The 144,179-nt window shown below is 39.8% G+C and overlaps 3 protein-coding genes and 1 long non-coding RNA gene across 13 annotated transcripts; 3 read left to right on the forward strand and 1 right to left on the reverse strand.

Annotated features, from left to right (window-relative positions):
• The first annotated feature begins 12,759 nt into the window (after positions 1-12,759).
• Positions 12,760-22,656, forward strand: cdc16 (cell division cycle 16 homolog (S. cerevisiae)). Its single transcript, XM_077580060.1, has 18 exons — positions 12,760-12,976; positions 13,131-13,185; positions 13,370-13,467; positions 13,655-13,693; positions 14,058-14,195; positions 15,325-15,484; positions 15,956-16,050; positions 16,288-16,421; positions 16,502-16,581; positions 17,835-17,884; positions 17,950-18,023; positions 18,098-18,223; positions 19,613-19,765; positions 19,876-19,939; positions 20,254-20,315; positions 20,394-20,529; positions 20,617-20,707; positions 22,346-22,656. Exons 1-18 carry the CDS (start codon positions 12,929-12,931, stop codon positions 22,597-22,599), a joined length of 1,857 nt encoding a protein of 618 aa, XP_077436186.1. The 5' UTR covers positions 12,760-12,928; the 3' UTR covers positions 22,600-22,656.
• A 1,260-nt stretch (positions 22,657-23,916) lies between these two features.
• upf3a (UPF3A regulator of nonsense mediated mRNA decay) lies at positions 23,917-34,618 on the forward strand. 2 transcript variants are annotated; one of them, XM_077580913.1, is made up of 10 exons: positions 23,917-24,089; positions 25,779-25,885; positions 25,965-26,071; positions 26,324-26,422; positions 26,654-26,764; positions 27,713-27,768; positions 27,840-27,998; positions 28,064-28,197; positions 30,928-31,222; positions 33,838-34,618. In XM_077580913.1, the coding sequence occupies exons 1-10, from the start codon at positions 23,958-23,960 to the stop codon at positions 34,033-34,035; spliced, it is 1,398 nt and encodes a 465-aa protein (XP_077437039.1). In that variant the 5' UTR covers positions 23,917-23,957; the 3' UTR covers positions 34,036-34,618. The 2 variants fall into 2 exon arrangements, with proteins under 2 accessions (XP_077437039.1, XP_077437040.1); XM_077580914.1 differs by having other exon boundaries at positions 30,928-31,210.
• A 288-nt stretch (positions 34,619-34,906) lies between these two features.
• On the forward strand, positions 34,907-115,122 carry asmtl (acetylserotonin O-methyltransferase-like). Of its 9 annotated transcripts, none has more exons than XR_013295981.1 (17): positions 34,907-35,011; positions 35,525-35,645; positions 35,721-35,852; positions 36,051-36,098; positions 36,222-36,286; positions 36,365-36,429; positions 37,671-37,776; positions 38,146-38,356; positions 38,422-38,559; positions 39,371-39,527; positions 40,710-40,909; positions 40,981-41,113; positions 41,324-41,464; positions 41,536-41,658; positions 62,886-62,929; positions 93,233-93,408; positions 111,931-115,122. XR_013295981.1 is itself a non-coding variant. In XM_077580453.1 (16 exons), exons 2-15 carry the CDS (start codon positions 35,553-35,555, stop codon positions 62,909-62,911), a joined length of 1,638 nt encoding a protein of 545 aa, XP_077436579.1. In that variant the 5' UTR covers positions 34,907-35,011; positions 35,525-35,552; the 3' UTR covers positions 62,912-62,929; positions 101,286-101,657. The 9 variants fall into 9 exon arrangements, 7 of the variants coding, with proteins under 7 accessions (XP_077436579.1, XP_077436577.1, XP_077436578.1 ...); XR_013295982.1 differs by having other exon boundaries at positions 93,345-93,408; XM_077580453.1 differs by lacking the exons at positions 93,233-93,408; positions 111,931-115,122 and adding an exon at positions 101,286-101,657.
• LOC144060694 (uncharacterized) lies at positions 38,376-40,428 on the reverse strand. The gene is made up of 2 exons (XR_013295983.1): positions 40,165-40,428; positions 38,376-39,511 (listed from the first exon to the last, which is right to left on the reverse strand). It is a non-coding gene; the product is annotated as an uncharacterized LOC144060694 (long non-coding RNA).
• Positions 115,123-144,179: the final 29,057 nt, after the last annotated feature.

Consider the following 144,179-nt stretch of genomic DNA (forward strand, 5'->3'; position numbering starts at 1 on the left):
TTACTTATGACTTGCACATATTGTGACCTACTCCCCCTCTTATTAATTTGAAGACTATTTCATAGACAACCACACAAAATGGTCGCATCTTCATTTTTGTCAGGGCAAGGCGAGTTTACCGTGTTCAGGAATTTAGCAGACCACACTATGCCATGCTGGACATTCCGGTGGATTGAGGGTGTTTTTGATTACACACTGTTGACATTTAACATTTTCAATTGATATTTTTACTGTTTTTGAATTTAGTTATAGGTATAGAGATGTAATATAGCTATGTGTAGTTAAATGAATAACACTGTGATAATGATTTTGTGAACTACATTTGAACTTCTTACTCCCCACCATCTCTTGAGATAAGAATGTGTATGTTTTAAAAGTTGTTAATGTAAATGTAAATGTTGTCAAAGTCTCATGTCATTAGTCATTTGGTCGTAAAAACTGAAGGTCCAAGGTCAAAGCCTGTCTACATCATTTCTCCGAAGCTGGTGGGGAGCTGAGATGGACATGTCAGTATCTTGTGCCTGCTTATTTTAAACACTATCTCTTTGTCAAATGTAAGAGGCGGAGAGAACCTTTTCTACTAGTATAAAGACACTGCGAGTTTTCATATTCGACACACTGGGAGCTTAACATCACCTTTCGAATGTAAGCTTTTTTCCTGTGTTTAAGAGTTCTTAATAAATCCTTGCAAAGGAAACTTTTTCATGAGATCTCAATTCTGATTTATTTGAACACGCAAAAGATTATACTTAATAAAGTAATCAAATAAAGCCTTCAACACCCGCGGCTCACCTGACATTTTGGTCACAGAAAGTAGACTAAAACCAACAAAAAGTAGGTCTCAATTGTGTTGCAGGTGGTGTAACGCAATGTTTGTGGATTTGATCGAAGCACAGGGTGTGGTGGGAAGGGGGGGGGGGGCCAAACAGACACACAATTGGGGGTGGAAGGCAGTCACCAAGTGCCCCCTTCACAGCAACCAACTTTACACCATCCGCAAGTGGAGATTTTCTTGCAGTTTCTTATAAACTGTCAAGGTTTATGACTGGTTGGACCCCAAAGCAATGGAGCGTTGGAAAACTTAAATAGTCTTTATTCCAAAAACTAATGTAACAAAAAAGCCGCAGAGTACAAAACAACAAGACTGTACGGAACAAAGTGTGCTAGTAATTGGGTAGGAGTGTATATATTGCAAAGATAATCAGAAAGAAGTAAATCACTAACTATTGCTCAAATAGCCAAAACGTAATACCAGCAACAGAAGGCCCAGACAGGAGAAACCAAAATGCACACGGCAAACGAGGACAAAGGAATGATCCAGCAACACGCTGAAATCAAGGACCTGATTACCAATTGGCCCCAGGTGTGCACACGGCTGCTCCACTAACAAATTGGGAAAACTAAAGAACATAACATAACCAAGAGAGAACATGACAGTACCCCTAAGCCCAGCCGCCAAAGCAGGAACAAAAGGCGGCCGCAGCAGAGCTAGCGCCTCCAAAGGAGGAATAAGAGGTGGCTGCAGCAGGGCTTGCACTGCCAAAGGAGAAGCAGAAGGCGGCCGCAACTTGTGCGCCACTGGAACAGGCTCAGAGGGTGGCCGCAGGACGTGTGCCGCCGGAGCAAGGTCGGGTAGTTTATTATTGTTAAAATTATTATTAATGTTTCTATATAGTTCCAAGTACCCGTCTTGTTGGGTAAAATATGTGTTTTTGATGTTTTTTTTTTCTTTTAGAAGCTGGTCTGTCATTATTTGTGTGCACACATGGTCCGAGGATGTTCTAAATTTGTTCGCAAAATACGCACAAATTCAAGTACGAAGATGTTGATGAATCACCTGTTTGCTGCTTACGCATGGCTGTGTTCACTGCCACAACGGTGCAAATAGGGCCCTATATGTTATCCCCTTGATGCAGAAGTTTTTGGGTGAATAAATATTACAAAAAAGCAAAATAATAAACATAACTCTTGCAAAGTTAATCTGGTGTACGACCTCAGCAAGACTAACTGAGGAGTAAAATTCAACGTCTAACAGATTAATTAATAGCTTGCAAGTGTATTCTCCCAAGTGTCAATGGCACAAAAGCTGTATTTTAATGATAGCACCCGACATGTTGTTTGGGTGCTGTCATGTCAGCAATAGTGTTGGGAATATTTGTGATCCGACGCGGGCAGTGAGAGTCTCATGGTAGTGAGGCGAGGCAAGGTGTGCGCCACATGTTAAGTAGAGCACATTTACATTAGTCATCTTTACATGGTAATGTGTCATTTCTGTAGGGTAATGTGATGTATGCATCATACACACAGATAGATGGATAGACGCTGTTGTCCGATTGTTGTGTTCATCCATCTGCGAGGACTAAAGGGCTATTGTATGTCGCTCGTGGCTGCTGTTTGCGCTGCATGACGACATTCCTCTAAGGAATTCAAGGTTTTCCATCACAGCTGAAGACGAATGTGAATTTCCTTTGTTGTGTTAACTTGTGTGGGATTGGGATCATTAATTTGTAAAGGCACTTGGTTGAAGATTGTGTTAAATGCTGACAATTAACAGCAAATCATACGATGCAACCTGTTTTTTGTTTTTTTTCATTTGGCATTCCTCACTATCAGGTAGAATCATCCTACACGTGTCAGTGCGGTGCTCCCTCCCCGCATGTATGGCAGAAGACAGTTTGACTGCCAGGGAGTGTAAGAGGACCCATTGATTGCTCAACGCAAAGCTCAGTTGTTTACGACTTGCCTATAAGTCATTCTCATTAGGGTACCAGGGAAAGATGTGCAACCAACCAGTATTGAAGCCTCTGGGACAGGTTTTGGGTTATATCCCTTGCTGTTATTTTATTTATTTATATTTAATCTGACTTTCTATGTTACATCTACATCACTCTCAAGAAAAATAATCTGCAATATAACAAAGCATTGATTGAAGAAAGTGATCCGCTGATCAATGCTTTGAGTTATGTTCCAAGACCCACCCACAATAGGTGAAAATCTTTTTTAAAAAAAACTGTTTAAGCCAGAGGTCACCAACATGATGCCCACTGGCATCAAGTAGCCCCTAAGGACCACATGAGATATGATGAAAATCAGGCTTATGTCTCTGAAAATGAAAATTGAGATATTCATATATTATATTTCTACACTTAATACCCTTCCAAATGAATTATAATATGTAGTGGTACCTCAAAAAATGACAAAGTTAGAGCAGTTTCAAAGTTGGCAGGTTGAAAACCCTCGTTTTGAGAGAAACGCATTTTAAAGTTTTTGGCATGTACATCTTTTAAAGGTCCATAGCAACCGGTACCTTAAGATAAAGATATTAAACCCCGATTTTCAAAAAGTGTTGAAAAAACCCTGGAAAGTTAATTCCAATAGCAGGTAAGGGCACCATCCAAGATTTTAACCCTTTAAAATTTGAGAAAGTTTGACATCTCAACTGATGAAAGTGGTCAAAAATGCTGACTTTGGCCTGCAGCCCAAAACCACTTTGAAGATCCCATTAAGCTTACAATTCATCTTTTGGGACATCATCTTCCGCAAAAGTTATTTTTTATGGGTTCAGATTGTTCAGGTTACAAACCGAAAAAAAAAAAAAATGCATGTGCTTTGTAGCAGCTCATTGATTTAATAATGTAAAACTGTTTTTTTTTATACATAATGTAACACTAGATCTTCGGGAAAACGAGAGTGCATCATGGATCACTCCAAACGAAGGTCGTTGGAGAGAAAAATGCATTCAGAGAGGGATGAGCTGCAGCACAACTTTGTTGTCGTCTCACTCTCAATTCACAACAAACGTCACAAACGCTTCCCCCTCCTTTTCATGTATCCTTCCGCCAATTTCACTCACCTACAATAGATCCCCGATTCCCCAACAATACATATATCAATGTGAAAATAAATCCTCTTACAGTAGTACAAGAAACAACAACAAAAGTGTATTATTGTCACTTTTAATACCAAAAAGGTTTTGTAGCTCCCAGTGACGTTTATTCTGTGTTAGATGGTCCAAATGGCTCTTTGAGTGTTTAAGGTTGCTGATCCCTGTTGACACGTTGTCAGTTGCTATGGTCCTGTGTTTGTCACTCTTAAGTCCTGTATTTAGGTCCTGTATTTGTCACACCTTATTCTGTCATATAGAATTGAGCCTGGTCCTAGCTGGAGTTACTGAGTGACACTTTTCACAGTACGTCGGGATTTCTCTGCATCCAGACTGCTCAAGGTTCTTAGTCAAGATTTCTCTATTTAGGGTTTTCTTTGGATGTGAATTCTGCCCTGCTCTCTGTTATTACTTTATATTTTTGCACTCTGTTCTTCAACTTCTGTGACTTGTCTGCCTTTGGGTCCAAATTCCTCATTCAGCGCCAAATTCCTCATTCAGCTCATTCCTGATCTTGCCCATCCCCGTCACTCCAAAAGAGAATCATGGTATCTTCAACTGCCAACTTCAGCTCTGTCTCCCGTCTTCTGGTCATTGCTACTTTCTCCTTACCGTACAACATTGTTGTTTTGAATATTGTTCTATAAATCTTTCCTTTCACATTTTCTTTTAATTTCTTAAAAAAGCCCCATGATAGTCCATGTAAAAACACCAGTGCATAAAATCATTCAACAAGCACAGCCTGTTTTTCTTGCATGTGTATTATTCTCATGAGGCCAAGTGCAGTCACTGTGGAATCAGCACAAACAAACGATCTTTCGACCTCGGCCTCTACGCATCCTTCTCATCGATCCGTCAACGGCAATTCAAAGTATCATTGCACCCTGGAGGATATTGTCTGACGATCTTGTCAGGGATGATTACAATACTTGCTTTTGATTGCCCCAGGCCGCAGCCAGCAGGAAGTGGCCCCTTGTGAGCCATAACGGCCTCTTTCCTTCAGACAGGAAAACCCAAGATAAATGGACGGGTTCGAGTTTTACTATAGCTTTACTGTAAAAAAAAATGTCATTATTATTATTATTATTTAACTAAAGCCTTGTTTGCTTATCACGCACTTGCTATCAATGCTATGACAAGCACTGTCGGGTAAGATCAGATCTGTATTCATCCGGATTGAAACTAGGAGCCTATCCCAGCTGACTTCAGATAAAAAGCAGACTACACCCAGGACTTGTTTCCAGGTAATTGCAGGACAGACACTGAATGAGGTGAATGGACCACTAACCAATCAGTGACTTGAGGGACTTAAACATTTGTACAACACAACAATCCAATTCATAGATTTAACAAGTCGTTTTTGTCTTCACAGCTTGGTTTTATAGCCTTTATTGGTTTATTCCGCCTAATTTTGACTGTGACATGCTCTCTACTCCTTACGTATGGTAGATCTCGTTTTGTTACTTGGCCATGTTCACAAGGTTTGCATCCCGGATGTACAACCATGGGCAGCCATGCGATTGATTGGTCCCTGCAGTGCCAAGAAGATGATCAATAGTTAAGCTATTTCGGACTCCCTTTTTCACCCATGATCTGGCAGAGTACAGCAAACCTCCATGTTGTGATCCTCACACTGTCTTTATTTTAAACCTGCGACACAGTGTTTTACATTAAAATTGAATTCCACCAGTCAGAGGACTCATGTGGGTTATTCCTGCTGAAACATCATCATCACACAAACATCGTCCAATCTGCTTTTAGGTCTGTCTGCACAAAAAAGGCCTCAGGACCGGATGGGATATCTGCCCTTCTGCTAAAATCCTGTGCAGAGGAGCTCACAGCGGCATGGCAGCCCATCTTCCAGAGATCTGTGGACTCACACTCCATTCCCAGTCTCTGGAAAAAATCAGTAATCACCCCGGTTCCTAAAAAACAATGTCCTGTGGTCAATAATGACTTCAGGCCTGTGGCTCTAACTTCCATTGTCATGAAGTGTTTTGAGAGGCTGATGGTGACTCGGCTCAGGAGGGAGGTGGATGCACACTTAGACTCCCTTCAGTTTGCCTACAAGCGGGGTCGCGGCACTGACGATGCTATCAACAGCATCCCACATCTGGTCAGCAAACACCTAGACGGCCCGAAAGCTCATGCACGTGTGTTGTTCGTTGACTTTAGCTCAGCGTTCAACACAATGCAGGCGCACCTGCTTTTGGGTAAACTGAAGGAGATGAATGTGAACCCGTACATCTCGAGGTGGTATCACTCCTTCCTGACACAGCGCACACAGCAAGTCAGGGTCAACAGCTCCCTCTCGGAACCCAGATTGATAAGCACAGGCGCCCCACAGGGCTGCGTCAGCTCCCCGGTCCTCTTCACGTTGTACACGATGATGATTGTGTAACATCACACCCAGAGAACTTTATCATTAAGTTATCTGATGACACAGCTATCGTCAGCTTGCTGCAGGCTGGCGGTAGCCCACTGGACGATTTCTCAGAAATAGAGAAATTTGTCCAGTGGTGTGACCAGAATCATCTTGTGCTCAATGTGGGGAAGACAGAGGAGGTGATATTTGATCCAAAAACTGTTGGTGACCACAGGCCAGTCGTCATTAAAAGCAACCACATCAGCCAGGTGGGTTCATACAGGTATCTGGGGGTCCACATCGACAACACACTCAGCTGGAGGGTACATGTTGGAAGTCTCTGCTCCAAACTCCAACAGCGTCTCTACTTCCTACGCAGACTTAGGGTCTATGGAGTGGAGCAGAGGATCATGCTGTTGTTCTACCGGGCTGCATTGGAAAGTATCATCAGATACGGCATTGCTGCCTGGTACGGCAACCTGACTGTGCAGTCAAGGTCACAGATTGCCGGTCTGGTGCGGACTGCCATGAAAATCATGGGGGTCGGGAATCATCCTTCCCTACAGATGCTTTATGAGCGGTCCGTCACCGGACTGGCACAGAAAATTGTTAATGACCCGACTCACATTCTGCATCATGAGTTCCAGCTACTGCTTTCCGGCAGGAGATTCAGGGCCCCCAGAACCAGGCTGAACCGCTACAAAAACTCATTCCTGCCGACATCCATCAAACTGCTTAACAACTGACATTAACTCAGTGCAATAAGATATATATATATATATATATGGTGCAATGTTGTGTACATACTCATGTGTGTGTGTATATATATATATAGGAGTGTGTGTGTGTGTGTGTGTGTGTATATGGGTGTGTGCAATGTACTTCTCTACACATGTATACTTCTGTGAAGACTTCTGGGAAGTCTTCTACTTATTGCTGCACTTCTTATTTATTTAATTTTATCTCTTTCTATTCTGTTGTTTTCTCTTTACTGTAAACTGCAGCTGGACGGAGTCCAGGAAAAAGCTCCCCACGGGGAAAATATAAGTATATCGTATCGTATCGTATCGCATCGTATCGTATCGGATCGTATCGTATCGTATCATTTCAAATTGTAGCATAGCCCCCAAAACCGCGGTAAAAGTAGTACCAGCCAACAATCAGTCTGAATCAGTTCATTAAAAAGAACCCTTTAAAAGATTCGTTCATCCAATCATTTGTCTACGCAACCACACCACCCACCCCCCAACCCCCCCATTTCATGCTTTCACACACACATTCATACCTGTTCATATGGACAATTTCATAATTAATAAGTATAATCTTAATTGGCCAAGTATGTTACAACACACAAGGAATTTATTTATTTTTAATTTAATTTAATTTATTTATTTAATTTCTGGTAGTTGGAATAACTCGAGTCATTTTACAAGAATAAATAAATAAACCAAATTACATTTAGGAATATAGTGAACCCCAGCGTACGCACAGTTTGGCCTTTGCAAATTCACAGATTTATTTATTGTTTTCAGTTTTAACCTATCCTTGATTATTACTTGAAAAACTTATTTTCTCAAGCCAAAGCAATAAAAGCATTAGGCCTACTTTAATTGGCACAATCTGGTGCCATCTTGGTGCCAAGACACGTCGTTGAAGTAAATTACGGAGCTGAATTTAGACACAAGTGGTGCTTTGCAATTAGACTATAAACCTTTTGGACTGGTGTCAGATTTATATCATTTATTTTCATTTTTTGTGGCATGGATTTGTACATATTGCCACAAAAACATGGGTTCACTTAAATGTACTCATGTCAGTCATCTACCACTTAAATTTTGACTATTTGCATTAGAATAGAAACGAGGTGAGTCTAGAATAGAAACAGCAGGACATTTTTGTTTATCAAATGTATGAGGACAAAATGGTAAAACCTTAATTAACGGTACAGGCCACAGGGGCTTTCTTTTTTTGGTAACATTTTAACATTATTGATTGCATAACAAGTATAATCAGACATGAACACTATTAAAATTTTAAATAATTCAACACTTTGAATGTTAATGATGAACAGGGAGGGTGTCATTACATCACAAATGACAAGAATATGGCAGCTAACCAGTTGGAGGCAAGCTCGCCAGCAGCTAACCTAGTAGTCTACAATATCACAAACAGATGGACTCAATTGCACAAGACAAGTTAGTATCATAAAAAGATAGTCAATACCGTCTCATTACAACTGTGCTAAACATGGCTTGACAGAAACAACATTGACATGTACTGGGCATCATCTGTAACTAGTTTCCCTTTGATGCTAGTTAAAATGAAGTCTAGTGCTGACGACTCCCATATGATACTGGTTTCAACTCCAAAGCGGACATATGCTTCACCCAAATTTATGGTCGGCCCCAAGGTTGGAACTTCAAGGCACCGCTGTAGCTTGGTACTCTGCTAATTTGTTGCCGTCGTAAGTCATTCCGCCATTACATAACTGCCGCGCCAGTCTGTTTTGTTTCATTATTTATAGCCTTTTATAGCAGCAACCTATCTGAGTATTAAGGAAAAAAATAGGCCAAACTTCCTGCATTTAGTGGGAAGTGCATCGTGTATGTGCCAAACTGTCATCGAAACAGCCACTTTTGGGGGTTGCGGGGGTGGGCACATAAAGCCTACTTCCGAGTCAAAGAATCCATCGCGGTGGAGCTCGGCGGTATTAATGGAGAGTGCAGTGCCTTAGAGTCGTTTTCTATTCCGCCATCCATTAGATGGCTTTAAAAAACACTTTTGATGAATCAGGTAGGAAGGCCTTTCAGATTGTGTTAGTCAGCCTTGCCTTTGCAGTAAATTAAATAGAGATGTGTTTCTTTGGGTACAAGTATACTTCTGACAAAATATGGAAAACATGAAATGGTTTGATTACAGATGATTTGTCCATTATGGAAGACAAGGGTGTCTGTGACAATGGCTCTAATGTCTGATTCCATTCCGGAAAGGTCAAGGTTACCTTTAAAGATTCCTTTGCACTCATTTGACAGATAAAAATAAGAAACGGAGGAGCAGGAAGTCCTTTGGTCTTTTTTTTATTTTATCTAAACCCGGTTAAGATCATGGACGGATGGATGGATGGATGGATGTGTTTCCTCATCTTTAAGGAGCCAAGCCATGTTTTTTTGCGGAGGGGGAGTCTGGAACAGAATTAATATATACAAGAGTTAAATTGAGTTACGAGCTTGGTAACAGAATACATTAAACTCGTAAGTCAAGATAGCACTGTATTTTACATTGGAACAAATTTGCAGCACACCACCAAACAACATTGTCAAAAAAAGTAGATGGAAAATAATCTAAATTTTGATTTGACACAAATTTAGTGTTGCACGAATGGCAACAGGAAAATCAAGTACCTTTTGTCGGAAAAGCATTTAATTGTTTTGCTTGTCATAATATGTCGATGGCTACTAAGATGCATTATTTGCTCTAGATAACTGATCATTTTTGCACCAGTTAAGTGAAACTTTAACGGTCTCTCACTGATGATGTCACTCGCATTTTTTTCAAGGGATGTTCGACACCACTTTTTTTCAGACCGACACCGGTATGAGTACTCAACACTTGAGGATTTACCGATACCGATGCCAAGTACCAATACCACTAGTACTTTTGATACATAAAACAATATGAAAGATCATTTAAAGTATTTTATTTGTCTCCTCAGGCAAAATTATTCGCTTCTTTGCTAGTTTTGCAGATTCTGCCATGACAGCAGTAATTGCACGCATTGACTTTGTAACGAATGTGCAAAGAGGGAAGTGACGTATACCGTAAAGCTGTCAGGGTTCCTGCCACCCTACTCAGTTGCTTTGTGCCAGTAAAAGACATACAGACCTCCTCATTCCATGACAAAGGTCCCATTTAAGTTGATGTTTCATCATATGAGTTATGAAAATGTTGAAGTATTGATTCAAATTATTGATGTGATGAAACAGTTTCATACCTCATTCTCAAGCCAAAACCCATTATTAGAGACTAGTCGACGTCATGATCTAAATGTCGTTGTGGAGTCAAAAAAGTTGACAAGTCGGCTAACCTTTATTCTTTACAAGCAAGGCACAGTGGTTGCAAATCACTGATCTAAAAGCTCTTCATACTTTATCACCCTCAAAAAGGTCACTGTTTTAATACTGCTTGTTTTAAAAGAAAGATAAATAAGAAATGTGAGAACCAGCAGGATGTAAAAAACAAAAATCACAAAAACAAATATGAGGTGTGGATTGCAAGAAGCAGCCTGGTAAGCAGTGTGTCATGCAACTCCCTCTAAACAGGATGCCCTCATGGGGTTTGTTACCTTAGTCACTTTCCATCACATGGACCAAAAAATAAATAATAATTTCCTTTATGGTGACCTTGGGGAAATGCACTGAGTCCTCCTGCTGTTGCTGATCTCACTTGCATTTTGCCCCCAGGGGACCATTGAGGAAAATATGAACACTAACACTGCTATTTGACTCAATCTGAGCGGATAGCTGACATTTGACAGCAGTGCAAACAGTAAAAATATGAATGGTGATGAGTTAACAACCTAAATAAAAAAAATGTAGGTCAACTGTAAATGTAGAGTCTTTACTGTGTTGGAGTGAATCAGGTCTTCAATCCCTAGGAGGCTTTCATGGAAGAGCTTAGTCCCAGGAGAGAGTAAAATAAGGATCCATTTTAGAGACCAGCTGCATCCTCCTTCCTTTCGGAATAGGACAGGAAAACAGGCTTCATTAACTTTAACCCTATTAGAATAGTAGTGGCCAATGAATTGCTTGATGAACATTCTTAAGGAGCACACAAAAACACAGTAGAAAGCTATACTAAACATGCTGTTTCATTTTTACAGGAGGTAAAAACTTTCAAAGCGTACATTTCAAAAGGATCTTCCCATTAGAGTCAATCTAAAGTGATGATATTGGTAACAAGAATGGATGGAAAGTTAATAAGTCCCACATATACGGTACATACCTGCTGTATGGTGTTAATTTGAGTGGTCATCTACAGCGTTGTATTTCTAGTTAATGCTTTAAAGTCACTCACAATATAAATGATGTCGAGTGTATGTATATAGAGACAGTGTGTAGTGTGTACACTGCATGTATTCTGTAATGATAGAGCTGGATATGACCACTAGAGGGCAGTGTTGTGATATACAGTGTTCACGTTCATTCATAAGTGATATCAATGGGATTCATTCAACAAATTGAATTTACATGGTAATAATACCAGATATAGTGGATATAATTATATGTAATACGTCTGTGGTGTGTATGATAGTGATTTGTGTAACTGTTCGTTTGCATCGTTTCCCGGTAACCGACTACAAAGCGTTCATTGTCTCATGCTGAATGGGAAAACATAGTATCATTCAACTTTTTATGATTGTGTGTCAACAACAGGGAGATGAGCAGGCAGGCAAAATAAGTCGTGACGAAGAAAATAAACAATCAGGAGTGAGTGATCAGCCCACAACTCTGTCAACAATGTGGCCACATGCACAGCAAAAATTTAGAAAACTGAAAGCAGGAGAAACAGCACGATGAAATCATACACAGGAGAAGAAGGATGACAGAACGGAGGAATCTCCCTCAACAATAACGCCTGATAGTCCTGCTTCTTCAACAGACCGCAATCAAATTAGAAAGATGAATTAAGTTTATTATTTGAAATATTCATGTGATAATAAAAAAAAGAATACAAAATGTGATTTAACCCTGCCTTCACGTGCTATGGGAAAGATGGACCTTACCACTCGGAAAACTCCTAATTACGACCGAGTTCTGTTCATGTGATTTTGTTGTTATAGCAAAATTGTGTATGCTACGTAATTGTGTAGATTCTAAAACAGCCTGCTGTGCTAGCGGACGTTAATGCCCTATAAGTGTTAATATTTCTTGCCATTCACAAAACCTTCGGCGATTCGGCGCTCTCCGCTATGTTGAAACTTGAATAGTTCTCTCAGAACTCGGATTCAAAATAAATTCCCAGTTGTCCACTAGAAAATACAACATGAGGGGGCATTCACGTGCAATTTTCTACTCGACAGTCCACATGTGGTATTTACCATAATATCGATACCACACGAATGCAGCAAAGTCCTTTGGCTCACCCACCCTTTTTATTTTAATTTTATTTTTTTATCCATACTATCCTGGAGTTTTTTTTTTATTTTTTTTATGTAATTATTTTAATCAGGTGCCATTTTCTCCCAAGAGCCATGTTAAATTAGTGAAAAATATATATATGAGAGAGAGAGAGCGAGAGAGAGAGAGAGAGAGAGAGAGAGAGAGAGAGAGAGAGAGAGAGAGAGATATTAAGGATCAAACTCAAACTAAAAAAATAAATGAATAAATAAAAATTAAGACAGACGGGCAGAGAGACATGACATAATATAATTGAAAATAGAAATCGTGAAACTGGATCAATTCAGGAGGAACCTTTGTACGGAACCAAATTTTATTTTATTTTGTTTCTTTTCGGTCGGGTTTAGCGACGCACCGGGAGCGGCAGTTCGTGGATTTGATTTCACACAGCAAGCAGACTAGCACCTACGTCACAATTTAGCTACATGAAACTGTTACAGCTTCTTTTTTTAACGATGACATGCGTTTGATGTTTAGGGCGCCTGCGTACAAAAAATATTCGAAATGAATCTTGACAGACTTCGAAAGCGAGTGCGGCAGTACATCGACCAGGTAAGGCTATGTGGCATAATAGTGTCCATCCGAGCTAGTGTTAGCCTGCTTTCAAAACCTAGTGAACATAGCAAAGACACTGTAGATAAGATGATTATTCAAGCAGCATGACATTATGTTTTTGACCGACTCTTGCGGGTGTGTGTAATTTCAGCAACAGTACCAAAGCGCGCTGTTTTGGGCCGATAAGATAGCGTCTCTTTCTCATGGTAAGTTGTCAACTTGACTAGCTGGTGTCTTTTCTATCACTACAATCCAGTGAGTAAAAAACAACATAAATATTGGATTTTTCATTGCAGTTAGTTTTCATTTTGGTTTGAGTTTAGGCGTTTAGAGTGGCATAATGGAAAGCAATGGCTGACTGACTTTACTCTTTTGTTTTGTGGCGTACAGAAGATCCACAGGACATTTACTGGCTTGCTCAGTGCCTTTACTTGACATCTCAATATCACAGAGCCTCGCATGCACTCCGCTCGAGGAAACTTGACAAGGTATTTCCAGAAGCCTCTTTGTGCCAAATGTTTTGCCTAATGTATATAAACTAAGTTACTTCTACAAAGTTTATGCATAGAATGAAGTTTGTATTTGATTCATGCATTGATAGCTTATGTTTTTTTTTTTTCAAATGATGTGCATAATATTTTACTTGCGTTGTGACATTTGCCCTTTCTTGCACAGATGTATGGAGCTTGTCAGTATCTTGCTGCACGGTGCCATGTAAGTTATTTTAATATGCGGTAAACCACAATACTTGGGGTTATTTTGATTTTTTTTTTATCCCACATGGAAAGTAATTTGTTGATAGATCAAAATGTCGTCAATGACTTGCCATAATAAAGCAATTAATTGTACAGACAGGCGATGATTTTAGTAAAATTCATAACTGTCATTCAAATCATCATCATGTGTGATGAATTCAAACCCCAAAGTTTTTGTAACTTTTGATGAGCATTTTTGCCACAAATATTCAGTCAATTCTGAATTGTACATGAATGTGTTGGGATTTCACTGTATTAAAACAATTATGAGACTGATGAAAAGGATACGTGCAATAACGGATTGTATTGTATGACTGTTCTAGTATGCTGCCAAGGAGTTCCAGCAGGCGTTGGATATTTTATCAGAAGAGGCAGGTTGTAAGAAGCTGCTGGACAGGAGTGTAAAGGAGGAGGTGGGGACGCCAGAGACGAACAAGGATTGGGACATGTCGCCTGCCTCTGTAAGTCATAAGCTACAGTATATGTCGCTCCATCACAAATAAAATCGTCACACTTTTCTCTTTACATTAAATTCCTTGCTTCATTAATGACAAAAAAGGGAGAAGAAAAGTCTGTGGCACAGAGCTAATCACACGGTTAAATAAGGCTGGACAATAAATCAAATTAATTTGATACATTGTTATTTTAAAAATCGAATCATTGAAAATTTGCTAAATCACAAAATCTAATTTTGTCTTCTGGATTATTAAACGCTGTTGTTCTTATGTTCTGTTACATTCAAATGTTTTTGTGAGTTGTAATTTTGAAAATGTGGCAGAATGCTGCATGGGTTTACAAGACATATTTACAATAGCTACCAACGACTTAATTGTGGCATTTAGGAACAAACTATGAATGTTAAATTTATGTTAAAACTAATTTAGAATTAGTATACATTATTGTTGTCTGAACATTTTTGGACCGGAATTATTTTTGAATAAATGAAACCTTTAAATAAAATGTTGTTGGGTTATTAGATTAAAATCAATTAATCGTAATCGTCCTAAATGATTGCAGAAATCGAGATTTTAATTTTTTGGGCCATATCGCCCAGCCCTATGGTTAAATAAACAAATGAACTGTAACAAAATATGTATACTGGGTTCCTGCTCCTAAATTTGTACATGAACATGAAGGCCACTCCAAACCTACTGCAGACATTGATGGTCTAACATTGCTACACCATGAACTACAGAGTGACACGGGAGTGGATTTTCACACCCGTCCATTCCATTCCATCACAACCTCATAGACGATCGATGCCAGAATCAGCAGCATAAAACCCCTACATTCTACTGTTTCAGTTTCAGCAAACTCGTTGGCCTAAATTTCTTGCTCCCTCTGCTGGTTCCTTTTTATGTCTCCATTGAGTCTATCTGTTACAACTCTTAAAAGAAAAAACAACACACTTGATACTCTAATATGAGTGTTTTCTGAAAATTCTTGCAGAAACCGTATTTTGGTAAATAGTCAAAAATGTGGTGAACAGTGGTGTCAAACATCCACATGTGCACATTCTACAGTCAAGAGGCAGTTGGAGGGAACGAGTGTCGTATTGACATTGGACTAAGGTTAGTGTTGATATTTCAGATCAGCAGCTCCATCTGCCTCCTGCGTGGCAAGATCTACGACGCCATGGACAACCGACCGTTGGCCACCTCCAGCTACAAAGAGGCCTTGAAACTAGACGTGTACTGCTTCGAAGCGTTTGAGCTTCTCACGTCGCACCACATGCTGACAGCCCAGGAAGGTAGGAGGGACCTCTGGCACTTTCCACTTTATTCCAAATGCCTCCCTCAAATAGACTCCTCCTTTTTCCCCACCTAGAAAAAAAGTTAAATGTAATTACCTCAGTTTGTAGATTTTTCATACACTCACATTAAAACACTGTCCATTTCAGCTCGGTTACTAACCAAAACAGCAGCACCTACCAAAACCTATCATCAGTTTCTCAGGAGTTCCTTGTGTGGTATTAAAGAAGGCGTATGTAAAGGCAATTTGCATTCCATTAAGTAGACTTGACCATTAAGTTGTTGCTCAATATTGTGTTTATCTATGTTTATATACTGGGGAGCTTTATGACACAATTCTTACCGTTTCTTTTCATTTCTCCTGAATAGTCATTTTTCTTTCGTTCTACTTGCCATCATTTGCGGCGTGAGTAGATAATCACTGCTAGGAAATGTGGTTGTAATCCTGTCTGCTGTTCCTTGTTCAACAGAGAAAGACTTCCTACACTCGCTACCGCTGAGTCAGCAGTGCACAGAAGAAGAGGAGGAGCTGCTTCATTTCCTATTTGAGAATAAATTAAAGAAGGTACAGTACCGGGCCTTTGGATGAATGGCGAAAAATCTGTGTATAATTCACAGCCGTTGAAATGCATGGGGGGGAAGAGGGGCACAAAATGTATTCAATATTATACATTTATTTACACACATTTATTAGGCCAACACTTACAACTCAATACAACTTAATATAACTTTATATAGCTATGAAAGCATTCTATAAGATTGTGCTGGTATGCCTAAAGCGTGTTTCTCCATTCATCCGTAGTACAACAAGCCCAGTGACCTCTTAGTTCCTGCCACAGTCAACAACCTGCAGGACAACTTGGACGTGGTGGTATCCCTGGCCGAGAGGCATTATTACAACTGTGACTTCAAGATGTGCTACAAGCTCACCTCCACGTAAGTCAAGCCTTGCACTTGGATCGTGTGCGGTGGTGAACGTGCCTTAGGTTCACTGTCTTTTCTTTTGCGGCTTTTAGGGTGATGGTCAAAGACCCCTTCCATGCCAACTGCTTACCAGTGCACATAGGAACTCTAGTCGAGCTGGGAAAAGCAAATGGTAACGCCTTTTTTTTTTTTGACGCCCTTGACCAACATTCATTCGTACTGCGTAACCTCCAAAGTCAAATCAAATGAGTTTAAACCTCGACATTGTGTGTTATGTATGAGGTCTTGAATAAATTTAAGATTTCATCTTAGAGAGCTAATTTAAAGCCGAAATCCACAAATGACCATAAAACAGGATGTAAGAGCCATTTCTGTTAACTTGTTTATTTGTTAAACCTCCCACCACTTGGGGGCGCAGTGGTGCCCATTTGCCCTGGCCTGAGACTACTTAACTCATTCACTGCCATTGACTGCTACAGACGTCAAAAATTCATTTGAACTATTTCTATCAGTTTAACATTTTTTTTTCACTTTTGTTAACAAGAGTATGAAAACTTAGATATATACAGATATAAAATGTGTCATTGATTTAAAAAAATAAATATTTTTATTTTTATTTTTTTTTTTAAATGTTTTGTCTATTTTTTTATTGTATATTTAGAACAGATATAAAATGTGTAATTAATTAAGAGTGAACTAGTGAAGTCATGCGATTAATTCCGATGAAAAATTTTAATTGCCTGACGCAACTTAAAGATTATGAAAAATTTGGGGCGTCAGGCGATTAAAATTTTTCATCGTAATTAATCGCATGACTTCACTAGTTCACTCTTAATTAATTACAAATGTTATATCTGTTCTAAATGTACAATAAAAAAATATATAGATTTTCATACTCTTGTTAAAAAAAAAGTAGAAAAAATGTTAAACTAATAAAAATAGTTCAAATGAATTTTTGACGTCTATAGCCGTTAATGGCAGTGAATGAGTTAATCAGTGGGACGATGAGTCTCAGGTGTAACCAGTGGTAGAAGAAAAACAGCTTTAGACCATGGTGGGGGTGATCGTGTTGAAAATTGAAACGAACTGTAAGTAAAATAAATCATTGTGAAATCGAAACTAGAGTGAGTCTTCGTCATTAAACCACGCGTCAAAACAACAACCCACAGGTAACCACGGTGACCCGTTTTGATTGGCAAGAGGGTCACTACACAGGGAATGACACTTAATGTGATGTAGGACAATTCTTTGTGCTTGTATAAAAGTTGTGATGTTTGCTTAAAATGTGCATGTACTAATGAAATTGCCATTATCTCTCAACCAGTGTCACGGAGGACATTGCGTTTCACTTTGGAGGTTCCGCTGCATTGACATGTTGATGAGTGTTTCCATGTTTATTTATGTCTGTATGCATTTGCCCTGCAGAGTTATTTTATCTATCACACAAACTCGTGGACCTGTACCCCAACAACCCAGTAAGTTTCGCATCTTCCGTACCATTTTGATTTGCCATAATGAACTCATAAAAACATATTTCCAGGTTTCCTGGTTTGCCGTCGGCTGCTACTATCTCATGGTCGGCCATAAAAATGAAAATGCCCGTCGCTACCTCAGGTATATATGTTAGCAGTGTGCAATGACGATTGGAGTAAGATGTTTGCCAAGCTAATGTTTTAATTGTCCCTTAGCAAAGCTACCACTCTGGAGAGAACGTACGGTCCGGCGTGGATCGCCTATGGTCATTCCTTCGCCATGGAGAGTGAGCATGACCAAGCCATGGCTGCATACTTCACCGCCGCACAGCTGATGAAAGGGTACGACCGTAACTCAAACAGATCGGATCGTCTATGCATTACTGCTCTTGACTAAACACAGCGGCCCAAATAATATGTGGGTGGCATCTGACTGACATCTCTGTGTGTCGCTGTAGACGTCTTTACGCTTCCTGCAGACCAGACATGTCATCTGTAAAGCTGACGTTTACTCTGGTGTCTAAAACGGCAAAAGATGCTCAGCATTTCAGCGCTGACCAAAAACGGTCACTTACAAAAATGTACTTCCCAAAAAGTCATGTTGTCATTATGGGGTGTTGTTTTTACTTCAGACTGATGCCCATACGAATACTCGACTTTTGAAGAGTCACAGATACCAATACAAAGTCTGATACCACTATAGTACATTTGATACATAAAATTTCCCCTAAAAAAATGACAGATAATTTTAAAGAAAGACCTATTGGTATATATCACAATATAGCATTTTTTCTTTAATATTGCATGAAATTCATTAATTTTCCATTCTTCTAATTTGTAATTACTTAAAACGGCCACACGATGGCGGCTGATACAAATACCTTCAAATAAGGCCATGTATCAGCCTGATAACGATATCTGATATCGGTACTCGCCCATCCCTAGTCTCTTGGTACTTTCTCAAGTTGAGTAAATAAACTATACTTCATCCAGATTCAATCAAATAAAAAGTGATGTCGTTTTTTTTATTATTGTTCTATCAATGGTTAATTGTTTTTTAATCTCACTATTAATTCATTCACTGCCATTGACGACTCTAGACGTCAAAAATTCATGTGAACTATTTCTATTAGTTTAAAAAAAATAATAATTTCATTTTTTATGAAAACCTAGAAAACAAATGTATTGTACATTTATAACAGATTTAAAATTTGTGATTAATCGTGAGTCAACTATTGAAGTCATGCAATTAATTACGATTACAAATTGTAATCGTCTGCCGCCCCTTATTTTTATTTTTATTTTTTTAATTAGGGGCATCAGGCGATTACATTTTTTAATTGTAATTAATCACATGACTTCACTAGTTAACTCACGATTAATCACAAATTTTATATCTGTTCTGAATGTACAATAAAAAAATTCTAGGTTTTCATACTTTTGTTAGCAAAAGTGGAAAAAAATGTTAAACTAATAGAAATAGTTCAAATTAATTTTTGACGTCTATAGCCGTCAATGGCAGTGAAAGAGTTAACGATTAGTCTCTATCTTCTATTTTGTCTCCAAAAATGTCTCACGGTGAGTGTAATAGTGTCACATGTTTCTTTTGCCGTGCACTCAACAGTCTATAAATGTGCACCAGTCAAAACTTGGCATTATTATATTTGGCAATAACTTTGATATACATCCTGTTACTTTGCATTTTTTTTCATAAACCTCTTCCTTTCCCAGGTGTCATTTGCCAATGCTGTACATCGGTCTGGAGTATGGTCTGACCAACAACTCAAAGCTGGCTGAGCGTTTCTTCAGCCAAGCGCTGAGCATCGCTCCGGAGGACCCCTTTGTCATTCACGAGGTGGCCGTGGTTGCTTTTCAGAATGGAGAGTGAGTCACACACACAAGCTTAAGAGTAGCCATCAATTTAATGTCGACACTGTGAGTGCTCCATCTAGTGGACAAGTTGTGTAAAAACCCTTTCCGCGCCTGCTTTTCAGCTGGAAGATGGCTGAGAGGTATTTCCTGGACGCCATGGAGAAGATTAAAGCCATTGGGAATGAGGTAGCTGCCTTAACAATGGAACATTAACATGATTTGTTATTCAGGTCTTATGGAATAGTTTTTTATTTTTGATGTCATGTATTTTTTTTTTCAAACTTTTAGTATTTATATTTAGTTGTAATTGCTTTTAAATCACATATACAGATTTTTATTGTGAAAAACATTTGTTAATTAAGTCTTATTTTTGGTAAAATATGTATTCGTTCATTCATTTAAAATTCATTTTATTATTATTTTTTTAAGTATTTAATTTAATTCCTAATTATTGTATTTATGTATTAATATTTTACACATTGTGACTCATTCCATTCAAGGTGACTGTAGACAAGTGGGAGCCTTTATTAAACAACCTGGGTCACGTGTGTCGCAAACTCAAGTAGGTCACGGTACATTGTTCATGTTAAATTTGCCCTTGAAAATGGCTCTAATAAAGATCTGATATACATTTGTGCAGAAAGTATGACCAGGCTCTGGAGTACCACCGTCAGGCGCTGGTGTTGATCCCCCAGCACGCCTCCACCTACGCCGCCATAGGATACGTGCACAGCCTCATGGGCGACTTTGAGAGTGCTATTGACTACTTCCATACAGTAATGCCTTTTCAACTCGCCAGCCACTATGTTGGATACAAATCACAGTAACGCTTATCTTCCCCCCCACCCCACTCCCTCTACTAGGCACTTGGACTGAAACGAGATGACACGTTTTCCGTGACGATGCTTGGCCACTGCATCGATATGTACATTGGCGAAACGGACGCTTACGAAGGTGCGTTATACTTGTTTTTATTCATATTATTTCGAAGGGCTTTTTTTTTCTTCTCTTAAGACAATTACAAAAATATGTAAACCGTCCCAGAGTCAAAATGATCTTTTAAAGTAACATTTTAAAAATAATTTAAATCCAGTATTATCAACAACAAAGTTCATTAAATCAATTTCATGACATGACATAGGTGAATATTTTGAGCAAATGGTGACCCATTGTGCTCTCATAGCATTCTCTACTGACATATTATAGTAAAAAAAGAATTGCTCAGTCAGAGTTTATAAAAACTTCATAACCCACACTCATCTTTAATTTTAGGTGGGTTTATTTATGAAAGTCTAACATGCCATTATTTTATTAATGTTCTCAGCCTTATTTGTGTTTTGGCTACACATGTTTTTGATAGATAAAAAAAAATGAACAAAATTATATGATTTCAAAACCTTTTCCACCATTAATATGACCCATAACGTGTACAATTTAAATGTGAAAAAAACAAGTCTTTTTGAGAGAAGGAAGTAGAAATAAACAACTGCAATAATGATCATGTCAAAATAACCCAGTTTCAAATTGATTGCTTATCGGCTGTCGGATTAATAAAAAAGGCCGATGCTGATATGTGCCAAAATGTCGAATATCGACCCCGACAATTGGCCTGGCTAACAATCACAGGGTTCTTCTACATTAAACCTATTTAGGTGGTGACCCGAACCTTGTTGCGATTGTCCTATCAGCACTGGCATTGGCCCTGGATATTCATGATATCATTCGATAGGGTGTGAATTGTCTAATACCTTACGATTCGATCTGTATCACGATTCATAGGTCACAATTCGATTTGATACAGATTAATCCCGACACGAATCTATAAGTCAATTATTGCCTTTTTTTAAAACTCAAATTTAGAAACTACTAATCAGTAAACGTGTACATGTACACTGAAATTTGTATGAAAATGTACTTGAGGCTTATAACTGTGAGCCACTGTATTTAACAAACAGGTTGCAATCTGTTTCATGTTTAAACAACATTGAAATCAAATTTTAATGTTAAAAATTAATGTTCCATTAATATAACATTCTTCCATGCTTAAAGAGTGAACCCTAATTAAGACACATTGTTGAGTATTTCTATCAAAAAGTTATCTTTAAAAATCGATTCGGCTGCATATTGAATTGATACGAGAATTGTGCGCTGTAATATCGCGATATATTGCCGAATCGATGTAACTCGATAAATTTCAATGATTATTTCAAAAAAGGAGGATTACTTCTGTGTCATTACTTTTTTGCTTTTTACCAGTATAAATTCTAATTGAATGTGTAATTTTTTGGGGGGCTTTTTTTTTTTTTTTTAAAAATCTTGTTCATACCATTCCTTGTAGGAGGATTTTACAAAAAAAAAAGAAAAAGATCAATGATGATTGATCAATTAAAGTGGATAAAACTCAAAATATGGAATATTAAACAAGCAGGTATGTATTGATTTCATCGTATTTATTTATAAAATGTATACTGACCATAAATATAAAAATAATTAAGATTGGGCCCTATTATTAACCTTTTGTTTCTACGAGTACCATCACACTGGTCCTCTTTCCGATCATTGACATCTTTTTCCAAATTTGCGCCCACGAAGGTACCGACATTGGCGACAAGGTGCGAGGAACTGCAAACACACAAACGCTGATGAAGACACTCAACTCGACGGAGCTCACTCAACCATTGGCCTCGCCGCGGCAGGAGGACGCCAGCGCCATGACGGTGGAGACGCCCTTGTCCCGCCCGGACAAGATGGTGCTTGATGTGCCCCTGCGGTTGTCCTTGACGTTGGAGTGCGACATGTACGAAAGCGATGTCATGTTGGACACCCTGTCGGACACCAGCACGTGATTTCCAAGTAACGGGGTTGTAATGGAGACACAACCCAGAGTGAAATGCTTGTTTTGGAGGGGGGGGGGGGGGGGGGGGGGGGTCTAGATTGAGACTTGGACTTGAACATCGAGACTCTGGGTCTGAAGATGTTTGTTTGGAGCGTCTAACAAAGTTAACCTCAGAATTTAAGACTCTAAGACTTTTTTTTTTTTTTTTAATGCTTCTCCTCTCTGCATTACCTGTGGATTTTTCACCTTGACGTCAGAGCCGCAAACATAGACAAAAGTGCAAGCAAGTCCATTCAATAAATCTTGCATTGTCCCTTCAAGTTTTTATCACGCGTGTTTGTCTGTGTGACAATAACTGGCTGATCGGTATAAAGGTTGAACAGGAATTAAAGCACTGTTTATGTCGTCATGTCATTTGCGTTACACTTCATTTTGACATGTAATATGTCCTTTAATTTTCGTATTACTGTTCGTGTTTATTTCTGTGTTGACTTTTAGTAATTACACTGAGGCAAGAAAGTATTTACCGGTAGTTCGCCACAGATTGTGCAAGTTCTCCCATTTAAAATGATGACAGGTCTGGAATTTTTTATCATGTACACTTCAACTGGGAGTGACAGAATGTGCAAACGAATCATAGAAATCACATTGTTGATTTTATTATAAAGAGTTTATTTGTAAATTATGGTGGAAATTCAGTATTTGGTCACCAACATACAAGCAAGGGCTGGTTTGTGGCTTCACGCAAGATGGATCAAAAATGATAAAAAATGATCATGAAATTGGCAAGCAAAAATCCCAGAACTAAACGCGGAAAGCTGGGGAGTGACGTAGGGTTATATAATAACAGGTGCGTATGGTTAATTATAATTCTGCAAATTACTTGTTCCTTGAAGTTCTTGTGGCTCGTTATTGTTTTTCTGCCTCAGGGAAATATTAGCCTTTACATCATTTCCATCCGCATACATGGTAGCTTTTTGTATCTCCTAGCACAATGCAACAATTTCAAATCAAAACAGCAGTGCCAACAAGAAGAGCTGTAGACTTTTTCAATGTGGCCTCTAAAATATAATGAAGCAAGCATCTGCCTCACATTTGTTGGTTGGATTCTCAGCTCTGGCATTTATAATTAGGACAAGTGCCATAAAAAAATGGGCGGATGCATATATAGTTATTAAAATAGGCCAAATTAAAAATAATTAGTTAACTTATTGTTTTGTACAAGAGTATACCAAAGAAATGATGTATTTCTTCTGACGAATTGCTTATTACGTAGAATTGGCTCCCGCCCCATCCTCTCGCGATATTTGCATGCCTTCTCGCGAGCGCCCTGCCAGGCCAGCGCAGAGAACATGGAGATGGAGCGAGATGAGGTCTGAAAAGGAGCCAATGACGGCGACCAAGGACAAGGGCGTCGTGCATATCAAGTTGAGGGACAATTCGGGAGACCAGGATAGCATTCCCAAGCAGAAAGAAGAGAAAAAGGAGGTTTTTACGAAGGTACGATGAGGTCTGGTGAGCAGCCTTCGCTGATATTGTTGTTTACGTTGTGTGGGAAAACATGGCGGACGGCCTTTCAGCACCGCGGACAGAGACTCACCAAAATGTTAGTTTCTTCCAAATTATCCCACGTTAACGCATTGTTTTACATTTTCAATTAATAGGCTCATATACCCCTTTATGGCACTAGATACGTAAAGTGTTTGTGTACATTTGGTTTTAGGCCCGAGTAATATGCTAATGGCATACATTTTTGGAGGCATTTATTTTTTGCATGCACATTTTTGCATATTACTGCAAATATAAATCAATAAATGTTCATGTAGTACCAGAAACAGTGGCACACCCTCCACTCAACTGCTGGTTGCAACATTTGTTTAAATAAATACATTTGATGTTTTAAAACAATAATTATTAATTAGAAAATCACATTTCAGTACTGGATTAAGCTAAAATGATTATTGCTGTGTGGAAAACGATTTGGAGTCCATCCATAAAACCTGTGCTAAAATATATGTAAAGGAATTTTAAACAAATGGCGGTAGAAAGAATTAGACACATTTTGTTACATCATTTGAAGACGGCTAATCTAAAATGGATGGAAAATTTACAAATTAAGTACTGTATACACGTATTTGAAGATGTGAGTGCATAAAATCAAACCAAATCATTCCTATTTAATAGAGCTTGGACCCTCACCCAAAATCTGCATCCTCTATTCATTTTGACATTAATCAATGAGTCCCGAATGAGAACTGGAATGGGTTACTAATTGTAATTTTTAGTTAGTCCAAAAAAAAAACATTTGTATTTGACTATAATGGTAAATTGTAAATGTAGCGCATTTATATAATTTAGTGTTATCGTCATTGTACGTTTAGAAAGCCATATTTACTTATCTTATTCAAATGTATTATACTGTAGCCTACAGCATATCAACCCACAGAAAGGGTTTCCTTTTTAGTTTAAAATAATTCACCTCCAAGATCCCGTGGCATACAATGGCCAACAGGCCACGGCAGAATGCAGGATTGGGATGTTTTATTTTTCTTTGGTTCCATTTAAATTTTAGCCCCATTGTGTTGTACTAGCCTAATCCTAATTAGCACAAAGATAGTTTGTCTCAGGTTGGGTGTCCAAGTTTGCAAAGTCCCTTTTGTTCATTTCTAACAGCAAAGTAACGCCAACGGGGTTGATACACTGCCTAGCTAGGCTTTATTGATTGACTATTTAAATGTAGAATTGAATGCTCATTAACTGGCCAAATATTCCCATACACGTGGAAACATTTCCTGTCACACATATGGAGATTTGAGTGCCATCCAAACATTCCACTCTGAAAAAATATGCTATGACTTGTTCTGACTCAAATCTGAAAATTCAGATTCAGACTTCGTTTTCAATGGCCAACAGTACTGACAAGTTTCATTCATGTGTATGTAAAATGACAACATTAAACCATTGCATCATAGCTTTTGGAACTGAGCCGTACCATATCGAATCGAATCGTAATCCCACTGAATTGAATCGCAATGACTTTTATTCGAACCAAATCAAATCGTTCCACTTGAATTGAGTAGTCCTTGAATCACATTTCACCCCATGTCTCGAGATATGTATCAAATTGGCTTGTCACATAATGTTTTGTGTGTTTATACAATTAAATTAATTCATTTCTCTTTTAAAAAGGTGGTCATACGAAGGCTCCCACCTCACCTGACCAAGGAGCAGTTAGAAGAACAACTCAGCCCGCTTCCTTCCTTTGACTACTTTGAGTTCTTCCCTACTGATCCAAGGTATCTATCTATACATGTAGTATACATATAAATAAATTGTTAATCTTTCCGTTCATTATCTCATCATTTGTGTCCATAGTCTGTACCCACATTTGTTCTCCAGAGCCTACATCAATTTTAAAAATCAAGAAGATATCCTTTTGTTCAGAGATAGATTTGATGGCTACGTCTTCATTGACAACAAAGGTGACCATCGTTTTCTTTACAATACTATATCACTTTGTGTTTTCCTATTAAAGCACAAGGCAAAATGGTGGAAAGTTTGAAGTATTTCAGTGCAGCCCTTGCATGCAAATGCTATATTTGCTCACACACTGGTGGGCGCATGTGTTGTGGTATTTATTTATTCAAGTAGATAGAAGATTGAGGCATGTCATCTGTTAGATGATATTCAATACACTGATGATAGCCCTGACTGGATCTTTGACATCCAAACAGGTCAGGAGTTCCCCGCCGTGGTAGAGTTTGCCCCCTTCCAGAAAGTCTCCAAAAAGAAGCTCAAAAAGAAAGATGCCAAAGCTGGAAGTATTGAAGAAGGTAACGTAAGGGTGAATTGCCACATCGCAGCTGTAATACAAGAACCGTTATTTTATACAGAGCCCAGCAAAGACAACTCGGTGTGCTCTTATGCAACAACACGGGATCATAGATTATAGACCTCAGCTACGGTTCTGATACTACTTCAAAAAGCAAAAAACATTGCTTGCTTCGACATCACATTCACATACTGTTTGGATTCCGTTCGTTTAATGTTACGTCCTCTCTCAGATCCAGAATATAAACGCTTCTTGGAGAACTACTCCTGTGATGAAGAGAAGTCGATGGCCAACCCTGAGACCCTGCTCGGGGAAATTGAGGCCAAAACTAAAGAGCTTATAGGTAAGCTTTTGAGTTACCATCACCATTTGGTGTCAGAAGTGGGCTCAAGCAAGTGATATGTCTTCAAAAAGTTACTACCACTTCTCATAGAAATAGGATACCAAAAGTGACTTGTCTCTAATGTTATCATCACAATTATGTGTCAGAAGTGGGATGATGATTTGTCTTGAATGCTAATTCACAATTTGTTTCGAAGAAGTGGGATCCTGTGTGTGAGTTTTCCTCAAAAAGTTACCCTCAAGATTCTGTGTCAGAAGTGTGGTGCTGTTAGTGACTTGTCATAATTCGATGTCACAAGTGCGATTGCTGAGTGATTTGTCTGAATTATTGAAAAAGTTGCCATCACAATTTGTTGTCAGAAGTGGGGTCATGAGAGGACTCTTTCTTTAAAAAGTCACCATCACAATTTGGTGTCAGAAGTGTGATTGTGTGAGTGATTTGTCTATGAGATTGCCATCACAATTTGATTTCAGAAGTCAGATCCTGCTGATGACTTTTCTTCACAAAGGTAAATTTTGGTGTCAGAATAAGGACCCTACAAGTGATTTGTCTTCAAATTTTGTTTTAATCACGGTTTGGAGTCAGAAGGAGGATCCTGCATGTGATGTTGTTTTTCCAAAAAAATACTATTATAATTTGGTGTTAGAAGTAGGAGTCATTGGAGTGATTTGTTGCAATTTAGTGTCAGAAATGGGATCTTGCATGTGGTTTGTTTTCAAAAACTTTAATTTGCAGTTTGGTGTTGTAAATGTAAGTCATGCAAGGGATTTGTCTTTAAAGGTTAACATTGCAATTTGGTATCAGAAGTGGGATCCCACAATTGATTTGCCTTCCACTGAGAATCACAACATATTGTTAAATTAATAGCGCTATACCAGTGTCAATGAAAACTGGGCATCGTTGTCTTTGAGGGGTAAGACTGTACATGATCTCTTTGTCCATTTTTAGCGAAAAGGACAACACCCCTGTTGGAGTACATCAGAAACAAGAAAATGGAGAAACAGGTATGACGAAAAATAAAAGCATTATTTCTCCACGGGGGGGAAAACATGACAAAGTAGTCACTTCCTTACAGAGAATAAGAGAGGAAAAGCGAGAGGAGAGGCGGCGACGAGAGTTTGAGAAGAAGCGACAGCGCGAGGAGGAGAAACGGAAGCGACGCGAGGAGGAGAGGCGCAAACGGAAAGAAGCGGAGAAGCAGAAGAAACTCTCAGACAAAGACATCAAAATTAAGGTAACAATTCACCCGATGTGAACATGCATCTCCTGACCTGAAGTGACCTTCCTCCTCTTCATCAGCTGCTGAAGAAGAGCGACAGGGATGATGACGTGGACTCAGATCGTGTGAAGGACAAAAGTGAAGTCGGGGAAATGGAGAGGGGGAAATGGGAAAAATCAGGCGGACAGATGAAGTTAAAGGATTCGAAGGAAAAGTAAGGACCATCAAATCAGATATATATACCATCCATCCTTTTTCTGTATCTTTTATCCTCATTTGGGTTGCCGTGAACTGGAGCCTCTCCCATCTGTCTTCGGGTGTGAGAAACCTAATAAACCTGGCATGCATGTTTTTGCAAAGTGGGAGGAAGTCGGGGTAGCATTCAAACATCCTAAAGTTGCCTCACGCGAGTCAGTCAATGGGTTTCCATTGCCCACAGAAATACGCATAATGCAAATTGCACAAGAACAAACTGGTAATAGAAACACAAAAATTGAAAAAATACAACAAAAACTCTCAAATATGGCAAAAAAAAAACTTTTTGCGCTGTGTCGATATGGAAGTACATGACAAAAGTGTCACGGAAACACATTTTTCACGTCTCCACTAGTGGCCATGTGAGTGGGAAGGAGAGGTGGGTGGAGTAGGCAAAAATTGTACTCAAGTAAGAGTAACGCTACTTCAAAATAATATTACTCAAGTTAAAGTAAAAAGTAGTCATCAAAGAAATCACTCAAGTACAAGTAAAAAAGTATTCGCTGAAAAGAATACTCAAGTACTGAGTAACTGCTTGAACATGAAGTGTGATTTTTTATTTTTATTTTTTAACAATGTCATCAGATAGACAAAAAGATTAAAATGTTAAATTTTTTTGCACTTTTGTTAACAAGAGTATGAAAACCTAGAATTTTTTTTATTGTTCATTTAGAACAGATATAAAATTTGTGATTAATTGTGAGTTAACTATTAGTCATGCGATTAATTAAGATTACAAATTCTAATCGCCTGACGCCCCTAATTTTTAATAAACTTTAAAAAAAAAAACAAAAAAAAAACAAGAAGAAGAAGAAGAAGAAAAGATTATTAAAAAATTAGGGAGGGGGGACAGGTGATTAAAATTAATTGTAATTAATCGCGTGTCTTCACTCGTTAACTCAAGATTAAAAAACAACAACAAAAGATTATTAAAAATGAGGCGTCAATGGCAGTGAATGAGTTAACAGAGGGTAGATTCCCCCTCACTTTTTGTATTGCTTTTTATGTGATGCTACCACTGAGCACCAGTAATTGCAATGAGGAAAAATACTATATGAGCGACTTTATTGGTCCCACTACGAGGGAATTCATTGGTCACAGCAGTAAAAGACAACAGTGGAAGAGATTTAAAAGGCCTACAATGTAATGAAAAAGAAGCATTATCAAATGAATCAGACGAGAGAAAATAAAAGTTACTTAGAAAAAGTCTCTAGAGCATAAATAAGTTAAAACAGCAACATTGCATTACACAACATATTGCACCTTGTGTTTTATTGCACAGAAGTGACATTGTAAGTGTGCTTGTTTTTGTCTTTGCTTGTGTGTTGTTTGGCTATTGAGTGAAAATACAGAGTCTGATTATTGTGGGCAGGATTGACCTGCAGTAGCACACATTTCTCCACTGGGAGAGTAAAGTTGTGGCACTAAAGGATCTGCTCAGGAACTTTGTAGAGAAATGCAGGAAGTTGAAGGCATCTGTCAGCTTGGCCAATGTCCTTCTCTGCGCCACCTCCTTGATGGAGGCCAGTTGCATCCTAGAACAGAACCAGTTTTCATAGCCACTCAGTTAAGAGGATTGTGCCAGCTACAGGATTTACTAGATGTCAGATGTTTATCAGTGGCTCCGCCTGTTTCGGCAGCATCCACGAGTAGTGATGGGATGATGATACCTCAAGGAGTGTATTGACACATTACGCAAACTGTCTTGACACTGTGTTGGTCACTCAATAGTGACCTCTGCTGTAGATCTAAAATCATTGCAGATAAACAAAATGAAAATAAGATGGTAAAACGTGCATGCTGGAAACCTTAATATTAGCTTATGAATTTATATTTATAAAATAAATGTAATAAATTTTATTTATTCACTTGCTAGTCTTTTACTTAAAATATGATCTCATCTTTGTATAATTTCAGTTGGTCCATTTGCTGAGTTAAGTTGTTTATTAGATGGCCATATGAGTTGGCTTGTAAAATATAGCAAATTTGTATGTAATAAAATAAATAATAAAAGTTAAAATGTTTAACTTCTGTATGGGATTTTGTTAAAAGTTTTAAACCATATGTAATAACACACTAAAAACAGATTCTGTCATTCATTTTTATTGAGAAACAAAAGTTTTTGAAGTGTGATTGCTCCAAGGCGATTTCTCCTCTTGGAAAAAAATAACAGTAAACAATGCCCAAAGTAGGGAAAGATTTACCTTATGTGGCGTCAAAAGATCAAAATGATTCCAGACTTGTGAAAATTTTCTAGAACGATCCATGAGTGGAAGCAAACAAAAATCCAACAGGCACAGGTACAGGTAAATTTACAGCAACAGCAAACAGTTTAATCTCCATCCAACAAACACGCAACATGTTGATACAGTTTGTCTACCTATAAATACAGTTTGGCGCGGCACATCCAAACGACACACTTCCTGTATCGGTCACGTGATTTTTTTATTAAAGCGATACACGCGCCGATACGGGGTTTCACACTTGCGCACTCTGCAGTGCTGGCGCACCAGTGTTGTTCGTCCCATCACTATCCACGAGTATGGCTAGCGACCAATCCTTGAGAGTACCCACACTATCTTCTAAAGTTAACTGAGATGGACCCCAGCTCACCCACGGCCCCAATGAGTAAAAATGGATTTGATCGTGCACGATACAATATGTACATTATCTGCAATCCTTTCACTAGAGGTCAGCCCGAGAGTGACAAGGAGCAGCAGCAGTGCCGCAGACAGCGAGACAAGGAGCACCGCGGGAAAGACGACGACAGGAAGCGTCAGAGGCACCACTACGACTTTGACAAGTTTGCGCGGCGCAAAGACGAGACCAAGTGGGGCAAGGGCTACTGCCAGGACCGCGCCAAGAAGGAGGGTCATCACCACACCTACGCCTTCTGCCCCGACAGCAGCGACAAGCAGATGAAGGAGGACAGGGACGAGATGGCAAACAGGAAAGAGCGCCTCCGAAACAAGGTGAGCGAGAAGGTGAGCATGCAAGGGCCTCGTTCGTCTGATTTTTTTCTTTTTCCTATAAACTTACCACAAAAACATATTTCTTTACTTTAACAATGAAGGCCTTAGACAGTGGTCTATCTACAAAACCTGCTGTGCTGTAAACACAGTGTAAGAATGCTTTGTCATGAGCTGGATCTGTGAGGGATTTGTCTTCAGAAAGTTACCGACCGTCTAAATTTGGTGTTCAAGTGGAATCCTGTGAGAATCACAACATAATTTGCTGCGTTTCTCCGCAATTAGTTATTTCATATTTAGTTTGTTAAAATTTAAATACCAAACCACTTAATGCATATGGTGCTTTTGTTATATAACTTAGTTAAATAAAGGAAATTAAAGTTATTTATTCATTTATTTGGATCAAGGATTGTTATTACTAAAAATGTCCACTAATCGGACCCAAGCCACAAATGTGACTATTGTTCGTTTGTTAGTTATAATGTGTAGAGAACAGAAGCGCTAGTTAGGAACTGTGTCACAGTTAGCTAGTTAGTTAGCTAGTTAGTTAGTACCCCACTTTAAAGATTGGAGAGTAAAGTAAGATGAACAGTGGAAACTTTATTTATTTATTTATTTATTTATTTAAGTCAGTTGGATGCCAAACCACCTGAAAGATTAGTTACTAAAGTAGGATGAACTCAAGCATGCAGTGGCAACTGAACATTAGTTAGTTAGTTTCCAAACCATATGAAATATTAGTAGAGTAGGATGAACTAAAACATTAAGTGGAAATTGAACTTTAGTCAGTTATCAAACCACTTGAAAGATTGGTTAATAAAGTAAGAGGAACCAAAGCATTCAGTGGAAACTTTATTTATTTATTTATTTAAGTCAGTTGGTAGCCAAACCACCTGAAAGATTAGTTACTAAAATAGGATGAACTCAAGCATTCAATGGCAACTAAACATTAGTTAGTTAGTTGGTTAATTAGTTAGTTAGTTAGTTAGTTGCCAAACCACCTGAAAGATGAGTAAAGAAGGATGAACTAAAACATTATGTGGAAATTGAACTTTAGTTAGTTAATTAGTTTGTTAGTTCGATTTTTATTTAAAATATGTAAAGAACCATGTAGTGGAAATGGGGATCTAGTTTGTTTGTTATTTGGCTAGATAATTTGTTAAAATGCATACATTATTGTACTGAACTAGTCTGCTGTTGCCATCAAGCACATTTCTAAATTCTGAGGTGGGGCAAACATGACCAAACAGACAGCGGAAAGAACCAATCAGCGAAGTCGGAAGTTGCGTCTTTTGGCCACTTCTTACAAATTTTGGCCTATTGTAGTTAAAGTACTTGGCGAACAACTATAGCTGATCTTCTATGCATGCACGCCTCTTATCATGGAATTGCATCTTACCGATGAAATGTGCATGTAGCACTTCTCCCAGTGTTATCAGTGGCATTTTCGCTATTGAAAAGGAAATACCGTGAAAACATTGCAAAAAAATCATTGTATTCAAGTTAGGCGGCCTTAGTGTGTGCCAGCATAAGATGGGCCGCCCATGGCTTTACTTGCCGTAACGGCGAGTAAGTGTAATTTTGAGTCCATTCATATACAGGTACTCGTCAAAAAATTGCATATCCTCAAAAAGTTTAATAATTTCTATAATTCCATTCAAAAAGTCAAACTTTAAGAGATTATAGATTCAGGGCCCACAATTTAAGTGATTTCAAGTATTTATTTGTTTATTTTTACATTATTTGGGCTTCCAAGCTCATAAAACCCACTAAAACAGGATGTCAGAAAACTAGAATAATGTGAAGAAATCACCATGCATACTTGCCAGTCTTTTGCATGGATGGTTAGTATTTTCAAAACAATATGTGAATCTTCAATAGTTGGTTGGGTTCCATTTGCCTTAACCACTGCCCTCGATGTGCCGTGGCATTGCCTGGGGGTCCTGGAAGCCCAGGCTTTATTGATGCTTTCGGTCAGCTCTTTGTGTTTGGGTCTGGTGGCCCTCATTTTCCTCTTGATAGTATTGTATTACAAGAGGAGAACAAGGGCCACAATATAGTGTGTGTACACTGTTTTCATGTTTGTTTGTTGTTTTTTTCTAACTGGAAGAACAAATAATGTAAAAATAAACAAATAAATACTTGAAATCACTTTAGTTCACTTAAGATGTGGGCCCTGAATCTATAATCTATGAAAGTTTGACTTTTTGAATGGAATTACGGAAATGATTCCACTTTTTGAAGATATTCTAATTTTTGACGAGCACCTGTATAGTCCGTGATCTTGACACGTCTTTTTTTTTTTTTAAGTACATGCTTCCAGTACTGTCAGCAATGTGGTAGGTAGTAGTAGTAGTGCAGATCTGGATAAAGGTATGGATCAGGGAATTTGAACTTTTCACCACAACAGTCTGCTTTAACTGGACCGAGTTGAACCACAATTTACAGGACTAGAGTGGATCTAGAATTGAATTTTCAAATGAAAGGGGTGAGATTGAGACGCATTGTTAGGAGTGTTTGACCTTCACGGATGTCTACAAAAGTCATTGCTAATGCTTATTAGGTAATAGCTCTCATGCACATTTTGATGTCATATGACCCTGCTGTTTGTCCCCCACCACTCTCTGCAGGACCGCCCAGCCATGCAGCTTTACCAACCCGGCGTGCGAAATCGCAAGGGCGTCAACTCAGCTGGCAAAGTCTACGACTGCATGCCAGCGGGCCACTCACCTGAGGGTGAGGCGGGGGGTTGCTTCGAGGTAGTCACCATGGCGGCGGTGCAGCACAAAGCCTACGACAACATCAATGATGAGCATGGGCACTTGTAAGACAGTGTCCATTATGATTCATTAAGGACGGTTTGAATTGAAAACAAATCACCATCACGTTTATTTTTTGAACCTGTACATTACATTAGATTATTTGTAATACATTCCACTATGATTGAATTGTGTAAATAAATGGCACAAGACAGTTTCATTACAGTAAAAATAATGGGATTTTATGGTATTCCATGATGTGTGGAATATAATGCACTTGTTAAATCATTTCCACAAGGTGGTGATTTAAATGGGACATGTGGGGTGGTTGCACTATAATCATGATACTGATGAAGGCTGAAAAACAGGTGTGCCACAGAAGGCTCTGGGTATTCTTGTTTTAATCTTTACTGTCTTTGTGGGGGCATTTTGGCTTTTCATCCTGTTAAGTCATTCTGAGTAAAGCATTACTACTAAGAAACCTAGACCTAGAGAGTGAAATATTTTTTACTGTGATGCAGATAACTGATGACTTTACTAAGAATAATGTGCTTTTAGGCAATCATGTCCATGTAAGAACATGCTGTTTTTCTCCATGCCTTACCTATATGTACTTTGCACATGAGAAAATAAATGTCTTGTGAGAGACTAAGTTTCTGTCTGTCTGTCATCTATCTATCTATCTATCTATCTATCTATCTATCTATCTATCTATCTATCTATCTATCTATCTATCTATCTATCTATCTATCTATCTATCTATCTATCTATCTATCTATCTATCTATCTATCTATCTATCTATCTATCTATCTATCTATCTATCTAAAGTTGGCAAGCTAACTAGATGTATTTTCAACTTGATTGTTTACAAATTCTGTTTTGTTCCCCCGGGTCACTATTTAGTCAGTATTTTACAGTCTACGGTTCTGAAAATGGCTCGCTGGAACCGCACTGTCGTATCAAGCGTCGCATTTGGCCAATACGTCTGACGTCATCACTTAGCGTACGACGTTGCTTGCTGTAGTTCCGGGTTTGCAGAGAGAGGTAAGAGGGATAATAAATAAAATAAAACATAAATCGTGTATATTTTTCAAACGTGTAAAAGTGAATTAAAATAGTGAAATGCGCTGTATTGGTGCCATTGGCCATTAAACTCTACATTTGGTCTTTACGTGTGCATGATATTTTGGGTGACCGTATGGATCAACAAAATAAACCAAAGTTACAGATTTTTTACGTCTAGCTTGCTGCACATTTCAAGTTTTTGGTTGAAGCGAAACAGGTTACTCGAATTCAGCGAATAAATATATGCATAAAGCGCTTAATTGCTACGTTTTATACTTGAGATTTTAGAATAATTTGGACATTTGTTTGTCCGTCGCAGCTTGTATAACACGTCAAATTCTGGCCAAATGACATTTTAAACCTGATGTTTTACATCTTTATGAAGTCAGAATATGAATGAGTAAAAATGTCTAAATTGGTTACCGTAGAACTGCATAATTTCATGATGTTTCATGCATTGACATGTCTTGTTCGTCGCCTCCTTGTACTAAGGCAGCTAGTTGAGTGACCATTGACCACCATGGTGCTGAACCCCGTTATCTCCAAACTAGTTGGTAAACTGGTTGTGTTGGCGAGCGCGTCCCCGAGGCGACTGGAGATTCTTCGCAATGCTGTAAGAGTCTAGATGAAGATTGTGACAAAAAACTGCGTTGTGTCTTCTCATGTCCTATCTGCTGCCTCACGTTAGGGGCTGCGCTTTGAGGTGGTCCCATCCTGGTTCAAAGAAACTCTTGACAAGCGACTTTTCAAAACACCTCAACAGTATGCTGTGGAGACTGCCAAGCAGAAGGCACTAGAGGTGGCGAGGAGGATGCCCTGTGTGAGTTCACGCATCAGAATACATTTCCTTATAACAACTACAAAGAGTACCTTAAATCGATTAGGGATACATTTATTCTGTGGCAACTGGCAAGCCTTTATTTCTACACGTGTACATTTGTAATACTGTGGAACCAGTTAGAAAGCAACACTAATGTTTTTTTTTTTTTTTTTTTTACTGCCATTTTTTGTCTTTAAGAATCACCTTAAAACTCCTGACATAGTGATTGGAGCTGACACTATCGTGGTAAGCACATTATTTCATAGTCAGTCCTACTTTACTGCATATTATTTGTAAAAAACAGGTGTGAACAGAACAATAATTGTCTGCTTCTCAAAGGATGTTGGTATTTAAAATATACTTCCGCAGTCTGTAGATGGCATGATTCTGGAGAAGCCACGTGACAAGCAAGATGCATACAGGATGCTCTCAAGGTCAAATTTATTTTCTATTTTCAATAGATTGCTAGATTAACATATTGTTTATAATTCTCTCCTGTTATATTGCTTTAGTTTGAGTGGTAAAGAGCACAGTGTCTTCACGGGCGTTGCTGTCGTGCTTTTGCATGAGAAACCAGGTAAGTGGTGTTCAATGAGGCAACAGGGCACATGATTTGTGCATGTAACCCAGTTAAACTGTAATGATAATAATAATGACACAAATTCACCTGGGCCTGCTGCTATTGTTAACCTGGCTGTAACCTGTAGGGAAGGGGGTTTTCCCTGTAAAACTAATTTAACAAAAGTTATTATTTCCTTTTTTTAATTGCCTATTTTGACCACACCAAAATGGAAACTCAAACAATGTTTACAGCCAGCAAGCTAAAAAGATGAATGGATCCATAATGCTCCAGAGAATGTCGCTCCAGCCAACAAATGCATCATGAAGAAGAAAAAGCATAAGTTGCTCCAGATTTTAAATCACATTTATTTTTCGTTCTCCAGTCATGGGTGCATGCATCATTCTGAGCACGCACTGCTTGGCTCAGAGCGTTTGGAAACTCAGAGCGTTGCTCAAATGTGCCGTTGGGCTATTCAGGGTGCCCTAAAAAAGGAGTGCCAGTGTCCAGTGCATCAGGCAGTACAGATGGGAACAGGCCAAGCATGGGATGCCGATTGCTTTATAATATAGACTTCCAAGGAGAGTGCGCTATGCCTCTCTGAACACACTCTTAAAGTGGTGTTAGGACGTCCGTGTGCATTTCCGAATACACCCATTGTTGACGGCAGCAAATGAGGACGAAACTTCCGCTTCTAACTATGGAACATTTTCTTTTATGACCTACTTTAACTAGAATTCCGCATTACATTGTGGCCAAAGGAAGTCCCGCCTGAATGAATATAAATAATTAAACCAGCCAAACTATTAAAAGTGTGACTTACAATTAAAAAAAATAAAATAATGTATCCCTCACCTCATATCCCAAGTTGTTTAAAACAAGACTGAATAGAATGCTGATATCGCTGCCATTGGGCCAAAACCTTATAAGTCACAATTTGCCAAATTTCATATTTTCCCCCCAAAAATAAATAAATACTTTTGGTCAGTCCACACGTGTGGGTGTCATTTTTTACAAATTATTGACCAATCTAAAGTGCGGAAAATAGCTTACTCTCTTTGATGATACAAACATGCCCTTTATGGAGTCTCCTGAAAAGTGATGATTTTGGAAGACCAAGGTTTTGGCCCGACGCCAGCCATCTACTATATGGGCTTTTCATAATATTAGTATTTTATATGTAGTTTAAAAGCATATTCTTTAATACCCATTTCCTTTGCAATGCATACTAATCCTCTTATCATCTTTTCTGTTGTGAGATGATGAGGATTACCAGATAGTTGACTTCTATGAAGAAACCAAGGTGAAGTTCGCCGACCTCTCCGAGGACCTTCTGTGGGAGTACATTGACAGCGGTGAACCCATGTGAGTGTGATCATGTAAACATGTAAAATCGACTTTGGACTTTGATGTTGCTCTTTTTAGCTACTTTAACTTTCATCCTACTGACTCATTTTACATACAAATCATGCCTGCCAAGAAGAGCCCGTTGCGACCTCATCGAGAACTGGCTTATATTTTTGACAAGTGAAGAAGACAAGATTTTATTGTTTAGAAACGTTTATTATCTTAAAAAAAAACATACATTTTCAAAGAAACAATTATTTATTAATTGTGTGGCCTTCATACTACGGACATATTTTACAAGCAAATCATGCTAAGCATAGTATCATAAATTGATTTATTTTAGTATATTGACAGCAAAATGTTTGCGCGTGTGTGTCACCGTGCTAGGGACAAGGCAGGCGGCTATGGCATCCAGGCACTCGGTGGGATGCTGGTGGAGTACGTTCACGGAGACTTTCTCAACGTGGTGGGTTTCCCCCTCAACCACTTCTGTAAACAGTTGGACCAGATTTACAACCGACAAGCCAGTTGCCACGGCGACGCTGCCCCAAATCTACCTACCCCTTCATCCACGCACACGGTACTTCCTGTACAGCAGGTTAGCTTTTACAATGCAATTCACCACAATATATTTATTAAAAAAAAGAAGTGATCCTCTTTAAGGTGGTCAACAGCTCACCGGGACACTCCGAGGAAACACAACCAGTGACTGCCAGCAGGGACAAATGTGAGGACAGTGAAGAAACCAGAGAGGACCTACAGAAAATCATTCAGCTGATGGATGGATTCAAAGCCTCCAAGGTTAGAGGGGATCAATAATTTTAAAGTGTTTTGTGCACAGTTAACTTTTGCCAAAAGCAGTAACTAAGTCAAACTACTGTAATATAATTGTACAGCGGTGATAAGGTCTGTCAATCCACCAATGACAAACACCCCTTTTGTTGCCAATTAACGAATGACTTTGAAAAATTGACTGACTAAGCATTGCCGGAAAGGTTTTTTCGTCCGTCAGTGTAATCATCAGTAACCGGGTCAGGACCAACGGACCTTCTCAGTCCATCATTAATGGATGCCCGGTTATGCTAAATTCCTCGCACACCATTCTCCAAGCCTTCTCTCTTCTGGATTTGTCCCAATACTGATAGCTGGCCATGTTGTACAGCTTGGGGGACTACAGACCATGATGATAATGTTGTAAATTCCTTATTATTGCTACATTTATACAAGCGTTACTTAAGTTCAAGCTCAGTTCATTTATTTTACATCAGGCATGTTGTTAGACAGCTAAGGGGTCCGGTGTGGCATTTTACATCAGGCAGATTATTGAACCGCTAAGAGTTCTAAAAGAGGGAAGTTAGATTACGACTTGTACACTTTCTATACTACAGCTTCCTGATTCATTTGTGAAACTATTTTTCTATGCCTGTATTAAACTGTCCCCAGGTGGCCAGGGCGCACACACTAGGAGTAGCCCAATGCCCATTGAATTGAAGCAAAATATAAAACATTATCTTATATGCTTTACAGTGCTGAATAAGAAATAGAATAATAAAATAAATATATGAAGTCTTAAATTGTGGTATTTTTTTTTGTCCAAAAACAACTTTTCCAGGCATTGTTTACGGCTTCCAAGTTTGGTGTTTTTGACTTGATCCAGCGCAGAGCGGCGTTGGATGCAGCACAGGTGGCCCTCGAGCTGAAAACCTCCCTCAGGGGAACGGAACGTCTGCTGGAAGCATGCCTCTCACTAAAACTTTTAAAGCGCACAAGTTAGTCAACATTTTTCTGTTCTTAGCACAGAAATGAATTTTTGGGAAGAAATCGAAAATGAAAAATGCTTGGCCGAAAACTGAAACGCAGAAAAAAATGAGGTAAATTTTTACTAACATTGCATTTATTATAATTAATTTAAATTATGATATTATTATAAAATATGTATTTAGCACTGGCATTTTAACAAAGCACAATATAAATTGAAATGTGCCCACACCGCAGACATGTTGGCTAATGGTCCATTCAACACCAAACGAGGGTTGAGCATTTTCTCACAATGTAGTTCGTACAGGCGAGCACGGATGCATGCGGCGAGATAAGGTGCGGCGCACTTAAAATCGGCACATTCACATTTTCACCAAAGTTTAAAAATAAATAAATACATTTGTTCGCGCCAGCTATTCGGCTTCGGGAACGGACTGCAAAGTCACACGCAGCGTCCTGTACAGGTCTGTCGCCACCCGGAGATAGCATTAAGTGTTTCCGTGTTTAAAACTGTTGATAGCAATAGTGCTAGCATTAGCTAATGTATTTAGCACAGCCGCCGGGATGCCGGTGTAAAAGTAGAAGCGTTCCGGGGGCTCTCATTTAAAAAAAAAAAAAAGGGGGGGCGGAGGAGAAAGAGGGGCTCACCTGTACTGCAGTATACGGCAGTGCTGTCTTTTCGATCCACTTAAATGTTATACACCAAGCGACGCCCCTCTCCTCCCGTGTGCGCAATGACCGCGGGAGCTGCTGCGACCGACCGGTGCAAACTCACACCTGCGTTCGCTGTTTAATTCAAACAGACGCTTGCTTCAGCGTTTTTTTTTTTTTGCTTGCGTCACCACAACATCTTATTTCGGCCATATTCTTTCGGTTTTAATTTTATTTCGGCCGAATTCAAAAAATGGTAAAAATAGCCATTTACGGTGGCCGAATATTCGGTGCACCACTACTTATCACCTCTTTCATGGAAATATAATAACTGTAAAAAAAATTTGGGGGGGTATCTCATATTTTCTGAAAGTGTTGATAACCTAGGCTGCAATCTACGTCAGCTTTTCGCAACTTTGCATCTTTTTTCCAAGGAATAATTAGAAGGGCAACAATTGGTTATTAAAGTACTCCATACAATATTGCCACAAAACCCCAATCCCTCTCTTTTTTTTTCTCCCTTTTTTTTTTTAAACTTCCAGACTGTAAGACACCGGCATACGAGAACACAGAGCTGTCCAAACGCTTTCTGCTGTCTGATGCACCATGTTCGCTGCTGGGCTACTTGACGTACTGCAACGACGCCGTGTGGCCGCTTTTCAGCCAGCTGGAGCGCGCCGTGCAGGAGGGCGTCCACCAGCACCACAGGGTCTTTTGCAACAAGTCTGGTGACTTGTTTCAGGTGAGTATTCCAATGAAGTCAAATTCCATTCGTTGTACACTTGAAATTCTAATACCAAATTGCTCACAAAGGACACACTGTACAGCAGTCAGGAGGTGAAGGTGAAGTTCATGAAGGCAATGCACAATATCGAAAAAGTGACCGGTAAAACGGTGGCAACAGCCTTTGACTTGTCTGCCTTCAAGAGTGCATGTGACCTCGGAGGTGAGAATGTGTACGGCTTCTTGTACTCAAATAGAGAAGGAGGCTGATGTGTTAAATATATAATTGTATAGAATCAAAGTATAAATACTTAATTTTGCAGGGAAAAGCCCACCATTGTACAAGTTTACAGATGAATTCTTTACACAGTGTTTTATCAACAAGAACCCTAAGAGTTCCTTAATGTGCTGAATATTTTGTCTTTTTGTGAAGGTTGTACAGGTACAATGGCACTGGAATTTGCCCGAGCTTACCCGGAGATGTCTGTGACAGTGTTCGACTTAGCGACCATTGTGGAAATGAGTCCGCTTTTCCTGCCTCCCGGCACTCAAGACAGAGTCATGTTTGTCGCAGGTATTGTTATTATAAAGTGGATGAAACAAACCACTATCTTAAATAAGAATCTGCGCTTGTGAAATGAATAGGAGACTTCTTCAAAGATGCCTTACCCAAAGCAGACTTGTACATCCTCTCAAGAATTCTCCATGACTGGTCCGAAGAGAAGGTGCACTTGTTGCTCGGCAGAATCGCAGAAGCATGCACGCCAGGTACATTGCACTCATTTTATTGTACATTTATTATTCATTTAAGCATTCAAATTAATTTCAAATTCATTGTTTTTCGATTACTCTCTATTCCGATTGTTGTTGCTTATTTGATATTGTTTAATTATTAAAGGATGACAGAAATCAGAATATTGACTTTTGAGAGGCGGAAATCTGAGAGTGAACGATTAATCAATTATCAAAATAGTTGTCGATTAATATGATGATCAATTCATTGATTAATTTTGACACCTCTAAAGGCATCTTTATTCCCACTGAAACACATAGTTATCATTAGTGATGCACCGAAAGTTTGGTGTCAAAAATGTTTTGGCTGAAATTGGCCCAAAAGACTTTTGTGACCGAAACAGCACGGCAAAAACAGGATGTTGTGATAGGCAAGCATAACTCGACCACCTGGTGAAGTTACTGCTGTATTTGTAGGACTTTTTGCTTAGACTGGCTGGTTGCACATATTTATCACTTTGAAAGCATTTTTCTTTTTGTTTTCTACTATTCTACCGCCATTGACGTTGAACAATTTTGAATTTTGATGACATATACTGTATGTCGGATGTGCATGCCCTGAGCATCCAGACTGTAGTGGTATCGGATAAATATACGTACGTATGTACATACAGTAAATGAAAGTGGGCTGTTTTAGATTTGAAAAAAGAACATTGCAGAACATGAATTTCGGTGCATCCCTAGTTAACAGATTACTTAGAATCCTAAAAATCAGCTATGGGGATGTAAGGACTGTGTAAAAATGCACATCCGCTCGTGCTGTCACCACGCTGTCAGGTTGCGGCCTGCTGCTGTGTGATATCTTCCTGGACGAAGGTAGAACCGGGCCAAGTCGCGGGCTGCTCCAGGCCCTCAGCATGAGCGAAGGCAAACAGAGGAGCGCTGACGAATACGCTCTGCTTTTGAAGAGCCACAACTTTGTCGCCACCGGTATCAAACTGACGGAAAACCTGCTGGATGCAATGCTCTGCGTCAAAGTCTGACCCCGCTTCAACAACCCTGCAGGTCCGCCAAACTTAACTATCGCCACATCTGATTCGTTAATTAAGGTTTTGTAATGTACCATATTTGTATCTTTTGTGATTCATTTATTTATTTTACTAACACTTAGAAGAGGCCTAATTCTGGTCTGAGAATATTACATTGGATGTGTTGTGCAATCAAATTTTTTAATCATAAAACTTACTGTATTGTGCCTCTTTGGGACTATGCATCACGTAAATATTTTGAATAGATGTTTCAATTCTAACACTTATGCAGGCTGTGCTGTTGTCATTGCCGAGATCATGCTGGGCGGGGCGGAGAGGACGCAGCGGCAGTATGCTGAGTAAACATGGCTTCGGAAACACACATGCGGTTCACACTGGAAACTTTCTTGATGCTTTAATCACCATTAAAATGAGACAAAAATGTGTGTTTCATACTTGGTGAGAGATAACAATGCAACCCCTCAATATGGATGGGATTTTCTCATGCATTCAAATATGATGAAATCACAGTTACATCAGTTAAAAAAAAAACAACGTTTTAAGCCATCTTGAAAATCTCCACGGAGTTGACACACCCTCAACCAAGATTTGGTCAAGATGGAACATTCACTGATGTAGTATTTCCTCGGTTGAGGCAATATTTTCCTTCGTTGAAATGAAAGTATTCAACATTTTGTAGACTGTCCAATGCCCTAGATATTTTTCATTTCTTTCTAAACTAGCATTTACATGATCATCTGCTATTTGTGGTAACCATTATACAACATTTTGCTTATTTGGTAGAGGCCATTTTAAAAACTAAAAGGCCTGTTGGGGAAAAAAAAGAAGTAAAAGATGGTGCCTTATTACTCACCCAAGGCAATAAGATTATATATTTTTTTGGTGGGGTAGGTAAAGAGTGAAAAATTATGGCGCAACTACAAACCCTAGCAAGGCATGGCCGATACTGTACATGCTTTGTGATGGCCAAGCTTTGACCCTGTATTTCTAATTTATGCTCATCTTACTTTTGGCTCTTTTCTTGACAGTCATTGACTACACCCTGGACTGTTAACAGTTAGTCGCAAACAATCACTAAACAGCGCATTGTGAAGGAATCGATCCCATGCCAGCTGCACAAAGTTTAGTTGTGTGTGAATCATTACATTATACAATGGAAATGCTGATATTGGGCTTCCATGACAGGAAAACAGGCCTGTTGTCGTTCTAGCTCAACCTCGAAGGTCCATATTTGTGTACAACTACCAACATGTCATGTACAGTACATCCAAGCGCTCTAACAAAAAACATTGAAGTCAATTCGAGTTAGCACTGACCAAAGGCTTGGTGGTATTTAGATAAATAGCTAAAACTTCCCACAGTAATCTTGTGTAAAGCGATCTGGCGACGTTCAACGCAGGCTGTACTGTACTTGTCGGTCTGTCGGATAAGGCCTCAGTTGTTTTGTCCAAATGGAGTCCTGACAAGCAGCACCTGCAAGTCATCACCATTCCTCGGTTTAGTGCTTTGATATCACAGCCACTCATTTGAGGCCTTTTGCCGTTGCTTCGTTGCAATTGTGCCCAAAAACGCTCCCAGATGTTCCCAGACTTGACATTTAGGAGTGTTTGTGTTTGCCGCTCGTGTGACAGCCAGTAAAAACATCCACAGTGTAGTTAAGTAACACTTAACAAAAGCTGTTGCACAAGTTTGGGCGAAGTGAGAATTGTTTGGAATGCTTCAGCAAATGTGACTCCAAGTGTGAACCCTAGGGGGCAACATTGGCCAACAGTGGCATTTTAGTTACTCCATGTGGAATGATTCACGCGAGTGACCAACAGGGGGCATCATTGCCTAACAGTACTATCCAAGACTCGCCACCTTTGCTGGTAAATTGATGTTTTTCGCTGAAAATACTGTTATCACTAGTGTGTGTTTTACGCTAGGATCCCTATATGGAGGAATGAGAGCCTTGCAAAGAGCAAACTTATATCACAATATTGTGGTACATTTACATTTGTAATTCACAGCATTTGTATCTCCTGATGGACGTTACTTTCACTTAATTGTTGATGGATCTGACGACATGATGCAGACAAATGTTTGAGTAGCACCTGGAGATATACCTCATTTAAAAAAAAAAAGAAGTATTTTTCTTAGCAATGGAATGTATGTACAGTACATGTAGCGCTTATTCCAGACATATTAGAACAACTGTATGTCATAAATGGTGGCATTTTCGCCGTAAAGGCAGAAATAACGTGAAAAAGCGTTAGAGAAATATGTACAAGTCTTCCATGTTAGGTGGCCTTCATGGTGAGTGGCAACGTAAGATGGCCTTATTTGGCTTCACTTCTAACAACAACGAGTAAGTGGCACCTCACAGTTCTAATGTTGGAGGATTCAAATCTTGGCTCTGGCCTGTGTGGTAGCTGACTTGTGTTCTTGTATGGGCTGTCTCCTGGTTTTCAGTCTTCCTCCTACATCCTGTTAATCATGTTAAGTGAATGAGTTGTCTTGGGTGCGAATTTGAGTGTGAATCATTAGCCTATAGTATCTGTTATTTGTTTCTTCTGATTGATCTGGGATAGGCTCGAGCTCCCAAGTGACCCAGAACGTATAATTGGTAGCCAAACAGCAAATGGTTGAATGATTAAAATGTTTTGGTTATACTACAAATATTGAATGCAGGCTTGTGAGATGCAATTTCAAAGAAGCACTGGCCCAAAAGTTGTCCTTCTGAGTTCAAAATCCGTTTGAATGGTATTTTCACTACGCACGTCATGGCATCTGCACAACTGCCGATTTATGTGCTGTTAAATTGTGCTAGTTTTTGTATAGTAATGATGGCTTCCATAGTATTTGCGATGTGATAATGGTGGTATTTGAAGGTGGATTAAGTTCCTGCTTGAAGGCCAACAAATTCAACACCAAGTTTTGCAGGATTGGAGCATTATTGACTACTGTATTTTGAAATGCAACTAAAATGTGTGCCCACCAGGAGGCAACATTGGCTAACAAAAATCACGCTTTGCGGTTGTCCAAGTGGTTAGAGGTCAATGACAAACAAAATCAGGGCAAATTCTGCACATATTTTAGTAATGTTAACAAATAAGACCAAATGTGACTGCATCACACACAAAAAAATGATGTGCACAATATAACCTTCAACTCTTTTTTTTTAAAATGACATTTTATTTTATTTTCAGTTGTGGGTACTTTTGGACACCTGTTTCAAAATGGTTGTTCATCAAAGTGTTTGGCCCATGTCTCATATCAGCAAATGTGTAAATTGTTCAAAGTGAGTTGTGCAACATTGATTTGTTTCAAGACAAAGAGGAAAAAATAACCTCAAGGCATGTAGCGCTTAGAAATAATAATGCAGCCCTTCTCTGCTCTGTGCTGTTTGTTTGGCTTGACATCAGCTAGAAAACATAGTGGGGCTCTAATGAGAATGATTTATTTCTTTTTTCTCTCTATTGTTTTAGGATGAGTGAGGATAGGATGGTCCTTTGTTTCAAGTGTGTATGCAAACTAAGAGCAATACATTAGTAGTAGGCCCTGCAGTATAGATTGCGATGGTCATACATGGGACAAAGATGCTCCTCCATTTGTGTGACGTAGAAGGCGTCAAGTGGTTGCAGACGGGACTTTGATCCGACCCACCAACGACTCTTTGTTGTTATTTTTGGGATTTCTCCTGGGTACCGCGTAAAAGAGCAGCCGACAAGGCATTTCAGCACACGTTCCACATGCACATGCTAACGTGCACCTTTACATGTACAAAAACATGCTTGCTCTTATGTCAATCAACTGGATTTATGGCTTGATGAAGCCTTTTATTGTCATGGATTAGGACACAAATCAGAATGATGCAATGTGTCTGGGTTTCCTTTGTCCATATATTGGAATTTTAGTCACAAACTAGACGTGTGCAATTTGTGGAGAAATTACGTGGGAATGCTGAAAGCTGATATTTGAATGCATGTGGAATGTTATGGAATGCTCTCAATGAAAATATGGCATGATATTGTAAAAAATATAACAATAATGAGAAATGACATTGAATGTAATGGATGCTAAATAAATGGACAATGATTATTATATGAAATTGAAGTTGGACTAAAATCTGCTCCAACGGGGATATGAACTCTGGTCTCCCACGTACTAGTCATTTGCTTTAACCACTGGGCTTGGTTCATTGGCTTGTCAAAACCTGTGGCATGGTATGTAATTGTATTAAATAACGCAGTATAATACTAAAAGCTGTCATTGAATTTGCTCAATGTCATGTTGAACGACATAATTTTGTCATTGAAAATATGGCATAATATATAAAAAAAAAAAGAAGTGAAATAACATTAAATATAATTGAGAAAATTGTAAGTATGTAGAACGAGGAAAACATTAGCCCAGTTGGCGTGAATTTTTGGAGCATGTTAAAGTTGGAACAGTGTAAATCGGATGTATATTATGTTGGAGTTGAATGAGGGGGAAAAATTGAGGAGATGAAAAAACGGAATAACGTGTGAATGCTGTGTTTCGTGGTGTGCCCTGAGAATTTTTCGAATATAAAATATGTGACTTGGATCAATAAAGGTTGGGAAACATTAGTACAGTACCAGATTTATGAATGATGTGTGCATGTTAAAACAACCGTAAATGTGAACAATACAAATAAAGCTCTTTAAAAATGCATGAATATGCATAAAGAAAAGTCTAAAACAAAAGGCATATATTGTTTTATAAATGTACATCTTTAAAAGTGAGATGAACACGTATCAGATTCCTGAATGTGCAAATTGCTATTTTTTGTGTATGCGTTAAAATCCTCCATGTTGATGGCGTCCCTGTATGAAATGGAAAGAAACGTTAGCTGTTTGATATCGCACTCCAAAAGTAATAATGACCTTTTACCTTTTGCAAGATGCAAAACAAATGTTTAGCCCGGCGACAGTTTGCGTCGCTAAGATATTTAAGGGGTTGACACGCGTGTAGCGTCTCGTCGTGTGTTCGTCTCGACTCCGAAACGTCACATCAGACGCGGCGGCTGTTGCAAACATGGCGGCGACGCTCCTCTCACAGCGCGACGCTGACCTTTCCTCTTAACCCGCGCCTGGCTGCGGCTCACGACAACAATCAAACTAGCGCTGCTAGCTAGCATCTGACGTATAAATGATATGCATCTCCCGCTGCTCCCATGGCAACCGCCTTGACTTTATTGTTGGCTGGCTTTGATCCCGCTACGCTTTGATTCATTTCTCCTTTCAGCCTTTTAGCTAAACATATCATGTGAATTTGGAGCTTTGTTCCTGACAGGCCCCCGTCTTCCTTTCTGCTCGCTCCCGACGCCTCCCCAGAGGAGTCGCGGAGGAGGAGAGGAATTCCGCCGGATTCAAAGACTTGTCTTGACTTCTCCTCTCTCCCCGGGCCTTGCCTTCCCTTGCTGACCTAATCCCCGACCCCCTTGGTACGTTTACATGTGGTTTAGTTTGACTAAGTTACACTGTAGGTCTTAATTGGCATTATGATGCATTATGATGCATTCACTTATTTATCTAGCCTCAATTGTTTGCTTAATCACTCACCAATTTGCTTTTTTAGTGCCAAGTTCAAAGCAATAAAAGTGTCTGAACTATGTTGAAGTAATTTGAGGAGCTTTATTTATATAAAAATACTGCTTTGTCATCACCTTGTGGCATATTAAAGGCAATTATAGTCCTTTTTAGCTGTGAATGGCGTATACTTTTTGTTGTTAATACCAGTGACTGGCTGGCCTCTGGGGCAGCATGTTGAGCTAGTGGTTAGCATATCTGCCTCACAGCTAAGAGGTTCTGCGCTCAAATCTGGACTCAGGCCTTCCTGCGAGGGGATGACCTGTTCTCACTGTACTTGTGTGTTTGTTCTGAGGACTACGGTTTCCTCCAAATTCCAAAAATACGCATGTTACATTGTTACAACTAATCCACGAAGGACCCCCATCTGTCGCTCAACGTCAACTGGAATAGGGTCTAGGTCACCCGCAACTCTTGAGGACAAGCACTGTAGTAAATGGATGAAGGGACTCTGAGGCTCAAATTACTGTAGCCCGCTTTTAACTAGCAAAATTACAAAGTTGCCCCCAAAATATTTAAATGAGCTTATTTAAAGTCTGATGTAATATGGGTTAAAGACTTTATAGCTTCTTTACTGCATTTGCCAAATTGGGTGACTCACCCAACCTATGATGAGGCAGTGAAATTGCAAAGTATATTTACTATATTCTGGCATATTTATTGAGGCAATCGTATATTTGTCCATTACATTTTTCTGTATGTTACAAAGTGTTGAGACCTTCCATTTGTGTGTGGTAGCGCTCCGACATCTTAGCATTGTGGTTTCTTGTCCAGTGGGTCAGTGGGCGTGTGCCCATTGTGGCAACATCAATATTTTTATGTTGTCACATTGCGGTGACTAGCCTTTAGTGAAGTCTAGGCCTCGGTTAGGTGAAAATATTGTATATAAAGTGGTAGTTCTGGTCGTAGTGAGGGCAAGCAAGTGTGCAGGAAATGAACGTTAAAGTCAATCATGACAGGAACAAGACCACATTTCCCCATAAATGTCAAAATTAAAGACATGGCTACGTGTTTGGAAGCTGGTGATTAGAACAGGCCTTGACTTTTATTGTTTGACACTTATTTTAACTGCGTGCTCGCCTACCAGCAATACTTTAATAGTTGGCTGCAGAAGCAATTGCCACTTTTCATTATCTTAGGCCTACCTTCTTGGCTTTCCACATCAAAATTGGAATTTAATTCTTGGCACAGGGAGACAAAAAAAAATGGAGTGATTCAGCAAAGCGGAGACTGTGGAGCAAATCAACGTAGTGTCACAGCAACATGATAAGCTAACGTTAGAGAAGAAGGGCCCTGCAATTCCAGACTTAAGCACAAACAGGAGAATAGGTTCCTTAATGCACATGTTACCTAACATTAACGTAACCAAACTCAAAATTGAAGATGCATGCGTTTTATTGGACATTGCTGATGTAACACTCACGGTGAGTGATGCTACCATGTAGCCACCTAGCATGTACACGACTTGTATGATAGGCAGAGATTGACATCTCATTCTGATGAAAGATACGTGCTGTTTTTGGTTGTTAAAAAACATGATCATGTCGAACAATGAATTGTTGATGTATAATCAAAAACGGATTCTAAGACCAATCCAGTTTGTGTTGTTTGCTCACTTGATGCAACAAATCAAATGACTTCACCTGTCATTCAGCTTTGATGATGGCATATTTTAATTTATCTCCACAATTTGCATCTATCTGATTGTTTTTGCCCCCGTCCTTGATCAAAGACAGTCTTGCACATCCAAAGAAAAATCACTTTCACAATCTTAATGACTTCCAATACAAATACCATACCCCAAACATTCCCTTCTGATTGACACTGTAAGATTATGAATCCAACCGTGTTTTTACGATTGCATTGACCTAGTAGGCTGATACCCAGAGCTCCTCCTTCAGTGGCACAACTCATTTGTTGTAGTGTGATATTTGACCAATGGAGGGCAGTATGACTGCTGGCAAAAAGCCCCTTTCAATACATTTCTACACAGGATCAGCCCCCCCACGTATATAGAAAATGCTCTGATACCCTTTCAATTAATAGAAATAATGTATAGAAATATTAATCAAAATACTTTTTGTGAATTTTTACTGTGCATATTTTTCAATTTGTAGTATAACTGTCTGTTACACTCAAATGCTTCTGATATGCTGAATGCTGTTCATATTTTATAGTCAGTGTCAGATTAGATGCAATTTAAAAAAAAAAATGCAGTGCATTTAATCTAAAACACAAAAAAATGAATTTCAAAAGCTTCAATAAAAATAAATGAATAATCCAAAACAGAGACAAGAACAAAAAAGGTCAATGAAATGCATTTAATTCCAAATATTCTGATTTATTCTTCAAACACAAAGACAGTGTTTTTTCCTATGTATTTTATATTAAAAAACAAAAAAAGACCAAGATGCTGGCAGTGTCAATTGAAAAGTGCATATAGCATATCCTAACTTTACGTTGTTGTTTTTTCGAAGCTTTTAATCAAAAAGAAAATATTAATAAAAAATCACAATATTTGAAGTTATATGCTTTTCATTGGACATATTTGTTTCATCACATATTTTTTAAGTTGAATGTTTTTCACAAAAAACGGCAAATGCCAATTAAGGACAGTTTGTATGACATTTAGTGAGCATTATGACACAAAAATATATTTCTTGTGTATATTTTTTTCTTACATATTATATATTTTCTTATAAAATATATTTCTTATATATTTTAGTGCAGATCCAGATAAAAGTCGTGCTTTTTTTTTATTCATTTTTTTTTCTATTTAAAAAAAAAAGTATTTCGTTTTGGTCATTTTCATGTAATTTCCTAGTGAATCCTGTTGAAGGCAATTCAGACACACACAGTGTTTCCTTACTTTGTTTCCAGTAAAATAACATATTTGGCTCCTCCCTCTCACGGAACAACACAACCACTACTATGCATTTGTGAGCTGAGCAAACAGCTGCCTGATGAATAAGTTAGGTCGTCTAAATATGGCTGCAAGTCATGTATCTTTAAAAAGTATTTAATAATGGTAATCAAGATAATCAACAGCGTAGCAATTACATCTTTACACTTTCCCTTTTTAATTATGGATCATGAGGAAAGGCTGCGGTGGCGGTCTCAGGTGGATTGTTCGTCTTAAGTGTTTACGAACTCAAAAGCGGAGCGACTACTCACAAAATAGCAACGTTGGCGGAGTTGCTATGATTTATTTATTGATGCATGTATCGTTCATTATCATAAAGGCCTCCGGTCATGCGTGCAAAACCGCCATCTCGCGCACACAAGTCGAGAAATAGCATTCCGCGCTAGGAATCCGACGTCACTTTCCCCCAAGCTACTGCCGATAAACGTAAGATGTAAGTTGTTTTCCTTCCTTCGCTCTGGGTTTATTTTAAATATGTCAAATCTTTGCCAGCGTGCTGCAGGAGGAAGAGGCGGAACCCATGCTCAGTGCACCTGCTCTCACATCCTCTCCAAAGCTTGCGAGTGAGTTCCCGACACGGGCGATGTGCTGTCGCGAGCTCACGAGCGGGTGGAAACTCAAAATGAACCCTGCAGAGGCCTTTCTTTGCTCTGTTCAATTATTTAGACTCAAAAGAAGATGAGGAGGAGAGAGCGGCGGTTTTGAGTGAATCACATATTTATCCAGCTTCATCTTTGCCAAATAGCCGCCAAATGGAAACAAATACCTTCAATGGAACACTCATGTTTGCTTTGAGCCGCACAGTTCATTTTGGGAAAGTAGGCGAAGAGCGCGATATCTCTACTGATTACTTCAGCTCCTCCCTCATTCCTTAAACATGCATGTTAGGTTCATTTAAGACTTAATTGTCCGTAGGTGCGAAAGTGAGTGTGAAGGGCTGGCGACTTAGCCATGGTGTAACCTGCCTTACGCCCAAAGTCAGCTGACATATGTTCCAGCTAATAGAAAATGCGATAGATGGATGTAAACTGACGTATAGTATGAGGTGTGATCGATGCAACGGACCAACATCTGGTATGAAATGTAATGACTGACATATGGACTGACCATTGACCAATGAACAGTAAGTCCATACATTTGCTATACACGCCGTCCTCCTTAGGGTGACGGGTGGGCTTGAGTCTATGCCAGCTGACTTTGGGCCAGAGTGCGAAGTTGGTGCTTTGAGTGATGCCGTGTAACTTGCAGGTTGTCTTACATATTATGATTGACATGTAGAGTTACCCATGTAGCATGAGTGACAATGGCGATTCACTGATGTTGTGTAATGGGTTCAATGGTGGGAAGTAACAAGTATAAATACTTTGTTACTGTATTGATGTCGATTTTGCAGTTATCTCTACTTGAGTATTTATTTCTAGCGACTTTATTCACTTTTACTCCCTAAATTTGAAGAGCGTACCTCTACTTTCTTCTCCTTTTTTTTGACAAAATGGGCTTGTGAGAGGGATCTCAGAGGTCCACTTTTTAGTTTTATTCCACGATTATTATTTGTTGTGTTGGCATGAACAAACCTTCAATATTTTTAGAGCGGAGCGACGCGTTTTGAGAAACTCTGTGCTTGCCACACCGTCATCCTCTCCGTTGACTGAGTATTATTGAGTGTCCAATTGGGGAAAGTCTGTCTGCACCCCCCAGCCCCCGTTTCCATGTAGTTTCTGGTTGGAATTCTACTCACTCCATACTTTTTTCTTAGTTTTTTCCAATACTGGAATCTCTGTTAGTTTTTTCACTCTTGGTAGAACTACATGATATAAATATGAGTCAACCACAGTTAACTCATTCACTGCCATTGATGGCTATAAACGCCAACAATTCATTGTAACTATTTCTATTAGTTTGACATTGTTTTTCCACTTTTGTTAACAAGAGTATGAAAACCTAGAATTGTTTTTATTGCACATTTAAGACAGATATGAAATTTGTGATTAATCGCGAGTTAACTAGTGAAGTCATGCAATTAATTACGCTCAAAAAATTTAATTGCCTGACGCTCCGAATTTTCTTTTCTTTAAAAATATTCACTGACATTGACGGCTATAAACATCAAAAATTCATTTGAACTATTTCTTTTAGTTTAATATTTTTTCTCCCCACTTTTGTTAAGAGTATGAAAACCTAGAATTTTTGTATTGTACATTACTTGTTGTATTGTACACCTGTGTGTTAACTAGTCATGTGATTAATTACAATTCAAAAAAGAAGAAAAACTGGCGGGGCACAGAGAAACATTGTGAGGAAAGGGACCCAGGACACAGTTAAGATCTTGTTTGATTGAGATCTTGGTGCATAAAAAAACAGATAGCAGTAGAGAATTTCTTGACGCGAATGCATTGTCTTGTGACAGCCTAAAAAAAGAAAAGTCACACTTTTATTACTATTAGCAAATTTAGCCATTTTTAATGTTGTGCTCATTCAGTACATGTTGTCAGTTCAATCCTGACTGTCATGTTAAAATTCAGCTTAGCAAAGCTGTGTCGGGTGGTTTATTTTTTTCCTCTTCGTAAGAACACTGCAAGCGTGTATAATAATTGACATGCAGATGGAACAATGTAGAGTTACTGATGTAACAGGCCAGACTTGTATTGCGTGTATCAAGTGGCATGTGGAAATATCGATGAAGTGTTACGTTACTGCGCTTTGTGGAATGATTGATGTAGATTGAAAAATAAAGAGTGATTAATGTACCTGACCAATCACTGCAGCATTGATCAAATTCCATGTACCGGTACACACTTTGTGCCTTAATTAACTAGTCTACATTTCACTCATTACATGACCTAGTGATTGGTCTTGTTCATCTTAATTGGTCGGTCTACATGGCAAACGTTACGCACAGACAGATTAATTAATTCCTTGCATCCATCACACTTCATTGTTCTGTTCATTCTTCATGTCAGTCTTTACATGACACTCACTAACAGATCGGTTTTGGTCAGTCTATCAGTCATTACATGCGGCACCTGGAATTAGTTGGTTGCATCGGCCAAAATTTGTAGGTCATTCGACATGACAGTAATTACATACAGCACCAGTGATTGGTGGCTCGATCCCTCAATCTTCATTGGTCAATTTAGTTGCACCGGCAACTATGTGAGAAAACTCTCAACTTTGTATTTCCACCGAGCCTGATGTTTGCCTTTACATGATCACCGTCAAGAAGAGAAGGCAAAAACAAACTCCACTGTAGCTGTCAACATTTCCTCCCCGTCTGATCGTCTCTTTTACAAGTGCCTCGCAGCATGTAAACACAAACGCATGCACAATAGACACACCGCAACAAAAACCTGTACGCCCACGTGCACGCACGCCACAATTTCCTATGCTGGGAAACCTGTCAGACACTCACAAAGAAAACAGCAAATTTATTTATTTCTCTGAGTTCAGAGTAATTACAGGCATTACGGTGGCGCGTGGCGGTGACGTCTCTTTATACCATCAGGTGTCAAGGGTGCGCCGTGCAGAGAGGTGGAAGCGAGGAGACGTGACTCCTTCCCTCTGTCTCATCTCTAATTCAATTAAATAGGTGAGTACTTCCTCCCTCGCTCCCCCTTCCTTCACCTAAAGAGGGAGGTGACAAATGTGAATCTCAGAATGCTATAAAATAACAGCATCTAGCGTAATAACCTTTGAATTCATTACCTCAAACATGTCAACATCATTCAAAATTTAAAAAGTACTTGTACAGTATTCCAATGATGATAGTCAAAAATCTTTGACACAGTCATCCTTGCATTACAATGATCCACAATTGGCCAGGTATGTCACTTATGCTTCAATGGTCAGTCAACATGACAATCATTACACACAGCCCTACTGACTAGGGGTGTGAATTGCGATTCGATCCGTATCACGATTCATAAGTCACAATTCGATTCGATACCGCTTAATCCTGATACAAAGCTATAAATCAATTATTGCCATTTTTAAAAACTCAAATTTAGAAACTACTAATTAGTAAACTTGTACATGCACACTGTAAGATTTGTATGAAAATATAATTCAAGCTTATAACTGTGAGCCACTGTATTTATTAACAAACGGGTTGCAATCTGTTTCATGTTTGAACAGCATTGAAATCAAATTTTAAGGTTTAACGTTCCATTAATATAACATTCTTCAAATCAAGTGTGAACCCTAACCATAAGCAAGACATTTGTTGAATATTTCCATCAAAAACTGATGTTTAAAAATTGATTCAGCTGCATATTGAATCGATACGAGAATTGTGCGGTGTAATATCGCGATATATTGCAGAATCTATTTTTTTTAACACCCCTACTACTGACAGTTGCATCAATCAAGTTTCATTGGTTCATCTACATGTCAGTATTTAGCGCCAGTGATTCCACATTGTTGTTTTTCTGGCACTTTTTTTCTTCCTTCATTCAGATGGATCCAACTTCTTCCTCGTGTATGTGACGTAATCATCTAAAAAAAAACATTAATTAAAAGCTCATTCATTGTGTATGTGGTGAGGGGCAAGGGCCACGCAATGGAGCGTTGCTGGGCGGCACGGCAAGGCGCCCAGAATTGGGAAATATTCTATAGAGCCTCCAATTGGGGAGGAGCCGGGCAGAGTGTCTTTGTGTTATTTACAAGTAATGACATGTTTAAACTATCCAAATACTACCGAAAATCTACTGAAATTCAAACAGAATTTGCTTCTCCCACTGGTCGCTAATTCAGTGGAGGCTGGTGTTTGGGGATCTCACCCTGCTTCATCTGTCTTTCCTTCCTTTTTTTAATCTTTCCTCTGGTCTCTTTAGGTCTCCCTAATTTGTTGGAATTTAGATATTTCTGGGGTTGGTGAAAGAGTCTGATTTTGTAACTCTCTGGGTAGTAGGTGATGTCTGGTTGGTGCTGGATTTCACTTTGTTTCATATTTTTTTTCTTTGATCCTTCCTCTGGTCTCCTGACACGGTATGGTATTTTTAACAGGTGAATTATGAGCACAAGCTCACACGCACGCACGCACTTACACACACCAAAAAGAGAGCTATGATGATCACGTTGATTGAAAATACATACATAAATAAATAATAATAATTTTAAAAAAGTCAAAATGCACAAAGCCATTAATTTTTTTTTCTGCTGATCGTGTCGTCATCCTCTTCCTTAAACTGAGTCAGGGCTTTCTTTTGCAGCAATGAACTATACATCTTGATGTAGAGTCTAACAAGCGGCAACATTTCTGTTTCTACTTCCAAATATGGGCTCACTGTAAACTGGTAGTTTCGCGTTGCCATGTGACTCCTTCACAATGAGTGAGTGCAGTGTGAAAAGGGCTTAATAGTGGCTTGATCGTCCCTTGAATTTTAAATACACAGTTTCCTGAGGCAAAGAAAATTCCTTTTATGATCGAAGTACTTGAGTACAAATTCCATTTTTCAATACATAAAACACACATTACAAGGTACTGGTTGTAGGTCAGTCATGCTTCATGGCTAACTCCGCAGGCCAATCAGTAAGTGGTCATCGTAACTCATGCTTCATTGGTTGTTTTATTTGTCAGTCATTACTGGCAGGACCTGTGATTGGTCTATTGCATCTTCAAGTGCAGTGTCAAAAGCGTTAAGGCACCTGGTGATGATTATTATTATTTTTTTAATGAGTACCTCCTTGACATTGTCACTCAAAACTCTGTTATTATTTTTTGGAGATGCATTATTTGTTGGTACAGCGGCCAGTGAGTGTCCATTAAGTGTCACCAATGGGAGCCTCAACCCTCAGCATCAGTTCACCGCAAACAACAGATTAGCCTCCCCTTTAAATTATAGATTCCGGAACAATCTGGAATCATGTTCATTAAAGACAATGAAAAGTGGAGGGAAGAAAAGAAGAAAAATCAGCACATAAATATTTCTTCCAAGCAAATCACGAGACAAGTCAACCACTCCCTCCGAGTGAAGGGTGGGGTTGCGGGTGCGCCCGTGCCCCCTTGACTGCAGACATGCAGGAGACACATGCGTCGACGTCGACCGTGACGGCTGTTAGCTCCTCCTGAAAGCTGCCGCTACTCGCCGTGGAAAAGCGATGGCGGGCGCGCTTGGATGACACATTATTATCCTTTAATCTCGGCGCTCAGCTCGTGGAGCATCAAATTGAAATATCCTGAACAGATGTAAAAACACATGTGGGCCCGGGCGCGCAAGCTGTGCTGCGCTTTGTTTCATCTCGCTGTGATGTGAGCCTTAAGGAGAAAGCTTTTTAAAATTTCATCATTATTCAAAAGGATAATTAATACGTACCCCCAGGCTTTGATTATGCGATACCCAGTGTGTACTGCCGCTGCTGTTGCCATAATGAGCCACTCATCATCAGCGCGCTCTGCCTCCCTGAGCCTCCCCAGCAAACATACAGTTTGCATAAGGTACTTAAGATTCTGCACAGGAACCTTGGTGTGTGCGCGCGAGAGCGTATATGCACCTGCTATGTTTATATGAAACCGCTTGTATGCATGCGAGGTGCGACTCCCTCATCTCATTTGCAGTTCAGCGTACAATCACGCTAGTTGTTGCAGTTTGTTTACAAGAGGACCCCTGTAAGGCTGCCTGCACAAAACTGGGCCCTCTATGCACAGGCACACCTTCACACCCCTCCCTCCCAAGCGCACCCCCACGTGGTGCTCAAGCGGCGGTTGGAGACTGACGGGCCGTGGAAGGGCAATTTTGTAACGAGGGCCTCGAGGATAAACAGTAAGCAGGTTTAAGGGTGACTCTCACGTCATTGGTCAGTCTATAAGTTACTTGTCATTAATTACTCCATTGCGTCATTCACTATTCATTGGACAGTCACAGATAACACCAGATTGGTCACTGATTAGTCTACATGTCAGTCAATGCACATAGAAACAGATATTGGTCGAGTACATCCCTCGCTTTTCTTTGGTTAATCTGTATATATTGTATATCATTACAAACAGCACCGGGGTCATCAAACTCTTCATTGGTTAGTCCATTTGTCTATCATTACAAACAGCACCAGTGATTGTTCGATTACACCCATCACTTTTTATGTAGGTGTCAGGTGGTTAAAATTTTTAATCGTAATTAATCGCACGACTTCAATAGGTAACTCACGATTCATCACAAATTTCATATCTGTTATAAATTAAATAATTAAAGATTTCATGCTCTTAACCTAAAAGTGGAAAAAAAAGGTTAAACTAATCGAAATATGGCTGCATATTTTAGTCATTGATGCAGTAATTTTATAATGATTTATAAAATTTAGTTCAAATTAAAAAGAGTGTTAAAAAACGAGTGTGATATTGATTTGTGTTGAGGTCATTTTTCTGCCACAAGATGGCATAATTGCATTTGTAAGATGTTGGCGACAGCGCTTTTTTTTTTCATATTAAGAGCTATCTAATCTTTAACATGAAGTAACTTGTGAAATTCTGCAATTTTTTTAAATTGTATAATACAACTTAACCCCAGTCTCCACAAACATATGCATTATTATTAAATTTCTTACTGCTAATTTTTGACATGGACAAGTCTGCTGTGTTGCGACTGGAATTCCCCAGTACAGGCTTTCCAAGGAAGGGGCGGTCATTAATCGCGCGTTAAAAAAAATTGTGCTGTTAAAGGAACTGTAAATTAACTCAAAATTACCACACACATTTGGACACCCCTACTTTTTATTGTTCAGTCTACATATCAATAATTACAGACTAACCAGTGATTATTCAGTATATAGCTTTTATTCATTAGTCAATCATCAGTTAAAAAAGAAAAAACACAGGACGATATAGATTTGTAGACTAGATGATTTTTTTTCTTTTCTTAGCCAAGTGGTTGGTCAGTTAAATTACTCACTCTTTATTGGTCTGTTTACAAGTCAGTCATTACAGACATCACCAGTGATTAGTCGTTTTACATCCCTCAGTAATAATTGGTCAATTGCATATGCCTTTTGTCATTGGTCGGTCTATATGTCAGTCATTCCGGACAACATCTGTATTTGGTCTGTTACATCCCTCAGCAGTCATTGGTTAGTCTACTGTACAAGAGAATCATTACAGACAGGATTGGTTGGTAACATCACTCATGCTTCTCTTCCTGTCAATCAGTTCGCACAACGGCTGTCATTGGTCAGTTGCATCTCCCTGGATAGTGTCAAAAGCGTGGATGGGATACCAAGAGACAGGCTAGTATGCGAATAGACACGCAACGATGCTTAATTATTAGCCTAGAACCCTGCTGGTCCACCAGCTCCCGCCTCCCTTGGCAGTTTGGGAGTGACAGGCCGTGGAAGGATATGGAGAGGTCACTCCTAATGACAGCTGTCAATTAGAATACCTCACCGCTAAGCATCAAGCAGGCTTATGGACCACAAGTCAGTAAGTCCATATGTTGGTGGGGGGAAATATTTAGGGGGTTAATCTTTCATCCTTGACCCTTCAAAAGGTTGTCCACTTCCAAGCTACTTCTGTTGACACATAATAGGACACCAGTGTCACACAGGCACAACCTCCTCTGACATTCTATTCCCTGAATGACACTCTTCGTCTTTCTTTGCAGCAGGGGGGTAAAAAAGAGGATGTCATTTGGGATTTTCCCCGTTGCCCAAGATAGCCAGCGATGGCACTTTAGCCCGCAAGGAATTTTAGCATGTTCACTCGGCATTGAAGTGACATGCCAGAGGGGCGCCGTGACATGCAGACATCAAGGGCGGACTTGGGCAACTCCTCCAACCTAGAATCCAATTCCATGCCTGACACTGTGTGGAATTAGCTTAGGACAGGTGAGTGATAGCTTCCCTGGGTGGCAAACGGACACGAGTCAGATCAGAGTTAAAGATCCTGATCAATTAGATTTAAGGATGGTTTAAAGAGGGAATTCCCAAACTTGCGGTTGGTACCCAAAATGAGTCTTGGGTCATCAACTGTCCAAAAATTCTAAACTACCTGTATTGATATGTACTGTGTGACTATTGATTTTGATTGAGCAACCCTTCTAGGTAAAGTCTTCAGATGTGTCTGGTTAAAGAGCTTATAGAGGCAATTACTGATCAATACATGTCCTGAAGCTTAAAATACATTATACATGCATTGCTCCCAGTAGATTTTAGTGTCGATGAAATTATTATGTCTGGTTTGATCATGTTTATTAACTCATTTAATCAGGCTTCATGGTTAATTCTATGTGCCAATCGTTACACACAGCACCAATGAATGGTCACTTAAATTATAAATCATATTTTAGAGAATTTGTGTGTTAAATGTTTTGGACTTTTTATTAGAATCAGGGTCTGATATTTAAATTTTTGACGGGTGGTCTTTTTCAGCCACCCCGAGCCAAGTTGTGGTAGCGTTGTCAGAACCAGTACTGGCTTGATATATTGATAATATTATATGTTAAGTTTTAGTGATTATTTCATATCATCAATCTTTTCTTGCTTTCCTTTCAATTTTGCGTCTTGTCTTTTGAGTAACTGCTAAATTGAGACGAACCCCCTCCCTCCATGCCCTACGATCCCTATGGTCAGCAGGTGTCAATCAAAATCCGGCCCAAACAAAAGTAGCCTTACATTCATACAACAATTACGACCGGCCTGAAATATAGATTCTTGCCTCGAAGCTGCGCCACTCGTCATTCACGGGGGCCAGCGGGGTCCTGCCATGGGAAGCAATTATCGCTAGATGCCAGCTGACAGCCTGATTCAGTTTCCAGCGCCATGATGCCTCTCATCCCCGGGCTTTCTCTAGGCAAATAGCATCCTCATCCCTCAAATCAAACCTCTTTGCCACTATTGGCTCCAATCAGAGAAAGGGAGATGGTTCTCTTTGTTTCGCGGGACAATGCAATGGGAAGAAGGTGGATGGAACAATGAAGAGGTGCTTTGATTTTTGATTTTTTTTCAAGCAACTGCTCCCTTACTCATAGGGAGACGTCTTTGTAAAAGGCGGGTGAAAACATAATTTATAAGACCGTTGCACAGAAAATCATTAATATTTAATTATTATTTTTTTTTTTTTTACAAAAGCTAAAAACAGCCCTTTAAAATCTGAATAGGTTTAGAGCACATGTGTTAAGATCCGGTCGCCTCGAGGGTCTGCATATTTTCGAGGTTTCTCTACTCCAACACACCTGATTCAATGATCAGGATAATTATCAGGCTCCTGCAGAGCTTGCTGATGAGCTTGAATATGAATCAGCTGTGTTGAACGTGGGAAACCTCTAAAACATGCAGGACTCAGGCCCTTGAAGACCGGACTTTGACACCACTAATTTAGAGTGAATCCCCTCTCTATGCCTTAAACATTCATTACATGTTGAATCATGAAAAGTTGAAATAATCGGCAATTGCCAAGGTATATCTGAAGCATGCTCATAATTCAGGTTTTGTCTAGTAACATTGAGCAAAAATAAAATAAAAAATCAACCAAACAACGGCTTATAATGCAAAAAAAACTCATAAGTTAAGCTTTTTGTAAGCAAGTTTATTAAAGTTAATGAAATAACAAAAATTTAAAGAGAAAAACACATTTTTGTTCATGAAAAAAACAAACAAACAGTGTTTAAAAAAAAAAGATAACTGAAACGTAACTGAAATACATGAGCTTTTGGGGTTGATCTTAAGTTACAATTTATTTCAGTATTACTGTTCGTCTGTATGGAAGAAGGAAGGTCGAACAGTTTTTTTTTAAATTATTTATATATATATATATATATATATATATATATATATATATATATATATAATTATCTTGCACTCAACAAATACTATAGATTAAAAAATAAATTAAAACTAATACTAAAACTAAAACAAAGCACTTTGGAATAAATAAAAATGAAAAAACCCGCTATAAGAACTAATTTAACCTGACTGAATTTAAAAAACTTAAGTCAAAATGAAATAAAAACCAAATATAATGAAACATCCAAAACTATTACAACCCTGCTTGTAAGCGAATGTTCCACTTACCGGTACTAGTTTATCAATAGAAAAAGATCCCAGATTAATGGGATGGCTTAAGAGTGCAAATACAAGATGAATAGGGATAAATGAATGGAAACGGTACAATTAATTGCTATAAAAGTCAACCAGTCATTTGCCACTTTGCTCATTAGTTGAAAAAACACACGAAGGCAAAGTTCAGTTGGATGCTTTAATCACTTTAATTAATGCACATTGTTGTGTGTTCTCTTCTTGCTCATGGGCTTGCTCACTCGCTCCCTGTGTACCTATATTAGTGAAGTAATAAATAAATGAGCACACACGCACACACGCGCTGCCATCGACTAATTATCATGCAAATACAGCAGCAACAAAGCGTGCTGGGACTGTTAATCTGTGCCGCGTCGCTGGCCAAATTCCCCAAAGTGCCTCACAATTGTCCACCGTGCAATTAAGAGGATGGAGCACGGAAGGAAGGGCTGTCACTTGAATTCTCTCTTTTTGGCTGGGCCATCCTAAAATAAACTTTAAATGTCAAAAGCTACTTCTTTTACTATACAGATAAATGGTAATGCAACATTTTGGGTTGTTGAGACTGTATGCAGGGTTTAAGATTAGACCTGTTCTAATAATCATTTGTGTGGCCCTTTTCCTACAGTCTGGTGCTTTTTATTGTCTTGTTCTGTCAGATTTTAAGAATAAAACGGTGATGTATTCTTTATTTTCTAGGTCTACTTGGACCCATAAGGCTGTAGAGCCCATTTCGTCTCCAGGTAAATTTTGGTTTTGATTTCTTGGTTGACGAGTGTGTGTTGTTGTTATTTGCACAGGTGAAGTACTCACACTCTGTTTACTGTGTAAAAAAAAGTACTCATTCAACTCCTGTAAGTCTCAGAAATGTACCTAAATTCACAAGTAATTTAATTATATACTACCTGTATATGAATTTTGATAATTTGGCAAAATGAAAAAAAGGGTCTCTACTATCTGCACACGAAATAGTTTCCCCTTGTATATTGACTTGTATTGTTCTTGTACTGAAAAAAAAAAGAATCATGTCACATGTTTCATGTTTACGAGTTGACTTGTCTTTTATGCTATCAAAACATGTTCCCATAACTTTGCAAACGTCAGCTTAATATCAACTAGGGTTGTAACGGTTCACAGAAGTCACAGTTCGGTACACACTTCGGTTTTGGAGTCACGGTTCGGTACGAATTCGGTATAACAGGAAAACGCAACAAAAATTTAAAAACAATTATTGGTTACTTTTCATTTATTTTTAGCAGACAGTGGTGCAAATAACAGATTGCACAACATACACTACTCTCAAAAAGTTAGGGATATTTAGCTTTCCGGTGAAATTTCAGGACAAATCTAAAATGCATTCAAACCTTTACAGGTGAACTTAATGTGACATTCTCTAAGCTTTTGAATCACCCGTGCATCCTTCTACTTAAATGTCTTACTTTCATGATATGATATCACTGTAACATGAACTTTACAATTTCCATAAATTTTCACCTTAAAGCCAAATATCTAAAAAATGTTGTGAGTAGTGTAGTGTCATTTATAACTTTTAGAACTATACCTAAAGCCTGGTTCACACGGCAGGAGAATTTGTCAGATTGCAGCCCCAAATCTCCCCTCCCGACAATCGTAAGGACGCTCCAACATCCCAAAAATAATCTTAACGGATATTCCTGCCATGTACTTACAGTACACAGCAAAAAGCTCAGTGATGAATTGACTCTCACAGAGTTGATTTCAACACTTGTTCAGAGTTTATATGGCTCCACAATTTCCATAGTCAAATTAACACTTGTAAAATAGCTAACACTGGGAGAGAGTACATTTTTAACTCACTAAGCAGAGTTACTTAACACTACAGGAGTAGACATTTAACTCTCCTCAGACACTCATAAAAGATGACTCCTAAAAGATTTACCACAACGGGGATCGAACCAGCGATCTCCGGCAACGTAGGTAGTAACCTTAACCATTAAACTAAACAGGCACACAAAGGTGCTTAGTGGTTTGGGTGTAATAACTAAATTTAACCTGTAAGTTGTATTTGTTTTGTTTTTTAAAAAACTTTTTTTTTTCGAGGCATTAACTACTCGCCGAAAATGTGGTTACGTCAACATCGGCCCGTCACGGACGAAAGCTTCCGCGTTTAGCGAAACTCTGACTTTTTTTTTTAAAGCGAAGCCTTGGAAAAAGTACACGGGCAGATTTTTTTTCTTCGAGGCTTCGTTCTCCTCGTCGAAAATAAGAAAGCGCATTCGCCGAAATTTCAACTTTAACTTTAACACCTCTTTTGAGGAGAGTAAAGTAGGCTATGTTAACGTTGACCACAGTCAGACTGAAAATTAATTCATTAACTAGTTTTGTCTTTCAAGACTGTCAGTATTTCCCAGTGATACTTGTCTCTCTCAAACTGGAGACGAGCAGATGAAAGGCGGAGCCAATCTAACACTCTGCGGAGGTTAGATTTAGATTGAACTCTAGGCGATCAACTCTGTGAAATAAAACCTTCTCTACACACAATTTAATTCTGAAAACATTACAATTACACTATGGGAGTTAAAATGAACTCCCACAAATTTAACTCTGCAATTTTTACACCATTTTTTTCAGATTTGACATAATTTTTAGGACCCGAGCAGTGAACACTGATTAAAGGCTTCACATTTGACAGGGGCTAACTTCCCTTAATACAGATGTGCTAACCAATTACTACTGTGCAGCCATCCATTATTTCCAATGGAGAAAACTCTTTCTAAAGTCGAACAAATCAGAGGTTAATTAGCATTCCAGAGCATATTGTTCCACTTTACTTAAGTAATAACATAACATGAAATACCATAAAAAGGGGGACCTTACTTAAAATCCTAATCCAATTGGATTCATCCTAAAGCTCAAAGATTTCACATCAAAAGAAAGAACCAATTTTATGTTTTAGTTTTATGTTTTGACTTTGTTGGGCAAATATGCCACAAAATAGAACACAAGAGCAAGAGTGTCTTATTCTGAGAATCCGCATTATCATAACGACCTGATTTGCCTGAATCACATCCTTGCTATGGTTGTGGGTGTTGGTTTTCCCATGTGGCTAATGAGCCTGGGCCAGCCGGGTCTCCATGACACCTCTTTTATTTCTCTTACACTAAATGGAGGCAATGATGACCATTTGATTCATCGCCTTGATGTCACAGGGGCACATTGCTATGCCCTCTTTTAATATTTGATTGTTTTCTTCAATAGTGCATCATTTGCTCCAATTCGTCATTGCAGCCTTTCATTTGAAGCTGCGTTAATGTGGATGTTATGATTATCGGACTCTTGTTCCCCTTTGATGGCCCCTTTTTTCCTTTTTCTTGACCCAATTTTGGCCAAAAACTTTTGTCACTTAACTTTTGCATATTTTTACTCATTTGCTGTGCTCTGAAAAGGAAATAACAAAATGTATCCAAGTGTTTGTTTGTATCCTTTAATTAATGCTGTAAACAGAGCAGGGGTCTTTGGGGGAAAATCACACTATGATAGCTGGGGAAGGGCATAATATTTGATTAATTTGATTGTTAGGAAGTCAATGAGAAATTAATCAAATATCAACAAAATGGAGTGCATTACTTGGCTGCAAGGAGACATGCTGTTGATTCTCTATTTCAACTAGTTTGCTATTTAAAGGGGGACATCATGATGGGATGTTGAACACAATGGCAACTGCTTGCAGCAGTATGCATTTGCTCTTTGAAACACTGGCATGGAAATGGTTGTTAAGAACAGAAAAGTGTCTCCCATTAAAATGGATTTGCTACTACAAAGAAGACAATATATTACATGTTTAAACTGATGAACATTGTTGTATTTATGGTTGCAGTACAAGTAACAAATGACAAATGTAGTGTAAAAAGTGATATTTGCGTGATAAACCTGATTGAAATTAACTCATTCAAACCCATAATAAATATATATATATATATAAATATATATATATACACGTTTTTTTATACTTTGTTCTGCACTCACAGAAACTTATTTATACTTGTTTTATGTTTTTTTTTTATGCTAGAGCACACAGAAGGCTTTGATACAGCTTCTGACATGAAGAGGTTGCTTAAAGCAATGGGAGTTATTACATAAAATGGCCAGCAGAGTATAAGAGATCAGACAGAGCCATGCAACAAGCTCAAGTTGTCACAAGCTCTTTTTCCCAGTGTTTTCAACAAGAATGTGAATAATGATGAAACTTAGATATATTGTAATGCTAATTGCTGCAAAACGGAAACAGATATAAATATACTCTTTTTTTCTGATGAAAGAAGAGAAACTAATCTTTCTTTTGGTAGGTTCCATGTTTTTTTTTATAGCAATGGAACAGAATATTTTGTGGACATAAAACAGTAAAACAGCCAGGAGCAAAGGGAGTTGCTTCAGTGAAAATGGCAGGGAGTGAATGAGTTAATATAGTTCATTTTTGATAATACATTTCTTGTTGTTGAGTTAAAGAGCTTTCGAGATGATCAAAAGATGCCATCAGATCTCAGCACCATGTGTAAAACGGCATCAGCTATCGATATTTTAAAAAAAATGCCCAGGAAAGATTTTTCCACACAGCACCATTTTACAAACTATACACCCGTTAAATTACTTATACAATTCTCAAAAATATTAGAAAAACTGTTCAATATAAGGTTAGATGCATTTTTATTTCAGTACAATTTACTCTCAAAGTCAATATGTATTCAGAAGTAATAGATCGACAGCACATGCAATAATAAAATCAAGTGAAACAATAACAGATGTAAGAGAAAATAAAATATCCAATTGGGGCATATTCATTTACTTAAAAAATAAGTTGACACCAACATGACATTTTGAATGAATGAATGTGAATTTGTATTCAGTTATTTGGCAAGATGAATTAAAAATTCAACATGGGCAAAAACTAATTTCATTTTGCTAAGACATATTCTAACATATTGCTAGTTAGATCAAATTCATATTGGGGCATTCTATGGGAGTGATTAAAAGTTATTTGGAAGCAATTTGTACTGATTGACAATCAATGCTCATCATTCTTGAATATTACTTATGGTGTCACCTAGGGATTGGTATTGAGGCCCATACTATTCATTATACTCTATCCAAAGACAAGATTTTTAATGTTCAGATCGATGAACATTATTGTCTTTATGGATGCAGCATTGAGTTGTCATATTTTTATGTAACTTGTAGCGTGTAAAATGTGATATTGCTTGATAAACGTAAATCTTTGTAATTAAAAGCTTCAGAGATGATCGTAAGATGTCACCATGTTTTAGCACTGTCTTTAAAGCGGTTCACAGCAGCTATCAATTATTTTCAAAATCACCCACAAAAGGCTTTTGCCGCACTGATAGGAAATTAGGATCCAAAACTGTAATTTAAAACAGTTTGTGATATTTTTAATGACATCCATTAAAATTACAGGGATATCACACTCATTATTTTGTATTACTACTTTCTCAACAAATTGCATCAAACTCATGAAATATTTCCCGTGTCTGTTCTGAGGATCATTTGAGCTAGTGTTCAATTAGAGCTGTATCGCGCTGTCTGTCCTTGTTAACGAATCACGGTCATGGACGGGCTAGCAAACTGATGCGGTTACTAATGGTGGACTAATGAATGGGTAGAATTTGGAGTAAAAAAAAATGCAGATCAAAGTTTTGAAGTTTTAAAGGAAATGTCAGATTGTAGATCTGTCGCGTTCGGATTGTATGTGTGTGTGTGTGCGTGTGTGTGTGTGTGTGTGCAGGAACAATGTAAAATCCCTGTTCTGTACTGTATATTAAAAGAAATAGAAAGGATTTAAGACTGTACATTCAGTCAAAGCAGCCATTAGTCTGATTAACATCAATTGGTGTCTGATGTCTGAACTCCAGTGGAGATCGACTAAAAGGTTAACAGCTACTTTCATCAGACACAAAGCGGCAATTGTGTCGTGATTTTGACTTCAAGTAAGTAACTTAAAGTGCTCCGTGTCACTCTGTCTCTCTCCTTCGTTCTTATAGCTTAATCAGTCAGCTGTGAGCAAAGCGCTTGATTGCGCACGACAGGGCAATAACGTGAGAACGAGCATGCGACGGGCCCGTGCATTTGGCAGCGACACAAAGGGAAGCTTAAGTAAGCCGAGACGGTCACAATGCTGTTGGTTCCCTTTGGGCTTCACAAGGCCGAGTGGTGAGTTGTGAGAACCTGCCAGTGCCTTTTAAGGATGATCGTGCGCAACTAGCCACCGACAGCCTTCGGATTCAAACAGAACAACTGCGCAACTAAAGAAACACTGTGTACAGTAGGACGAAAGTACATTTTCATTATTCCAGTGGCGTAACTTTGGTACAAATAGCCGGATGAGGGACAAATGCTTGAACCTCCTATGCTACTGTAAATTAATGTTGGCCATTACCGAGGTACTTGGGAGTGGGTATTTTATTCAAGTATGACTTTATAAATCTCGGGTGGGGTGCTGCTGACTGGTAGCGATGTCAAAACACCAGTAGCACTCTTGCCTCGTATTGCAGCACATTTGAGAAAGTATGGTTTGTTAAAAATTGATTGGTAGGAACTGCAATTGTGCCAGGCTGTCAGTATCAAAGGTTAGTGTAGAGATTCATTTTTGCCTATTAAACTGCCTTTGAAAAGTAGTCTGCTAAGTGTCACGAGTCTACCGGGTACTCGCTGCTAGCTACTAGCTAGTAGCTACTAGCCGCTAACATTGGTGACTGATACGTATACAAATTTAACAAATGACAGTGTAATTAATTAGAATTATTTAATATTAAATTAGTGATTAAATATAATTTTACGGTTGGTGTTGTGTTAATGTTGGTCGCAACAGTTATATGGTGGCAATAATATGAGGTAGGATACCAACTTGAACAGCAATAACAGCCAATGTGAGTCAACCAGGTGATATTCCGCCACCAGCTTGCTATAGTAGTAGTTCTGTCCAATATTTAGATTGTCATTGTTGAATATTTACCATTTCAGTTGGTTGAGTTTTCTTATAGTGAATAAAGTGGGCAGAAAGGTTTGATACACGGCACATTTTTGCAAATTTGAACGCTGGTGAGATGAAAAAGATCTAAAAATGGCTGCATGCTACAATAATTTGTTCTATGCAGCCCCACTAGTCTAAATACGGTACAGCTCAGCTTCAGACAACAGGTGAGCTCTGATTGGTTGTTGCCTGAGGGTTAAGCAAATGTGATATCATCAGCAAGTGGCAAAATGGCCACCACTTGAAATGGATAAAAATGGCTGGATTTTGCTGCATAACTCATAATCCACAAAACTAATATTTATCAGAATGTCATGTTTAGGCTAGTGAGGTCACATATAACATATTATTGTCAAAAAACTTTTAAGGTTGACTTCCCGTTTAAAGAGACAGTGTGTAGAGTTTTAGAATTTAGTGTCACCTAGTAGAGAACTAATAGAATTAGGGATGCACCGAAATTAAAATTTTTGGCCAAAACCGAAAATGAGAAATGCTTGGCCGAAAACTGAAACGCCGGAAAAAAAATTCTGCAATTTTTTTTACTATCATTTAATTTATTATAATTAATTGAAATTATAATATTAGAAAATATGTATTTAGCACTGGCATTTTAACAAAGCACAAGCACAATATAAATTGAAATGTTTTCCACACCACAGACACGTTGGCTAATGGTAGGCTACATTAAACACCAAAGAGCGGGCAGGGTGAGCATTTTAAGGCGGTGCGATTGCACTTTATAGTCAATGTACAGTAGTTTGCACGGGCGGGCACGTATGTGTGTGGTGCGGTGCGGATGTTGTTTGTATTTGGAGCGGGACACGGTGCGGCTCACTTAAAATCCGCACATTCACATATTCACCAACGTTTAAATATAAATAAATACATTTCTTCGCACCAGCCAATCAGCTTCGGGAACCGACTGCAAAGTCACACACAGTGTCCTGCAGGTCTGTAGTCACCCAGAGATAGTGTTTAACTGTTGATAGCAATAGTGCTAGCATTAGCTAACGTATTTAGCACGGCCACCGGAATGCCAGTGAAAAAGTGGAAGTGTCGAATCAAAGGAAAAAAGGAAGGCACTGCAGGAGAAAGAGTGGCTCACCTGTAGTGTAGTACTTGGCAGCGTTCTCTTTTTTCGACCCGCTGAAATGCTGAACAATACTTTACCAAGCGACGCCCCTCTCTTCTCCGGTGTGCGGCACATGGTGAAACGCCAGCCAACATTTAAACATTTGACTCTTGCTGGCAACGTTTTTTTTTTTTTGTTTGCGTCACCACAACAACCTATTTCGGCCATATTATTTTTGCTTTAATTTTATTTCGTCCGAATGCTGCCTATTCTTGCCATTTTCGGACGAATATTCGGTGCATCACTAAATAGAATACAACAACCTAAGTTAGAGGCGCATGCATTCTGAAGGACGAACACTACAGTGCCTCAGAGAGGCAGCACTCTGCAACCCTAACACAAATTATATGTTCGCAAAGTTCTGCTCTTTCGGGTATCCGTAATAGAAAGATGGCAGTAAAAAATGTCAGCAAAATGTAAAGTGTGGCACAACCTATGTAATATAGCAATTAAAAGGCATATGATTATATACAAAAATGTACTTTGATGCCATAGAACATATTTTTGGGGCATATTATTGAAATTAATAGGGGGGGGGTAATTAATGAACATTGTAAAATAAAATAAAAATCACACTTAAGTATACAGCATATATTCCTGTTGAAAATATAACAAAGTTTTAACATCTTGAGGTTGGTTGTTCTTTAATACACCACACATAGCATGTTAATTGTAAATAATCTGCTTTGATTTGCTCAAAAGGGGCGAATCGGGTTCAAAATATCCTGATCACTGTGTGTACCCGGTTTAAGGGATTACACATCTGTCCCAAATACAGTCATGTTCAGGGTTGCAGAGAGCTGGAGCCTATCCCAGCTGACTTTTGGCAAAAGGCGGAATACACCTTGCACTGGTTGCCCATCAGCCACACGACACATTTAGAGACTGACAACCTTTTCATACTCATATTCACACAGTCACTGTGTGGGAACTGAGCAGATGCTACCTGCACCAAAGCCAGGCCAATGTATCACTACATCATCAGTGACTCCTAAACTGCTTTATATTTTGAAGTCTTTCTTTCTTTCTTGTTTTTATGTTATTTTATGTTATACATCCTGGTGGTTAAAATTATATTAATTTTATATGCTAATGTAACATAACCTATGACCTCTACATTTACAGTTTAGGTACCTCTTCTGAACCCCCCCCCCCCCCCCAAAATAACCGCATGATAAGATTCTACACACTTCTCCATTGTCTTAAAATGGGTCTTGATCGGCATCTTTCCATTGCGAGCAGGTTCTGCAGCTTTAACAGTCGCATTAAAACTTGTACAAAGCGACAGCACAAATCCAGGCGGTCGGTGACTAAGAAAGCTTCTAAGTGCCTAAACGCTCGACAACACAAATATGTATCAAACTGCGCAACTCTCGGAGGTGTGTAGCTTGGCGCTTTACGCAGAGGAGAGCATCCAGCGAGCGAGTCGTCTCGATGTCACCGCATTTCATCAGAAATACCCAAGACTCGCCGTCCGTCTGAAGCAAATAGCTCGACTTTATCTCTCGGCAGCCGACGCGGAGGCACGAGGCTTAATAAGCACTCGCTAAATGTGCTAAGCTGCTTTGTAGCTATTCTTTTCTTCCACCCTAGCGATTACTGACTGCAGGCAATGTGTGCTTTCTGTTCCGTTCAGACATAACACAGCGCAGAGCAGTGCAAATAAGAGTTCTTTCTCAATTGGTCCCTCGGTGTCATGCTAGAAAGGATACTTGGACACCAGACGAAAGCAAAAAGGGATTCTTTTTTTCGCTTCTCTTTTTCTAACGTTCTGAAAGTGATAAATCGCAGCATGTACTCTGAGGAGGTTGAGTTTAGTGTTTCTAAGAGGCCCCTGCAGGAAGCTGTGATTCAAAGCGCCGTATGGCTGCAGTGCTCATGAAAATTCATTCTCAAGTACCTATGCAGGGGTCAAACCTAACATTGGGAAATGTTGCCAAAACAAGTACGACACATGAGACATGGGCATACAGAAGGTTTGATGGCATAAAGCAATGGTAGTTATTACAAAAAAATAGCCAGCAGGTGGCAGCAGAGTATAAGAGATCAGACTAGGGCCATGTTGCAACAAGCTCTTTTTCTCAGTGTTTTCAACAGGTTTGTGAATAATGATGAAACTTAGCTATATTCTAAGCTAATTGCTGCAAAACGGAAATAGATACAAATGGGCTATACTGTTTTTTCCTGATGAAAGAAGAGACTCTAATCTTTCTTTTGGTAAGTTTCATGTTTTATAGCAATAGAACACAATATTCTGTGGGCCTTGCAAAATGAGTCAAAATCCAGTGGGTTCTGGGAGTGAGTGAGTTAATATACTTTCATTTTTGATAATACATTTCTTAATTAATATAAGATCCACAATATAAGATCCTAATCCAACAACAAAGAGTTTTAAACAAACAACAAAATCACCACATACTGTATATATATATATATATATATATATTTAGCAATGAACGGGCTCTCTTGCATACAAAATTATAACATTCAGAACTCATTTTGCGCGTTGCACCCCCCCCCCCACACACACACACACACACAAAATGTCCTGCATATCATTCCAAAAAAGTATTAGGCCTAATCGCGTAATATATGTCATTATAAGACTCCGTATAAGCGCAACTAAGTAATGCCTGCTATCTAGTGGTGATTGGCAATATTACAACTTAAAAACTACATTTGGCCCCTGCATTTTCACAGTCTGGCACCCACAGATTCACATAGTTACAGAGTTTTTTCCCCCTTTTTTTCTCCAATATTTTTTCCGTTTTTTTGCCAGTTAGCGTAATACTGTAAAATGTTCAACCAAACCATATCATTTATTTTAACAAAACGGTATTATCCTGATAACGTAATGCAAAATGTTACAGAAATAAGCATAGATGTTACTATATTGGAAAACCTTCAAACAACTAATACTTTAACACACTTGCAACAAACAGAGCATTTAACTACTATACTATCTCTCTAAGGCATAATTATTTCTCCTAGGAAGAATTACTACTTGATGACTATTGGGGGCCTTCTCTGCCTCTTCTTCTTGCTGTAAATTATTCTGCATCACTTGGTGGAGACCTAGCAGCTGCATGATATTGTATAAAGAGTGAACACATAAGAGTTAATAGTATTAAAATTGTCTAACGATAAGATTGTTTTCATTTAGGAATTTTGGCGTTGTAATCAAAGACAATGAGCCACTATGAGTGCAAGGCTGTGGCCTCTCTCACCCTTTTTAGCAACAGCTGGCGGCTCGTACGGCCAACGAGATGAAAAGCACCTCTCTGCAGCTCGCCCGAGTGGTACCGATGGAACCTTTTAAAGAGGCGAATTGCTCCAGTGAGTGAAAACATGGCCAACGCTCAGACTGATGTCATATCCCAGCTGTTGCCTCGGCGTCCGAGCGGGCCTCAGAGCGACGCATTCCGCGCAACACGCGGCTCGCTCAGTGAGGCGCGAGGAGCTTTTTGAAGCGCCGCGCCTCCGACAGCACCCCAGCGACCCGACTGCCAACTAGCGGGTCTCCAAAGGCCCTGCTGGTTAAAAAGGGCCAGACTCAATCAGCACATGCTTAGACGGGTGATGACTCCGCTCCCTTGTGACCGCGAGTCAATCAGTGTTCCCTTGTTTTGCCCTCCATTTTCCGCCCTCCATGACAGGCGGCACTCCCGTGCAGCTGTTGAGCACTTGTACCTGATGTCATCTTAATAGCGCCCGTCCCCCTCTGTTTAGCATCCTTCTCTCAGCACGTGCTCCTTAAGCATTTTTGTTCGATGACATGTTCGCACTTTTTTTACCCGCTCAAACCAACGATTGACCTCTCTCTTTTCATGTGAACGCCATCCGTTTGCTGCCTCGTTCTGTCAAGAGCTGTGATGGCTGGAAAAGGCCGAGAGGTTTTTCGGTTTTGACAGTCAGTGCAGCGAGACCAGTTAAAAGTGTATGTTGTGTGTTAATGAGAGAATACGGGGGAGGCTACCACAGCCAAACAGGTTCCTTGCCCGGGGCGAAAGCAAGAGGTGCAAGCATGTGTAGTCTCTGAGATCCAGAGGTTGAGAAGATGGAAATTGTTTGTTAGCAAGTAACATGTGAAGCACACTCAAAAAGTGGGCTGATTTGAGTGAGATGGGTTGCGAAAAGGGTTGAAAATTTCCTGTAAATATCCATGGGAAGTTAAGATGTGGACATTTTGACAGGTATCATATTAAAGCAAGCTTGTTTAGTCATAAGAACTGTACAAAAATTACCAAATTTGGCAACCCGAGTAGGTAGTTAATGTGAAATGCAGTAGCTCAACTTCCCATAGCTGATGCCGTGTTGTTCTTTCGACCAGTGACCAGAGCCAGTGTGCCATGGCACACAAAATCATCAGGGACACCACCGGAATTTGACATAATTTGGCCAGATTTGTCCTGCTTTAAAATACATATTTATTCATTTAGTGGCATATCATCCACCATGTGTAAACTGGAAATTGGTGTGTAGCCACCAAAGAGGCGTGATTTCTGAGTCTAATGGTGGCACTGATTGTGGAATTAACTTAACCTAACACAGAGGTCAGCAACCTTTACTGCCAAAAGAGAAATTTTTGGCCAAATAAATAACATAAAATGTGTCTGGAGCCGCAAAATTTTTGATCATTATGATGAACGAAACGGTATGTTAGTGTTAGTCTAATGTACTGAGGGCCCAAGAGCTAATTAGAGCTGCACCATAAGAGGAAAAATGCAGCGACCAGAGATTAGAGAGAGATTAATTTTCTTTTACCTTTCGTCTTCCATTTAAAAATAATAATAATAACAATAAATTGTATAATTTTTCAGACTTAGTTTTTCATACATTTATAGACTATTCTGCCTTTCTGTCAAATTTGTGAAATTTTTGCCAATTTTATGAACATATTATGGTCATTTTCTACCTCTCTTCCTTTTTGGACATTTTGTAGTCACTTTTTAGTCATGTTTATTTTATTTATTTATTTTAAAGCTTTTTTATCTACCTTTCATCTCTTAACTCACTTAACTCAACTTACAAATTTGGATGCTGACATTTTTTTAAAGTATTAAATTATTCACGTTTTATCTAAATCATGAATTCATTTTAAGAATATTTTATCTAAAAATTTGAAATATGTAAAAAAAATAAAAATAAAAATAAAAAATAGATTTTTTTTGTTTTTGTTTTTTAGAGATCCACCGAGAGCCACAGGAGTGGGACTAAAGAGCCACATGTAGCTCCAGAGCAGCAGGTTGCAGACCCCTGACCTAACATAACCTAAATGTTTATTTTGTGATAGTTTTAGTAGTATTGGTAAAAACAAAACAAAACATTAGCACGAGAGTGACTCAGACTACGACAAATCCCTTTGTCAATAAAGATGGTTCTGAATTACTTCAAGGTGTGAAATTTCATACAAGTGATACATTCTTAAGGATCTATAAATCCATAATAATAAGAATTATTATTATTATTATTATCATCATCATTATTATTATTATTAATACCTCTGTGTTAATGAGAGTGTCTAGTGCAGACTACCACTGGCAAACAGGTTCCTTGCCTGGGGCTAAAGCAAAAAGCGCTAGCATGTGTATTTGCAAAGCACCAGAGGTCGACAAGATGAAAACTGCTTTTAGACAAATGACAAGCGTAGCGCAGTAAATAAGAAAAAGCTGCTATTTCTGATTAGCAGTCATGAAACATGGGTTGAAAATTGGATGTTGCTCAACTTCCCATCGCTGAGGTCATGTTCTTAAAAATTGCAAACTATACAGTTATCCAACAGCGCCTCTGCTGGTTGTAGCTGAGCAATGCATTTGCTTCCAAATCTGGTTCATAAACAATTTCACATAGTCGCTCAATTCTTACGATCAATGAATAATCTACAACTCTTGTTTGAATGAGACATACAATAAAAAAAAACAATAGTCTAAAACATTTCCTAATTGTCTTAATAAAAGGTCTTTGACATTCATTGCGCGAATAACGGAGGGTAGGTTCCACCCAAAAAAAAAGCTAATTATCAAATTTTGCAAAGGCCAAACTGCAAACATGCTGAGGCTCAAATCAAATAAAATATTTTTATACCAAAAAAAGATGTGACCGGGTTCAGCTAATTTCAGAGTTCATTCACAACCACTAGGGTTCTTAGTGAAGTGTCTTGGTATGTGGTGTTGTTTCAACATGTAATGAGTCAAAATGTCTCTTTCTGTGTCACCAAGTATTGTTACCACATGATTGAATGTCACCCGAAGGGGGAAAAATATCATAGACGAGAAAACTCCCGTCTGCAACAACTTGATTAGTTATCGCAATCAAACAAAGCCGACTTTGTTGAGCGCTCGCTAACACTCCTCGACAGTTCCCGCAAAACCCTTCAACCTTGCCAAAATCCAGCTGTGAGAAAACATCCAAACCCCCAAAACAAGAGCAGACGCTATTATTTTAATTATGCCCTCTTTTTTTTGGTTGTTTATTTCACACACACATACACACACAGCTGGATGTCAAAAACTGTGCGAGAGACAGAACAAGCAAGCACTAGCAAGCACCCAAGTGGTTGTTCAGCAGCTACAAAAGACGCCAATGTAGGAAATAGCTCTTATTAAAGTCAATACACATACATATTCCTGATGCATAATTTATGGCGCCTTCTGTAGCAGGAGAATAAAACTTCACACAGCAGTTCGGTTTGGGATTTTTCAAAGCCTTTCCGAAAGGTGCATAAAGTATCACAAAATAAAACCTGGTGTGTGTTTGAGAGAGCGTTAACTGCTCAGGTCAACGCAATACAAGTTAAAGTAAAGAACATTTGTAATTTTGGGATGGTTTTGTGATTTAAAATTAAATTATGGTTGTAATTTGTCAAAACTGTTAACCTCACAGTACAGGTAGTAATTTAAATAGCAATGAAATAATATCAATTGTATTTTTTTGGGGGTGGGCACAATGGCTGACTGGTTAGCACGTCCACCTCCCAGTGCAGATGTCGTGAGATCGAGTACAGGCTTCGGCCTTCCTGGGTAGAGTTTGCATGTTCTCCCCGTGCCTGCGTGGGTTTTCTCCGGGTACTCCGGTTTCCTCCCACATTCCAAAGACATGCATGGCAGGTTAATTGAACACTCCAAATTGTCCTTTGGTGTGATTGTGAGTGTGGATGGTTGTTCGTCTCTGTATGCGCAGCCTGCGATTGGCTGGCAACCAGTTCAGGGTTTACCCCGCCTACTGCCCGTAGCCAGCTGGGATAGGCTCCAGCGACCCTTAAGAGGACAAGCGGTTAAGAAAATGGATGGATGGATAGATTTTATTTTATCATAGGAACTATTTTCGTATTGTGAAATACTCACTTTGAGTTGTTATTCAGTAAAACATTAAAAAAAATAAAAAATTATATTGTGTGATTGATGGCCAGTCTAATCTACAACAGCCTGATCTGCAATCATTTATTATTTATTTATTTATTTTGTGATATTGTATAATGTGGTATCAATCTGTAAAATAGGTTATATATGTATTTATATTAATAACGATGGTTACTGCAGTAGACTAGACTATTACACAGGACACAAGCAAAAAAAAAAAAAGCTTACGTTTTAATATCACACAACTGCAATCAATTGCCACAAATGGATGTGGACATCTTGCCTCATGCCCACATCAACCTCTGATTATACAGTAACAGAACGATCGCCACATTATTTTGCATTTCATGGATGAAGCTAATGTAGTGAGTGCCTCTATGGAGAAAAACATGCTTATTATACAATTAAATGATATCATAAAATATTATATCATAAAATTGAAAACGGTGATTATAATATTTTCAGTGTTTGAAGTGAGCATTAGTAGAGCTGTCAACATGAATTTTGGTGCCGATCGATTGCAGTTCTTAGATATTAGGCGGTGTTAAGTTTCTTACATTACACATTAGACTCCTGGCACAATCAAAGTAGGGCAAGTGAGGAGGGACATACTACATTGGGTCGGCAACTAAGAAGGCATTTGAACCTGTTACTCAAAAGAAACCATGGGAGCCACAAATACTTTGGACATCTACAATGAAGATCGACTTTCTTTTCCTTTTATTTCTGCTCAGGCACTCCCTTGAGCCAGGTGGCCTGATCTGAGCGATATGATCGCTCCCATGCATTTCACGTGCCCTTCTTAAGGCTGAGGTCTGGGGATGGGTCTGCCTCAAAAAGAACTAGAAGCGTAGGGAGGGTGCCTTTCTCAAGGGAGACTCAACAGTAGTCACAAAGCAGAGTAGCATCTCTCCAAGTTGCTATTTCGTGACGGTTTGGTTTTGTAACCTAATTCTTACAGGTAAACTACTGCTGCCCCAATTTATCAGAATAAAACCGGTAACTCTACTTAACATCGTTAAATGATTTTTCTCTATCATAACACAGTAAAATAGTTCAAATGTATATGGACGTTACAAGTTTTTTTCTGCTTTAAATCTACGTCTGATTAATTCATCCTAACTTCAGACAGTTTTCCTCATGTCTTCCAACAACCTCAGCTCAGAAGTTAATTGTTGGATGCTGGTGGAAAAAGACACAAGCTTTGACATTTGAGGTCCCATTGTTAGTCTAAACATTACAACGCTCTTCGAACATTCTAATATAACGTAAAATATGAAAATGACACACTCATTCTTTAATTGTAAGTGACGAACATACGGTAGGCCTAGCAGCTAGCCAGTAGGAAGCTAGCGGTTAGCATGAGAAGCTAACTGTCGCGATCCACATCGTCACTCATTGCTTCTTCTTGTTTGTCGCAAATGCAAGACACCAGAGGAGTCTGTGAAGGAGATATATTTTTGGTCAGTACTAACACTGTCTGGCAGCACTCAACGTGACTAACAGAACAAAATCTGTGACATCCTTCCATACATCCTTTTTATATCGCGCTCCTCATTAAGGTCTTTGTTGAGTCGGAGCAGATCCCAGCGTAATTGAAGAGAGAGGTGGGTTACACATTGGACTCATCACCTGCCAGTCACATGACATTCAACATGTTCTGCCCCAAGTTTTGGTTGATGTCCAAATTTTGCAAGTTTTTAGTTGTTTTAAGATTGAGGTTTCTTACTTCCTGTGGTGTACCACAAAGATTTTCTTTCTCCGCTGCCACAAGTGTGTTTTAGTTTAAGGCAAAAACACAACTCTGCCTTGTCAGACAACAGGTTAATGGGGCAAAACAACTCAATTAAATAAGTCAACAGTTTGTGGTTCCCATCATTAGCAGCATTTCCACGCAGGCCGCAATATTACACATTCCAGACTGAAATCAGGCCATCTGGTTGCCGAGTACACAGAACGCCTCTTTCATATTACGTGTTTATTATTTTTGTTAGATCGATGCTGTTAATATCGGCCTTTCAGGATGACAGATTAGCATCCAGTTATAATCAGCGCCATTAGAAGATAAATATCAGTAATTCAATCATGCCAGCAATTTCTTTCACAATAATGCGATTTGCGAATGTAAGCGATTAAGTCATTAGCTTTGCATCTGTGACGATTACAATCAATGCATTTGATTGTGTTTAAGATTGTGCTGCTACACTTTGGTCATCTGCATTTCTTTTGTTTTTTTTGCTGTTGTTGTATGACCGCCGCATGCCCTCAAGGAATTTTACGTTGCAAGTGTACAACGTTCCGAATAAAGATAAGCTTAGCTCCTTCTCAAGGATTTCTTTGTTTCTTGAAGAACGCTAGCGTTTGGGCATCTCCTCATTTCAATATTTAAGCGCTCTACAATTTTATTTACAGAGTAATTTGTCGGTTAGTGTTAATTTCCTAAATGCAACATAAAAGAAGCCCAGTGGTGTGTATGTGTGTGAGAGAAAAAAACATTCAAGAGGAAAGTCGTAAAAACAGCAGAGAATCAGGCAAAATTGCTTCCATGTGTTTGCAGCTGGCAGCGCTAAAGGAAGCGGAGCGCTGCCTAAACGCAGCTGCCCCGCCGAGACGGGGCCAATTCACTTTGAAAGGCCCCGGCTCGCTAATGAAGGCCTAATTTTTATTGCCACTCCGTCGGCTTCAAAGCGACGTGGCTTGCCAAACATAATTTCACTCGAGGTATTTTCAGGTGCACTGCAAATAGTTCATAAATAATTTCCCCATTAGTCCAGCCAATGCGCTTTCTGGGGTGAAGGCTTTGTCCATTTAGTTCTTCCAGCTCCTCTACCCACAGCTTGTAACATCGCAAAGCACTATCCTGCATCCTTTCACTAGCCCTGCATCCGTGTCAGCCCTCTCAACCTGATTCCCACCATTTTAAGCAGTCATGGATCACTTAGTGGCCCTGGGAGTTCTCAGCCAAGGTGAGGAAAGTCGGTGTCAGTTGTGAGGCGACACCATTACAGGATTAGAGATTTTCAAAAATAAATCCAAGCAGAGGTCTGGACGTTGTCAGCTTCGAATGGCGTGAACACTTACAGTACTTGTACTTGCTCTATACAGTATACGCAATCATGACATGATTTTTGCCGTATTATTATAGTTATATTTCCGCTTTTATATTTGAACACCATCTTTTCCCAGGTGCTAGTTGATGTCCTGAGACAAACTGGAACACTTGAATGGCTCTACAGACTTGTTTTTCAAGAATTAATTGTATATTATAGGCACTGTTATTTTCCAACCTTAAACTTTTCTTGACAATAATATGTTATATGTGACCTTACTTGTCTAAACACGACATTCAGATTAATATCACATGTGGAACAAGAGTTTTGAAGGAAAATCATAATTTTTTTACCCATCTCAGGGGGCGGCCATTTTGCCACTTGCTGTCGACTGAAAATGACATCAAAATTTTTTTAAATAAAAAATGTTTTTAAATAAAAATTTAAATAATAATAATTTTAAAAAAAAGAGAGCAACGATAATGACATGTCAAATCGGTAAAATTACCGAATGAACAATACTGAGCTCTCCAGAAAAAATAAAAATAAAAAATGAAGATGACATCAATGTTGCTCAGGGATAAAGATAGATAAAAACGGCTGGATTTTTATACTTATACTTATATTCCACTAATGCAATATTAACCAGAATACCATATTTAGACCAGTGAGGCTGCATAGAACATATTATTGTCAAAATATTGTGTGTGGGTGTGGGGGGGGGGGGGGGGTACCTGCCCTTGTTGTTCTATTCCGTGGTCCTGCTGCTACAGATATGAATCTTTTAAGGCTAGCGGCACTCGTGCTAGCTGAAACTAGCAATAGAAATTGATGCCGTTATCCAGTCAAGTGTATGTCAATTGCATTTTTTACTGCCATCTTCACAACATCCTGGGTTGTTTCCAAGATGTCAAACCCGGAAATGGACTTTCAAACAATTTTTGGCAGCCAGTTTTCAGTGACTTATAACTACGCCAAAAGGACTCACAGGCTTGCGTGAGCTAACAGTTTTAGTTTCTGACAACACTGGCACATACAGTTCTTCATTTTTCAGAGAAACACAGGCTAGTGTATACACTGCTGCTTCCACAAGTTTTAAAATGCTTTCACTGTATCTATGGGCGCTTGCATTTATTATTATTTATTTATTTTTACAGACTCTGCTCATGCAAGTAATCTCAAGAAGTAATGCCACGGGTCCACCTCTGGTCAACATAGTAACAATAGCCACAGAGTAAATTCAGTTGAGTACATTTTACTCTAAACTTCCTACTGTATGTTAGTTAATATGTCGCTCATGTCAGCCGGAATCCAAGATTTGGTCTCCTTTTGTATTTAAGCAAACAGTAGGAGTTGCATACCTCAGGTGGTAGAGTGGAGTCTCCCAAACTGAAGGTCGTGAGTTTGTTCCTAAACCCCTTGTGTAACTTTATTTATTTAGTATTTTTTTTTATATTTGTCAAATTTAGCCAAAATCTCTCCTTGCAAAATGTATTTTGAGTTTTGAAGTGAAAAATCTTTAATAGTTTTTTTTCATGGCATAGTAAATTCTCTCATACACACTAAAAATACAAAACAGTAAAATTGACTTAGAATAAAACTTTACTTTAGAATAAAATGTACTCTACAGTATTTACTGTGCAGGCTCCGACGTATACGGTGTGGGGCATAGAGTTGCTCCCCAAAATGGGCTAATTTCAGATGGACTAGAAATAGTGTTTAAAGTTCCCTATAATTATTGATCCACTGTGCAATGACTAAAGAGTCTAATTCTTAACCTAATTCTATCAAAAGCATGTCACAGACATGTTATAAAGACACTTGTTTTGAATTGTGTACGTACTCTGCTTAGATGAGAACATAGATGAGTAAAAAGCTTTGTGCAACTTTAGAGTCAATGTTTTGTTTTTGTTTTTCTAAAAATTCGAGTTGAATTCCCGATTGTACAACCATGGCATTCAACTGGAAAGATTTGATCGCAGGAAAACAAGATCACAGTAGAGTGTGTGGAGCCTTAATTCAGGTGGCTGCAATGGAACGTTGTAGTGTAGCAAGACACTAAGTGATGCTCGATGAACACCGTGGACCTTCATAATGCCTGCGTTGTAGACCAAATGTACTGTACATCTCATGAAGCAAAAATAGCAAGATGATCGCTCATTAATCACTCGACCCACCTCCCCACCCCTTCCATAATAACCCACATTTCTCCACCTTTTTACATTTCAATGTTGCGATTGTTCTGTAATTGTCTTTCCTCCCCTACAGCACACTGCCTCCTTTGAAGCAGGGAAAATGGAACACTTTTTTTTTCTTGAGGGGGCAGCTTTTTTCTTTTTCTTTTTTTGCAATAAACTGAGCTGGTGTCATTGTACACACAACATGTTTATTGGGCGAACAGGCCATAAATCACAGCAGGGATTACCCAATACTGCTCCGCCTGTATCCACGTGGTAAGTGCATCCAGCCATTATGAACCACTATACTTCTTCTTTTGTGGTGCTGATGTGTCATTATTTTACAGTGTGATAAGATTATTAGATGTATTAAGGGGCGGACCTGCAGAAGAGCTCCTGCCGTAATAGATATGTACTATTCATAACACAAAGAAAGGGATATTGCTGGTACTATTGCTGGTACTGTGTATGCTTCTACACAAGGGGTCACCAATCTTTGTAGAACTGGTACTACTAATTGGGCACTGATTAATGAAAATGGTTTGGAAATATACACTGTAATAAGTATGCTCAAAATATTTGGAGGTAAATCTAAATCATCTCACTATCATCCATAAACGCTATGGCTATGTCATGCACTCCAATAATTACTTTTTTTTATTTTTTTATTCTGTGTGTCATTGGTGACTTCTGTTCTTAGTGACATTGCACCTCTCAATCAGATATTATCAGTTGAAAGCAACTTGTATGATGCTTTTAGTGTAAAAGACACACTTATTTTATTTTTTTAATGTAGTTCAAGTAATTTTTTAAAATCAAGTTCATCAAATTATCTTTTCTCTCTATAGAAGCTGAATAATTTGCAGCAGTTTGTAAAGTCATTTAAACTAGGGGTGGGAATTTTTGAATGTCTCACGATTCTTTTCTATTCGGATTTGGGGTGTGCGATTCGATTCATAATCGATTTCCAATTATGAACGATTTTTTTATTCAAAAGGATTTGATTGACAATGATTTTTGTTTCAATTTATAGATGTTCAAGGGAATTGTAATGATCTACTCCAGTCTGACTCGCTAATGCTAATTAGTGCTCTACTCGCGGCACTTTTATCACTCAAAAGAACGGCTCCACGCTACAAAAAACTACTTTTATTGGAATAACTTGACTCGTGACTTTTTCTTTCTACTCTCTAATGTGGCTACAACTTACCAGTGTAACAGACCGCGTGGAACCACACTGCCCCTAAGTGGCCAAATCGGGTACAACATGAACAGCGCTCCCAATAAAGGCACACACAAAAAAAGGGAAGACAGTATAAAATAATTGAAATAAAATCGATTTTGGGACATTTAAAATCGATTCTGAATCGTACTAAATGAGAATCGCGTTTCTTATGAGAAAACGTATATATGATACTTCCCCGGTGAATAACTCAAAAAGAATAAGTTTAGTTCAGGAGCAACATTTTTGTTTGTCCAGAGTTAGACGATAGCGCCAGTTCCGTTAGGAAGACCTCGTTCATATCCTTAATAATTCTTCAAAATAACTTACAGTAGCTTCTTCTTTCTAATCATAACTTAGAGTGGAACACACACGTTCTCTGTTAATGAATACAAAATGTGTCCTACCCAAAAGCACATGAAAAATGACACCATCTAGGAGGAGGCATTTACAGTAATGTACATCCTTAAGTCATCTGTCATTAATCATGCGGCTAAATGATGACAACGTGTTCTTCCCACTTCTCACCTCGCCGTCATGTTTATCTTTGTCCGGCTGCTGTTTGGGATCCGAGTTGCAAAACAAGACTGATGCGTCTTGTGATTCATGGCTACAGCCGCTCTAATTCCCTAACACACACAAACCCTCATTAATGACTTGTTATTGAACGAAAGGGAGCCCTCGGTATCTGTTAAATAAACACGGGCCCTCTTAATGAGCTCCATCTTGGAAAGCAACATGCTTGGTTCTCTGCCTGCCAAGGCGCTGTCCCTAAAACTGGAACTTTAAGGACAAATTTCTAAAAGGATCTGTTGTAGAAGCCGTGACATTGTTCCCTTTCTTTTGTCGGGTCAAGAGTTGTACTTTTGATTGATGAAAATGTGTTCGGAATGGCTCTCAGTGCTCTGGATCCCAGAGCCAATTCCACTGACTCAGAACAGGAAATGAGAGCTTTAGGGGTAAGGAGTCGGGCGGTGTGTTCACATGGTGGGTCGCAGACACATTGCACACCTAAAGCAGATGTGAGGGGGAAAGGCTCCAATGATAATAATCAATGGATCACAAAAAAACTTGCCAAGAGCTGAATTGTCTTCGTCGCTATCACCTTTTTTTCCCCTCTTTTTTTGTTGTTGCAATAAATAATTTTCTTTGAACCCAACACAAAATGTTTGAAAACTGAATTGTCCAAAAATCATTTTTAATGCTCCGAATGGTCATAAAGCAGGTCAGATACCATGAATGTGGTTGCATTTTGTTAATTTAATGTCTTAAACTTGATTGAAGAGATCATAATTTTTTTTTAAAAATATATCTTAAATGTCTTCAATTTGTCTTTCTCACATGGAAAACCGAGTGAACCCAATGAGGACATTTCAAGTAGTCTTTAAGATAACCCTCCCAAGCAGAGGCGGTTATTAGATAGCTGGGCCGCAATTAATCCAACGGAGCGGCACAATACTGATCCCCATCAAACGATTTCCAGACCCCCACCCACTCACATTCTCCACTAACACTTTCTAATCATAAATAATCACACACAAAAAAGACACTCAATTAGATTAGTCTCCCAAGTCGGGGCTTTATAAGGGGGAAGACATTCCTCTGGCCCATTGCTAACTATTAAGCTAAAGCGTAATTGCTCTCTGGTGGCTTCATATCAGTTGCGAGCTCGGGGTTTTTTAACGGGCCTTATTAGGCGATTTTCAAAGCGCCGCTGATTGAGCGTATTGAATTTAGACTGACGACTCAACGAGGGAAGATTGAAATCGTCCATAGTCGCTATATGGAGATTAGATTGGCTGTGTTTTGATTAGCCGGGAACATGTTGTGAAATAATGATGTCTGGAATTTGTGCCCGGAGTTTGGCAAATTTGAAGGCGGCAAAGTTTCCGAACGCTTATGATGTTGCTGCATTTGATATAATCGACAATTTGCATGTTAAGTCCCTATTAGTGAGCAGTGCTGCATGAGCCGTAGCTCCTCCTAAAACATATTTTCTTCCTCTGATTGAATTCTATTTCACTTTTTTTAGTATTCTTTCTAATCACAGTAAACAACATGCATAAAAAAATCTGGTCTCATGAAATTAGTGCACCAGAGCTGTAACGTAACACAACAGTAAAAAAAAGACGTGAGAGCCAAGTGTCAAACTTTTCACTCTTGTCCTGACAGCCACTGTTATGGCTCTGGTACTACTTCATCCTCCCATTCCGTGTCACTGGCATTCATACAGAACAACAGACACATTGTCTTTTTCCGGCAGTGTAACATTTGCGTGTACCACGTTTTTTCTCCTATTTACCATCAGAACCGCCTTGGGACAGTCCACTCAGGGAAATTATAACCATGACGTGAGGGGACCTATGACATCATGTCACCAGATAAAAGCAGAGACGGGAGTCGTTCGAGAAGACGGGAAGGATTTTTATTGTCCTGAAAGGGAATCAAGGAATCATTGATTCCTCTCTCCCGACCTCCCAGATTTTTGTCTCTTCGTATGCCAACCCATATTACTGAACACAGGTTTTTCTCTCTGCCAGTGCAAGAAATTGCATTGACCTCTTCTATCTATTGCTTCCATATGCAGGCAGTTATCTCTCTTGCGAATGGAAATGAGAGCTGAAATTGCAACAAATGGGGCCAATGCCACTGAATGCAGATGTCCCAGGACCAAAGTGCACATGCCCGATTAAATTAACTTTAACCCCCTCCGCCGACAGAACAGACATCTCTTTTACAAACGGCCCCCACGCCGGCAATTAGTTTTGAGAACAACTGTACGTCCGCACATGGTAAATAAGAAGCGATGGCATCAAGCACCTGGCTTGAGCGCAGTTCAGTGTTAACCAAGTGGAAGCGCCCCGGGGCCTCCTCGCTTTCCCTTTCCAGAGCACGGCCCAGTGTGGCCTTGTGCTCTCATTCCCTCTCTTCTCCTTTTTGGGGGAAATTGGCTGAACACCTGTTTGTGAGGGTTGCGCCGGATAGAGGACTGTGACAAGGCACCGAGGGCAGGGCAGGGAGGTGGGGAGGGGGTGCTTTCTGAGAGGCTACAGGTGCTTCCTCTGTGAGTCTCTGGGAAAGACAGAGCCTTAATAATGTATGCAAATGGCGCAAACCTTGATCACGTTTCTATCTGCTCCCCCCCCCCCCCCCCTTGAATAATAAGAAAACCTTATAAAAGTAGCCTGACAGGTAATTTGCTAAATTGCTTAAATGTTGCTGAGAGCCTGGAGTGTTAATATGCTTCCATTCAGCGCAGGCAGAGGTCAGCGTCGGCTCTGATGATCCCATCCCACACGTTGCCCTTTAGGGTTGTTCTGTTCTACAGTCGTCGCATGTGAACAACATTTTGTTTTTTGTGTGCGTAGGATTCACTTTTGTTGGCTTCTTCTTCGCCCTCCTTCAGGGACCCCCACCCCCATGCTACGGCTAATGAGTGTTTTCCGAGCTCACTCCCTCATCAATCTTAAAAGGCAGAATATGCCCCTGCTCTTTCTCTACTTCTCGCAACCCGTCCACCACCAAATCCACGCCGTCGCTTAAAAATTACATAGGCGCAGAAGGCATGCAGAATTCGAACATACAGGTGCTAACTTATTTGTCCATGTCTGTTCTCTGCTTGGGCGCTAATGAAGAGCAGGTGAGTGGCTGTTGCTTTAATCAAGTGGTGAGAGGGCAGAGCGTAGATTTGCAGCTTGTTGAAAGGCCCGTCGTACACATGGGCTTCATTAGGGGGTTAGAGGCAAATCAGTCAGGAACAATTGTTTTCCCACTCCTGCCGGAATACTTTTTTCTCCCCACGTCTCACACATGCTGACGGATTCCTGAGTGTCAGTTTCAGAGAAGACCCGAAGATCTTTGTCATGTTGCTAAATCCAAACTCCCGACTTGAAAAATCAAAATACAGCGGGGCAAAGTTATTTAGTTCAGGACTTTGGGCGGTGTGTTTGGGATCATTGCCATGCTGGAAGACCCAGCCGCTAATGGAAGGAGGTTTTTGGTTTTTACATGGCCCCATTCTTTCTTAACATGGATCAGTTGTTCTGTCGCCTTTGCAGAAAAACGCATGATGTTTCTACCTCCATGCCTTAGATTTTCCCACTCCTCTTCTGGATTATCCATATGATGTCTGGCAAATTTCAGATGGGGGGGGGGGTTGTGGTTGGGATACGTGCGGCACTTCAAGATTTGGCGGTGTAGTGTTTTAACTGATGGTAACCTTTGTTACTTTGGTCCTAGCTCTCTGTAGGTCAATCACAAAGTCCCCCTCATGTAGTTCCGGGACACTTGCATGATTACTTTGATCCCACATGCTGAGATCTTGTACAAAGCCCCAAACCAGTCCTTGCTTGTTTGTAGGTGACCCAATACTTGTTTTCCAACATAATTTACAAATGAACTCTTTAAAAATCTTACAATGTGATTTCCTGTTTTTTTGTTTCACATTGTGTCTGTAAACCTGTGATGAAAATTACAGACCTCTGTCATCATTTTAATTGGCGAACTTGCGCAATCCGTACTTTTTTGCCCAACTGTATGTTAGTGAATTTCTTCACTTCAACATTGTCAAAGCTTACAAATACTATTCATGAGTGTATATGCCTTATACCAGGGGTAGACAAACTCGGTCGTCAAGGGCCGGAGTCCTGCAGGTTTTGGAGGTTTCCCTCTTCCAACACAAGATGGTTCCAGTCAACAGGATCGTTATCAGGGTTATGCGGAGCTTGCTGATGAACTGTTCATATATCAGCTGTGTTGGAAAAGGGAAACATCCAAAACCTGCAGGACTCCGGCCCTCGAGGACCGAGTTTGCCCACCCCTGCCTTATACAGCAGTCTGTTGATGTCATGTCTTTCTCTTAGCGTACGCAATTAGCAACATTTTTACATGATATATTTTCATAATGTTAATGAAGATGACTTGTTTATTTTAGAAAAGTACCCCTATAAATTTGCACAGAATTTGCTGATCAGGATTTACATTGAACCTCCACTTATTCTGCGGGATGTGTTCCAGACCCACTCACTAGGTGAACAAACACAATATCGCAAGACCATACTTTTATTATTATAGAGTATAGTTTTATTGTTTTCTGTTTAATTAACTTATAAAAAAAAAACATTTAAAGTATATTTACTGTAAAACCGGCCAAAATAAAATTAAACATTGTATGAATAAGCACCAACATTTTCAACCAAACCATATATTAGCAATTAGCCAAAGTCCATTATCTTAATGCTAACATATAAAGTAAAACAGTGTGGCTAGCGGAAATGAGCATGTAATTCAAAATTTTAAAACAACTTATGACAAATTATGTTGCTCATTTAGTGATCCATACACCATTAATGTGGCATATTTAGCCCTTTATACCATTACAGTTAACTGAAATGTGCCACTCAAGCAAAAAATCGAGCCCTAGTCATGCATGATGTCACCTTAGCGTACCTCATGAGCCCTCAGATCATTCATTATCGAGGGAATAACCTCAAATATTTGTTAGTGTTTTGGAAAGATTTTATTAAATCAATCAATCAATAAAGGAACAGATTCATCACAAAAGTGTGACCATTTCTATTTTGATGAATAGTTTTGCCCATGTTTTAGGTATAAGTGAACAACTTGAAACAAGCGTCACGGCACAAAATATACTTAAAGTGACTACTTGACAAATCCTGCTAACAAGCTGCGTCTCGCCGTCAATCAAGTTTTGACAAAAATGGGGTAAACAAAGAGAAACAAATGATGTTGCTTGGCTGCAAAGAACTGCGAGTGATGAATGGACCACTCGGGAGGTTTAAAAGCGCATTCACACAAATGATTCCAACAATTCAGACAAATGAGCAAATAACTTCATGTTAGCCTTGACAGGGATGTATGACGACGTCGGCGAGCTAACGTGCAGAGCCCCTCTCATTTCCAGTTTAAATGGAGTGATTCTTAGGAATTATGGCATTAGGGGAATACCAGGAAATTTAAGAAGTCTGCTTTTTTTTTTTAAGTGAACATCTGTCTTTGTAACATCGCGATAACTCTGCAATGCTTGTAATTTCTTGACAAATAAATTGGACTCAGATTTTGTTTACAAGTGCATTCAATTAGTAGTTTTGTCAGACTATTGTGGCATTAAGTGGAGCAGGAGCAGAATATTTTCTTTTTACTTTTCATTTATTTATATTTTTCTCTCTGTTGGTTCTTCACCTGTTTTTCATCTCATTTTAACTCCCACAGCTTTAGTCCCACAGACGCATTTGCTTTCTTTACCTTAAAAAAAAAATATGTTGTTGTTTTTTTTCTGTATTCACAAGAGGGTCGCGCAAAGCAGCTTTGGCTTTTAGTTCTACTTACTTAAAAATCATATCCCAAAGTTGAACTTCCTGGAGGGAATTTGTTGCATTTTTTTGTGTATGAAGAGGGAGAATATTGTAGCAGTCAGACGACAACCTAGTTTTATTTAGAGTAGCATTTCATCGAAAGATACTGCAAGTGGCTATCTTTGGATAGAATTACTAAGAATAATGTAAACTGTAGCGGAATTTCTGACATGGAAAAGTAAAAACTTGAGGAGCAAAACAAAAAGAGAATAACAATTGATCAATTTGAAAATGATGTCCGTCACTAGTGGGCTTATTAAAACAATGTGTTGACAATCTGCTCCTGTCTTTATTGTACTGTTTTTAATTATGGTTAACAATGGCTCAATTACATGTCTACCAACGCCGGCGATACTTCTCAAAAACAGAACCTAATGAAAGCCTAATTTTGTCATTTATCACCTCGTCACTTCCGGTCCCTCAAACGAGACTAAACACTTTTAAAATCACTTAGAAACTTCATACTATGAGTGTGTGCTAGTACTAATTTTCACTCACCACTTTTAGGAGTACAGCATTTTTGTGCAATCAAGACTATACAGCTGGTGAAATGTCAATATGCGAACAGCCACCAAAATGAAAGTGAAAGTGTAGAGTTACACACATAGTAATGGGGTAAAGTGTCTCTAAGTGACCCAAGAGTTGGCCGTTTAGTGGAAGTCTTCTCCTCTGTTGCTAGTTCAGGTAAGTGGGGCTGTCTTCATGCCAGTGTGTTGGCCAGAACCCTACTTGATGCCAGATTCAAAAGAAGGATGCTAATAAATTGACATATGTAGGGTTTAATCCTTGACTCCATTCCCCTCTCTCTTTGTGCTTGTATGTTTGTATTTGTGTGTGTGTGTGTGTGTGTGTGTGTGTGCGTGTGCGTGTGCGTGTGTGTGTGTGTGTGTGTGTGTGTGTGCGTGTGTGTGTGTGTGGGGGTGTGCGTGTGTGTGTGTGTGTGTGTGTGGTTTTCTAAGACAGAAATAAAATATAGAGTGGTATGGGGACCTAAACAGGAAAAATAAGAATACTGTACAGTACACTTAAAAATGACAAAGTATGCAGGTAACACAACACTTCTTGCAGATGCTACTTTGTCAACTGTTTCTCTTTCTAAACCTGTGTGGTTTACAGTAGATGCAGTTTATTTGTTTGATTTGACTTTCTTGTGTAGTTAGGAGTCTTTCTGCCTGTGTTTTCCTGTGTCATCTTCTATTCCTTGTGTTTGTTCATATGAGTGAGTATTTTTTTTAATCTCGTTTTTCTGTGCTTCTGTGTTTCTGGGTTTAGGGTTGTTTTTTGTGTTCTTGTTTGCTTTTGGTTCCATTGTGGTGTGTTTTGTTGTGTTTTCCTTGTCTCCCTTTGTCTCGTTAAGTGTGATCTTGTCCACCTGTGCTAGTCCTCTAGTGTCAGCCAATCTGTGCCCCCAGCCATGTGTGTCTTGTCCAGGTGTCCCTTATTGTGTAATTAGTTAGCGTGTACCTATTTAGGCCCCGTCCACAAGAAAGCCCATTTCAATGTATTCGCACAAGTTTCTTTTTTTTTTCTTTTTTCTTAAATTTTATTTTGAATGTGGGTGAGTATGTGCGTGTGTGTGAGTGTGTATTCATTAGTTCACCTAAAACCTATTAAAAATCCCATACTGTTCACCTAAACCGAATACTTCAGAATCCAGCTAGAGTTGTGAGGTTGTCAGGAGACCCAAGGAAGGATCAAAGAAAAGAAAGGAAAGTGAAAGCCAGCACTGACCAGACATTACCTACTACCCACCGGGTTACCAACCAGAGTCTTTCACCAACCCCAGAAACCTCTAAATTCCAACAAATTAGGGAGACCTCAAGAGACCAACGGAGAGACTGAGGAAAGGAAGGAAGGATAGATGAAGCAGAGTGAGATCCACAGACATCAGCTTCCACCGATTCAACACCAGAGGAAGAAGCAGATTGTGTTTGAGTTTCGATAGATGCCGGTGTGGTGGATCTGGCATGCATGAAAATCTCCACCAAAGAGGGGAGCCGTCGACCCGTGCCAGGACAGAGCAAGCGCAACACCTCAGGACCCCCAGGCCAAGGCAGCGCCAAGGGACAACCCCCGCACAAGTTTCTTACCGCTTGGGCAGTTCGTCCACACAACAGCGCCGCTTTGAACCGATCGCGTTTGGAAACGGGCTCCAGAGTGGAAAGATTTTAAAACACGCCGCGACGTTCCAATGTTGACAGCATATGGAGGATATTCCTCCAATGCTGGCGTAGTGGTCGCAGCTCGATGACGACACATTTGCGTAGTTTGATGACGTATGCTCCAATTCTCGCGTCAACAATGGCGGATAGCCATGTCGTAGTCGTTTTGCGCAACCTCCTTAGTTTTTACAGCAAAATATTTTGTGTGATGTTGTACTTAAATCACCCGCAAATATAATTTGTGAAGACGATGAATGCATTTTCACGTCACTGTAGTTGCTGCAGGTAGATTTTTGCATGAAACTTAATAGATGTGCGTCACAACACTGACGAGATCGTATCAATCCTCATTAAGAGGCATCGTTTCCAATACGTCAGCTGCCGCCTCCCCTGCCATATGAAAGCAGGTGACAGGAGGACTTACTGTCATGGCAGCTTGTCAGACTGGAAAAATAGTAAGCAGCAATAACAAGGAGTGTTTTTGGCCTGGTCACTGACAGAGAACAGGGAACAATTAAAGGCTGTTTTTTCTTTCTCTTTTTTTTCTTAGGCTGTTAAGTCTGCACCTGTAGTGGCACTCTCTGAAGCAAGGTCAGGCGTGGGAGCTTGTGGAGAACTTCTCTTTGACCTTTTAACCTGTCAACCCTTGCTTGTTTTCAAAGGGTAAAATAGCTGGAAGAGGAAGACATGGCTTTATGTGTGACAAAGACCGCGCATGGAGAGAGGGTATGTTGAGGCTTTTTGGTTACAATGGATGGAAATGTAATAAGTATGTAAGATATTAATGTATCTGATTAGATAGGCAGTAATAGTGCACTTCTACTTAACCCAAGAGCACTATCAGCAAGGTGATTTTCAACCGAGCAAACATATTTACATGATTTTCAATGTTAATTGAATGCTAATTTTTATTGCAAAAGTGTTCTAGGGTTAAAGCGAAAATAGAGTTGTATTTTTTTCTTTCCACCCGCAATAGTCTAAACATTGTATTCTGATTAATATTGCGTTTGTGGAATATGAGTTGATCAGCAAAATCCACCCGTTTTTATCAATCTCAGGGTGCTGCTAATTTGCCATTACTGCCACTTGCTGTTGACTGAAAATGACATCACAGTGTGCCTATGGGTTTAGCGTGACAACGTCACATGACCAAACCCTGAAAAGAGGTGAGCTGTATTAAATTAGGTTAATCTGAAAGTGACACACACTGTAGTAAATTTGTGTTGATGTGTGCCTTTAAGGGGCGTGGCCTCATGAGTGCCATCAGAAGCCGACCTCTGTGGTTAATTCAGTGTACCTGTTTCTTACGAGTCTTTTCATTTTGTATATGTGTTTGACTGTGTTTTTGTGACATGTAACGACTGAAAGTGCATTGGTGCCTATCGCTCTATTTTATTTAATGTCAGCGTATCTGATACTAGCTCAACTTTTGGCTCGCAAATTGGGGCGCTCGTAAGCCAATGTGGCCTAAATGAAATGTCAAATACAACAAATGTGCATCAGGTGCAATGCATCGAAACGTTGACCTCATCAGACAAAGTTCACCAGCTCGACGTCTGCGCCGCTCCACTTCCTGTGGGTGCGACCGTGCTTCCCGTTTGGCCGATTGCCCACTACAGTCCTACGTTTGTGTGCGTGTGTCGCTGGCAGGCAGGCCGTAAAGCTGTCTTAACCGGAGCGGTGATTAATACACCCATCACTTTCTAAACGCTGCCTGCCTGCTCTGTTGCAGCTTCAGGCCCGAGACGGTCCACCAATGTTTGCTTTTCCCAGCGCGCCCTCCCCTTCAGTCCACGCTGGGTCAGTGGGAGAAAGAAGCATTATTTAATTTGACAATTAGTCAGTGCACTCTTTTAGGGGGGGGGTTGCCCTCATTAGCTGTAATTGTCTAATTGCCTTTCATCTCAATTGTGTGTAATTTTCACTTCACGGATTATACAAATACTATAAATGCACCTTTGTGTTATTTGTGTATCCTGAAGGTGGGGAGAAGAAAACAGGCAAATTCTGCTGTCAGGTTTTGATGGAGAGAAGGGTTTATTTTTGAGTCCTCACAAACAGTACCAACTGTCTCTCATGGCTGATTGTTTGTGAAGGGTGCATTCAAAAAGCGATCATGTCAACAACATCCCTGTTAGGCTTCATCCAGAACCCGTTTCCTATTGGGGCCATTTGAGTCAAAACCCAACCAAGAAAGAGGTAGGGTATATAAATGGATAAAAAGTTACCTAGATGATAGAATCAGTTGAAGATAACTCACAGGGTCCCCCAAGGATCCGTGCTGGTCCTAAATTATTCATACTGTATATTAATGATATCTGCTGTGTCTGTAAAGTTTCAAACTGATGACACAACTTTACATTGCTCAGGACCACTGTGGAAAAAGAATTAAACCTATTAAATTACTGGGTTGACACAAATTTTAGAATCTTAGAATCTTTGGCAGTAGACCAGTGGTGTCCAAACTACGGCCCGGGGGCCATTTGCGGCCCACTATCCGTTTTTCAGCGGCCCGCGGCATATATTAAAAATGGCTTTTGACACAGCCCGCAAGGCTAGTTAAAAGATACAAATGAAGCATTTATGACTAAAATAATAAGACAATTTCTCCTCAAAACACTGTGGAGTATAATGACAATAAATTACTTTCTGCTCTGTGTCAAGGTTCAATTTAAGAAGATATCACATTAATGAGCCTCAAGAAACTGTTTTGAAAATGGTCATCTTACTACAGTTGTTGTTTTGGTTCTGAATGTGGAGATGAGCTTCAACTGCTGCTCAGTGCAGGGCTGAACCAGGTCCAGTGGGATACAGAGGCCTTTGACTGCCCTAAAATCTTGAAAAATCCTTAACTTACTTCCTTGTCACCTTTAACAGAAAGCTGTGATGTATTGCAGCAGTTTATCAAATTATCTAGAAAACATGAATAATATAATTGTTTGCTTGTTTTATCTTGGCCCTTGCATTCTTCCGTTTTTCTGTATGTGGCCCTCAAACAAAAAGGTCGGGACGCTCCTGCACTAGACAAATTTAACATCAAGTCAAATTAATTGTTAACCCAATTAAAGTTGAAAGAGTAAATGAAATAACATTTGTTGGCATCGTAGCTGGAAATCTCAAATCTCACTGTAGGTATACAGTATTTTATAAAACCCAAGATCTTCTGAATAAGAAATCATACACATTATGCTGTTCATTATTACCGACATACCTGACTTGTGTAGAGAAATGGGGTAATACATACAAAACTAATACACAGTCCATCTTTATGCTACGAAAAATAACTATAAGCGTTATTAACCATTTCAATTACATAGAGCCAACCAAGCCATTATTTATCTCAATTAAGCACTCTCAAATTGTACGACTTAGTCAAATTCAAAACCGCACAAATAATCTAAAGCATATAATAACCAACTTTGCCACAGTATCGAGAGGCTGTTTGAGATCAGAGAGGGTTGCTGTTAGAAGTTAAGAGGCACAAGTCACTTTCAAAAAAAAAAAAATCCAAGATGAGAATAAACAAAGCAAATGTGTGTTTCTGTAAAGGGTATTAATTTATGGAACAATTATGAAATTAAATTGAAAAAACTTGTGAATCACTCGGAGTGTTTAAAACTCTTGTGTTAGAAAAATATATAAATCAGGTATAAATATTGAGCATTAACGTTTTTGTTTTTGATATAATATTGAAAATTAATAATCTACTATTTTATTGCCATGAGTAATATGGGGTAGGACTAGATAAGTTCTTGTACATCTTCCAACTCCCTTTGAATGGACGTCTAAATTAAGACACATTTTGTGTTTTTAGTTGTTAGGTTTAAGGAGACAATATGAGTAGAAGGGACAACATGGCGTACGGTCAAAAGATGAACCGTGATAAATTACTGTAAAGGTGTTACCGTTTAAAATTGAGAATATTTCACTTTCCTTTCTTTTCTTTGGTCCTTCCTCGGGTCTCCTGACGGCCTCACGACTCTGGCTGGAAGTGTTCGGTTTAGGTGAAGGGTTTGGGATTTTTTAATAGGTTTTAGGTGAACTAATGAATACACACACACACGCACGTACACATACTCACCCACTTTTTTTTGCACTTACTCACACAAACACGCACACATACAAAGATGGTCTCCCAGGCGGGGAAGCGAACCCACGCCAACCTGCATCGTTAGCAAGGGACGGTACCACTCCTCTACTGTCAGATACTTTGTGGTTTCAGGTTGGAAATTTGTGTGAGGGAAAACAACAAGCGAGACAACGAGCTTTCAGTGCAGCGACGCCAAAGACATAACTTGGTCAAAAGGAGACCCGAGTTGTCCGAGGCAACGGTTGTCGGATGTGATTGTCGGAATGCATTTAAAAGGGGATTCCCGCTCAAATCAAATGGAATTATGGAATCATTGGGGATCTCCTGCATAGGAAATGTAATGAGTTTTGCATGTCTGTGTCAAGGAGCTCTCAATCTCCCAGGTCTGAACGGGAAATGCAGCCCATCTGTTGAACAAGGACTGGGGGATCGAGATGATTACATGACAGGATCATCTATTAGCGCTTTCGTTGGCAATCCACCGCCGGAACGCTGAGCAAATTGGCTTCCACCACGTCATCCCTTCAAATTTTCAATGAAAACGCAAAAGCCCAAATGTCATGCCATGCATCAAAAAAATTCATTTTCATGACGTTAAAAAGGTTAGAATTACTATTATTAATACAGTTTACAGGCTTTTAACTCAATAAAACTCACTCACAACACATTTTGCGACAAGTTTGGGGAAACATTATTATTTTACGATCGCGTTTCAACAAAAACTATAACTAATCGCCGATTTCATTAGAAGATGGAGCAATATAGCTATTCAAAAAAACTTTTATAATTACTCGACAGTCTAGTGCCATTTGGAGTTTATAGCGCCTGGCCCGGCTCACGAATTGCCATGTATAACTGAAATGCATAGGGGGAAAAAAAATCTTCAAAACATGCTGCATTATTTGGCCGATCAATGATGTGATTGATGCATCGGGCAAATAAAGACATTAAAGCTGATTACACGATTTTTCATAAAATTGCAAAATATTGTCCGATCCAGCTGATCAGATCAGTGTAAAGCCAAGTTCAAACAAATCGCTACCATTCATAAAGACAGGCAAAAGTCTTGGGAGTCAAAACTGAATCCATTTTGACAAGAATGGGCACAACAGATTAATTGCTGATGATTTAGTCAATTGTGTAGAATTGATTTATGTCAATAAAGTGCATCTTGTGGTCTTTGGTGTAAAACAGAGGTCTGTTCCTACAGCAGCGATATAATGCCAAATTTCGTAGTGTATATGCCCATAGTCACTGACCTTAAAATAAATAATGTATGAAAAATAACCTAAAACCATGAATAAACCAAAAAAATCCTACTCTAATGCACTAGTAAAATCATAAATCCAGTAAATCTTTGTATGACGAGCACTTTTTGCCCATAAATATGCAACAAATGAATGACGGCTACTGAGCATGATGCCATATTCTTAACACAGCTGCGCGCTAACTAGTTCATAACCCTGAAACGTCACATGTTGAGACCCACTCATACTTAGCCGCTACCGGTAGAGGCGCTGTCTAATGAAGACTTTGGATGATGGAAAGTATAGCCCATTAACTCATTTACTGCCATTGACGGTTATAAACGTCAAAAAATCATTTTAACTACTGTATTTCTATTAGTTTAACAGAAGAGTATTAAAACCTAGATTTTTTTTTATTGTACATTTAGAACAGATATAAAATGTGTGATTAATCGTGAGTTAACTATTGAAGTCATGCGATTAATTACGATTAAAAAATGTAATCGCCTGACGCCCCTAACTTTTAACAATCATCTAATCATTACATTTTTTTATTGTAATTAATCGCATGACTTCAGTAGTTAACTCACGATTAATCACAAATTTTATATCTGTTCTAAATGTACAATAAAAAAAAATGTTCTAGGTTTTCATACTTTTGTTAACAAAAGTGGGGGAAAAATGTTAAACTAATAGAAATAGTTCAAAGGATTTTTTTACGTTTATGGCCGTCAATGGCAGTGAATGAGTTAAAAATAATTTGAATAATCAATTGTCATCAAGGGAATTTGATCAAATGTCCGGTCACATTACCTGAAATGATATTTGCCAATCCTATCACTAAATTAATGAATGCATAATTAGAAAGCATTATTTCGATTTCCCCTTATTAAATTAGTCAATCATAGGCTATTATCAAAAGCTTTCCCTTGAAATGAAAAGTGCATCTTGTATTTCAACCACTTTGTAAGAGGGACAAAAAAAGCTGAACGAGTTACATTTATCACATTTCCAGTCGGTGCACTTCACCTTTTTGTCAGCTAACGAGCATAAACTGTCGTTGGCTCTAACGAGCTTCTCGTGGCTGTTGATTTGAATAACAACACGTGCGTCGCAGAGGCAGCACAGAACAAAGTCTCGTCTTCCTCGTTACCCTCACCGCTTGATTGTTCTCAGCCTCTGTGTGAAGACGCATCCTAATATCATTTGCTAATCTGCCACCCTCTCCTCCAGATGCCCCCGTCGCCACTCACTTTCATGTCTGACTGTCGTTCAAAGCCTCATCGTTAATAGGATTTATTCCTCGCCGCGCATTATTTTGTTCCTCCTAATTTGTTTGGCTTCGTTGGCGCGCGAGCGTAAATCAGAATCAAAGCCGGTTTGCCTCGCGCTTTTTCTCCGTCACCTCCGCTAATGGCCTGCCTGGTGGAAGTTTGCGTTGAGGAGAAGCAGACCTGCTGTCTGCCCAAATCACTTTTCCATCCTTTCCTCTCATCATTAACACAAAGAGCTCATTGGCTACCAGCACAAACACCTTCCCAGACCGAACCCCGGACTATAAATCAGCAAGTTTGACCGAGCCACGACGACTACACTTTGTTCAACTTTGCAACTTTTGGAATTTGAGACGTTTTCTTGCAATATAGTTTGACACTTCGCACAGACAACCTGTCGCATCCAAGACATGAGCAACGGACACATCGTGAGCATCTTTTATCTTTTTAACCTTCCCCACATCCATTTTTTTTGTCTCACTTATCCTGTCAACTTTAGGCGAAAGGCAGACGACACCATGGACTAGAGATAGACCAATATGTTTTTTTTTCAGGGCTGATACCGATGCCAATTATTAGTAGTCAAGGAGACCGATAACCGATATATGAAAGCCAATATTAATTTTTAGTAAAAAGGTGGGGGGAAATATTGGCGTTAAAAAAAAATTCAAATACAAATTCCAATCTTGCCTTTTTTTCATATCTTAAAGCATGTTTATTGAACAATTTTCCAGACTTAAAAAAACAATAATAAAGATAATTTTAGACAATAAACATCCTTTTCAATTTCTAACAAAATGTTCAGCTACCAAGGTTATCAGAACGTCTTAAAAGGATAAATGGAAACTTAAACATAGCTCTCTCTAATTTTCCAAAATTAAAAAATACAGAATTTCTTATAAAATTAACTGAAATTTTAAATAAATAGTTTCCTGATATTAATTTGCCTTTTATCCTCCATCAAATTTTGAAAAAAGACGGATACTGATATTCGTCCAAATGCCCGGCACCGATAATTGTCCAGGCCGCTTACTGGTCCATTCCTACCCTGAACTGGTGAGTGGATGTAAAACTCAACATAACCCTGTTCCAATCTCACGAGTTTGAGGGAAAATAAGAAACACAAATAAATCTTTAAAAAAAATAAATAAATAAACTTTTTAAATGGGTGTGCATCTCGCTGCAAAAAATGATTCAATGTGATTCTGATTCTATTTGATATGGTACAGCTGTAGCTTTTGTCATGTTTTTTTTTTTAATATGCAACTACATGTAAAAGCGCTCTAAAGTCCAACTTATCAAAGTGAATTGAATTCAACTTCCAACCCATTTATATTTGTTGTACATCTCTCATGCCAAGGACGGTATACCTTTTAAAACGGAACGATTTTATTCGGTTTGTCGAATCAAAACGGATTTACCGATTTCAATCAGTTTTTGTTATACCCCTACCTAAAACGTGTACAACTCCATTGAAAATAAACAACTGAAATAATGTGGTTGCACAAGTGTACACACCCTGTTAAAACTGGGGCAGTGGGCGTGGCTGGTCAGAGTTTGTGACATAAGTATAGAGAGCCTGTACGTAATGTAAGGGAGCAATTTGTGCTGTAGTACCAACCAATGGCAGTTGTGCAAACAATGCGGAGAATCAACAAGCAAAGAAAAAATAACCAATCGTGTAGCGAGCTGATGCTACAATAATGGATTTTCAGTCAAACATTTAACAAATTGATGGGAAGAGTGAAGAAGCCGTTGGAATGTCTGATGTATATAGTTTGATAGTCCCTACCTGAGGAAAGGAGCTGGATGGTGTGGTGACCAGGATGTGGAGGGTCTGAGAGAATTTTGCCTGCCCTTGTCTTGGTTCTTGCAGCGTGACAAGGGGATGTCAAACTGTAGATCTTTGTGAACTGTGGGCCTGCGAAGCCCTTTGAGACTCACTTTGTGATTAAAGGCAATACAAATAAACTTGACTTAACTTTTTTCCAGACATTTTGGTAGTCACATCTTAGAGAGCAAGCCACGATCCACAGAGAGCTTCCACGGCATCAGAAGGATCTCATTGTTCAAAGGTATCAATCAGGAGCAGAGTACAAAAGAATTTTCAAGGTGTTAAATATACAATGGAACACAGTGACGAAGTCATCATCAAGTGGAGAAAATATGGCACAGCAGTGACATGAACAAGAAGTGGTCATCCCTCCAAAATAGATCAAAAGAAGAGGAAAAAAAATCAGGGAGGCCACTTTAGAGACAGACAATCATTCACAGTCACTTTTTTACCTGTTTTATTGTGATGACATTTAAAAATAAATGAATATGCAATCTATTGTAGATGTTTAATTTCTTGTATCAGGATGTTGTCATTTCTGTTTCAATCATCCGTTGTATTTCAAGCATTATTATTCTTTAATGCAAACTTTTTCCATTTCAGTCATTGTTGTTCAATGTACATACATTTTTACTGTTTTGAATGAGAAAGAATGCTGGACCGGAGAGACAAATCCTCCACAGTTAGCTCAGCGCTAGCGAGCTAGTGCGACAGATAAGACATTGATCGCCAGTGTACAGTGAGGCAACCTGGAGGTTAAAGTAAGTTCTTTTAAACTAAAAAGAAAGCAATTTTTTACGTAGGTGGATGCAATTACCTTATGGGCGTACAGGTTTTTTTTTCTTAAAAAAAGTGTCTATGAGTCTTGGTAAAGCGCTTTGGACGAAAAATGTAACAATTAACAGCATAATTGTGATATCGTAATTTTAAAACCATTTGGCTGTCGTCATGTCACGATATTAAAGGCAGCACATCTGTTAAAAAGGAAAGGTTCAATTCCATTTGTGCTCTTCCAGCATCCTCTGGTTGTTAGTTTATTAGTGCAATTTAATTGTAATTTGGCATGTTTTGGCCTTCTGCGTTTAAGACCCACGTTAATCGCTCGATGAAGGGGAACGTAACATGTTTGTGTTCATCCACAAATTGACTCAATTCACAATGTATGCATTCATGTATGATTGTAGGTCGTTTATGTTCATTGAGATTAATGCTACCTGTATTATTTCAACTATATGCACAATTCTGATCTCAGCTAATTAGCATTGTATAGACGAGACAATTAAAATAAAATGACTAGCCAAGCCTATTTCTCTGTCACGGCTGAAACCTGGTATGTACAGAAACTCACTGTTGTGCTTTTTCCGCCACAATGTGAGCTTTTATTTTGCAATATTGTGAGTTTTTATACAGTATCATGAGTTTTTTTTTTAAATATTGTCATTTAATATTGTGATAATATTGTAACGTGGTGTCAATAGAAACGCTATATGTGTGCACCATTTACCATTATCAAAATTGTTTGTTTGTTTTTGCTATGACATGTTTAATAGCAAAAGTTCAATTAGTAAACCTTTCAAATTCGGGATTCAGTGGTTAAAAGATAAACAAATATGCAAACTAGGATTTGGTATAAGAGTCCAGTAATCACCATTCTTTTAACCGAAGCTCTTTGTTTAAGATAAGTCACATTTATTTGGGTTCAAGAAATATAATAACTAGAGTTCTTGCGTTTAACATGCCCAACTTTTTGCTTTTGCCACAGAAACAGAGATGAAAGATGTCGAACGCAACACTTTTGCACGCAATATAGTTTGGCACTTGCCAAAGACAGAACTGAGAACAAAATAGCCTAAACGCTCGCATCCGACAGACGCAGAGACAGCGCGGAACAATGGAGCGCAGATGATTGTCATCTGTCCATCATGCGAGCGAGGCGAGCCGCTTGCCAGACGGCGTGACGCGTAATGCGATGGGACAGAGCTGTGACAGTGAGCTGTGACCTTCAGCTGCCTCCCGACTCCAACGCCGCCTTCCCGGGTTCCGGCGGGGGCGCTCATGCCACTGATCAATCGGGGCATTGGCACCCGTCACGTCAGATCCACTCGCAGTCCATTTCCCGTCTCTTTTGTCATCGGGCCGGCGTTTTCCTTCCGCTAGTCAATCACTCACCGCCAGACGCAGAAGTCGCATAGATTCACCTTCACTTTTTCTGCACGTAAACTCTCACGTCTTATTTTTTTTTTAAGGTTACGGTCTTTCATCGTCTCAAAGCAACTAGCCAGGAATTACAGTATTTGCACAGAATTTATACCGAACATACACAATCAGGGCCCCTATTAGGTTTTTCTTATTTATTTATTTTTTTCTTTTCTACTGGAGAGCTCAGTATTGTTCATTCGGTAATTTTACCGATTTGACATGTCATCATCATTGCTCTCTCCTTTTTATTTTATTATTTTTTTTGTATGTGGGTATGTGTATGTGCGTGCGTGTGAGTGTGTGTGTATTCATTAGTTCACCTAAAACCTATTAAAAAATCCCATACCATTCACCTAAACCAAACACTTCCAGCCAGAGTCATGAGGCTGTCAGGAGACCCGAGGAAGGACCAAAGAAAAGAAAGGAAAGTGAAAGCAACTCGCCAGGAATTACAGTATTTGCACAGAATTTATACCGAACATACACAATCAGGGCCCCTATTAGGTTTTTCTTATTTATTTATTTTTTTCTTTTCTACTGGAGAGCTCAGTATTGTTCATTCGGTAATTTTACCGATTTGACATGTCATCATCATTGCTCTCTCTTTTTTTTTTGCATGTGGGTGAGTATGTGTATGTGCGTGCGTGTGAGTGTGTGTGTATTCATTAGTTCACCTAAAACCTATTAAAAAATCCCATACCGTTCACCTAAACCGAACACTTCCAGCCAGAGTCGTGAGGCCGTCAGGAGATCCGAGGAAGGACCAAAGAAAAGAAAGGAAAGTGAAAGCAACTCGCCAGGAATTACAGTATTTGCACATAATTTATACCAAACATACACAATCAGGGCCCCTATTAGGTTTTCCTTTCATGTTGCTGAAAGGAAATGCAAATGAGATTAGATAGCACGAGGGCCACAAGGCTCATTTGGCCCCCTGCGACTGGAGACGACTAAACGCTCCGATTCTCCTCACGCTCGGCTCCTCGGGCCACGTCCCCCTTTTGTTGAACCCAAACCAGCTGCGTTAAAGTAGAAAACTGCCTCTCGCGGGAAAGTTTCCCCCGCACAATCCCTCTGGAGTGACTAAGGCAACTCCAGCTCTAAGTGGGCATGCTATTGTTTAGAACAGCGCAATTACGAAGAGATCCGTGCGTCCGCCTGAGGTTTAGATTCATGGCCCACGCGGGCCTTGGCAGCTCGGGTGGTAGAACATGAACCAAGGGTCCGAACACTTAGGTGTGCAAAACGGCAGCTACATAACTTCGCCCTGAATCAGATTGGTGCAATCAACTCAAACATTTTCCCATGTGCCGTTACGGCGCAGTTGCTAACAAGGGCCGATTTAGGGAGAGACTGATAAAGCGGCGGGGAAAGAATCGAGTAAGTTTGAAAAAGAGGAAAGGGTCACTTGCAGGCCAAAGGGAAGGTGGTTGTGTCTGGTTACAATTAGTCCGTCTGCTGTAAGTTGCTTTACACTGCTTGGAAAAACATTTTCCCGCCTTTTTTTCCTGTTTGGCTGTTCTATATAAATGGCACCCACACAGAGATGGCACCATCCATTTATTTTTCTGCATTTTATTTTGTTGAGGTTTTTGGAGAACCTTATGTCTGCTGACTGCGAGTGAAAGGCAGATTTTGATGAATAAAGTTGTCGTTAGCACACAGTCGTTGCCCGTGTATTACTGCCGCCTGTCCTGTGGACTCGCTGCCACTTTTTAGGATTAGCCAAATCTCTCCTGGGGGTTTGTTGGGAAATTAGCGGAAATGTTTAAACTATGGTTCAAGTAATGTTAAAATGGGATATGGTGGAATAAAAGGCTTATAATATCTGTTACAAGTAGAGAATGAAATGCAATTTTGTTACAGATTTTTTGCCAAAATGAGAAAAAAAAACAAATACATTTAGCAAGAAACATGAAATACAGACATTTTATTCACTTAGTGGGCCACAAGTGATATGGCAGACTGGATCTGGCCTAGAGTTTGACACCTGCGCTCTATGCCAATCTGCAACCCTAACCTCCATAAAATCTGAATCCCAATAAATAAAGGTGCACATCTGCTTTTGATTTACTCCTTTATTGGGGCTTATTAACTCATATAACAAGTCAAATGTAACTAAACTGTAAAATGTAACTAAACTTGAAAAAAAAGAAGAAGAAGAAATTGGCAACTGTGTCTAATTTATGGCACCATTATTGGCCAAACACCATCTTGTGCGCGCATGGCGGCAGGCCGCGTTAATATGGCCTCGTTTAGGCAATCTCATTAAGCAAAGTGCTTTTATGAGATGTGGTTACGATTCTTTAATGAAATAAGAGTTAGGGGGGTGTTTGCAAACTCATAAAGAGAGTTATTTTCATTTCCTACCCTTTTAACTATCCCCCGAAAAAGTGTTCGGTAATTAAGAGTCCTGAAAGTGTTTCATAAAATGGCACACATTTCGAACACTTTCAGAGGAAAAGGTGCCTTTATCTTACGCTGTCTCACCAGGGATCAGTGAGGGGCGGCTGTTCAACTTTTTCCTCATTTAATTTATTACCACGTGTTTCTCATAGACTTATGACCTCCATATGTTAGTTTCTAATCATTAGCAGTGCTTTCTGTAAGTTATTTATAATGTATCACAATTAGGGCTGAATATTTGACTAAATGTGCTTGACAATTGAATTCAACATTTGTTATATCTTATTTTTAAGGTAAAATTTCTTTAGATGTTCTGTACTTATAGAATAGACCGGCTGTACTAAAAAGTGGAAAAGTGTTGAAAATTTGTACTAGTGATGACTTTTCATCTGGTTTGTCCAATGTTTTTGTGATGTCTTTATCAAATTAAGCAAATAAATAATAATGCAGTGCATTTACAATGCATCTACAAGGATTGCCTATAGATTCCAAAAGATACTTACAGTATATACTGTATGTCTAAATGAAGCTTTTCAGTTCACGTCAACATGGCACTAAGATGCCACCAAATTTTGTCAAAGTAATACTTTGGTTAAAAACAAATCTCCCAGAACCGTGATAAAGCAGAATGATTAGCACCACACGTAAAGTCGAGATGCTAACAGCATAACGTTTGTACCACAAGTGAGATCACAGATTAGGCGCCGTTTCTGATCATTTCGCTTTTGGACAAAATGTGAGTCAGTGAGATGCTTTCTGCCCTCTGTTGTATTTGTTTCCATAACAACCGACAACCACAACATTCCCCAAACCCGGCAAATGGGAATGACGAGTTATCTTTGGCCCGAACCCTTGTCGTAATTGTGGCCGTCGTCACACACGTGTCGCTATGGCTTAATGGTGAGTTGAACAAAGTGTCAGAGTTTGTAGTAAGTGCTGTGCTCTGATGATATTAACATGAACGTAAAAACAGTCATGAAGGCTTGATCATGTGGTTACATGTCGTGTTCACCATAATTTGCCGCTGCTCCACATTTAATTGGCCCAAATTGGAGCTCTCACCCCAACTTCCATGATTTGTATGCTGCTCTTACAGTGCCGCAAACCCAAGTAGGTTATACAGTCAGCATGCAGTAACTTTCCATATGAAAGTGATTACACATATATGTGGATTTTCTGTGTGACTGAAAGAGAAAGTCCTCTGTATTTGACCAAACAAAATAAAAAATCACACAACATGGCGATTATCACCTCAAATAGCAACACTTTCAATACTTTGCCATAGCAATGTTTTGGTTCCAAACATAGACCATAAAAGCGAATGAGCTACAATGGATTTATTACATGAAAAATCTAGACTAGACGAGGACAAACAAACAGTAACAAGACGTGACAAGAACAATGAACTACTGAAAAAAAGCAGAGAACTAAAAAAATAATAAACTGACGAGACAATAAGAGACACCTGGACAAGTGTCTGTGGGAGCTGATTGTTGATTGATTGATTTGTTTATTGAACATATAAAGATAAAACATATAATCAAGTAGCAGAAAAAAATTAAGATTTAAAAGAAGAGGGAAAAAAAACTTATGCAAGCATAATTAGTCATTAGCACAGCTTACATATTCAAAAGGGAGCAAATGAATGATTGGATGACACAAGGGTTGACGAGCACAGGTGGACACAAAATTTAACTAGACATACATTGACAAAAGGACAGAAGCAAAATATGACAACTAAAATGTAACTAAAACCAAATCATCAAAACACATGATGACATTGAGATTTTCCATTATGGTTTCTAATTTCCTTTTGACTATATCCAGTTAGTTTGTTTGTAAAGCATGATTTATTTTTTTTATTTTTAAAAATAAAATAATCTACTATAATTGCCAAGTGTCGTTTGACCTTTTTACTTCTGTGCGGCCAAACAAACAAAGAACATAATAAACCTCAAAAACTCATTTCATTTAATATTTTCAGTTATTTATTTTCGCTTAGTTATTTTTTAAAGCTCTCAATTTTTTTATGGAAAAAAAAATTTCAGTTAGTTATTTTTCTTAGTTAACTATATTAATAACCTTTCCACAGATACATTATCATCACGATAGTATCACGGTGTATTACAATTGATAACACTGCATGAAATCAAAGCATGTCTTTCACTATAAATGAATCTCACAGAAAGGATTTCCTACGAGTGACACCCACAAGTAACAATCTGACATCTTCATGTAGTGGACCTATAATGGATTACACCTAGTAATGTGATTGTCATTTACATAATATATACCACACTTGCATCCTGGCACAATATTATGATGATCGATAGTATCAACTCAGCAATAACCTTACTCTGCAAGAACACAATACTTATAACTGTCCATTGCAAAGATCTGCCCAAAAAAATCTACATGCATTTCATGTGTCGATAATGCATCACAACAAATAGGGATATGACATGTTGTACATTGCACCAAACTACAATACAATCAAATGGGAAATGTTTCAATATTGTACAAATAACATCTTGTTGTAGTGTATGACAACAGATAGTGATTCAATTATACGGGTCGGTTTTGTACATGGCTGCGACATGAACACACGTGGAGTCAGGAGCACTCCCAAATAAAAGTACGAAATGAGTGCAAGCTGTAATTCGTACAGGGCTGATGTGAGCATGTGTGACAGGCCAAATCCAATAGCAGCGGCGGGGCTGACAGGCCTGACATGAGTCTTGCCTCGCCGGCCCCCTTAATTATGCATGGCCCAGTGTTTCCCCCGCATCTTAATTGAATCACACTGTCTGAAACTTGTTACTTCCAATTTGTTGCATTTGATTTCTGACATCGGTGCGGTTCCGTCATGAATTATGCAGATGGCAGGACCTTTTAATTGCCGGCGTTATTAAAACAAAACTAATTGCGGATGATTAAAATGTGACGAGGAAGGTTTTGAGGGGGTGCGGCGTTTCTGCTCCAGCCAAACAATGATTGGCTGTCAGGCCTGTCGAAGGAGTTATTGTGTTGTGATTGGAACCGTCACCTTGGCTGGAGTGCGTTGTGGGGTTAAATGGAGGGACATCATGCGGGTGAACGCCACTATAAGGTTGATCTACTTTAGCTGCTCATGATTCCACGTACATTTGTAGACCTTGTAAAAATTGTTCCAGCCAACGCTGGTTAACCGACAAGATGTTAGCGTTCTCATTTCAAAATGAGAACTTTGTATTAGAACTAATGTAACTTGTCAGCATCATGAAACCTTCATTAACTGTACAGGCAAGGCAGGCCGTTCTTTGTGGAGTTTGCATGTTCTGCCCTTGCTTGTGCGGATTTTCTCAAAAACATTCATGTTAGGTTAATTGAGCTCTCTAAACTGCCGGTAGGTATAAATATGAGTGTGAATTGTTGTATTTAGAGTTATGACACAAGCACATGAGAAAATGGATGAACTGTGCGGTCAACATTCTTTTAACGGTTTCTGAACAACTTCTTAATTTACTCAGCAATTTTCTCAGCAATACCTCATCACCGGTTTTGTGAAGCTATTTGTGTTGCTTTTATTAAGGGCCCTATATACTGTACAGTACTATAAATGAATGTTTGATTGATTGGTAGAAATGTAAAAAGAAACTAAAGCAGACATCTGTAGCTTTGTGGTTGTTCATTGTCATTGTACTAATATACTATTTTTGGTCATGTAAAAAAACAAAAACATAATTTCAGTTAGCTATTACATGCTATTTATGTTAGCATCGGCTTGATTTCATATGTGTTATTGCACATTTACACATTTGTGGATTTTTCTGTCATGACATAACATGTCACATATGATGATAATTTGAACACCAAAGTTTTGTTTGACTTTTTGAACGTTCCACTCGTACCATTTCTACCAATCCTCCTTTAACACCAACCACACTTTCTCTGTCATTGATTTGCTCTTTGTGGCTTTTGATTAGCTCTCCTTCCCGTAATTGTTTGACTCGCCCATTTATTGCATCGAAAATTGCTTTTAAATTGTCTGCTGTGGATGCATAGGATCTACCGACGCAGACTTAAATGAGCACTCATTGAAATTCATTATTTTCATGTGCATTGTCAGGCAAAAGTAATAAGTCTTTTGGATTAAATATGTGAGCGTGCTCCAAAAAAGTCGAATAAATCAATTTGGCCTGAAACATTTCAAAAAAACAATTGCATGGTGATGAGTGTTTCAAAGAACTTTATATGCTTTGATCCCCTTTTTCCTTGCTACAAAACATTCTCAACCAGGGGGAATTTTGGGACAATTCTGAACAGCCGGTCTATTCCAGGCCAAAAATGTGGCTCATCAGCGCCGGTCAGAAATTCTTGCCAACCAGCTTACCATTATTTTTGTGAATGAAAATCAATTACTGTATTTAAATAAAGAAAGACTTTATTTTCCATAAAACGTTCATTATCAAACATTTTGTTAAAAATACACTTCCAATAAAATCTTGATGAAGCCAGTTATCATTTTTCTGTTGAGTTTGGTAAGTGAAGTCTAGAAAGACAAGAGGTAGCCTATGTACGTTAAGTAAAGACTACCATTATTTTTGTAAAATGAAAAACAAATACTGTACTGTATTTAAGTAAAGAAATGCGTTATTTTCCATAAAGCCTTCATTATCAAACATTACTGTTAAAAATTCACTTCCAATAAAATATTGACAAAACCGGTTCTCATTATTCTGTTGATGCGGTGTTGCTACGAGCTGCTGAATGAAACTGAAAAAGTAACTTGTAATCAAATTTAGTCACTTTTTTGTAATTTTGTAATGAGTAAAAAAACTAAGTTACTTTTAAATGAAGTAATCAGTAAGGTAACTAAGTACTACAGTAACTAAAATGCTTTAAAATCAAGTAATGATTAAAGTAGCTAGGTTACTTTTAAATGAAGTAATCAGTAAGGTAACTAAGTACTACAGTAACTAAAATGCTTTAAAATCAAGTAATGATTAAAGTAGCTAAGTTACTTTTAAATGAAGTAATCAGTAAGGTAACTAAGTACTACAGTAACTAAAATGCTTTAAAATCAAATAATGATTAAAGTAGCTAAGTTACTTTAAAATCACGTAATCAATAAAGTAACCAAGTTACTTTTAAATCAAGTAATTAGTAAAGTAACTGCATTACTTTTAGATCAAATAATCAGTGAGGTAACTGTTACTTTGAAATCAAGTAATCAGTAAAGTAACAAAACATTAAATTATTTCAAAATCAAGTTATCAGCAAAGTAACTAAGTTACTTTTAAATGAAGTAATCAGTAAGGTAACTAAGTTCTAAAGTAACAAAATTATTTTTGAATCATGTAATTAGTAAAGTAACTCAATTACTTTCAAATCAAGTAATCAGTAAAGTAGCTAAATTAGTTTTAACTGAAGTAATCAGTAAATTAACCAAGTTACTTTTTCAAGGTAACTGTGGCAACACTGAAAATAAGCACACACTTATTTCAATAAAGTCTGCAGCGTGCGTGGGGCGAAATGAACCCTCATGTTCGCCTGATGAGGGATTGAACAAGTGAATTGTGCCTGCAGGGCACTACAGCGCAGCACCTGACTGTAAGGTGGGGATCCCCAAGGCTGCGCTGCGTACGTGGGACCTCACAAATGTCTGCAAGTCATTACCACACGTGAAGAGGTGGGGGGCGCTCACTTTGGTTTCATGAATGCTCAATCAATTCAATAGGACAGCTTAAGTTTCTCTCTTCCTGCCGCTCGGAGCACAATTGAGGGCCCACAGGCGCTGGCAGGCTGCATTCAAAGGCCTCAGACAAAAGAACAGTCGTTTCACCTCGGAGGGAGCAGCACATGAAATGTGTCTTGATGGAAAAGACAGAACAGTGTAAAGCATGAAGGTACTGTTTCGTTCAGTACAGCTGATCATAGCCTTAGTAAAGCAGTCAGATTTATTGCAGCAAAATCAAATGCCATCGCCAGTGGCGGAATGGAACAATACACAAATACTTTGTTACTGTAACCAAGTCGATTTTTCAGATATTTATCAACAAACAAAACTTCAATTATTAACTAACTTTTATAGCTATTGATAAAAGGAGCATGAATTTATTCATGTAAACATGCTTAGCAGCGTTGTAGCTGACCTACTAGAGCCAACGAGGTTCCTCTCATAGTTGAGTCAATTTTTTTTCTTTCCTGTTCCTCCAGGCTGGCCGCCAAGGCTCATCTACTGAGACGACAATTAGAGTCATGTTCCATCCAAGTTTGGTGGGACAGGCGCCGTCAGCCACCAGGAGAGGAGAATGCACAACGACAGCGAGTAATATGTGATCCATTCGGATTTGCCGTGGCGTTGTGAACCTTGCGCTGACCACCATAGAGGGAAGATGTGCGGGTTAAACTTGAGGCCTTAACATCTCCGCAGTCATTTTTCGAAATAAACCATCACTGAGTCATTCCTATTTTCTTCTGCTTTTCTTGGACTGTCTGCGTCCTCTCACAAATCAAACTGGATTCATCTGTGAACTTGTAACAATGGATCGTAGTGTAGGAAATCACCTGGCATGTGACACACAAAATATCAAGTGGATGAAAGACCTTTTTCTTTTTTTTCTTTTTATTGCACCATGTGGCGGCCAACATTACAGACGACATAGCGATCATCTGCGACTCGGCTCTGATGCGCACTTAACAAATCTAAAACGTACAGCAGGTTGTCAGACATTTTGGCATGAATCTTTGCTTTGCTACACTCCCTCAAACCGAAACTAATTCATTTGTACGGTCTTTGATTTATTAGTTTAAGTCATTCCATGTCCAAGCACATTATTCAATTTAATCGTATATCAAATCCCCATCGAAATGAACTGAAATGCCGTTCCAGCCCCCCAAAAAGCACTACTATGTGTATTAAAACAATTTTTAGCATAGTTTTAATACAAGCAAGCAGTAAATTGTAAAATGTAAATATCAAAATCCTGGAATCAGATAGGTTAGCGAGTGTTGGTGTTTTGCATCGCTGTACATACTATTAATACTATTAAACAATGTTACCTGTTTGTTTTAATTACTGGCAAGTGAAACTGGAGTTTAAAATGAAAACTAAAACAACTCTGAGTCGTCGTGTACCTCTTTTGCAGATAGACCCACACAGCGTTGTGGAACAATTGAATCAGAGTCTTGTGGTATACAGTACCTAAATACGCCATTGTTAAATACTGTAATGTAATGTCATCATGAATACAGTTCATAATAGTACGTTTATTTATATAGCACCTTTCACGCAATACAGCACAAATTGCTTTACAAACAAATAAACATACATACACATGAAAGCAATCAAATCGTTAAAAGAAAATTCGACAATTACTTTGCGTGTATTTGGGTAGATTGAGCCATGCCATGTTTGGCAAAAAATGGTTACTCATTTCATACCTGTTTTTGTTATAGGGCTATTTGTGCCTAGTGCAAGTCTGGCGTGAAGTATGGTCGAACTGCGCAGGGGCAGTTAAACCAGGTGTTGGTATTTTCATAACACATCCCCAGTTTGAGGCAGTTAGAAATGGGCATTTTGTGCCATTGTGTGCGTTAACATAGCCAACATGTTTCTCAGTCAACCGAAGCGGCTCCTCTCATTCCCTTTAAAATGGCCGCGCAAGCGGTGTGCAGACTCGCTGGGCGTGAATAAAGAGCCCTTTAACAAAAGCATGTATGATATGAAAAAAACATTTTTTTCAAGTGGCCGTGTTATAGAAAGTATCTAATCCAAAGTTTTGCAGTCGGATCAGAATGAAATATTTTAATACATACTGTTGTATGTAGCCTACTGTCTTTTTAAAAGAGCTCAAAGTGTATGCTGGAGCTATGTGGGGAGTGCGTAAACATTGTGTGTTGGAAAGCGGGTTTGTCAACCTTATAACCCGGAAGTGGGTTCCCCATAAGTGGATGCATTAGTAGTTACTGTAGTTAGCAAGCTAAAGAGCTTTAAATAAAGTAGACAACCTCTGTATCAAACCTCTGTCATGTTACGTATGATAAAAAAAACAGACGCCCTAGTTAGCTTAGCTTTAGGATGTCACTGATGCCCGCCGGTGTGGAGGAATTATTTTGTGTGACACTAATAGGTGAGATAACTGACTTGGATTCTACCCTTGGCCACTAGGCGGAGTGGGATTCTGCTTATAGTAAAGTAAAACTTTTTTTAGGAGTTAAAACAGCTGCTGTACTATACAGTTCAATAGATTAAGTTGGCAAATAAGTGAATGAGGAACTTTGTAAAGCTCTTTGAGCACCCACCGTATAATGTACAAATAAAGGGCTTCCCTTTACTAAATGCTATTCTCATCTGCAGTTGAATATACAGTATAAATGCCCCCAGCCATTATTTTGGGATTTGCCACATGCATCACTTTGTTAAACTGTCATAATGGCATGTCACTCAAAAGAAACATGCTGAAGGTAAGACACCCGTCTGGCTCTTTCAGGAAGTGCGAAAGAGGAGACAAGTTTTCATTCCTTGTGGCTTCCCATCAAGTGAATCACTCCATAATTGCTGTCAATATCTCCCAAGCAAATATCCCACCCAAGGAGCAAAAAGCCGTTTGGGCTGTGAGGTGGCTTCCCCAACAGGCCTCTGGAGGATTCGGCGAATGCCACCATAGCCGAAACCTCCACACCTTACTCCGCGCACCTCTCCTCCCTCTTTGTTGTTTACCTCTCATTGTCACCAATCCCGACGCATGCGGGAGGAATCAGAAGGCTGCGAGCCGATGGCGCTCAGAAACAGAGAGGCGGATAATTGAGAAGATTACGCTCGACATGCCTGCTCGGATTTGATGATGTGAAGGGTTTTTCAAGTGGTGAAAGTTTGCCTCCCGACTGTCGCGCGACGGGTATAAGACACAAAAGGCTTTCACACCCCCAACCTCTAAAAAGACATGCAGATGTTGACGTGTTTACTCCACATGCCTTGTCAACCACTTTGGCAGATTCACATCCAAGCGCCTCGACTTTCCTTATGAAGGCGCCGCCAATGTGACACTCTCGTCATTTTAAGAACATTTAGAGCATGTCCTACATATTATGGAACCTCTAAGGCTCAACACAATCAGTTAAGGCACACTTTTTCAACATCAAAACGTTTTTATCTATAGGAAGTAATGGAAATAGAGCGAATCAATTTTAGGGTCAAACTGTGGCAGTCATAAAACAGGTATAAAGTGACTCACTGTAAATAATGACACATTTAAACATAACGCTATGTTAACTTTTAAGACAAGTAACGCAAGCATGAGGTGTGTTAGCTTGCTAGCTAGTCAGCAGCTAGTAGCTAATGTTGGCAGTCATCACTGGACTTCACCATCTTTGTCATCATTTTTTGAACTGAGCTCAAGTGAGGTTTTGTTATCCTCCTGTGTTTTTTTTCTCCATTTTCAGACAAAAAAAAAGGTTGTGCTTTACCTTGACTAGTTTCTGCGACGACTACCGCCTTCCTCAGAAGCTGTCAAACTGACAGCTGTGATGGGTCTTATCAGCTGATGTTCCTGGGCGTAGCCGGCGTGGCGGAGCTGTCATGTGACGCTCCACGCTCCGACTATGCCCTTTGTCGCTCGATGATCTCCAGAGAAGTGGATCCCATGTGTGGGAAAGTTGAAAAGTTCCTTCGTCCTTGTTTAGTGTGTCCAGTCCCCGTTTCCTGATCTCTATTGCTTCTTTTATCCATCTTTTGTATTTTTGTTCTTCCGTTCCAATGATGCTTGCTTTGTCCCAGTCCATGATGTGGTTTTCTCGTTTGCAGAGATCTGATATGGCGGGTTTGAGATTTTCTTGTTTGGCCCTTTCCTTTTCTGCTTTGGTGTAATGTGTTGCTGTTTGTTTGTCACATTCATTTTGGTGTTCTTTTTTTCTTATGTTGAAAGATCTTCCTGTTTCCCCAACATAGGTTTTATTGCAGGTTTTGCAGGGTATTTCATATATTATATTGCATTTATTGTCTTGATGTATACTGTACTGTCCTTTGGATGCACTAATTCCTGCTTTAGTTTTTTGTGTGGCTTAATTATTGTACCTATATTGTGTTTTCTCATTGCTTGCTGTATTTGTTCTGTGACACCTCTAATATATGGTAATGTGTTTCCTTGTATTGATTGTCTGTTCTTTTCATTAGTTTATTTTGTCTCTTTTTGTTAATTTTTTTACCTGATTTTTTATTTTTCTATTGCCCATCGTGGATATTGACAATTTTTTGGTGCTGTTTCTATGTGTTTTTCTTCTCTCTTTCTGTCCTCCATGTCCGTAATAATGCGTGTGCGTTCTAATAATGTTCTAACAACTGACAGTTTGTGTGCAATGGGATGTTCTGAGGTCCAAAGTAGATACTGGTCCGTGTGCGTGCGTTTCCTGTAGACTGTGGTCTAGATGCTGCCAACCTGTTCATAATGAATACTTGTGTCCAAAAAAGCGAGTTGTCCTTGTTGTTCTTCCTCATGTGTGAACTTGATATTTCCAGTTTTGTCCATTGTGTTGAGGTGGTCTGTTAAAGTCCTTGTTTGACTTTTTCCAGAATGTCATCCACGTAGCGTTTCCATAATGTGGGTTTATAGTGTGTCAGTGCTGTGGTGATGGAGGTTGGAGGTTGAAGGTTTTGTTAGTTATGCCAGGATACCCCCAACACACACATGAATGAACACACACATTATGCATAATACTGAGGATGAACAAATCCTAAACGCCATAGCCGTGTGCCACTACTTTTAAACATTTTGTGGACAACAGTAATGAGACACTTGGTTGAATTTTTTTAGAAAACATTTATTAGGATTTAAGAGGAATTTACTCTTTATTAATAATGATTTTCAAGCATTCACAAAAACATGAGATTATGAAAGTTTAATTTAATTTATTGTATTTTATTTGTTTCCGTTTTGCACATATTATTACAGCAGATTTCACCGATCACATCATTTGCAACATCAACAACATCAGAAAGAAGGGATGACAGGTTGAAGCCAAGGCTTTTGTAGCTTGTACTAGTTAGTTGTGATAAATAGCCACAAAAAAACGCTGTTAATCTTAACAAAATACTCTAGCAGCACTACCAATACAAAGATAGCATGAGCTGACGTTAGCCGTTTCTTTGATCCTTCCTCGGGTCTCCTGACAACTTCACGACTCTACCTGGATTCTGAGGTATTCGGTTTAGGTGAACGGTTTGGGATTTTTAATAGGTTTTAGGTGAATTAATGAGTACACGCTCACACACATACAAAAAAAAAAGAGAGCAATGATGATGACATGTCGAATCGGTAAGATTACCAAATGAACAATACTGTCACGGCTTGAGAAGGGAGGACCCAGATGCAGTGAGGAAGGCGAGCCACGGCAGGGATGCGGACAACTTTGATTTAATGTGGCGATAATCGCAAACACAAAATCGCGCACACAGGCGGACAAAAGTAAACACAAACTCACGCACACAGGCGGATAGCAAACAAACTCAAAATCGCGCACACAGGCGGACGAAAACAAACACAAACTCACGCGCACAGGCGGATCACAAACAAACTCAAAAGCACGCACAGTGGCGGCAAAAAGGTAAATCATGGGCAGCAGGAGAAACACTTGTAACACGAGTACCGTCGGGTCAAGAGAGCGACGTCTCGGAATACTCACCCGACACTCCTTGCTGTGTCCATCAGGCCTTTATTGAGGTCTGATGGCAAGATGGCATGATGGGCAGCAGGTGTGTATGGTGGCTGGAGCCCACCAGCTGACCCAAATCATGACAGTACCCCCCCCCTTAACGACGCCCCTAGGCGGACCACCCGGCGCCGATGGGTATGCTAAATGGAAATCCCAAACGAGGGACTGGTCCAATATCCAGGAGCGGGGAACCCACTGGCGGTCTTCGGGTCCGTACCCCTCCCAATCGACCAGATACTGAAACCCTCTGCCCCGCTTTCGAGAGTCCAGAATGTCCCTTACTGTGTACACCGGCTGCCCCCCCACGACCCGGGGAGGCGGCGGGGGCGCGGTCGGCGGGCACAAGGGGCTGGCAGAGACAGGCTTAAGCAGGGACGTGTGGAACACTGGGTGTACCTTGAGAGTAGGGGGCAGGTTGAGCCGGACCGCTACCGGGTTGACCATAGCGTTGACCTCAAACGGGCCGATGAACCGCGGCCCCAGCTTCCTTGAACTCCCCGCCAACTGTAGGTCCCTAGTTGAGAGCCACACCTTCTGACCCGGTCGGTAGAGCGGTGCCGGAACCCGGTGCCTGTCCGCGAGCCGCTTGTTGCGGTCCGAGGTGCGGCACAGGGCCTTCCTAGTGTCTTGCCAAACCCTGCGAGCCCGGCGGAGGTGGGTCTGGACTGAGGGAATGGCAACACCACCCTCCTGGGAAGGAAACAAGGGGGGTTGATAGCCACAGGCCGCGTTGAACGGGGACAGGCCTGTGGCCGAGCACTCGAGAGTGTTGTGGGCGTATTCGACCCAAGGGAGGTGGGACGCCCACGAGGAAGGGTGCTGATGGCACACACATCGAAGCGCTGCCTCCAAATCTTGGTTGGCACGCTCCGTCTGCCCATTGGATTGGGGGTGGTAGCCCGACGACAGGCTAGCCGTAGCCCCCAAGGACTTGCAAAAGGCCTTCCAAACCCGGGACACGAACTGGGGCCCCCTGTCGGAGACGAGGTCCGCTGGAATCCCGTGGATCCTGAAAACGTCTTTTATCAGGATATCCGCCGTTTGTAGCGAGGTGGGCAATTTGGGCAGGGCGATAAAGTGGGCCATCTTTGAAAACCGGTCCACCACCGTCAGGATTACCGACCGCCCGTTGGAAGTAGGTAGTCCGGTAATGAAATCCAGGGCCACATGCGACCAAGGACGGTGGGGAATGGGCAGGGGTCGGAGCTGGCCGGATGGCTTCAGGCGGGAGGACTTATTACGGGCACACACCGTGCAGGACGTGACATAGTCCTGGACGTCCTTGCGCAGCCCAGGCCACCAAAATCTCTGTGCTACCAAGGACAGCGTGCGCCCCACCCCAGGGTGACATGCTACCTTCGACGCATGCCCCCACTGCAGTACTTCCTGCCGAAGGTGTGTGGGCACGAACAACTTGTCTTCAGGGCACGCGACCGGGGTCTGCGTGTCGTCCGCTGCATCCGCCACCTTCCGCTCCACTTCCCACCGGAGGGCTCCCAATACTCTGTCCTCCGGGACAATGGTTTCGGGTGGAGACCCCTCGGCGGCTGGACTGTGTATTCGGGACAAGGCGTCTGGCTTGGTGTTCCGGGCTCCTGGTCGGTAGGTGATGGTGTAATTAAATCTGGTTAGGAACAGGGCCCAGCGTGCCTGGCGGGGATTCAGCCTTCGGGCGGACCGGAGGTACGCCAAGTTTTTGTGGTCAGAAAAAATCTGGAAAGGTTCCGCCGCGCCCTCCAGCCAGTGCCGCCACTCCTGCAACGCAAGGATAACGGCCAGCAGCTCCCGGTTGCCCACGACGTAGTTGCGCTCAGCCTGGTTGAGCCGGCGCGAGAAGAAGGCGCATGGATGTAGCCTCTGGTCCTCCGGGGACCGTTGGGATAACACTGCCCCCACTCCTGTCTCTGAAGCGTCGACCTCGACGATAAAGGGAAGAGTCTCATCGGGGTGTGTCAACACCGGGGAACGCGAAAATAATACTTTTAAATTGACGAATGCGGCCTCTGCCTGTTGGGTCCAAACAAACGGAATTTTGGTGGATGTCAGTCTTGTTAGTGGTTCCGCTTTTAAGCTGTAGTTGCGAACGAATCGACGGTAAAAGTTTGCGAATCCAAGGAACCTCTGTAGGTGTTTCCTGGATGTGGGAGTGGGCCACTCGACCACGGCCTGGATCTTCGCTGGGTCGGCTCTCAATCGACCCTTCTCCACAATGTAGCCGAGGAATTGGACTGAACTGGCGTGAAACTCACATTTTTCGGCTTTTACATACAGCCGGTTTTCCAGCAGTCGTTCCAGGACCAGCCGAACATGTTGTCGATGTTCGGTTTGATTTCTTGAAAAAATCAAAATGGTAAACAAAACAAAAATGATTGAGCATGTCGCGCAGGACGTCATTAATGAATCCCTGGAACACGGCGGGAGCGTTTGAGAGGCCAAACGGCATCACCAAGTACTCAAAATGCCCAATAGGTGTTTTAAATGCTGTCTTCCACTCATCGCCCTCCCTTATCCTCACTAGATGGTAGGCACTGCGAAGGTCCAGTTTGGTGAATACCGTGGCTGAATGTAAGGGAGCAAACGCTGAGTCCATTAGCGGTAACGGATATTTGTTCTTGATAGTTATGTCGTTCAGACCACGGAAATCGATGCACGGGCGTAGGGTCTTGTCTTTCTTTTCCACGAAGAAGAACCCCGCCCCTAGCGGTGACTTGGAAGGCCGAATCAGTCCGGCCGCCAGGGACGTGGTGAGGTACTCCGTGAGGGCTTGACGATCTGATATAGGCGTGTACCAGGCAGCGGTGCCCCAGGAACCAGTTCTATTGCGCAGTCATAAGGTCGATGTGGAGGGAGAGACATGGCCCGGTCCTTGCTAAACACCTCCCGCAAGTCGTGGTATTCTGCCGGTACCTCATCCAGGTTAATCTCCTCTAACGTGGCTTTGGCTGGACCACGGTGATCATCCACTGCTGACTGCAGGCAATGCGAGTGACAGAAAACACTCCATCTCTCCACCCTGGGAATGCCCCAGTTAATGTCCGGGTTATGCCTGGCCAGCCAAGTCAGGCCCAGGACCACTGGGGCCGATCGGGACGGCATAATGAGGAACTGAACGGTTTCCACGTGGTTCCCCGATAGACGCATCTGTAGGCTCTCCGTTCGGTGTGAAATCACACCCAGGGTGCGCCCGTCGAGGTCGCGCATCTCCTTGGCTCTCTTGAGTTCAACCACCGGGCATTTCAGGATGTCCACCATCCTCGGGTCAATAATGCATTCATCCGACCCTGAATCCACCAGAGCCGTCATCCTAGCGTTTACCCCCCCCCATGTCATCTCTCCTGAGACTAGTAGTCTCCTTGGGTTACGTTGGCATGGGATGGTTGGGGCTGGAACAGGTGCGACGTGCCTGTGTCTCTCAGGCCGCCTCCCACACTTGGCCGCTAGGTGTCTCCACCGGTCCGTGTGCTCCGTTGCCGAGAGCCGCTCTCCTCCCAGCTGCAAAGGCTCCGCGCCATCTCTGGCAGGCGCGTGTCGCCATGAAGCGTTGGGAGGCGGGGCGTCGACGAAGCGCCCCGCGTACGTGGCCGACACCGGCTGAGCAGACGTCTCCGTTGCCTCCGGTCGTCGCTCCTCCTCCTCCCGTTCCCGCCGTCGCTCCCGCAACCGGTTATCCAACCGGATGGCCAAGCCGATGAGCTCCTCCAGCGTGGACGTCTCGTCCCGTGCCGCCAGCTCATCCTTAATCCGCGGGTTTAGTCCCTGCCGGAAAATTCCGCACAGGGCCGCGTCGCAGTAACCACTCTCGGCGGCCAAAACCCGGAAAGAGATGGAGAATTCCGCCACGGAGGAGCCGGCTTGCTGGAAGTCCAGTAAGCGGCTGCCTGCTTCTTTCCCTCTTACTAGGTGGTCGAAGACATTACGGAATTCAGTCAGGAAGGCAGGAACTGAGGCTCGGAGCTCCGGGTTGGTTTTGCTGGCCGCCATCGCCCATAATGCTGCCTGGCCGGAAAGCAAGCTCATAATAAAAGCAACTCTGGAGCCGTCGTCCGGGAAGGTGTACGGCTGTTGGTCGAGGACCAGGCTACACTGATGAAGGAACTGGTCACACCCACCAATCTCGCCAGCGTAGCGGGGGGGATGCGGAATATTGGGTTCCCGGAAGACAAGATTGCCTGCTGATCGGGAAGTGGGGAAAACAGGAGACGCTCTGGCAGGTCGTGAGTCTTCCGCGGCCGTGGATTCCGGTCTCCGCTCCATCTTTAAGGTGAGCGATCCAATCTGTGCTGTTAGTGCCGACATCACCTCCTTTAGATCCTGGAAGTATTGCTCGTGCCGGCCGAGCAAGTGTCCATGGCTGGCCAGGACCTGGCGCGGGCTGTTGGGATCTGCGGGGTCCATAGTTGGTCGGGTGATTCTGTCACGGCTTGAGAAGGGAGGACCCAGATGCAGTGAGGAAGGCGAGCCACGGCAGGGATGCGGACAACTTTGATTTAATGTGGCGATAATCGCAAACACAAAATCGCGCACACAGGCGGACAAAAGTAAACACAAACTCACGCACACAGGCGGATAGCAAACAAACTCAAAATCGCGCACACAGGCGGACGAAAACAAACACAAACTCACGCGCACAGGCGGATCACAAACAAACTCAAAAGCACGCACAGTGGCGGCAAAAAGGTAAATCATGGGCAGCAGGAGAAACACTTGTAACACGAGTACCGTCGGGTCAAGAGAGCGACGTCTCGGAATACTCACCCGACACTCCTTGCTGTGTCCATCAGGCCTTTATTGAGGTCTGATGGCAAGATGGCATGATGGGCAGCAGGTGTGTATGGTGGGTGGAGCGCACCAGCTGACCCAAATCATGACAAATACTGAGCTCTCTCTTAGGAAAAAATAAATAAATGACGTTAATCACGACTGCTACATTGTAAGCACTTATTTGTAATATACAGTAGTTTAGTGTAGCTATAACTAAAAATATTATTGGTTTGAAGCTTTATTTTTGGAATATACAATGAATGAACTCATTTAATCTCAGCCATTTTCATTGGAGCAACCCCTTCAATCCCAGACGCTATCTGTACTGCATTTTGACTGATCTTGCAAGGCCCACACAATATTGTGTTCTATTGCTATATAAACATGGAACCTACCAAAAGAACGATTAGACTTTTGCATTCCTCTCTTTTTTCGTTCTTTAGTTATGAGATAAGAAAAAGGGGGTCTTCATTTTTTTTTTATTCTTTTCTTTTTTTTTATTTTCTGGAGAGCTCAGTATTGTTCATTCGGTAATTTTACCGATTTGACATGTCATCATCATTGCTCTCTCTCTTTTTTTTTTGTATGTGGGTGAGTGTGAGTGTGTGTGTATTCATTAGTTCACCTAAAACCTATTAAAAAATCCCATACCGTTCACCTAAACCGAACACTTCCAGCCAGAGTCGTGAGGCCGTCAGGAAACCCGAGGAAGGACCAAAGAAAAGAAAGGAAAGTGAAAGCAACTCGCCAGGAATTACAGTATTTGCAAAGAAAAAGGGGGTCTTCAAAGTAGCACATACCGTCCACTTGTTAATTTTTTATTGTTTTTATTTTGAACTTGTTAAAAAATAATGACCACCCCGGCACAAACCCCCCACCCCGCCTCCGTCCTTATACTAACTGCCTACGAGCTGTATATGTCTCATCTGCACGCATGCCGTATAGTTTATACAGTAGTCTGCTCGCAAGGTGGGAGTCACAAGATGGCCGCCCTGTGACTTCAACTGCTTGCACTGGAGTGTATGGGCTATCGGCTATCCAGTCATATATAAAGGTCGGTGGTCCCAACCTACACTTCCTTTTTCTTTTTTTCTGCAACAAAATCCTTGCCTGATACTTGCGGATTTTATACTTGTTGCCACCTGTTGGCCGTTTTTTTTTTTTTTTTTTTTAAATAACATTGCAGTCAAGTCAAGTCAGAAGCTGCGTCAGACCCTTCTGTACACTCTTGCATGAAAAAACCCTGCGTACTTATGACGTATAAATACGTCATATGTACGCAGTGACTGACTTTTATGACGTATTTATACGTCTTATATATAGAAAGAGTTATTAAGTGTGCGGGTATGCCTCGAGTGCACGACAAATGATTGGCACCTCGTTGGTCATGCCATATATGCAAAAACAAACTGCCATTCTCTGTTTAAATGCTGTTGATACATATTTGTTTAATTATCTTTGTTACTGGGCAATATATATCGTAATTAAATGTAATTGTTAAAAAAAACATTTTGATTGCATGAAAAAAATGCATTATGTCAAAACAAAACCTGAATCATGCCTGAATATAATAAGTCTGAGAAAAGCAACACACCAACGTTTATAATTAGAATAAGAAACAATTATGATGGAAAACTTGCTTACGGAATCTTTTCAAAATTCCTTTGCTAAACTCCCCTTGGGGTTGGTTAAAAATTTCAATCATATTAGTCCATTTTATAAATATTTGATTGTCTTTGAGGTTTTACTATAAACACACGTGCAAAATCAATTCATTTAAAAAACAAAACAACAAAAACATTTAGCATAAATCTTAAGTCCAGCCCAAAAACTGCACATAACAAACCGAATAATCTTATCCAAACATGCAGCAATGCGGCCAAGTGCACGGGTTGAGAATAGGTGAGTTAATCCCACCTTGTTGGCAAACATTAGAATTGTCTTCAGGAGTAGACCACAAAGGTCACATCCCCTCCCAGGGCGGAAAGCTGCAGGAAATTGCCTGCATTAGGGAGATGTATTGGTGTGAAAAGATCCGATGACACGTCGCTGAACAGGCCAGCTTGACGCTATTTGTTCCTCCTTGCGCTGTTTCTCGCTCTCTGACACACTTGAACAGGATTGTCTCGTTCACCTATAGATACAAATCATGCTTGTACTCATTTGAGACATTTGGAAAGTTTCGCAATGTCTTTGTAAGAGTCCGGCCAGTGCATCTTGACTGTATTCACTTCTCTTTGATTGTTTTTGGGGCAATATTCGTCATATTCGTCAAATACAAAGATGACTTAATCTGTGCTGTCACATAATTTAAAGATTTAATGATGGAAATATTCAGTTTTAGGGTCAATTTCAGTAACATTCACATTCTTACCTTTCATACAAAAGTGGAAGAAAAAAAACTGCACTGCTTTAATATTCAAACAATGAAACACTGTCTTAAAAGTGTAGAAGTTGGCCACTGTTAATACTTGGGATGTTTGATTCCACTTTTTTTCAGACTAAAACCAGTACCGATACAGATACCAAGTACTGACACCACTAGTACTTTTGATACACACACAAAAAAAAGCCAGATAATTTTAAATGAAGACCTATATAAAGCCCAATTTAGCATTTTTCCTTAAAATTGCAGGAAATTAATAGCAATTATCTAATTTCTAGTTTCTGATTGTAAAATGGCCACAAAGGCCAACGTCATGAGTATCAGTACTCACCCATCCCTCGCTCTACATTACCTTTGAAAACAAGTGAGGCACATAGTGACAGTGTACAAAGGCATTAAGACATGATTTTTGAAATCGAAAATCGGGAGGGGGTTGAGTTTTTATTTATTTATTTTTATTTTTATTATTATTTATTATTATTATGACCAATCGAAAGTGTTGAAAATGGCTTGCTCTCTTTGATGATGTAATGTTGAACAAACATTGCGTTTATTGGGTCGCCTGAAAAGTGACAATTTTGGGAGTACAAAGTTTTGACAAAAAAAAAATTGTCAACACAAATAAAATCGTTGGGTCCCAAAAGTCACTATAGTCTTTGATTTTTCAATTCCGTTATCTGCTATCATTGGGAAATATGATTTTAAATGTTTTTTTTTTCTAAAATCAAAATATATTGATAACAATAATAATCCTGAAATCCAAGCCATTTAATAATATATATTTTTTGAAATCACAGTTCATGGGAAAAGCCTTAATCAACACATTTGAACGAGACATGAAAGTTAATGAGTTTTTAAGCAGCCCCTTCCTGTCAATAAACGTACAAATGGATTTTATTTGGCCTTTCAAAAAAGCATTACTTTGAAATGCCTCGGCTTTGATGAGAAATGAACGAATATGTCAGAGATGCGCGTGTTCCGCTGTATGCATATTCTAATTGCTGAGTGCAATCACTCCCTCACTCCCGTTGATGAGCGGCCGCAGAGATGTTGACCTTGCGGCGCGCGTGAATCGATGGCAAGTTGATAAAGCCAAGTTCATTGCTGCCTAACGCAAAACAAAGCTGATTTGTTTACCTAGCGTAGCCGCTTCGCGTCAGTCCCATTAGGCGGATGATTTATAGAGCAGCGCCCAATGAAATTGTTTAAAGCAGATTAGGTGGAGCCCAACGATCAGCACTAATATGACAAGCTGATGTGGCGTGACAGGTAACCAAGCAAACAAGTTCCTGAAATTCAGATTGCATTAGAATCCTAATAATCCTGCAGGGAGCGGCAGATTTAATCAAGGCAGGAGGATGGCGGAAGAGAGGAGGAAATAAAGGATGCTGCTTTTTCAGCTGCACAGGAAAGGGGAATGCTGCTACTTTTTTCTTTTCTTTTTTTTATTTGCCTGTCAGAACACATCGTTCAGTCAGCGTGAAAGGGAACGACAAGAGTAGAAAGCAAGAAAGATTGAGATGGGGAGAGCTGTCTTTATGCTAAATTGCATGAACCTACATTTGTTATTTCAATGTTGTTGTTGTTGTTTAAACAATAGAAAGTAGGGCCTGACTAATTGAAAACTCGGTCTAAATCATTGGCATTTGCTGATTGTTTTAACTTTTTACCTTTATTTAGGTACTCACACACACACATACTGGTCTCGTTATTTATTACACAGAAATTCAAACCATAGTCTATTATTCCCAAATATCGATAACGAAATTTGTTTTTAAGGTCATTCTATGGACCTGTCATTCAAAACAGAGTAAATCTTAATTTTTACAAACAATGTACATATTGTGAGCATTACAATGGCATATTAGGGTCACATATAATTTATTTTTATTTTTTGAGGGCGGAGTGTGTGCATAATATTCCGAGAAAAAAATTCACAAAATTATGGAAAAAAAACCTTGTCTATTTGCGAAATTCTAAAGTGGCAAATTTGCGAGAAAAAAAATGAAAATTTGTTTTTAAAGTCATTCTGTGGACCTGGCATTCAAAACAGAATAAATCTAAAATTTTACAAGCAATGTACACATTGTGAGCTATACGACGGAGTATTTGGGCCACATATAAATGTATTTTTTTAGTAGAGGGGGGTAATATTCTGAAAAAAAATTCACAAATTTACGAGAAAAGAACTCGTATATTTGCGACATTATGAAGTGGCACATTTACGAGAAAAAAACTAACAAATTTATGACAAATAAACTCGCAAATTTGTGACATTATAAAGTGGCAAATTTGTGAGAAAAAAACTAATACATTTACGAGAAATACATTTGCAGATTTGCACACCAAAAAACTGATCACTGGTGATAGAAAGTGAGGCATTATTATTAATATTATTATTGTTATTATTATTATCACTAGCGTTCACATTAGCATCTAGCTTCATTGTGCTACAGGTCACCACCTGTGCCAGATATCAATCAGTTAATCTAGATCTGTTACGGTCTCTTCCGACAACGTAAAGAGTGTACAAATATTTGTTTTCGAATGTAGAAAATAAAAGTAAAAAAAAAATAATAATCAGAAAGAGAAATACTGCTGTGAAGTAGCGATAAGTATGTGCAAAATCTACTTAAGTACAGGAATTATTTGTATATTGTTCACTAATGGATAATAATACAAACAAATGTAAGATTTATATGTTCTTTCCCTTTCATTAATTTAGTTTTTCTTGTTTAAGTCTGTTAAGATTGGAATCCAATGTCGAATATCCCACCAAAACATTTTTATTTGTTTAATCATGCCATGCAGTATGCATGCAGTATATATTGTGTTGGCACAAATAGAAATATTAATGCAATTTAAAGCACGAGGTCTCCCTCCTCACAATGATGAAAGACTTCCCTAACGGTATTTATATTGTGCTTCAGTGAAATCTTGTTTAAGGTCATAGTACAACGTGAAGTATTTAAAACTAGAAAACCAATCAAGGAACGCGCTCTAAAACTGCTAATATCTCTGCAAGTTTCTACATATTCATCACTTGGTGTCCTGTTTATTTGAAAATAATGAGCCCAAAACGAGAAAGAACGCCTTTCCCCTCCTCGGACAGCCAATGGTGTGTGAATGATGACATTAATGTTTAACTAAAGCACATTGTTTGGGTATTTTTAAATATGAACAATAATTATTGTATTGCGAGAATGCAGAATTTCAAGCTCTTTCTAGGCATGCATTATGCAAGTTTTAATATGTCTGCTATTCAGGAAACACAGTTACAAACCACTGATGGATATTATTCCCTTACTTGAAACTAACGCAATTAAGTTAGGCTCTTGCAGGAATTTGTGTAATTTCGCACATGGACTAAAATGTGACAAGGCAATTTAAAGTGGGTACATCCATAAAGAAATAAAAAAAAGAGAAAATTGTCATGTACAATACTGTATGTTCTTATGGTCCGAGCAGGAGACATTGTAAATAGAATGGAATTGTGTTATTTATTAATTTTTTTATTTATTTGTTTGTTTATTTACTATACTATATTACTATTTATTTATACTATTAGTCTTCCTTCTGGGATGCCCCAGAAGTCACCAATTATTGCAAGTGTATCCTGGCAAAAAAAAAATAAAGGTTGCAAACCTTGAAAGGTATTTAAAAAAAAAAAATGGCAATCACGCAAAATTTGCCCAGTAGACATTTGGTTATCAGACCAACGGAACAGTGAGTTGAACATTTTGGGGAAATTCCAAGGTTCATACTATCCAAATGAGTTGCAATCAGAATTTGTTTTCCACGCTATCTAATTTGGGCACAGCATGGTGTCAAATGATCATTTTGAGCAATCACCAGGAAAAAGTGGGTGTGAGGTTGAATTATGCTTATAGTTTGCAATGTTTTTGGAGATGACCAACACATTCAACGAGGGTGACCATATTTTCATTTTCCAAAACAGAGCCCAACGTTTTTGCTCCAGGGATCGATTTTATTTTATTTTATTTTTAGCAGCGCAGAGCTTTACCAGTGAGCTGATGTTGCGGGCCACTAACATACTTGATGAGGACCTACTTTGAATGCTTAACAGACGAGGTCCGTAAAACGCTGACCTACTCTTTTTCTTGTAAAACACTAAAATACTTTTTTTTTATTATATAATAAGAACACGCACACACACATAACCCGCCTTTCTGTTTTCCCTAGCCCCCTCGTGATTGACTTGGGAGCAGTCTACAGTCGCATTAACATGGTGCACTCCATCTCCCACTTGCAGTGAAATGCTGGAAATTTTCATGAATTTATATTTTTTTTTTGTAAAAAAAAAAAAAGTGGACACGTAAGAGCAAAAAACGATGTTTGGTCACCCTAATTTCACTTACTCACTCGTTTATCTCTTCACCCACAATCAAGAGTCTCATCTCCAAAAATAGAAGTCTTGTGAGAGGCAGCCGAAGAAAAAGATAGGCTAGCTGCTAGCTTAACAGCTAACTCCATTGCTACATAAGCAGAAGCTAACCAGTCTAGTAAGATCGATACGTTAGGAACCATAAAATGTTCTTTAATTGTTCTTTTAACAGTAATGAGTGAGGAAGGAAAAAAAATAAAAAGTGTTTTCACTTGCAAGGGGTACCCCAAAAGTTCCCAGTCTCACCTTGAACAGAAATACTTTTTCTTTTTAACCAGAATTTTGGTCTCCAGAATTCCGAACCTTTTGTTCAAGAGGTGACACAAGAGACACAAATGTGAGGGAACAATTTGACTAGGATCATTTTCGTCACCAAAAGTCGAGCGTGCAAGTCTCTTTCTATGCATGTCTCAGTGACACAAATCGTTAGCAAAACTTTCCCTAACATGCACACTTGATTAAACCTCACTGCATACATGTCAGCATTTCCCTGTGATGAAGGGACATGGTGCTGGTGCTGGTGGGGGGAAAAGTTTCAGACGTGGGTCTAATTAGGCTGCACGCGGGCCTGTTTCTCAACCCGCCCCTAATGAGGGGGTTGTTATGCTTCCGATGAGCGGTGCGTGTCACAACGAGGCCGGAGTGGAAGCGCATAGAGTGCGACGAGGGCCGACGAGGCGGTTTCCCCCTCCTATGCAGAGTGCAATTGTGCACCTGTGAATCCCCCAACACGTCGAAAGCAGGCCTCGTTTGATGTGCTATTCTTTTCATGTGCGGGAATGGGAGGAACCGAGGAGCAGGGACCCAGTTGAAAAGAGGCAGAGGGACTCGGGACGAGTCTATTAGATGCTTTAATAATGTTAATTAGTGAATAATAGCATTAGTAATGAGCTAGCGGCTGTATTTTATTCATGTGATCGTCTCGCCCTCTCGCTAATTCTCGCCTTGAGCAGTCAACAAAGGACCTCACAAAACACAAGTGCACACATTTCACAAAAAGTTGCTCTCGAGCTGGTATCCTATCCAGACATGATTAATGATACTATTAATGTAGTCTACATGGGCTGGTTTAAGATGTGTGGATATAAATTTGCTCAAAATGTTACATAGTTAGCAAGATGTTAGCATGTGAAAACACATTCGTCAGCTATACCGGAGGAAGCCTGAAAAGCAGCAGCAACCTCTTTGGCCAAATGCTTTGAGACAACATAAAAGGGGGAGATAACATTAATATTTACGCTTTTTACAGTGAGTCCTCGATCTACAGCACTAATGTAATAGAACGTTGTAAGTTGGAACACAACGTAGTCGGCATCACTCAGCTACGCTAACGCAGTGGTAAATTACAGTTTGTGTGAAAACACTTCTTGGCAATCAAATAAAAAATGGGAACAAAAAATAATTCCTCTCCTTTACTCCTGTGTTTGAGTTCATTATATTTACATCCAATGTCATAAGTCAAAACAAGTATTTAAAAATCCATGGTTGTGTATGTGTGTGCGTAACCATGGAATGCTGTAGGTTGAGACCAACATTAACTGGGGACAAACTGCATCATAAATAAGGTGGACATGGAAATGGCTCATCTAAAGCAATGTTGCCGTTGTCTCAAGTTCCTTTCCTTTGTAAACTCCCATGTAAAGCAAATTTCTTTCTCCCTAAATATGGGAATATGTAGCATTAGCATTATGTAGCATTAGCTTGTGAACTATAAGGAAGGAAATGTCTGGTTGAATATATCGAGGTTGCCCGTGGCCATGCAGTTATAGTTTCTTCTTGACATAAACATCATCATTAGAAAATAACATAAAAGCATTTGTTTTGTGATTAACAACTTTTCCTCAAGCCCAAAGAGAAATCTACTTCTTTTCAGATGTTTTGCAGTATTTGCTTTAAAGCACTGCTCGCTGATTTATGGATCTCTCCTCCACAGGAAATGAGAGCATGATCAGGCACCACTTAGTCCTTTGACGTGATTTACGCAACCACCTGTGCATATGTGCATGCAACCATATGCACAAATGAACACATGAAGTGTTTTATTTTAGTCCAGAGTTGGGGAACCTTTTTTCTATCGGGGGTCATTTATAAAATCCTTCGAGGGCTATACTAAATTTAAAACTACGATACAACGATCAAACAACATTTTATGGCTCTATATTGCGAGCTTTTCTGGGCTGTAGGTTCCCAACTTCTCTTTTGAGTTTATGGCCCATGTCCGAAGAGGCCAGTGAGTGGATGTTCACTGCCGACTGTCGGTGATTTCTCTTACTCTCCCTGTCACTGCCTCTAGTGAGCCCTGCAAAGTCTTCCTGTCCCAGATAGTATTACAAGGACCACATAAAGGTGGTTAGAATTTCTAAATAGAGACATCTGTCCTTATAGCCTGAAAAAGATTTACACAAGATAATCATATGGATACTTAAACTTTCTTTCTGTATTCTGCATTCATTTTGTCCGGATTTCTATCAAGTCTCCTGGAAGTTTCAACACAAATGTTGGAGACCATGAGTGAATTATTTCCAGAAATGGCGGAACTACTCGGCCAAGCAGGTTGTCAAATGCCCTGGTGGGAGGTATGGCACATCAAAAAGAACTAAAGGTCACATTTAGGTTATCTCATTGGCAATACCAATGAAAAAAAAAATCATCATAGACATGTATTGTTGCTCAACTAAACAATGCAATGGATGCTTGAAAATTCAAGTGCAATGATGTCGCTAACACACTTCGTTAAAAGGAACCCCGACTGTAATGACAAGTTTGCTCTATATTATTTATTTGGTTGGTACTAACATAACTATGAGATTCATTTTTCAAAAATTATTTCCAGATGAATACATTTTGTAAAAACTTGTTATTGCCATTGTTATTTACGCCGCAACACATTCAATATGAAACACCTGTAAAGAAAGCAAGTTAAGCCTCGTAGCGTTCCTAAAGAAAACATCATGCGATTGGCGAGTGAGTCACCCTCCCCCACGCCGTGCTCTCGTCATTCACCAGACGCATTCAAGCGTTTTGATCGTCCCTTTAGGAGGCTGCGGAGGCCGTTTCACTTTTCTCAGCAGAGAGCGAGCCGCCATTTTGATCGTTTTGTTTCACAGTTGTATTTTTACAAGAGAAGTATTCTATACAAGGACAAAAGAACGCTATTAGAACAGTCTTTGATTCTAAATATAAGCTACTTTCTATTTGATTATTTTACATTCGTTCCAAGATTTTGAGTATTTCAAGTAAATATCTTTTACAAGCTTTGAAGAAAAAAGTAGAAGCAGAAGTAGAAAATTTTGATTTATGGCGATTAATCACGGAAAATTGTGTGATTAAGAATTGGTTGCTGATTAATCATGTTTTTTCATGTCAATTGACTTTAAATGAAGTGTGCTACTTAGGGACAAAAGCTTGTCACTTATGGGACTCTCAACTATTTTAAAGAGGGGGGGAGTTATGTTATACTCATTATTTCAGCGTATGGGGCGAATATTAAATCAATATTATCCTAATTCAAAGACATCATTGGGCATTTCTCCCTATCACAAACTATTGATTTTAAAACAGCTGCCTTGTGGGCAGAGTTGCAACTGCAGCATTTTTGGAGGAAAGCCTTTCAAAGTGGCTGAATCCAATGGAAATTGATTAATGAGGTCCAACGTGATCAAGAGCACGGCAAAAGCAATCAGCAAGCTCTTTCTTTTCAGAAGATTCCCGAATCTCCATCTCCATCTGTTTGCGTAATGAAGTTACGGCTGGATGTCGGACTTCCATCAACACCCGTCCAGGTTTGTAAAGATTCTCATTAAGCCCGACCTCATTGTGGGTCGGAACGTCGAGTCGGACAACATTGTTTCGTCCGCTGCTACCGTCAGAACAAAAGGTGTCCCCGCACACAATCAGGGCAGGGAATGGAGGGGGTGGGATCCCACTCAGGTCTTAATCAGCGCTCCGCTTAATAGAGCAACACTTCCCAAATATTATTAACCTCATCTGTCTGCATTAGGCTCTCATGGCCTCACTGGCCATGTATTGTCTTTGCAGCAGCTGCTAATGTACATATATATTAATCCACTCGCCTCCTCTCCTTTGGTAACCGGAGATTGCGCCGCGCCTTCGAAACAAACGGCGCCCTTCACAGAGCGAGGCAGACACAGGTTAGGAAGCCACTAATTAAATGTCAGACTTGACAGATTAAAATTATGAAATTTAAAATCTGCAAGTGGCTCTTTGTCATTGTCAAATTAAGGGGTGCATGGTGCGACGAAGGGGAAGGGGACGGCCAGGCCTAATGGATTGAAAGGGAATGTGCTTTAGCAGCAAGTGGCTGCCAGTGAATAAAGATTCGCCCGCCGCCATCACTAGCGCACATGCTCAATTCCTCCATATTCTTCCCAAGTCAGGAGCTGGGCGGGTTGTGGGGGGGTCACTCTTATCCCGACCGCTCCGTTTAGATGTTTCATTCCTCTGGCAACACAAATACTCGCACTCTGGAAAAGCTATTCCACCTTTTGGCCTCCCGGATCTCTGCGTCAGGTGCAATGTTTGCAGTCACTGTCGCCTTCATTGAGCGTTTTGGAGTCAATTGGGATCGAATTTCTCTAAAGCGCTGCTTTATAATCATTCAAATTGATCTCCGAGAACCAAATAAACATGAAAACAATCTAAAACTTGAGCATGGTAAGTATTGTCACCACTTTTGCTTCCGTATTTGCTCTCTGTTCTATCTTGAAGTCGATGAAGTCCCCCCACCCCTGTTCAACAAGTAAAAACTATTTTGGAGGAATATTTCATAAATACACACCCTAAATTACTGTTATACAATTGTATTTAAAATTTTAAATGTAACTCTTCACAGTCATCTGTAGAGGGTTTAATAATTTGAAAGGTTAGAGTGGATTTACAAAAATGTATGTGTCCAAACAACATTCTGATCCGTCTTCTGATGACGAATGAATGATGGAGATACTGGTTATAAAAAAAAATCGGTGTTATATTCTTGAGCAAGTTTTTTTGTGTGTGTCGCAGGGCTATAAAGTGGAGCTGTTCATTATTGTGCTTATTATGTGGTAGGTAGAATGGTAAACGGTTTCATTGATATTTTAGTTTGAATCTAAATCATTCAAAGGCTAATGGCTAATTCACTTGTCTGATTTTGACATCTGCACATTTATTAGACTCAGTTCAATGAAATTAGACCCTTATTGATCAAGAGCAGCTGAAAACATTCTGTTCGATATCCAAGGTTGTTAGCGCTCTCTGGGTTTATTAAAACAAAGTAAATGAAGTCGTGAGCATATTTTGAGTCGTCGCTCTTTCTTAAACAGAAGATCCTGCAAAATGGATGTATTTCACCCGTTTGATTTATCTGCCTTTGCCTTTAACACAAAACCCAGCATGTGGGGATAGTGCTGTGACAGTGTACACTTTCGCACAGTGACACAATCACATAAATACAAATACTTATCTGGTGGCAAGTGTGTTCAACACACCTTACTGGGAGAAGTTGAGTCAAATTTCACACCCCTGCTCGGGCATTAGATTAAACTAAATTACATTAGAATACATTATATTAAATTAATTCAACTTGTCAATGTAAAGAGTACATGTACCGAGACAACGAAATGCAGCTTAGCGTCTACCGTAACCAAAAGTGCAACAAAGGCAGCAAGTGAAGTGTGTGTGTGTGTGTGTTTGAACGGTAAGGCAATGTAAGGTATGCAGTGTATTCAGAATGAAATAAGATAATGTTAGTAAACAGAGATTCTTTTCTTTGGTCCTTCCTCGGGTCTCCTGACGGCCTCACAGCTCTGACTGGGTTCTGAAGTGTTCGATTTAGATGAACGGTATGGGATTTTTTAATAGGTTTTATGTGAACTAATGAAAACACAAACACACGCACGCACACACACACATGCACATACAGATTCACATACGCACCCACATACAAAATAAAATAAAATAAAAAAGAGAGAGAGCAATGATGATGACATGATGAATGAACAATACTGAGCTCTCCAGAAAAAAAAGAAAGAAAAAGAAAAAAGTAAATAGAGGTAAAACTAAACATTAGCATCAACATTGCTATTTTAACAGCAGGTAGTGCAAATATGGCCACTAGGTATATTAATACATATAAATATGAGTACTGTGTAGGCTACAGTAAAAGTAAAGGTGGTACGTACAGTACTAACAGTAGTGCAGAGCTGGCTATCACCTTAATATAGAATTCAGTTGGGTGGCAGCTACAGGGAGGAGCCTGTTCCAGAACCTTCTTGTTCAGGAATACTGGAACCTGTAGCGCCTCCCAGAGGGGAGGAGGGCAAACCGACCGAGGCTAAGGTGAGAGTGGTTCTCAAAATGGCTGTGCAACATCCGCTAACATCTTTTGTGCTGGCGGAGTAAGATGTTAAAATGGTTAACTTGTGCTTAAGTTTCTCATTCCGTGTTGGTATCATTTATACAGAACAGCAAAAAAAAAAGTGAAGGCTTTTTATTAAGGGGAGTGTAAAAGAAGTTAAAGAGACTTGTCTGTAAAATTTTAATGTATGTTTTTCAGTGTGCTTCTTAAAAACACTATGTAATAAAACATGTTCTGATGTTATAATTGGTCGCTTAACAACACAGAGTTGACTGTACATGGAGTATATGGACATAGTTATAGTCATAGTCAAGTCCATAAACTCTTCCTTGAAATTAGACATCCCCGTCTTAGCTATACGTCTCTGGACTTATCTTGATGGACTTTCACCTCGCTGCAAATGAGGGCGATATCATCAAGACCGTGCTGACGATCCAACTCCGAATGAGAACTTTTAGGGGTTCAAAGCGTTGTCAGGCTGGGCCTCGGCGGACCTTAGCAAGGTGGAAGCGCTAATAATAAAAGCGTCATAAAAGTCGTTATGGCGCCGAGGCAGCAAACACTCTGCGAGGATCAAACCACCGGAAACATGCAAAGTGACAAGATCCAATTAAATTTAATTACTCAAGCTACTGGATTTATTTTAACTGACAATTTTGATTAAGGTAGGCGATGCGTGCTCAAAGCAAAGAAGAGCGAGAACCAAATTGTACCAGAATAACAGTATTAGCGCACGTGGGCTGACTCTCTGGGTTTAATTAAAGCATGACCCGAAGGACCAGCACCAGTCCAATAGCTCAGCACTGGTCATGGGGTCATATCGGTTAATTTTCGTAGGTCATGGCTTTACATGTTGTAATTAGTGTTAATCACTTATTTCAATTGTTAAAATGTTTGATGCACCCATGATGAATCATTTAATTATGAACTTGAATGTATTTGTACAATAACAATAACATTTGGTTTTCCTGTTTTGTAAGACAATGTGCACTGCCACCTGCTGGTGTGGAGCAAGTTAGTAATTTGAATGTGATTCACTGATCATCTGCCAATCAATAAAATCTGACAACAGCATACGATGGACGGATGGCTGAAAAACGGTATTTTCATGCTTCTTTACAGTAGGATCATCGATTTTGACAGAATAAAGATACAAGGACCGAACACTGCCACAAAAAGGCGATATCCCCTCTTAAAAAGCTTATAATTGCCTGTAGATACCACAAGATGGCAGCAAAGCTTTATGTTCATCTAAATAAAGCTCCTCAACTCAATTCAACATAGTTCTTGGCACCAAGATGCTGGCAAAGCATTGCTTTTGTCTAAATGAAACTCTTCAATTCAACGTAATTCCTTGGATGCCAAAAGATGGAGGCAAAATACTACAGTACTTAAAGGGATACTTGACTCATTAAGGCATTTTCAGCAGTAAAACATTTTGTCCAGAATTAATTTGAAATTTTCATTATTTTTCATGTACAATTATTACTTTTAATTCCAAAATTTTTTTTTCCACTTGCTGTGGACTGAAAATGGCATCACCTGTGCTGAGGATATAGGTAAGGACCAATCACGGCTCACCTGTGTTCTGGGTTTGGTCAGCAAACTGAGCCATGATTGGCTGTTACCTATTTTTTCAGCACAGGTGATCTTCAGTCGACAACAAGTGGAAAAATGTGTTTTTAAAGGTATTAGTTGTTCATGAAAAATAATAAAGTTATCACATTTAGATAAAATATGATCTTCTTACTGTTTTTATTCTTACGACTCAATGAGTCACGTATCCCTTTTAAAAAATGAAAAATTATGACCTGTAATCTATTTGCAGTTTGCTACACACAAATTCACCCAGTCACATTTTAGTAGTGGTAGAACCTACCACCAGCTCTGCACTGAAACATTCACCGATATACACTTTGCGCTCGCTCTTTCCGCAACACTGTAAAATGCCACAAGATGCCGCCAAAGCCGTGGCAAATAGGAAAGTAGCAATTGGTATCATGGAAGTATAGTTAAAGTGAAACAACTCTACTAAGAGACTACGATTTCTGTATGTATTTTGGTAACATTGTTCACTTTTGTTTCTCAATTTTTTATGTATTTATTATTATTATTATTATTATTATTATTATTGTCGACTTAGACTTACTGCATTGCGTGGCCAGGACAGCGACACCGACAGAATGACTGACTGTAGAGCTTTGTTGCATTAGCGGCCAAGTAAACTCAACTTTGCGCCGCCTAACCTCACTGCCGACGGAACAAGGATGCTGTTTCAGCCTTCAAGTTTTTCCGAAAAATTCTTGGTTGAACTCAGGACTCAGAAACTGACATCAGAATAGAATAGACTTACATCAGCAGAAAAATGACATTAATATTGCCATATAATACCCAGCGGTGACAATATTGACCTCAAACTGTTACGTTACCTCGATCAATCATTCTTTTTGCAAGTCGATCCTATAGGAACGTCACCAGTATGAATGTCAGGGACAGCGATAGAAGTTAGCGTCATGTGGCGCAGGTTAGTGTCGTAAGTTTCATCCTGCCAAATAACCCACGGATGCGAGGTGACACCTCAATGGCGGATGGCGTGCGTTTGAAAGGTTAGCAGGGAGTCTGAGTGGCAGGAACAGCGGTTAGCCTAAGGTGCTTCACGTTTATAGTCACATGCTGTGCGCGCGCTACACACACGCACACACCCTCTACTGGTTTGAGGCTCATCTGCTTGCCCTCTGGTGTTCTACAGTGTTTTCAAAGCACCTGCAGGGTTGTTGTTTGTAAAGCGTCATTGTATATATAAAAAAAATTGATTAGTAGCAGATGTCATTTTTCAACCTTTTTGTCATTTTGAAAGCAGGCTTTTTATTCAAAAATGTATCCACATGTAGCTAACATAGCTTCATGCATGATTACATGAAAAATGAATGAAATTAATGATGTGCATGTGATAATATAATAAGGTTGTATTTCCTCATTTAAGTGAGGGCAATTTTTCAATTTCAATTGTCAGTTTCAGCCCTGGAGTTATATGGCTCAGACCAGCCCACTTTAGTTCACTTTATTGGCGATGTAAAATTTGACCCGTGTTGGTATGTTGATCTAAATTAGCGCAACATTCCCTCCAGTGTCGATATTTACAGCATATTGTATTTGACCAAAAATCAAGAATGTGCTTACAAGATCACAATCCGTATTTATTGTAACAAGTATGAGAACCAAATTATGTTCTCATTAAATAAACATCAAATGTTGTTTTTTGTAGTGTATTCAATTGTATATATGTTTGAAAGTATTTGCAAAGCATTGGCAAATCATCAGTCACTGTTTTTTTTTCTTTCACATTTTATACAATATCCCAACTTCATTGGAACTGATGTTGGTATATAATAGTGTGTATCAGAGATGGACAATTTAAATTATGAAGGGGGCCACAAGTTGTCATCACCGCTATAGGGGCCATGAACTTCTTAACAGATGACAAAAATGTCATTTTAAATATGGACAATATAAGTGCAGGCCCACGAATAACGAAAATCTGTTTATAAGTGACTTGCATTGAAATGCTTCGGAACATTGGGGGATTTAAAAATTATATTTTTATTTATTTTTTATAAATATAAAACATTTTTGAAAAAAAAAAACGGATAAACCTCCAATATGAATTTTCCACAAAAAAAGGGGTATGGCCCCACCTACCCCAAGAAAACAAAACAAAAAAATCTCTGAATATGTCATTCCGCGTGTGCTCTGGGGGCGGCTGGGGATTGGGGTGGGGGTAATTGAAGTGCAATTTGTGTTGACCACATGTGGCCCACGGGCCACCAGTTGACTATCCCTGATATATATACAGTATGTACTATTCATAGCTCATTTTTGTTAATTCTATGTACTGTCCGTAAACTATAAAGATGACCAATTTCCACTCTGCCTTTCCAATAATCCTGCATAAATCATACTTGCTTATGTGTCAACAATGCACTTTATTTATCTGGTGGAAGTCCTTAGATGTCCCCATTTTCAAGTGCAACTCCCAAAACAACCACAAAAATATTTGTTAATTTAAAATTAACCGCTGGGTTTATTTTTATTTCTAGGTTACGTATCTTTATTTCAGAGTACTACCATGTGTCTTGCTTGTGTGGTTTGTGCCTGATTTGAATACACCAAAACCACAAAAGACTTGACACTGTTCTAATTTTATTTTTTTCTTTGTATGATTCCTTCTTCAGTGTTTTGCCGTTATCCTTGAAACAGTATCTCAAACTGGTGTTGTTATTTTATAAATGACTCTCAAACACAGACATTGATATTATTATTGTACGTGTTAATCCCTGTCCCATCTGTGCCACACTCCATTGATGCCGCCTAGAAGTGTGTGTGTGTGTGAGAGAGGGGGGTGGATTTGAGAGGGTGTGTGTGGGGGGGGGAGGTCAGGCAGGTCAGACCTGACACCATCTTTAACTCTTATTTACTGTGATTCCACGACAAGACAGATACCAGCTCCCGCGACTCCACTGATGTATGTTAAGCGCGCTCCAAATTACCCGCCTGATGGATCTATTGATGGCCCATTCCGAGCTGTCACCTAGTCTCCATCAGCCTCTCAGTTATCCCCCGCCGCCTCCTCCGCCCCCTTCCCCCGGCTCGCCCTCTCGTCCCAGCGGGCCTGAATAAGAAATGAGCGAGCAGGCAGGCAGATATATCGAGACCTTTTGTACGCCGCCGTATGCTGCCTGCTGCAAAGACGATGGTCAAGGTGGGCCACACGGAAAAAGTTAAGAGGGTTCACAACAAAGACTCCAATTCCCGGGAGATGCGCACAGGCCAATGTAGAACATAACCGTGCCTGCTAACAGCCTTGTCTTATCACATCCTGTCATTGGTTCAGGATGTGGTGGCAAGGCCGTCTTGAAATTGCTTCTTTGTCGTTGTAATTCCTAAAATGAATTAATAGGCATTTTGAAGGCGCCTCATCAAATTTAGTGTTCATTTTAGTGAATATTTACATTAGGCAGGTCTCCCAGAATAAAAAAATTTAATAAAAATCTGCCCCAGTACTGATGCTCTGATTTACTTTAACACTGTATATCAGTGGTGTCCAAACTTCAGCCCGGGGGCCATTTGTGGCCTGCCATCCATTTTTAAGCGGCCCCTGACATATACAAAAAATTACATCTGCTACTAATCAATTGTTTTTTATCAATAGTAGAGCTTCTCTAAAAAAAGATGCAGATTAAGTATTTATTAAATTAAAAAAATAGTTAAGTAACATTACTTCATACCACTGTGGTGAATAAAGATGTTTACATTTTACAAGCAAAAATGGTTTCCTCCACTTTCTGTTCAAGGTCTAAATTGTGAAAATATCACATGAATGATGACTAAGAACAGGGAGTCCTCGAGTTACGTCGTACACGACCTACGACATTTCGACTTTACGACGCCCGTGCCTCATCCGTAGCACCTTCTTTTCCGTCAATTTCCCACAGTAACCACGTCATTTTAAAGTTATTTAAAGTTGTGTTGTTACGTCCAGCGTCCTTCGAGCAGGTCGGCTCACCTTCAGGTGCGTCACATTGCCGTGTTTAAGTTTGCCGTCTGTCAGCAATGTATGTCCGTGCGGATACAAGAAAAATAGGTTCCAGCATCTTCCGGGTGGCGCAAATATGTTTTTTTTAAAATTACTGTACGAAGTATTTTGATGTAAATATGGACTTTAATGGTGAAATCCAATTTACGTCAACATTCGAGGTTACATCGCCAGCGTAAGACGATTCCTTGTATCTGCTTTATATGTGGTCATCTTATGACAGATTGCTCCTGTTTTGGTTCTGAATGTAGAAATGGGATTATTTGACTGCTGTTCAGTTCAGGGCCTGATACTTTCTAGGGGGTTCCAGGGTCTCAACCACCATCGTTTTATTTTGTACAATGGATGTTTTAAAGTACACAGCACTTTTAGTTACATTTTTATGAATGAAAAGCGCTATATCAATAAAGTTTGATTTGATGGGAATTAAATTTTTGTTGTTGCCAGTTTAAAATAAAGTCAATTTGTGTTCTAAAGACGATGTACTGTTTGTATTTTGATGGACATTTCAGACGGTCAGTGGATATACTTGTTGAAAATTTGTCGGAGTAAAAGTTTGTTTTTGTGTTTAAGCGGCACAATTTTAACGACACACGAAACTGGTATGACCAAGCTCAGCTTCCCCTAAATGCTCCGACCCCTGAAAAAAGTAAAGTGAGGGAATTTGCGCTGTTGTGTGTATACGATTTATGCGCTTATCACAAATAACTGACACAACTTCCTTCTAATTCATCCCTGCAGTTCCATGGCACTTTTATTGATTTATTTACAAAGTTGGAGGCTGCTTGTGGGTCGTTCCACTGCGCAAAACTGGATGGTCATTGGATAAATGCTGGTCTTATTCCCGCCCATCGGATGCTCAGCGTCTCTGGGGGTTTATGGAAAAGTGGGCCGGCCCAGACATTAATGATGATTGGATGATCTGTTTGAGGCGTAAAAAAAAAGAAGAAAAAAAAGAGCTTCCCTTTATTTGAATGACCAGCGGCTGCCACTGTTTTCTGATGTACACGCTTGCTCTAGTATGTGACTCTTGGAAATCGAATGAGGCTTTGGTGTCTTAAAAACTCCAAATTGTGTTCATTGTCCACTTTATTATGCACAAATGAAACTTCAAATTATTGGTGTGGCAGGGGGGAAAAACCTCCAGAGACTGCCGCTCTATCGGATAAATACCGCACTGAATCTAGTTGCGCTAATTGACTCTCGCAGGCATTAGCGGGATTAAGTTAGCTAGCATCCAAAGTTCATTACACAGATGAATGCGTCTTTTAGCTTGCTAAGAAGCCCTTCATGCCAACTCACCCACACGCAATACAACATGTTTGTTAGCAATGTGCGCCGTGGCGGGATCCTAACGTTGCGGCTGATGCGATTACGGCAAAGCGGGTTAACGTGTGATCTTTGATAACATTCGGGCCTGTTTTCTTTGTGCATCCGCGGCGATGAGTGACACAACAGCAGGTGCTCACAGAAGCGTGGCGAGTGCTTTCATTTTGCCACTTACACAACAAATTACCCAGACAATGGACCTGGCGAGCCGGGACGCTAATTCAATTGCAACTGTTGACTCCGGGCATTCCGCGTGCGAGGGAGGTTCCACTCGAGAAGATCATCCGGACGGTCAAACAAAATGAAAGGCAATATTCTTTACGCGGGCCAAAGATAGCCGGCCTAATATGAGACAATAGGATTTAGGGATTCCATGCGTCACTCCAGGCCTCAAGTCAAAGTGATTTGGATCAATAGTGTTTCTCAGGCGAGGCAGGAACCCAGAGAAGGGAGTGGAAAAGAGCCATTTTTGGGAGAGAGGGAGCGCATACGTCACAGGAGCTGTAGTCAGATTTCAGTGGTGTCAAATTAATTTCCGCGTTATCTGGGAATTCAATTAGAAAGAGCCCCCCTTCTCCCAACCGCCTCCCTTTTGCTCCCTCGCCTCCTTTGTGAGTAAGAGAGTGTCGGACATCCCGGCGTGACAGATTACACTGCTCAGAGTGCATATCAGGCCGAAGTGTTGAGGCCCACTAATCCGCCCTCTAATTCTCAATTAGTGTAAAATGAGGCCATAAATCACGCAGACAGGCCGATCGATGGAAACGTTGTTTTGCGAGTGATTGGCAGCCTCCCCAAAGGTTACTGTTTAAGTTGGTTTAAGGTTACGGGGAGGCGGGACGGCGGCACGATGCTAAGTGTGGCCGGGCTTGTGGTCGCAAGGGCTCGGATGGGGAGGCGGGCGGTTGCGGCGGGGGCCGGGGGGGGTCGAACTCAATCTATATGATGCAGGACCTGCGTCCTCTGGGGGATACAGCAGAGGGACAGCACCAATTTTTAGCCCATCAGCCGTCCAATTTTTCTCCTTTTCATACCTGCTGTAGTAAATGAGAAACAAATTAAATTTCAGCCCACTATCTCCGCAGAAACCATTTAAATCCTTTATGGAAACCAAATTGTCCCCAGACAAATCGCCCCTGGTCCTGTTGGAAATACACTGCGGCGCGGCCAGCGAAATAAATTTGTGTCAGTGTGGATGTGGCATTGTCTGTAATGCCATTCATTGGGAGGATGCTGGTGAAAGAGGGAATAAAATAAGGGGGCACTCTTTGCGGAACAAAAGACCCCAAGCATCGCCATTCTCCTCCTTAGCCCGCGTTCTCCTTTTGCCATCCCACGCTCCCTCGTGCACACTCCTCCCGTTATTAATTTTCGGCCAAGAGTTTTTGCATTCATGAGCTTGAGATTGAAATGGAAATGAGGGGTGAGCCGAGTGAGCGGGCTCAGCAGTGACCGCAGCCAAACTGGAGGAGGAGGAGGAGCAAGGTAGGGGGTGCTCCGACGCTCCGACACGTGTCAGCGTCGGGAGGGCTGCCATCCAGCCTCTCATTCCCCGAGATTACCAGTCCCTCCTGGACATCAATCACTGCATCAGGGAAACAATGCATAAAATGGGCCCAACAAGGGCGATGAAAAATCACTGACAGTGCAGGAGTAGAGAGCAGCGCAGGCGGGGGAAGACGGGAGGGAGGCAAGCGGCCCAACGCCAAGTCGGATGATTAGTCACATTCACAGGGGAGATGCAAGGAGAAACCAGGGAACATGATGATGAAAAAGAGAAAAACTGAGATTACTGTACAACTTGCTAAATCACTATTATTAAAACACAATCATTGCTACTTGATAACTTTTTTGAGCATATAGATGGTAGTATGCAGGCAGTCTGTCTGAGTGGATGACTACCTGCTGCATTTCAGCTGTCACGTTT

The sequence above is a fragment of the Vanacampus margaritifer genome, chromosome 11, assembly GCF_051991255.1.
Source record: "Vanacampus margaritifer isolate UIUO_Vmar chromosome 11, RoL_Vmar_1.0, whole genome shotgun sequence".
In the NCBI taxonomy this organism is placed as follows: Eukaryota; Metazoa; Chordata; class Actinopteri; order Syngnathiformes; family Syngnathidae; genus Vanacampus; species Vanacampus margaritifer.

Bases quoted from the DNA above. Each gene is read 5' to 3' on its own strand.
- cdc16 (XM_077580060.1), top strand. From the start codon at position 12,929: ATGAATCTTGACAGACTTCGAAAGCGAGTGCGGCAGTACATCGACCAG. The intron at 12,977-13,130 runs GTAAGGCTATGT...GTGTAATTTCAG, and splicing joins TGCGGCAGTACATCGACCAG to CAACAGTACCAAAGCGCGCT. The intron at 17,885-17,949 runs GTAAGTTTCGCA...ACATATTTCCAG, and splicing joins ACCTGTACCCCAACAACCCA to GTTTCCTGGTTTGCCGTCGG.
- upf3a (XM_077580913.1), top strand. From the start codon at position 23,958: ATGAGGTCTGAAAAGGAGCCAATGACGGCGACCAAGGACAAGGGCGTC. The intron at 24,090-25,778 runs GTACGATGAGGT...TCTTTTAAAAAG, and splicing joins AAAAGGAGGTTTTTACGAAG to GTGGTCATACGAAGGCTCCC. The intron at 27,769-27,839 runs GTATGACGAAAA...ACTTCCTTACAG, and splicing joins ACAAGAAAATGGAGAAACAG to AGAATAAGAGAGGAAAAGCG.
- asmtl (XM_077580448.1), top strand. From the start codon at position 35,553: ATGGTGCTGAACCCCGTTATCTCCAAACTAGTTGGTAAACTGGTTGTG. The intron at 41,114-41,323 runs GTGAGAATGTGT...CTTTTTGTGAAG, and splicing joins GAGTGCATGTGACCTCGGAG to GTTGTACAGGTACAATGGCA. The intron at 41,465-41,535 runs GTATTGTTATTA...TGAAATGAATAG, and splicing joins CAGAGTCATGTTTGTCGCAG to GAGACTTCTTCAAAGATGCC.